At 43.2% G+C, this 144,179-nt stretch overlaps 1 protein-coding gene across 8 annotated transcripts; it reads right to left on the reverse strand.

Moving 5' to 3' along the window:
- Positions 1 to 4,227: 4,227 nt before the first annotated feature.
- INPP4A (inositol polyphosphate-4-phosphatase type I A) lies at positions 4,228 to 79,716 on the reverse strand. Of its 8 annotated transcripts, none has more exons than XM_065402279.1 (24): positions 79,611 to 79,716; positions 78,511 to 78,555; positions 75,650 to 75,768; positions 75,418 to 75,534; positions 71,462 to 71,541; positions 69,240 to 69,351; positions 68,032 to 68,122; positions 67,238 to 67,385; positions 60,165 to 60,295; positions 56,189 to 56,293; positions 55,099 to 55,207; positions 50,913 to 50,927; positions 47,012 to 47,195; positions 44,480 to 44,698; positions 42,865 to 43,003; positions 31,638 to 31,670; positions 25,987 to 26,159; positions 21,402 to 21,525; positions 20,412 to 20,538; positions 18,703 to 18,843; positions 18,017 to 18,114; positions 14,512 to 14,624; positions 13,716 to 13,870; positions 4,228 to 4,360 (listed from the first exon to the last, which is right to left on the reverse strand). In XM_065402279.1, the coding sequence occupies exons 1-24, from the start codon at positions 79,714 to 79,716 to the stop codon at positions 4,228 to 4,230; spliced, it is 2,817 nt and encodes a 938-aa protein (XP_065258351.1). The 8 variants fall into 8 exon arrangements, with proteins under 8 accessions (XP_065258351.1, XP_065258310.1, XP_065258342.1 ...); XM_065402238.1 differs by having other exon boundaries at positions 42,736 to 43,003; XM_065402270.1 differs by having other exon boundaries at positions 50,913 to 50,930.
- Positions 79,717 to 144,179: the final 64,463 nt, after the last annotated feature.

The following is a 144,179-nucleotide window of genomic DNA, read 5'->3' on the forward strand; positions in this document are numbered from 1 at the left end:
ATCAGAGCCCATTTGCCTAAGCACAGCAAGATAAGAAGCTTGGGGTGGAAGTGTGAACTCTGTGGGCTTGTCTTCGCTGCAGAGTTAACTCAAGTGAGCGCAAGGGCACGCTGACTCCACGCTGCGCAAAGTGATTGTGTCAGCAGCCGATGAGTGGTGCTGACTCAGACTGTAGCATGTATCTACTCTCAGGCCAGCCAACTTGAGTTAAAAGCCCCACTGCACTTGAGTTAAGGTTTGTGCGTGTGGCGGGGTCTCAAGTTAGAGGCAACACTCGAGTTATAACTAGAGTTAACTCAGCAGTGATGTCAAGCCCAGGGTATCCTTGTTTCTGTGGGTCCACATCAGATCCAAAATGGTATTTTTATACAGATTCAAAAAATCGTGTTAAAAAGGACACAGATAAATACTATTTTATTGTATCTAGTTAGAAGCCTACTAATGATTTTTTAGCCTTCCACCAATCAGGATTTTTTACATTTGGCAATTATGTTTTCTTTCTCCATTTTGGATGACGCTGAACATTGTTTGGTTGTTTTCTGCTACTGTTGTCCTTCTATTGCGTGTAGAAAAATAATCTTTCCAAAAACAAATACAATTGCGTTTGCCATTCTTCAAACACTCAGAGACAAAGCAAAAAATAATGCAGTGAACATGAAAAGCTTTTGCTTAATTCATGCAGAATTTATTGCAACTGAAACCAAAATGAAGTTCACGCACTCAAAAGGGACCCTGTTCCCCTCAAGATCTAATTCATGTGGATGGTGAGGAAAGGGACTTGCAAGCAGAATGTTTGTACTATGTAGACAATTAATGCCAGTCTATTCAGGGCAGGGAAGTAGCAGAGGAAACAGGGAGGGATCAAATAGGTAAAGTTGTTCCAGAGCCGAGCTGGCTGCAGTGGAAGCAGGAACAAGAAGAGAAGAGATTATATAATAGAAGGGAAGCAGCAAGCAGAGTGAGGATGGATTGGGAAGTTATTAGAGAAACTGTGGAGATTCGGTGGCATAAACCACCTCATTTAGCTTGTTGCTAAATGTCACTGTGGAGTCTACCCAGAATATTGGACCAAATTTGTGTCTGGTTTAACTACACTGACAGCTATTCTTCTATGGTGTACACAGTGTTTTAGCAAGATCTAAAAAATAAATAGCTCCATTTTATTCATATAAATGTGTAAAACATATCCATAAAAGATCCAGTGCCTTCCCCATTAGATAAATGTTATCAGATAGGTCAAGTTTGGAGCCAAAGTCCTTGAAAGTATTGATTTAATTTATCTTAAACTGATGCATTTAAAAACAAGTCACCATCTCAATATTCTTGTCAGTTTTTTATTGTTTTTCATCCTAAAGACGAGCACATTTACAGCATACATGGATTGGATGAACTAGGAATATATAAAACACTAACCATATGTTTATGATATATTAATACTGCCCAAAACCAAATAAATAAAAATATTTCAGTGCACAAAGCCTGGCAAATACAACGGTGTTGGGACAAAACAGTATTGTATTATACAATAACTTTACATATATAAATGAAACGAAAGGCAACTGTGCTGTGGGTGCTTTCACAGAACATACACAGAACATACCTGGCAACATTTTTTTAACCTTAGTATGTTTTATAATTTAAAAAATGTATTCAAAAAGAACATTAGGCAGAACTTCATTTTACAATAATCCTTAATGTCTTTCCTGTGCAACAGAAAAGCTTAAACTCTCATGTGAAGGTTCCTATATGTTTAGTTAAAGTTTGACAGTTTTTCTTTTTAGATGAACTGCTCAAAATCTTACTGTTCAATATGCCCTTTAAGAAAGCCTATTTATGTGCATGTAATAGCAATGTTGTATATATAAAATATTAGCTGAACAATGATGCTTTACATGAAGTATATAGAAATTAGAATATTCTCCACAAAATAATGCAGTACTTAAGTTTGGTGTTCCACTGCTTTAAAAAGGTGAGCAAAAAGCATGCACATAAAGAGTTTAGGAATTCATTTAGATTTGGTGTGTATACAAAATAAATAAAGGTCACTATAATTTAGAGTGAATTTAATTATTAAGGACTCCATAATACTAGTGAACAGCTCTAGTAATTGTAATAACTCTCTTGCATTATTCCTCCTCCAAAATTGAGCACAGAGTTCCTGTGTAACAATGTAAGATTTTATATATATGTTTAACTACATGATTGAAAAATATGTGAAATAAACTGATCAACTAAATGTCACCAGTGAGAAACTCTGAGTTCTACAGAGTACAGATTACATAAAAAGAAATGTGGCATTTAATAATGGAATAGGGATTGCAGGTTTAACAGAATGAATGGAATAATATAAATCCAAAGGACCCTTACTGAAAATTTTTTTTTTTACATGCATTTGTTTTACACATTGTCAAAAAACAAACACAGGTTGTTTCATTTGGGGTGAACAGAGCCAGTGGAGTTCCCAAGGATTGTTTCTGCTATAGTCATAAATTAATTATTCAAAACAGGGGCAGAATTAATACTTTTTACAGACTTCTAGACATATGCATATCTTACACAATATTCACCATTTTGTTATCTTAGTAAGGCTGAAATAATAATAAAAAGCTAGTTCAGCAAAACAGTCTAACTGGCATGTGTGACACACTGTTAAATGTTGAACTGCAAAAAGCAAAATGTGAAAACCACGGTACTTAAAACCCCCAAATGTATATGGGAGCAGAATGAACATGATTGATAGAGCAGCGAGAACACAGACAAACACCAGGAAGACAGAGAAAGAAATAAGGAACTGCCACATACATACCTGGCTGTTGCTATTCTATTCTGAATAAACTGACCGTATTTCCCATTCTAAAGCCTACTTCCTTAGAATCCAAGGGGGAAGGAGGACTTGACTATTGTATATTGGGCTAAATGTGGCTAGGGAAGATTAATCCTGATCAAATCTGGAAATTAATGTTTACATTCATTTTTTAGAATGCATACCCTTTACAGAGACTATTTTCAAGGAGATCTGTTGAACATTTCTTATCGGATGCTTATCTGGTCACCTTAGTCATGAGATGGAATAAGTATGAGATTTTAACACATTAACAGTTACTTTGTATCAAAATAGGACATTGCTAGATTCACCAGAAATATATGTTATGATAATCATAATCCCTGCACATTATTCTGACAGAGCTCAGCTGGGCGAAATGTAATGCTAAACAGAAACAATTGTTTGTTATGGAATGATTGGGCAGTGGTGGGCATTTACAGAGCATTGTTGAGTTAGCAGGTATGGAAAATATCATCCAAAAAATTTCAGATACTAACATGATTGACCTGAAGTGATATAAAAAGCCATGGAAAAATGTGTTACTTAATACACAATACCATGAAATGTACTGACTTGCCTGTTATACTATAAGTTACTATAAGTAATGGGGGGATAAAACTGTATTTGAATTTTACAATATTGTTTGTTAGCACTCACCACTAATCAAATGCAATCACATAAGTGTTCGAAAAATTTAAAAAGTTTCTGAAATCAAATAAGGTGATTATGGGTCCAATCCTGATCCTAGTAAAGTCAATGGGAACTTTGGATTAAGTTGGAGCAGGATAGGACTTCATGTCAGTATCTGGCCTTGTACATTACTAACTCCATGTATGAAAGACAGCATTATATATACACAGTAAAACATTTTAAGCTCCTGACTTTTATTGTGCTGACATTCTTTTTTAAAAATTAAACCGTTGTTGCTTGATTGTAATAATTCATTCTACGCTCATCAGACTGCCCAGGGTCCAATTAATTTACTATTTACAACATTGAGGTTTTATTCTCAGTTTTAAAAAGTATTATGAAAAGCTTAATCTCAAGTCAACTCAGTATAAAAAGATGTTATGTGAAACACCTGCCTAAACGCCATTCATAAAGTCCTTGACCATCCTGGAGGTACCAAGCTATTTCCATTTAGGTAATTATTCAGTTCTCCAGTATTTGTGCATTTTACATACACTGAAGGCTATTTAAATGGGCAGAGAGTCATCAAGCTAATCTCAAACTAAGGTGTCAGAATAATCTTCATAGATTCCAATTCAATAAAGTAACATGCTCAATATAACCTAGTGAAATGTACAAAAATTGGTTATCTGGTCTTGATGACAAATTCATATATTAAACTAGAGTGTATCCCCGTGTTTTAATGGAACAGCTAATTACAGGACACAATATGCTTATGTTTCAACTTTTCCATAAGTTCCTTCTGGAGGCCTGTAATGCTTTGGGAAAGCCTTCAGTTGCAGGGAATTAAATGCATACTTGCGACATCCAACATTCTTCATTGTATTTTCTCTTCGACAACCCTCACTGGGGAAAAAAACAAGCACAAAAAAATGACAGCAGTAAAAAGGAAAATAAATAAATAAAAGACTTAAACTAAGATGAAATGAACTGGTTATTTCATAGCATTAAAAAAAGTTGATTAGTTTCAATGGATGTTTGGATCATTTGCCATTGCAAATATTAAAAATGGTGGATCATTAAACAATGCTATTAAGAAGCACATAGAATGGACACATGCTATGTTTAATTGCTAGTTTTGCATTTCTAAAAAGCAGCAGTGTATCTAATGGAACAAACCTTTTATATTTGAGATGGTTTCATGTATTTCAGGGTACTTTTACTGTGAAGTCTAAATGCCATTTCATTGCACATGGAATAAAAAAAAACTGCTGAAATACAGTTCTGCTAATTTGTTAGTAAATTAAGTTGAAAAAGAAAAACTGCTGATCTCTGAACAGAATTTTTTAAATAATTTTATTGTCCCCTGTATGCCAGTATTATCAAAGCTTACTTAAAGAGTAAATACAAAAATAATGACTTTTCAGATAACTTTGCATGCATAAATTAATTTGAAAATTAACAAACTGTACTAGCAGAATCTAAATCCTGAAACAGCAGCTTTGTATGGGTGCAAAAAAAGATTGGCTCCATGTACTGTCATCACACAAAACTGTTCAGAGTTTAGATTGCAATCCTAATGTTGCTATGCAGTTGCTCCATACCATGAGGAGGCTCTGTGCTATAATGAAAGCTACCCCAGCGATAAGGCTTCTATATAATGGTTCTGAAATCTACTGCAAAGTCCCTTTCATTGTATGTAAAATCCTTGTTTTCCAAAAACAGACTTACAAAGAGGAAGCACTTTTTAAAAAAATGTAGGTTATAAGTTAACTTAGATTCTCATGAGAATGTTTTCTTTTCTCTCTACTACAGAAGGTAAAAATGGATAACGATAATGATTTAATGCTCTAGCTTGATGGCAAAATGTACATACCACCATCTTATGGCTGAAATGCTATATTATTCCTGTTTTAAAGACAGATGAAAAGCAGCATGTAACATACCCCAGATAAACCATAGTGACTTAATTTAAAAGGTTGCTTTGGGTTTTGTTTACCTTTAAAAAGCTTCTTCCAACATTGGCTTATGCTCATTGCTGGGCTTGTTTGATTTTGATTAATTAAATTCGTTGTAATTTTATTATTTCTTGACTATTTTAAATGCATTTAGTATTCTTAAGTTTATCTCCTAAAGCCACTCTATTTAAAGTTTGAGGATTGCCTACTACAAATGTGAAGTAACTATTTTTTATAGTATGGATCCCAATATGTACATTACACCATTACTTTGTGTGTGTACAAAATACAGCAAAAGTTGTTACAGCCAATTAAGTGAGTGAGATATATTGTGAAAATGTCTTGAATATCTTTTCATGTCATGGACTTGAATTGCTTCAAAGGAGCCATTAAAATACACTTCCATAAAGGATTTGCTTTCATTTTCTCTCCTTTTCTTGGACAATTTTTTTTAATTGTAATTAAAACATTAAGTTTAATTGTGCAATGGTCTATATTATTATGTTCACCACTTTTATAAGACTAGGATACATTTTATACAAAGCATGCCTTGTGAAATCAGTTGAAAACTCATACTCTGCTGAACATTATTGTTTGCTGATCATTATTGTCCTGGTAAAATGTGTGTATCAACATTGTATGTGAAGTTATACGACTTGGCTGTATAGCATTGTTATACATGTTCCAAGGTTAAGAAAAGCAGGCCCAAAAAAGTTTTTCAGAGACAGACACACTGACACCCCAGCCAGGTGTTAAAGAGCTATCACCTGCTTAAGCAGCCATTCTTCAGCAATGGGAAGGTGTGAATAAGAAATTTACATTCCATCACAGGGACGAGTCAGATCTCATGTCCACAAGAGACTACCTGTCACCTGCACTCCAGCTGGGGGCAATCCTCAAAGAGGGGAGGGTGGTATAAGAATGAAAGACTGTGGCCTCCCATTTACCTCTCTCCTCCTTACATCAACCACTCTCAAAGAACTGAACTAAGGGGGCAGCGTCTCAGGTTGAAAGGAGACCCAGCCTGTGAAATTTACTGCAGCGTATGGTGAGACAAAACCTTTTGCTTTTAAGTTCACTTAGCTTCTTAAGTTAGGCATTAGCTTGCATTTTACTCTTATTTTATTTTGTAACCAATCCTGACTTTTATGCATCATCACTTGTAATCACTTAAAAACTATCTTTCTGTAGTTAATAAACTTATCTTATTGTTTTATCTTAACCAGTGTGTTTGGATTAGTGTGTGTGCGAAGCTCCATTTGGGATAACAAGGCTGGTACATTATCATTTTCCTTTGATGAAATGAGAGACTTCCTATGAGCTTGTACAGAAGGCTACTGAGCAGTACAAGATGCACATTTCTGGAGGAACAAGGTTGGGACTAAGAATTTGTGGGTGTCGCCCTATATGTAATTCATGAATGACTGGTCAGAGTGCTCATGTAATTTATCTGGGAGTGATTTTGAATACTGAAGGCTGGGTGAGCAGGCCAGGAGTGGATGTTCTGACAGCAAAGAAGGATAAAAGACACCCCAGGCTAGAGAATTAAGCTGTTCAACAGTCCAGATTGTACCCTGGGTAATGTCACAAAGGGACAGTAGCACGGGACACAAACCAGAAAGTTAGGGTATTCAATGGTAAGTTTAGCACTGTTCAGAATTCATCCCATCATGACTAGTTATTGCACGTCTGAAGTGAGTCATAGTGATGGTGCTGCAAGGGCTTTTTTCCCCTCCTGTGAATGTGAAGACAAGATATAATGTGCTATCACATATCTTCTGTGCCAGATTTTTTAGCTGCTATATACCATCAACTTCAATGGAACTATGTCAGTTTATACCAGCTGAGGACGTGGCTTACTGTTTGACTGGAAACAATGGTGACCAGAAATATTAATTCACGAGTCACTTTTTCTTACGTGACCTAATAGTGAACATAAATCCTTATTTCACCACTGAGATTCCTAGACACAACTGAATGAGTTGGTATCAGATACTACACCAACTGGCATCAAGCTTCCTTAATTTTATTAGCTTTAGTCTTACCTTCAATATAATCTTAAATATGATCTAAAATATATTTTGATATGTGACCACAAAGGCATAACAATAATTGTTATTTTTACCTTAAATGTAGGGGTTATGTTTGCCTTAAATTAATTAAAATATATCGCACCTTAACCCTAGTACCTGTCAACATTTAATTAAATGAATGTGAAACCTCCTGCCCAAAGGTAACCAGCTTAATTATAAAGGTACAGTATTGCTCCTTCATGCCAACACCCAAAGTTACTAAAAGGTGTTCTAAAATGCAAAGAATGGAGATCTTGTGCTGCTTAATACATCTCAACTAATGGCACTTATGTTTATTACACTGTCATTGATATGACATAACAGCCATCTCCTCATTAGAGATCCTTCGCAAGGGTTCAGATCGAGCAAGGTGTCAAGTAGTCCTATGAAGTGCTGAGCTTCCTCAACTGAGCATCCGCTGAGTATATTGGGAGTTCAGGAACTTGGCACTGTGCAAGACTGAGACTGTAGTGAAGAACCAGAATCTTAACTTAATTATGTGATAGTTTTTGTGAAGAATTAATTTCTTCTGGTCGAGGCATGTTGGCAGCATGCACTAAGCTTTTCAGCTCTGGAGACCTGAGTTTAAATATAGGCTAGGTCACAAAGGATGAAATCTAGGCCCAAAGAAATGAAATTGAATTAAGTAGGCCTAGGGTTCACCCAAAGTGAGACTAATCAGCTTCTTAAATTAGAGTTCAATCTTGCAAGATGATGAGCATGTTGGTCCCAGTCCAGCAAAGCATTTAAACATGCTTAATTTTAAGCACATGAATATTCCCACTGACTTCTATGGGACTAGTCATGTTCAAAGTTAAGCACATACTTGTTAGATTGGGCTAGTGTGCTTAGCATTTTGCTGGATCAAGGCCTTTGTCCGTACTGGATACTTATTCACATAATAAAAACACAGAATTTGGCACAAAAGGCAGGCTGTTCAGGGGACAAGTAAGGCTGGAATCAGAAGTGTGTGAAGATCAGGACTGAGATGCAGTGGCAGAGTAATTTATACCTGCCACCAATCAGCTTTGTATTTTCCATTGCTGGCATGCCATGGTTTCAATTTCATCAGCAATAAGCTTTCCCAAACTCACTCCATTTTTATTTTTTTTTTTATAAAAATGAAATATAAATTTAAATAGATTCACCTTTTTTTTTTAAAAAAAAGGTAAGAGGGTATCTGGGGTGAGGGAGGGGATGGAAATCAGGAGACATTGTATTGTACAATCTGATTTGGTGAAGACAAAGAAAATATAGCCATGTACTTTCTGATTTATTTATAACAGGAAATTAAACATTTCCCGAATTTAAGAGTCTATTCTAACCTCAAAATTACATAGCTGCTTTTTCATCTTGCATTATTACTGGTCAGAAATGCTTCTAAAAAACATCAAAATGAATATAACAGTTACAGCTATCTAGGCTTTCTGAATGCTGCTATTTGCCTATTTGAGCTAATTATAATAATGATAGAAATTACATATTAACTCACTGTCATCTATTTACCTACCTAGGTCCTTATGTGGCTCCCATAACCATAATATCTGTGCACATAGCAAATATTTAAGAACAGAAATAACAATAATATTTTGTCTATTGTCACTGCACAAAACCCAAATGCTTTGGCTTTGTAGTTCAGTGAAACCATGCTAAGGGAGCTAACTAATATACCTCTTTTCTTGCCTGGTATATTAAATGTCAACATAATTAATTTATAAGTTATTATCCTGATTCAGAATTCTCTTTTTTATAATTTAAAAATGGAGCATCTTTCCCCAAGAAGGAATAAATAGACAATGAATCACTATCAGTCTATTTTTACTACATACTCTCCTTTTCTGAGAGTCATTCACTTAAATAGGCTACAAAAATGTATACCTGTAAACATAATGGAATAATATTGCATGCAGTACACTGCAATTCAAGGGGTTTTTTTTGAGCGGGTACAGTATATGCTATTGAAATAGTTTAAACATGAGAAAGGAACAAGACTATGGGTTCTGCAAACTATTTACTACTGTAATTTAACGATTATGCTTTGAAATGGAAGTAGAAAGTGTCAGATTTGTTTATCTAGTTACATCTGTTATAAACCCCACCTATTTATTTTAAATTTTTCTCTTCATATCTCATAAAAATGAAAGGCAAGGTTAGCATACACTTAAAGATTATACAAAAAGATACAAATTCTTTTCAGACAGAGTTCCTTTCTCTGGAATACATGAAACAAGTAACACAAAACTGTATATATGAGAGAGACTCTTAGATCTGAATGTAAGAGAAATATTTGGTAAGAGAAACTGATCTTCAGGCCAGCTAAAGTAACGAGGTAACAGCCAACTTCAGACTATGTTACAAGCACTGAAAGCATAACAGTGGTTTAAACTTTCAATACAATTCCTCTTGATAAAATAATTTGATGTATATTTACAGTTTAGTACAATATAAACGTAAAATTGTAAGGCATAATAATAATTCTTGGCAGACATTGCTATGACACATTCCTTTGTCCAGCAGGTATCAGGTGGCAATACATATTTAAGCACTTTTATCTATTTTTGTTTTTTTTTTAAGCTTGTCTTCATTTGCAACGTAATCGGGCCACCAGGTATGCTACGCTCAGAAACAGCCACACAATCAGTAAATTGGGGCTCAGAGCTAGTAAAGGAAAAGAGTAGAGGAGGCTGGGGTCTAGCCCGAAATCTCGGATGGGCACCAAGCCACTCAAGTTCTTCTGGGTGACTACCTCCCGTGTTCCAATGCTGTGAAAAGGAAGAAGTTTGGGAGATGGGAAAATAAAACAGAAAGGAAGGCAGACATGCAACAAATGTATCAAAAGAGATGGGAAAACAAGGTGACCAAGTAGTGAAATGAAAAACATGGAAGAAGCCACAACAAAATCAAAACATGGAGTAAAGGAAGAGTGGAGTAATGCCAAAAAAATCACCACAATTACAGATAAAAGGAGAGAGAAAGAGAATAAAAAGAGAAAAATAAATACTGTAGTCTACTGAAAAGAAATACATGTAGGTTGAACAAGAATGGTTTTCCATGTTCATTCTCTCAATTGGCCAAGCAATATTCCATGCTGCCCTGCCATGCTTCCACATGCTGCAAAGAAATGGAGCTTCGAAAAGCAACCTGAACATGAATAACCATTGTAGTATTTGACCCTTTCAAACATGCTTCAATGTGAGTTGCAGTGAACTAATTCAACAGCCTCTGATCTGTCTGTTACAATGCAACAGACCAGATATTGTGCTTCAAAATGAATTCTACTTGTTCTCAAAATGCTTTTCAAAACACACATTTGGGCAGTGTTTGATTTATGCAACTGCGGACATGGGCAGTGGGGGAATCCCCAGATCTCAGAATAATCGTCTCAGAATGGATCCTCACTGCCCAGACTGTTTTTGAGCAAAGAGGGCCAACAGCAGAGAACACCTGTCCAGGTTAGCTGAGGTTTCTCAGCCCAGCTCTTCATTTTGGATCACTATTCTGTTCTTACTACTGTCCTTTTCAATGCGCAAAGCCACAAACACCTGCAATTTTGGAGCCTAATCTTGTGAGTAACAAGTGCCTCTGTGCAAGGTGCTGAGCAACATCAACTCTCTTTGGCAGCTAGAAACTTCCTGGAGGTCCCTCAGGTAAGCAGGAATGAGGTGGACAGAGGAATATCTCTGTCTCCGCCCAACCCTTGGAAAGAGAGCAGGCATAGAAACATGCCCAAAGCAACTTGCCCTGCCTGGCCTGCTGCTGGTGAAGAATGGTGGTGGACTGAGGAGGAGTGTATATGTGAAGTTAGGGTACGAAAAGGTGAACATATTTGGGATAAGTGGGTGGGAATCAATATGTATTGTGGGCAAAATAAATGGAGGGAGAATGCTGGGGAGTGGATGAAGGGAATGTAAATGGATTTGGGTGGGAGTAGGGGAGGCAGTGAACCGAGAGCTAGAACTGAATGGAAAATGTGATCAGTGTTAGAGAGAGAGATTAGACTGAATGGGTTGGGTGAGGGAGAAGGCAAAGCTTTTTGATCTTGGAATGAGAGGAAAAGAAACAGAATATGGGGAAGGAGAGAGAGAGAAAACAACATGAGGGTAAAGAAGAAGGAAGGAGGGAAGAAGAAGCACTGAAAGTGACAGGAAGACGTACATCAAGGTTGAAAACCAGAGAACGGAAAATGAAGAGAAGGATGGGAAAGGGAAAAGAAAAAGAAAGAACGAAAGCACAGGAGATGTAGAGCTTGTCTACACTTGAAATGCTACAGCGGCATGGCTGCACCACTGCAGTTGCGCCACTGTGGCACTTAGCGTAAACGCTACCTACACTGACAGGAGGGGTTCTCCTGTCGGCCTAGGTAATCCACTGCCCCGAGAGGCAGTAGGCTAGGTTGACAGAAAAATTCTTCTATCGATTTAGCGCTGCCTATACTGGGGATTAGGTCAGTTTAACTACACCACTCATGGATGTGGATTTTTCACTTCTCTGAGCAACAAAATTAAGTTGACAATTTTCTAGGGAAGACCAGGCCATAGCAAGTCACCTCTTTATCAACTCATGTAATATAAAACTGAATACCACTGGCATCCAGGTCAGTTAGACTTATCCCAGGCTCATGCAGACACTCCTAAAGAGCAAAAAAATTCTGCATTTGGAACATACTAGATTATGCCTAATAGTATGTGTTTCATTTGACAAAGTGGACTGTTGATAGTGAGAATAACTCTACAAAGGAAAGAGAGAAATGGAGGAGGAAAGTTCTTCACTAATCTGGCACTTGAATGTGACCTAAGACTAACTGCAAAATTTTACTTTAAAAACAGATCCATTTCCCTCCATGTTATCCTTTAATGACGGTTAGTACCACTGAAAAGATCCAATTTAGCTACACTAAAAAGGAATTATACTGCTGACGGAGATTAGATCCAAATACCTTGGATGACAGTCAGACTTCAGATCTGGAGGTGTCTGGCTTTATTGGCCTTTTGTTTGCTATTGTGTACAGAATTTCTGCCATATAGTACTTCGTAACTTTTTTACTACTTAAGGTGCTGTGTCAAGATACCTCAACTTCTAACATCAAGGGATAACTTGTCTCTAAATGCACAGGTTTCATACATAGCATGAATGAGTCCAGTATCACAAAGCAATTAACTAAGTGAGAAAAAGAAAGACTACAGGCAACCAACCAAATCTAGGAGTGAGATCATTTAAAAAACAAAATTTACCAGAGTAAGAGGCTGTAGCTGCTATCATGTAAAGTATTTTCTTGTAGGCAATTGAAGATTAAGAAAGGGTCAAATAGCAAAAACATACAGAAAGGATAAGAGAATTGAACACTTTAGAGAATCTGGTGAGAAGACACACAGTACAGTACGTTCAGTAAGAGTGAATGTCAAAAGCAGGACTCAACAGCATTGTTGAACTACATTAATAGAGACTAAAACTGGATTTCTTATCCTTTCTTTTGGTATGTGAAATACGGAGTTTTCCAGCAGTGCTTGAAACAAGGCATTGAACAACAATAAACAAATATTTTTTTTTTTAGTATTTAACTCGGCAAACATGTCTGCTGCTTCAGAATACAGAACATTGTTAAATTGATATGACAACAGAACACTGACAGGTTTTGATGGGGTTTGGTTGCTGTATCATGAAACACTCATAATGACAATTTGCCTAGTGAGCAAACTGTTTCACTGCTAAGGAGTAAGCATAGCAAACCAGTGCAACCTGCAGATGCGTACCTTTCACATAAGAAAGAACAGAGAGGTCATCTCTGAGAAAACCTCCTGATCAAAAACTAAATTAAAAAGATAGCACCATAATGGGAGCCAAGGGAATGTCACAATCATTGTGACTTTCAAGTGGGCATTAGTCTTCTATGCTCAACTGGTAGCTCAGCACCGACAGTCTGTTTGAAAGGTCTCTCTTATGTGCTTCTCTGAACACTTCCAATACATTGTCGAAAACTAAGGTTACAAATGGTTTCTTGCCCCTTAAAGAGCACCTTGTGCAAATTTGGCAATAATCAATTTTACTTTGCACAGGTCAAGGAATTTAAGATTGAAAGAGAGATGGTCTGACAGCCACCTATAGCCTGTGGGGTTTACTTTACTTTATTTTTTGATGGAACTGATCCTTTCCCAAAAAGAGATAACCACTCATCTGCAGTTTACATGGATCCTGAATTAGGAATAAGTGACTAGTGAGCAGTCCAACTCTTACCTCCTCATGCACTCCAGTGCCTGGGTGAAGACCTGAGGAGCCATTCCATGTTCATGCTGCAGGATCAAACACTGCTCTAGGGTCACAGACATGGCTGTCCTGTCCTTGGCACTTTTACAACTTGTAAATCGAACACCGTTTAGTCTCCGGCATATCTAGAAGTGGGATATACAATTCATCATTTCTTCTTTGTGGGAAACACTCTGGCTAAGAGAACACACTTATTTTCCCTCTCCCCAAGCCCCCTTGTAATACAAATTGCATTTTGCATCAGCTCACACTTTAGATCTTTGATGTCAAAAGTCTTAGTATTAGAGGCAGCGTGATGGAACCACTGTACCTTTAGTTACTGGTGTTGTGCGAAAAAATTATTTTGGAAAGACATTTCACCAAGATGGTAATAAGATTTGTCTTTAATTTTGGACAGAGCTTTTAGATAGTGTTTTACATTTTTAATCTAGTGATTTCTGACATCTGCTTGTCAGACTGGTCTCTATTATTCTATAGGCCAGAGGAGAATGGTGCAAGAGTCCATGTGGAAAGACATCTTCCAACCCTTCCACCAAAACACCCTCTAACATCTGTGTGAAGAATTTATTGGATTTAAAAGTGGATACTTTCCTTTCCGACCTTAGAGACTTGAGGTAGGGGCCACTTAAAAATCTACTTGCAAGACAACTGGGAAATTTGGAAATATAGGTTACAAAAATAAACTTGAAAGCAGAAAGGGGCGTATATACTGTACATGTACAAAAAAAGACGATCAGAGCGTGGCAATAATCAGAATGATAAATACCTCAGCAGCTTGCCAAAGAATATCAACATTCTTATTTTTTCTTGCATGTACGTTCTGTCCCAGAAACCTTAACAGTTCAGGCAGGCACGTCTGACTACGAGATCGAGGTAGGCCTACAAAATAAAAACAACTCCTATTCGTTAGTGGCCATTGGTTACACAACTATAACTTCTCAGGGCCGAGCTGAACTGTTACATGTACCAGCTAGAACCTCAGCCATGTTCTCTTCAACTCATCAGAGCTTTGTAACTCTGAAATACTTAGCACTACTAACAACCCAAATTAAAGCTTCATTTAAAGCTAAACTAAACTGCATATATATATTCACAGAATTTCAGACTCTGGGAAATCAGAATCTGAGTGCAAAGTAATCACACAGGAAAAACAGGATGGGTTTACTATCCTATATGTTGAGTGTCATATTTCCCTCCTCAAGAGGCCATAGCAAGAATTCTGGAAATCTCATTTTACATTCTGCCCTCCCTTCAATGTCCAACATCACAGTATCCACAAACTTTCAGATTCCTGTCAGCCTCACTCAGCTGGTCAGAGAAGCCTTTACTGAGTGAAGCGAGGCATTCTCCCTGCAGGACTCAGCATTCTGTGGATTGTTTATTAGTACTGAACTCAAATTAATTAAGGTCTTTGATTAGACTCCTACTGAAGGAAACAGACAGCCCTTCAAAATGCCATGGAAATTTCAATAGTCACCTCTATTCATAATCCAAGCATTATATATCATTTAGTACATAAGTATCAAGGTCCTGTACAGCAATTATTACATAATTGTACACATTGTACACATCCTAAAGCTGCATCTGGATAAATGAGGTGATATATACTGTTAGAGAATTATTATCTGACAAAATAAACATGCTGTGAACCATGTGATTCAGTTTTTGGATCACGTCTCTTCTCCCAGATGGTACCAAGGCACCAGCAAGCGGTGAGAATAGCTAGTCCTAATGGTCTGCCCTGCTGGCTCCCTAAACAGAGAGGCTGCCTGCTGTGGGGAGGGTGTACAGGCTGCCATTCCAAATGTTTCTCAACAGGCCAAGAGGATAAAATGGAAGAGAAACACACTTCATATCCTCTCTCCAACCAGATTCATGCTTCAGAAATCCTGAGGTGCTTAGATCCTACAAGTCTGGAGGGTCCTGCAGGAAGTTTCTTCTGACAATAGGAGAAAAGCAGAGAAGTTGCTTTTGGGATGCATTTACCCTGCTTGACTCCTCCTGAGTCTCCATTTAAGTGATCTTGTAGCTCCCAGCGCACTCCTTCCCTTGAACAAAGGACCAGCAGTTTCCCCAATAGCCACTCGTCCTTTGCACTTATGTAGTTGCTGATACCAACCATCTTCTTTGCAGCCCCACCCCAGCTGGGGAAATTGTTAGACACTCTCCTTGCTCTGCCTGATCTGGGCATGGGCTCATGGAGAATAGTGCCTGTTTCAGCTTGTAACCCTGCTCAAATACTACCACTATGTGCTTGGAACAGAAGCAGAAAGAGAACTGCCCTCACTTCCTTCCCTCCTGTAAGCATACATCTGGTTTTACCCCAGCTTTTCATAGGATGTCCCAGAAACTTCTTTTGAGGCACCTGAAATTTCCCAATTTTTCACATCACTAATCAGAGTATCTGGTTAATATATAATCACAAAACAGTTGTTCAAGATGTATTGTAATACCAAGCAGATTTTATTCCTGGTAAACACAGAGCAAACAGTCCAGTGGCAGGAAATCCAGTGTGATGAATGGTACTTGGAGTGAAGAGAAAAGCCAAATGGGTATAGACACTATCAAAGCTGTTCTTTTGCTCAGATTGCATATTAGTGACACTTTTTCAATGTTTCAAGATAAACTTACTCAGAACACTAAGTTACTGTAAGAAAGCTTCTAGTGCAGAAAATATGTACATGATGGTATTGAGGTGGAAGCTGGAAGAATGGCACCAGACCCCACTTTTTACAATAAGATGTAATTTTGTCATTTGAATGACTATTTCACCATGCTAAAGACACTATCACAGAGGTGTCCCAGGGTTTTAATTCTGAAAGTATCATACCTCCTTCCAGCCCTACAATGGACACAAACAAGAGAGGTGTGGGAGAGGAGGACACTCTGAAGGTAAGGGGAGGAACAATGAAAAAAAGATGGAGCTGCAGTGAGTGTTAGAAAGAGACTAGGGAAGATCAGAAGAAGATAAAGACTGGTGGACAAGATGACAGGACTTGTTCTGTTCTTTCTAGCTTAGTTGGTCTCTCGCAGGGGGGAGGAAAACAGACTGCAGGATAAGGAATGCTCAGGAAAGAGAGAGTGAGAGCTAGCAAAGCAGGAGACAGAATTAAATGAGCCAAGGGAGAGAAGTGAACAAAACAGAGAGGACAGAATTGGAGAGGGAAGAAAAAATGACTTGAATGACTCCACACAGAGAAGAAAATAAAGAAGAATGAAGAGAGAGAAGAAAAACAGGACATTGAAAGTTAATTATTTTTTATTATTTAACATGTGGCACCAAAATATCGCATTAAAATCAAATGTACTTTTTGTAGGTGAAGTCTTCACAGAATGTGATTACACAGGATTAATGGGAACTTGGAGACTGGGGGCCAGATTCTGTTCTCAGCTGCACCAGGATAAATCCAGTATAACTGAGAATGCAATCTGGCCCAACTGTGATTAAAAAGATGGGCAGTGTCCCATGTTCCTCTGTGCGAGGGAGGAAGGGGATAACATGCCTTAGTTTGGGGAAGGAGGGATCTCCCTAGCGTTGTTACTGGCCTTTCGAATGCTTATGTATTTGTTTTGTGTGTATGTGTCTGATGCAAATCCCATAAATGTGGTTTGGAGCCCAATGGTTTTTGTATATGAGGAAAGGTTGTGATTTCAAAGTTGTGCCAACTGACTTCTATCTTATTTTGTGGTTCCATGCATATATACTTATACTCCTGCCTCCAGATAAAAGAATAAGAAAAAATGTACAAGAAGTTTGCCCTCATACGGGGTGGAATTTTGACTTGCAGCCTCCATACCTGCTCTAGCAACTGGTTCTCCACTCTTTGAAGCAACCTCACTGGCTACAAATGCTATCATTTCACAGGAGCTTAAAAGGAAAGACAGGAGGAATGGTGTGTGTCCAGGGTGTGGTGTCTTGATCTCACAACAGACCACCATGCATGTGGAGAATACTACCATAGTAGCAGGCAGAGTTTCTGCCATGGTACCAGCTGTGAAAATATTCACTTGTCTAATTTTCCCCCAGCAGTCATACATTTTATAAGTAAATATACCACTCATAGAAGGATAAAAGTTCAATCAGAGTGAGCTGCAAATCATTTTATATAATGCTATTTAACTCTGAAATTGCAACACATAGTTTCATCGCTGCTCTGGTGCCATTGATACTGGAGTAGTTTCAACATTTAAACAATTAAATTGATACAAACTAGTCAGCTATTTAAATGAAAAATACTAGATCTATCTGCTATAAGTTACTGAGTACTTACAATCATCAGGCAAAACTTCCTTGAACTGCTCAAAATAGGAATTCAACCGAACTAAACTCTCCATATTAATTATTTCTTGTAACGAGGTGTCTCCAAACCTTTAAAGATGAGAAAAGGGCACAACATTAGCCCAGAGATACCTTTATTCCTTTTTTTTTTTTTCTGACATTTAAGCGTGAGAGGGTGACTTAAAGATTCAACCTGTAAAATTCCTGAAAGTTCAATCCTCTACTCAGATAGTGAGGAGTGCAGCATAAAAAGCTAAAGAGATTTATTCCAGGAATAAAATTATATGTAGGTGCATACACACACACTTAGGCTATAGCAGTTATACTTAAAATCTTGGTTTCTCTATCTTTCAATATTAAAAGCCCATTTATTTGGAAATTTCAAGTTAATTTGGTTTGGGAAAATACCATCTGAAACTTTTGCTGAGAACTTTTGCCCTGTTGTCTTGCCAGAGACAGGTAAAAGGGGTACAAAACAGCAATGAGCAGGACTAAGGAGGAGGCTGTAGTCACTGATCCAAAGATATGTGACTGAGAAACATGCCTTTATTTATCCAGAATTTATTTTCTTTTATGACAATAAAGCAAGGTATTCCATCATCGCAGAAATGTATTTCCAGCAGAGTAAAAGGTTATCTCACATCGTTTAAGCTTGAATTTTTGTGATTGGATATGTACCTCTCTGCTAGGGTTTGCTGCTCATTGATTCCCACGTTGAAAAGAACAGGCTGAACTCTCAGTAGCATGCCGCTCTGAATCTCCCGGGGCAACGAATCAAACAAGGCGCTTGGCAAAGGAATCCTCACATTAAATCCATCACTTCAAACAAACAAACGGAAAATATTACAACTAAGACATTTGCTTACTGATCTGTATTTTTAAAAATGTGACATTTCTTTTTGCAAAGAATAATAGCTGAACATACAGCAAATTATTAATAGGGTATCAAAGACATGCTAGTGCTTTTAAGCTTCGTACTGGTCAGAAAAGAAAGCAATTTAAAAACTGCAGCACTCAGCTTACGTCCTGATGTGTTTACCTTTTGTGTTTTATCTGTTTACCTTGCTGTCAAAAATTAGTTTTCATTTAATTTAGTACTGCAGAGTGCACACAGCTCTGGGAGAACAAGCTGGATTTTAGTGTGCCTCACACATCAACAACGGTCTGGTAACTTTGATTTCAAAATCTTTATTACTGATGATGACAGAAGCAAGAAGAACCCACTTGACTTACAAGCACCAGATTGAATTTGCAGGACTGGCATTTATGGGTTGGAGGGTGGGGTACTTGTAAAATGGGCAATTTGATACAGAGGTCAATGGGAGAACAAATACAGAATTTTTACAGTTATTTTTCTGACCACAATGATACTTTAAAAAGCTTTCAACCACTGTGCTAAGGAGCCTATGAAAATATTATATTAAAAAAGTCAGTCTGTCTTACATTGGATGGAGGGGAAAAGAGTATTGTTTAGGCCAAATTTGCAGGTTTTAGTGGACAGAAGCAGAACACCACAAACAGCAATTTCCCCTCAACATAAAGCTAACACCACAAAAATTACAATTTGGTTTTAGAAATGGTGCTTCATTTTCTGTAGTCTAACTGAAGGTGAAAAGACATGTTCATGTCTACATTTAATGTCCCCAATATCTTGTTTTGCCCTTGTATTGGTTTAAAATCCTGTATTTTTCTTCTCTTATTGGACTAAAAGTACATCAGTTAAAATCTCAACTAAATTGTAAAGAAACTCATTTAGTTCAGCGAGGGTCCTGCTCTTCCCTAGCTAAAGCCCCGATCCCGATCCCAGCTCCCTATGGGCAGATCCCTGCATTCGTGTAGAGTCCTGCTGATTTCAATGGGACTCCGCATGGGTGCAAGGATCTGCTGGTATTGTGCCAGGAGCAGGACTGTGGCCTAACTGACTAGATGGCAGGTTGAAGTGTCCGATTCAATGGGTTGTTCTGGCGGTGTGAAAGCTTTGCTATTCTCACCAGAATAAAGCTGTAACAAATCCTAGTGTATATTGGAAAACAGCCTTTTGTTAATTCAAATAGACTTTTTATTTTTTGATTTTTTTAGGATGAGACTTCAAAAATGCTTGAAACCCTTGTGATTATGAAAAGCCAGGACAACTTAATATTTACACATGATAACAAGTTTGTCATCTTTCTGGCGTCATCTTGTTATGCACTTTTCAGCTTAGCTGTTTGTAAAATAAAAATTAATCAAGATCAGCTTCAAAATCATTCTATTTGAAATGCTGGGATTGTAAAATATATCCAGATATTGGCTGTTTTGCACTTGAGGTTCAAGTATATTTTTATCTTCCCTTCTTCTAGTCCCACTGCCCCCCTTCTCCTCTATTTAGATTTTTTTTTTTTTATTACCGATTTCCTGTAATGACTGGCAGCATGTCAGCAGATGCATTTGATGTGGCCTGAGTTACTTTAAAGGTTACATTTCTCAAATCCATTATTCCCAAATTCATGTCCTCCAGCATTGCCAGCTCTTCACCTAAATCAAGAAGTGGAAAAGTGGATTGAAGTAATTACTTTCCATGAATAATCAATTTTCTCTTATCCGGTCTCAAATACATACTTGATATGATTGGGGTTCACCAGCATTATGAAGGAAGTAGGAGACCCTTATCCTTCAACTGGATCTACATGGGTAGCCCCTTGCCTCCATGCTAAAAACCTTTGACATTAATGAGCCTCCCACAAACACAACGATAAGTAAACGTTGATTTGATTGCAGGACTGGAGTCTTAACTGGCTTTATGAATCTTGGTAAAGATGGAAAACACATCCATGGCTACAACCTTAAAGTATACTTTATGTTCTTTTTCCATTGATAAATAATGTTAGTAAATGCTTCAGAGGCTGATCATATCCATAAGCACGATAGTCTGTCAATTTGTCATCAGCTCAAAAAGCATTAATTCCATACTGCACAGTAGTATGAGTGGATCTGGATTTATTCATAGTGTCATACTCCTAATACCTCTTCAGTCTCTCTTTCTATTATGTATTTAAGGAGGTTCAAGAAAGTGCAAATTGTATTTTTTGCAAGTAGTTCCTCTTAACTTGGTTGGAGTTTAATTCCATTTCTCTTCAGAAAAGAACAAGTATGATCAAGTAACCACAGTCTTATTTTATGAAATAGAAATAATTTAAATGAAAGAAATACAAAAGCTTCTATTTCAGGAGCTGAATACATATTTAAACTATAATTTTGTTTTATGGTTCAGTTCAAAATTCTTTTTTGTTGCTGAACTGCAAATTATTCCAAATCCTGCACTCTCATTTTGCAACTGTGGCCTATATTAAGCTGAACTTGTCAATTCATAAATAATGTCCCATGTAGAGTGACTTTACCATATGTGCTCAAAAGGCTTTCAAACTGCGCCAGCAGACCAATGGTGTAGAGCTGCCTTAGGAATCCATCATCATGCAGGCAGTTCCTCAGCTTGATAATGAAACCACAAATAAGAGCTGTCAGCTACAGAAGAGAAGAAATACAAAAGTAAAATAACTAGAAAACGTGGGTCTCTAATCCAAAATGAAAGCATTGTAGTATCTAAGAGATGCTGTAACAGCTGTCAAACCGATATTCTTTTTCTTTAGAAGTGACACTCCTTCCTCACAGTTAAAGAGAAATATTAATAAAAAATGGGAAATATTTTATTTGATTTACAGGGATTCCTGTTGCCTTCAGGTCTATTAGTTTTGTTCCCATGACCAGTTGTATTACAATCTAAGTTTTATTAATTAATCTCCAAGATTTCCTTGGAAAACAATTTCAATTACAGGTGTAAAAGACACAACTAGTTTTAACTCTGAAACTTAGATTTAATATTAATAACAGAAATTATTCCACTGACATTTTAAAAAAAGTTTAAAGGCTACAATGCCTGTTTTTTTTTATGCAAACATTGCCCTGTAGTGTTGTGAACCACAGAACACCTGCTGACTTCAGTGGAAACAGCTGGTGCTCAGCAGTTCTCAGGATCAGGTCCCAATACTGTGGTGGATCTTAATTCCGTGTTTGTAACAAGACAGTAATTTCCAATGCAACTGACCGATGCCACTAACACAGGATTATGATTTCACTGCAGAATTAAGCCGAAGGAAATACGTTTGATTTATGAGGGGGACATTTTTTGTATTTAAAATGCAGATCTTGTTAAGAGCAGCGAGTGGTTTACAGAAATTGCCCCTATTATTAATGCTTTTTGTATAAAATAGTCTCTGAATTGATCCCCATATGAAAATTCCTTTGGGGATCATTTCACCTGAAAGAAGATGGCTAAGGGCTGTTTGAACTATTTAAACTAGGTAACGGTTACTGTAAAATTAAACTTGATGCTTTGAGGTTCTTAGACAAAGTATTACTAGAGCAAAAAGATTTAAAATCATAAGGAATATCTGTAAGGAGAATTTGAGTATGTTTTGTTCTATGGCGTGTAGTGAGTTAGCAGAATGAACCTCCAATTTAGCTGATATCAAGGAGCACTGATGTGTTTAAGCAAAGACTGTGCGACTATGACAGGGCATAGAATAATCTACTTGCCTACTCACCAATGGCAAGTTGTCAGCTTTCCCTGGTGAATAGGAGGAAAGTAAGTATCAATTACTCAAAATTTAAGCTTTAATTTAAAATATTATGGCACCCAATTGTAGCAAATGCGAACCAATACTCAGACTTCCGAAACTGAACCCTAGAGGAAATATCTACCTGAGTCAGCAGGGAGATTGCTCCAGTACCTGTGCTGCTGCTCCTGCTAAGAGCTATGCCAAGCTGCAGCTGAGTGAAAACTGACTCCCATCAAGTTTTCATTTCTACTATTCAAAACCCCAAGGGCAGTAGTAAAACTAACAATAATCTTGTCGGTTTCATTCTGCTGTTGTTTGGGAAAGCTAGGAGAAACAGCAGAGACGGGCTCTGGAGCTATTCACAGAGGGAGGAGATCCTGGAAAATGGAAGCCTAAGGAGGAGGGCAGAAGGTACCGAGTAGTCAGGAGACTATGGGCAAGTCTACACTACAGTGCTACATTGGCACAGCTGCACTGCTGTACCACATCTGGTGAAGACACACTACGTCAATGGGAGAGCGCTCGCCCATCGGTATAATTACTCCATCTTAGCAAGACGCAGAAGCGAGGTCAGTGGGAAACGCTCTCCTGCCGACATAGCACCGGTGTAGACAGCGTTTAGGTCAATCTAATTTGCGTCGATCGGGGGGTGACTTTTTCACACCCCTGAGTGATACAAGTTAGATCAACTTAAGCAGTAGCGTAGACGGGCTCTCTCAGGCGTGAGAAGAGAGTGCGAAAGCTCCTTCTGTCTTTCAGCAGACAGACATGTGGGAAGCCCTTCAAATTTATCAGACATCTTCTAGTCAGAGGCAGACATGAAAGTCTGAACCCCCAAGCAGGGCCAGCACTTGAATAGAAATCCAAGCACCCTCACCTTTCCAAGCAGCTGGGGTTGGGAGCTGGATGTCTCTCCAGGGAATTACCCTAAAGCCATGTCTACACTGCAGTCAGCGGTGTGACTGCAGCTCAGCTACACATACCCACTCTAGCTTAATCTAGTTATCTCACTAAAAATAGCAGCGAAGATGTGGCAGCACAGGCTGCAGTGCATACAACACGAGTGCATGCCCAGGGGACCCAGAAGGGCTTGTAATAGCCCATGCAGCCATGACGTCACTACTATGTTTAGCTGTGCTAGCTAGGTAGTGCATGTATGCCTACGCAAACTTCAAATTACACCTTCGACTACGGCATAGACATAGCCTTAGACGTTGTTGGTTCCCTCCTCCTCAAATCCTTCCACTGGTATCTGATACATTTTGGAGCCCTGCTTTAAGTAACATATTAAAAATAATATTTGTCAGTTTTGCACTTGATGCAGGCAATAATCTATTGCAGGTCAGGGAGAAATGTTTTGCTGATCATATTTTCTTCTCCCTCCGCCGCTTCTGTTTGTTTGCTTTTTACGCAGCAGTGTTATTGCCTTAATTATAGGGCTGTCAAGCAATTAAAAAAATTAATCGGGATTAATCGCACTGTTAAATAATAATAGAATACCATTTATTTAAATATTTTTGGATGTTTTCTACATTTTCAAATATATTGATTTCAATTACAAAACAGAAGACAAAGTGTACAGTGCTCACTTTATATTTATTTTTTATTAAAAGTATTTGCACTGTAAAGAAACAAAAGAAATAGTATTTTTCAATTCACCTAATACAAGTACTGTAGTGCAATCACTTTATCATTAAAGTTGAACTTACAAATGTAGAATTAAGTACAAAAAATAACTGCATTCAAAAATAAAACAATGTAAAATTTTTAGAGTCTGCAAGTCCACTCAGTCCTACATCTTGTTCAGCCAATTGCTTAGACAAACAAGTTTATTTACATTTGCAGGAGATAATATTGCCCGCTTCTTGTTATAATGTTACCGGAAAGTGAGAACAGGCGTTCTCATGGCACTGTTGTAGCCAGCGTCGCAAGATATTTATGTGCCAGATGCGCTAAAGATTCATATGTCCCTTCATGCTTCAACCACCATTCCAGGGGACATGCGTCCATGCTGATCACGGGTTCTGCTCGATAACCATCCAAAGCAGTGTGGACCGACGCATATTCATTTTCATTATCTGAGTCAGACGCCACCAGCAGAAGGTTGATTTTCTTTTTTGGTGGTTCGGGTTCTGTAGTTTCCACATCGGAGTGTTGCTCTTTTAAGACTTCTGAAAGCATGCTCCATATCTCGTCCCTCTCAGATTTTGCAAGGCACTTCAGAGTCTTAAACCCTGTGTCGAGTGCTGTAGCTATCTTTAGAAATCTCACATTGGTACCTTCTTTGTGTTTTGTCAAATCTGCAGTGAAAGTGTTCTTAAAATGAACAACATGTGCTGGGTCATCATCCGAGACTACTATAACATGAAATATATGGCAGAATGCGGGTAAAACAGAGCAGGGGACATACAATTCTCCCCCCAAGAAGTTCAGTCACAAATTTAATTAACGCATTTTTTTTTTAAATGAGCGTCATCAGCATGGAACATGTCCTCTGGAATGGCGGCCGAAGCATGAAGGGGCATATGAATATTTAGCATATCGGGCATGTGAATACCTTGCAATGCCAGCTACAAAAGTGCCATGCAAATGCCTGTTCTCACTTTCTGGTGACATTGTAAATAAGAAGAGGGCAGCATTATCGCCTTTAAATGTAAACAAACTTGTTTGTCTTAGCAATTGGCTGACCAAGAAGTAGGACTGAGTGGACTTGTAGGCTCTGAAGTTTTACGTTGTTTTGTTTTTGAGTGCAGTTATGTAAGAAAAAAATCTACATTTGTAAATTGCATTTTCACGACAAAGAGATTGCACTACAGTACTTGTATGAGGTGAATTGAAAAATACTATTTCTTTTGTTTATCATTTTACAGTGCAAATATTTGTAATAAAAATAATATACACTTTGATTTCAATGACAATACAGAATACAATATATTTGAAAATGTAGAAAAACATCAAAATATTTAATAAATTTAAATTGGTATTCTATTGTTTAACAGTGCGTTTAAAATTGCAATTAATCGCAATAAATTTTTTTAATCACGATTACTTTTTTTAAATTAACCGCATGAATTAACTGTGGTTAATCGACAACTCTACTAAATTAGCATAATTTTAAAATGAATATACAGGACAGAGATGGCAGACAATTCATTTTATTGGTAGATACCCATATGCAGTACTATTTTTCCTATGGCTATATCCGAACAGCACGGTGCACAAGAGGGGAGGCTGCCTTTGATTTCTACACTGCTGTTAAGACGGTAAGTATAAAAGATTATCAGTTCTAACCACACTAATCTCTCAGACTCTTAAAAAACCCACCACAAGTCTAACTGTAATCATATCAGGCAACTTTCTTGCTTACAGTTTGGCAGAAGACAACATCCCTGCGATATTGAAGGCTCAGGCACAGAGCTATTGTAGGAGCGCTATCTTGCATTAACAAAAAGACCATAGCTTTCTTTGCCTTGTCACTCATCATGGCTACACAGTCCGTGAGCGTTGTCAGTAAGGGGTAAAGAGCCTCACTCCATTCACCTGGTTAAAAAAAATTAAAAAGACATTTTAAATACTTTTATTTTGAAAAAGAAAAATGTGTTAAAGCCATTGTCCTAAGAAACTTTCTGGCTCAATTTAAAGTTGAACACTACTGATAATAGGTATTTAGCATAGTCTAACAGCAGCTTATTTTTCCTGGCTGGCCCATTTATTTCCAGTGCTATTCAGCACCATACTGTAATGTGCTTAAAAGAATTGTTATTACAACAGAACAATAAAGAAGGCTCTCCTGGGTAAGGCTGGGGTGGTGGATATTCTTGAGCATACAATAGCTGCCATATTTGCCTACAGAGAGCAGGCAGCAGACTAACTGATTTATAAAGCACTATTCAAGGGGAGGAAGATAGGAGGAAAGAAAGCCGAATTGTATTCTGTAACAGATACACAGTATAGCTAATTGCTACTAAATTTCTTCTGCCCCTTGGTGTCAAAAAGGCTTCTCCTAAATCTATTTTATCCTTGTGTGGTTCTTACATGGCCCCCAGCACCACAGCATCTGAGCACCTCACAATCGTCAATGTATTTATCCTCATAACACCCCTGTGATGTAGGGAAATCCTATTATCCCCATTTTGCAGCAAGACTAAGTGATTTCCCTAAGGTCACCCATGAAGCCAGTGACAGAGCAGGGAACTGAACCTAAGTTTCCAGATTCCTATGCTAGTACCCTAACCATTGCACCACCCTACCTCTCTAATACTCATGTACCATAAAAAGCTCCAGTAGTTCAGTTTTTCATTATTCTACTTCCTTCCCGCCCCCCCGCCCCCATCTTAATCATCCTCCAGTTTTTTAAGCCCACTTTCATCATTCTGTGAAAAAAGTTAATCAGACACTGTGTCGAAACTTTTTCCATAGTACAAGACAGGGTAGAAAGGTGTTCTGCTTTTGGTCTTTTTTAAAATAGGAATTTAAAAAGGGAAAACTGCTATTTAAATCAGTTTTATTTTCAACATACAGTACAGTCCAAAAATGGAAGTCATACCACCACCAGACTAGCTGGCCACACCATACAAGGTGATGTACAGATCATAATCATGCAAAAACAGGATCACTTCAGGCCTCTGACAGGAAGCTGTTCAGGACTTCAATTGAAGTCTATGGTTAAGAGCCAACAACAATACAATTTTCCTTGATAACCATCCAAAGAGGGAAGTTATGAGAACTTGCTAACAGAAACATCATAAATGACAAGTCCAGCATTACTGTGCTTTTAAAACCTCTGTCCTATGCAGTAGACAGATAGATAATCTAATAAACTAAATTAAGGAAAGTTATTTGTCTCTGTTCCACTGCATATAATTACAGTACCTTACTTTAGTAGCTCAGAAGAGCTCAGAAGAGCTAACTGAAAGAATTACAGCTTGTCTTTTATTCTCTATTATACAGTTTTTGTAAAATAATCAAATGCCCTAATCTGGAACTATGAACCCTCAGAAAGCAAAATACAGATTATTTTAAAGAAATTATTTCTCATTATTTGCTTTAAAGAGCTTTGTATAAAAGGATAAAAAGAATGGAAAATATCTTCTAGAATGTAGCCATTCCAACACATGGCAATATTTAACTTTCTAAATAATCCAGAGGGAGTTAAAATTCAAAATTATTATATGTCTTTGTCAACAAATCCATTAAAAAAAAACATGGATACCCGTTTTAATCAAACTGTAAATCAGTAGCATTATAAAAACAGAATTCAGAAAGATAATGCAATTCTTGGATTATTTTCCAAGGTTCAGCTGTTATGTAACGTAAGCTGTTGTGGCTCTGTGGGACTGCACTAACCTTTCCTCTATTGGTATATTTTATTTATGGTTTGGAACATCAATACTGAAATTCAAATCTCGTCATTTAAAGTGTGACATTGCTTTTCCCTCTAATCTGAGAGGAGAGATGCCACACATGTAAATCAAAGAAATCTGACAGCAGCAGCAGCAACTGACTATAAACAAAGAGGAAAAGAATAGTAACTGACAGATTCACATCAGGATTGGACATCCACTGGCAGTTTTAAAATAAATTGTCTATAGTACTCATATATACACTTTCCTCAATCGGGTTTTTGTTTGTGTTTTCTTTAACAATATTCTTAACAGGATTTTATTGTTGGAACTATATATTCTATAAAACAAATAAAAGATTTTGAAACACTGTCAGGTACTTTAATTCTGTTGTGACAACAAATCCACTTGAGCTCTGCTCTTACATTTTATGAAATCACCAGAACACTTTAATGGCAATACATACTCTATGGGACAATTAACAGGATGGCTTGCCCCTGAAGGGCTGGAGGGTTGGGGCCAACCAATTCTGATTATTAGGGGGCCACACCTGGGTATGGATAAGGTGATTTCCCTAGAAAGAGCAGCAGGAGGCTGCAGTGAAGTGCAGATGCTCAGGGAGATCACAGATGAGGAGGAGTGAGCAGATTCCAGCAGGGACTCCTGGGATGTGAGACTGAGACTACAAGCAGGAGAGGCCTGGGAATGACCTAACAAGAGGGTAACATGGATGGATTTTGTTTTGGGGTTCTGAGTTTTACTTTTTAGTTTATTTTATCTGAATAAACCCAGACCCCAAGAAGGGGTTTGTGAATGGACAAAAAGGATGTGCAGAGTCTAAGAAGGCCCATGAGCATGATCCCAGGCCACAACGAGGCGCTCGGGAGGTGCCCGATCTGGTGACAGGCAAACCCATAGCTAGGGTAAATCATCATAGGTCCACTGAAGTCAATATTACTTTCAAAGTAAATGAAGGTGTGGAGGGAAGTGAGAGGGACAATTACGCTGATTTACAGCAGCTGAAGATCTGGTCAAAAAAGTTCAAAGTTGCCATCTGTTTATTTTGTTTATAAATACCCCCCTTTTATCAAAGTTTCTAATTTTATGTTAAAAAGTTGCTTCAGACTGAAGGCCAAATTGTCCTTACTAAGAGACAGTACCCATGGAAGTCAATGGCAGTCTTGCTTGGTAAAGGATGTCAGGATTTGGCTCCATATGTCTTCTTTATTTTTCTTATTGCTATTAGGAAGCCAGGAGGAAGGCCTGAATGGGAGAGACCTCCAGGGACATTTTGCTTTCCATAGGGAAGAACCTATGGAAATAATGAGATAAAAAGAATGCAGAAAAACACTGCATAAGGGAAGAAGAGAAAGAGCTTCTATAGCTGAGAGGCTGTGATGATGGAAAATGGAGCACAGAAATTAGATACTGAAATGACCTATTAAGACATATAGTAGCTCCTCTCGGGACTACTGCATGCAAGCGCTATTGCTTTTGTCCCTGGAAAGTCTATTTAAGTTAATGTGCACACACAGAGATGTACTGGGGAAAAGTTGTGTGAGTGTGTTTTGTTTTTAAAGTTTATATCTTCCTTTTCCACAGCAGTAAAAAGAATACAGCAATAAAGGGAGGGTCATATATCAAAGTACTGGGCACCTGAAGCTGTAATTTAACTCTGGCGAGAGCTGCAGGTGCTCAGCAGCTCTGAAAACCAGATTATTCATTCAGGTGCTGACCTAAGGGCTGGTCTACACTAAGGCGGGGGGGGGGGGGTCGATGTAAGATACACAACTTCAGCTACAGGAATAGCGTAGCTGAAGTCGACGTATCTTATTTCAACTTACCTCCCGTCCTCACGGTGCAGGATCGACGGCAGCGGCTCCCCCGTCGACTCCGCTACCGCCGCTCGCCCTGGTGGAGTTCCGGAGTCGACGGGAGCGCAGCGATATATCGATCCCCAATAGATCGATCACTACCCACCGATCTGGACGTACCCTAAGTGTTTAGCCCCTGATTCAGCAAAGCAGGGCTCAAGTCCATCCGTATTCAATAATATATTTAAGCATGCCTTCAAGTCCCACTGACTTCAATGAGAGTTAGGTACATGCTTAAGTGCTTTTCTGAATTGGGTATGTCTACACTACAAAATTAACTCGACCTAATTTATGTTGGCATCCAGCCACTGCAATAATTACATCGTTTGTGCACGTCTACACTTTGCTCCTTGTGTTGGCGGTGCGTGTCCTCACCAGGAGCGCGTGCACCAATTGAACTGTTAGTGTGGGACATTGTGGGATGGCTTCTGAAATCCAGCAACATTTGATGTAAGCTGTGCAGTATCTACACTGACACTGTGTCGACCTAACTACATCGATGTTGACTCTATGTCTCTTGTGGAGGTGGAGTTATTAAGTCAGTGCAATGGGCGAGTTACATTAGTTGGAGCGAAATTTTAATGTAGATGCTTGCACAGTTAGGTCGATGTAAGATGCCTTGCATTGACCTAACTCTGTAGTGTAGACAAGGGCTTAGTTACATATGTTTAGGTACCCCGTTTTCAACATGATGGCCCGAACTGATTTGCTTCAATTTATTCCTCTGTAAAAAGTGGATTCTTCTCATCTACCTACCTCACGGGGGTGTTACAAGATAGTAATACTACCACTACTACTACTGTTTGTATTGCACTTTGAAGATTAAAATCACTGTATCTTGACAACAACAAGGAATAAGGATACACATACACACTGTATAACAGAGGAGTATTTTTACATACTCTAGCTATGGTGCAAAGAGATGAAAGTTAGATCAGCTTGGGGGTCAGTTTAAAGGACGTGGTCTTAATTTCTTGAAGATTTCATTTGGCCCAGAGGATGTGACTGCTGTGTCAGTTCAGAAATTAAATCTCTGCCCCACTCTCAAACTGATCTCCAATAGGAGACAGAAATCACAGCAGTTTAATATGAGACAGGGGCCATATTTAAGCAGAATAATTTAGAGACTGTGAATAAACTCTGTGGTATTGTGAGGAGGAGAGGTAGACAACGAAATCAAACTATTTCAAATTTGTGTTCTGAAAGTTAGGTTTCCGATGGCCTACAATGCTGTGGCACACCCACAAAGCAATTACTTACCCTCTATCATCCAATCAGATTACTCCATTTCCTAATGCCCATTCAGAATACTAAAGTTAGCACCCAATAAACGGCATTATCTAAGGTCCATTGAAATCAATAATCAGATTACAATTGATTTCCATGGTCTTTGGAACAGGTCCTACGTTAGCACTTCTCAAATCAATTTACTAGAACTTGTCAACTAGAGAAATTAAAGGTAATGTCACTGAACATTTCTCATCTATCAACGTATAAAGCTACCAGACTCTACAGTGAGCCTGTTCCACTTCTCTTTAGGAAATAATAACCTATCGGATTTCACGGTGAGACAGTATGTGTTTATAGAAGTTAAGCGATACTTGTAGCTATTTCTTCTTCCATGTCTTCCTCCTACCAGGTTTTTATTTGGTAAAAAGGGACTGACTGGGAAAAAATAACATTTTTCCTTGCACATCCTTCCAATGCAGTATTAGATATCACATCAGCAAAACACTTGTTCCACTGTTAAATACAAACAAAAATTGCAATTTGCAGAAGCCATGAATGGAAAACGCACATACCTGGGCTGGACTCTTCAGGAGGGGGGCTGCAATCTGCACAGAAATGGAGGTGCAACATGCATGATTAAGGAGCAGCAACACAGTCTCAACATAAGCAACTCAAATGCTCAATGCAAGGTTCTCAAACATTTTCCACAGAGTGGACCACAACTTAACAGACATATTGTCTCATGGACTACCTCTCCTCCCAATATGATTATGTGGACCACCTCTCCCCCCCTACTCATGATCACATAATAACCATGTGGCAACTACACAAATTGCTTCCCTAATATTATTTTCCCCATCAGCATTTTTAACTGCTTTTTAAATTTGATTTGGCAGTTGAAAAGAGGGTGGAGAAGCCAGTACCATGAGACCAGCTTGCTGTTTGTGGACCATCAGCAAGTGTTCCGTAGACCACCAATCCACGGACCATAGTTTGAGAACCACTTGCTCAGTGCAACTGTAGAATAAGCTTGCAGTAAGGCAGCTAAAACAGAACAGCAAAAGACCAGCAATAAATTTAAAGTACCAGAGCACTTAACAGAAAGTGACATTAATGCACTCAGACTGCAACAGTAATTAGAATCGCTACTCTGCTATTTCATAATATTTAGTTTGTGTTTTGCAATTTATAAATCTGTTCACTCTGACCAGTATTGGGCGTATACCAAAGGCCCAAACATACTCCACTCTGAAGCTTGTGGGAGTTTTGCACTGCCTTCAATGGGAGGATTGAGCCCTCAGAAAGGAATATAGTTAAAGTTTAATAACCCCAGTCACAACGTGTCCTGAAATATTCAATATTAGTTTAGTAGATTAACAAAACTGAAACTTGTGTCATGTTAATATCAGGAACTATTGGTCAAGGAAGCAGATAATAGAGGAGAATACCAAATTCAATAGTAGTCCTGGGGACTACCACCTGAGCTAGAAAAGACTGTTACCTTTTCCGTAACTGGTGTTCTTCGAGAAGTGTTGCTCATGTCTATTCCACAATATGTGTGCATGCTTGCCACATGCACCGGTGCTGGAAGTTTTTCCCCTAGCAGTACCCGTAGGGGAGCACCCCAGCGACCCCTGGAGTGGCACCTCCATGGAGCGGTATAAGGGGTGCTGCACACTCCCCCCACCCTCAGTTCCTTCTTGCCAGACAACTCCGACAGAGGGGAAGGAGGGCGGGATGTGGAATAGACATGAGCAACACATCTCGAAGAACACCAGGTACAGAAAAGGTAACTGTCTTTTCTTCTTCGAGTGATTGCTCATGTATATTCCACAGTAGGTGATTCCAAGCTATATCTGTTGGAGGTGGGTAGAAGTTCACAAATTCTCGGGACGGAGCACAGCTCTGCCGAACCTGGTGTCATCCCTGGTCTAGGAGACAATCGCATAGTGCGAGGTGAACGTGTGAACTGAAGACCACATGGCAGCCCTACAAATGTCCTGAATGGGGACGTGGGCCAAAAAGGCAGCTGACAAGGCCTGCGCCCGAGTCAAGTGTGCCTTCACAATTTATGGCGGAGGGATTCCCTCCAGGTCATAACAGGTATGGATGCACAAGGTGATCCAGGTGGAGAGCTGCTGAGTGGAGATCGGCCGACCTTTCATGTGCTCGGCTGAGGCAACGAAAGAGTTGCAAGGACTTTCTGAATGGCTTAGTCCGCTCCACGTAGAAAGCCAGAGCCTGTCCCACATCCAGCGTGTGGAGGTGGCACTCCCCACTGGACACATGGGACTTGGGGCAGAGGATTGGCAGAAAAATGTCCTGACCCATGTGATAGGCGGAGACCACCTTCGGGAGGAAAGAGGGGTGTGGGTGGAGCTGGACCTTATCCTTATGAAACACTGTGTACGGGGGCTTGGAGGTCATGGCCCTGAGCTCCGAGACCTGCCTAGCCGACGTGATCGCAACCAGGAAGGCCACCTTCCACGAGAGGTGTGACCAGGAGCACGTGGCTAGCGGCTCAAATGGGGGCCCCATGAGACGGGCCAACACCAAGTTTAGGTCCCACTGTGGGACTGGGGGCCTAACATACAGAAGAGGTGATCCAATCCCTTAAGGAATTGGCCAGCCATAGCATGGGAGAATACTGTGTGGTCCTGCACTGGCGGATGGAAGGCCGATATGGCTGCCAGATGCACCTTGACTGACGAGGGTGCCAGGCCCTGGGCTCTAAGGTGAAGGAGATAGTCCAGGATAAGGTGGATCGGGGCAGCCACCGGGGAAACGCACCGCTCATCCGCCCATCTGGAAAACCAAGACCACTTTGCCAAGTAGGCTCGGCGCGTGGAGGGCTGCCTGCTTTCTAGGAGGACGCGCTGAACCCCTTCTGAGCACGTCCTCCCCTCCCTACCTAACCATTGAGCAGCCATGCCGTGAGGTGGAGTGCCGCTAGGTTGGGGTGGAGGAGGTGGCCCTGGTACTGGGAGAGCAGGTCTGGGTGGGACGGCAACGGCCACGGCAGGGCGACCGCCAGGCCCATGAGGGTCCCGTACCAATGCTGTCTGGACCACGCCGGGGCAATCAGAAGGACCCGGGCCCTGTCCGTCTTTATCTTTTCCAGGACCTTGCTGATCAGCAGGAACAAGAGAAACTGGCCTGACCAGGACAGGAGGAAGCCATCGGAGATAGCACCCTGTCCCAGCCTCTCCCCCCCCCCCCCCCCCCGGAGCAAAACTGGGGACAGCGACGGTTCTGCCGAGTCGCGAACAGGTCCACCTAGGGAGTTCCCCACACTTGAAAAAGTCTGTGCACCACCTCTGGGTGGAGAGACCACTCGTGCTGAGAGGAGAAGTCCCTGCTCAAGCGATCCACCAGCGTGTTCCGGGTGCCCGGCAGATGGAAGGCCTGTAGGGAAATGTCGTGGGCTCTACAGAAGTCCCACAGCCTGAGGGCTTCACGGCAGAGGGCAGAGGATCGGGCCCTGCCTTGCCTGTTGATGTAGAACATCGAGGCCGTGTTGTCCGTGAGGACCCTGACCACCCGGCCCTCCAGCTGCGAGCAGAAGGCCATGCACATCAGCCGTACCGCCCTGAGTTCCTTGACGTTTATGTGGAGGGTCAAATCCCGAGCCAACCACAGACCTTGGGTCTGAACGTTCCACACATGGGCCCCCCCATCCCAGGTCTGATGCGTCAGACACCAGCTCCAGCGACGGGGCCTTGCCCCTGAACGGGACCCCTTGGATCATGTTTCCTGAGGAGGACCACCACCGTAGGGAGGTGAGCACTGGTTCGGGTACCGTGAGGAATTTGTCCATCCTGTCCCTGGCCTGGGAGAACTCCAAGGCCAACCAGAGCTGGAGGGGCCTCATCTTGAGTCTGGCGTGACCAACCACATATGTGCACGCCGACATATGACTCAAGAGCTGGAGGCATGCTCTGGCTGTTGTCACCGGAAACCTTGTGACCGTGTTGATGAGTCCCTTCAGGGTCTTGAACCTGTCCGGTTGGAGGGAGGCTCTGGACGACGAGGTGTCCAGGACCGCCCCGATGAACTCTATGCGTTGAACCATGACTAACGTGGACTTGGTATTGTTTACCAACAGGCCCACTTGGACAGAAGGAGCGCCATGTGATCCCACACCTGCGACCAGGAGCTGCCCTTGACCAACCAGTCATCCAGATAGGGGAAGATCTGGACCCCGCCGGTGCCTAAGGTGGACAGGCCAAATGGGAGGACTGTAAATTGGTAGTGTTCCTTCCCCCCAGTGAAACAGAGGAAGCGTCTGTGCCCCTAGAATATATGAATGTGGAAGTACGCGTTCTGCAGATCAAGGGCGGCGTACCAGTCCCCGGGATCCAGGGAGGGAATGATGGAAGCCAAGGAGACCATACAGAATGTGAGCTTCACCATGTACTGGTTTAGGCCTCGCAGGTCCAAGATGGGCCTGAGCCCCCCTTTGGCCTTCAGGATATAGCGGGAGTAGTACCCCTTGCCTTTGAACTCCCTGGGTACTGCTTCCACCGCTCGTAGGCCCAGGAGCCACCCCACCTCCTGCTCGAGCAGGGCCTCGTGCGAGGGGTCCCCCAGGAGGGACGGGGGCGGGCGGTGGTTGGGCAGGGAGGAAGTAAACTGGAGGGTGTAGCCCAGGAGATGGTGTTGAGGACCCATCGGTCCGATGTCAGCCGCAATCACTCCGGGAGGATAGCACACAACCGATTGGAGAAGGGAAGCTTTATTGGGGGTAGATTCCTGATGAGAAATGGCAGGGCACCCCCAGGCATCCCGTCAAAACCGCCTTTTCCCCACCTGCTTGACCTTGGAGGACCCAGGCTGGGGAGCAGGGCGAGACTGCCTCTGTGGGCGCCTCATAGTCCCGCGACTTCTTATAAGCAGTCTCATATTTTGGATGGGTGGCCTGAGCGGAAGTCTGCTGCAGCTTGAATTTAGGTTTAGCCGGAGCTGGAACATAAAGACCCAGAGTCTGGAGAGTCATGTGGGAGTCTTTCAGGCCATGCAGCTTTGTATCCGTTTGTTCCACAAACAGAGCTTTGCCGTCAAACGGGAGGTCCTGCAGGGAGGTCTGTGCCTCGCTGGACGGCCTAGAGAGCAGGAGCCACAACACCCTTCTCATGGACACCGCTGAGGCCATGGACCTTGCGGCCGTGCTTGCTGCATCCGACGCTGCCTGCAGGGTTGCCCTGGCAGCCGCTGTACCCTCCTCCACCAGCACTTTGAACTCCTTCCTGCCGCGCTCCTGGAGGGAGTCCTCGAACTTGGGCAGGGAGCCCCACAGATTGAACTCATATCAGCCCAGGAGAGCCTGGTGGTTCGCCACCCGTAACTGGAAGCTCGAGGACAAATAAATTTTCCTTCCAAAAGAGTCCAGCCTCCACAAATCTTTATTTTTCAGGGTAGGGGCTGGCTGGCCCTGCTGTTCCCTGTGGTTGACCGCCTTGACCACCAGGGAGTTAGGAGCAGGGTGGGTGTATTGGTATTCATGCCCCTTGGTGGGTACAAAATACTTGCATTCCGCACTCTTGGAGATGGGGGCCAATGAGGCCGGTGTTTGCCACAGGGCATTTGAAATTTTTGCCACCCCTTCATGGAGAGGCAAGGCCACCCTGCCCGGTGCCAAGGAGGACAGCACATTAAACAGGGAGTCCGAGGGCAACTCCATCTCCTCTGCTTGGAGATGGAGGTTTGATGCCACCCTTTTTAAGAGTTTTTGGTGGGCCCTGCGGAACAGAGGGAAGCGGGGCCGTAATCGCCTCATCCGGGGAGGGCGAGGAGGCCAGCACGCTACTTTGGGTGTCCACCGGCACCGGAGGGTCTACCACCTGGTCGGTCTCCGGGCACGGTGCCAAGGATGTACGTCCCACCGACTCCTTCCTCTGAGGTCTGGAGACAGAGGACGATGGTCCTTCTGAGGCTCACGGTGACCACTGGTACCATTGGGCTGGCCACGAGGCCGGCTGTTCAGCCTGGCTAGCCTGGCCCATCGATGGACAACTACGAAGGGAGGCCGGGCTGACATACGACCTGCCGCTGTCCCCGGAGCGGGAGGAGCGCGGCGCCGGGAGCAGTGCTGACCACGGGACCGCGATCCTGACGTGGAGGACCGGTACTGTCGGTAACAGCTGCTCCGCGATCGGCTCCCGCGGGCGGACCCGCGACAGTGAGACGACGGCGATCGACACCCGGGACTGCAGCGGCAGTGCCGTGGCGGGGTCCTGGAGCGGGACGCCGAACGGGAATGATGTCGACATCCATGCCGTGACCGGCTACGATAACCCCTCCAAGAAAAGGACCTTTGGCGACGTCTGCCTCGGTCCCATTGGTGTTCGCTCCTCGAGGCGGAGCGGTGCCGAGAGTCTCAGTCAGACGGAACCCAACCAGACAGCCTGGTGGGCGTCAAGGGCGATCCACGTGGACTTTGCCCTGAACGGTTGCTGGGTGGTGAACGGCAGCGGGAACGTTCTCTCGACTGAGACCGGTACCGAGCTGGGGGCGACTGCAAAGATCCCGGCGGCGGCTTGCCTCTGGAGGGCAAGGCCGACATCGGCGGTGCTCCTGGTACCAGCATGGACTTAACATCCCGGGCCGCCTGCAGGGCCTCCAGCGTCGAGGGCATCTGGACATCCGGGGAGGGCTGCTCCGAATGGGCCGGGCTACTCCGTCGACTTGAGTCAGAAGTCTAGTGGCCAGTGGGAATCAAGGACTGCTCGACATGGGTCTAGCTTCTGTCCCGGTTTACTCCGGTGCTGCGGCGAAGAAGGCCTCTTTCTAGCCTTCTTGGCATGCCCCGTGGACGGGGAGCGGTGCCGACTAGTCAAGGAGGCCGAAGGGTTGCCAAACACCAACACCGCAGTGCCCGGTGCCGACTCGGAGCAGCGTGCTGGAGCTGGGGTCAGCGCGGACTCCATCAGAATAGCCAGGAGCCTAATGTCCCTTTCTCTCTTGGTCCGAGGTTTAAACGACTTGCAAATCTTGCAGTGAACGCTGAGATGGGTTTCCCCCAAACAGCGTAGACAGTCCACGTGCGGATCACTTAGTGGCATAGAACGCCTACAAGTGTCGCACGACTTAAAACCCGGAGCACAGGGCATGCCCCAGCCAGGGTGCTCTAGCTAAACTAAACTAACTAAACAATTAACTAATTACAGGTACCATACACTGAACGAACAAGCAGTTTTGGGGACGACCTACAGCAAAGCTAGAGCAGAGCAGTTCCGAAGCACCTTCACTGGCGGCAAGAAGGAACCGAGGGTGGGGGGAGCGCGCAGCTCCCCTTACACCGCACCATGGAGGCGCCACTCCAGGGGTCACTGGGGCGCTCCCCTATGGGTACTGCTAGGGGAAAAACTTCCGGCACTGGTGCACGTGGTGAACACACACATCTATTGTGGAATACGCATGAGCAATCACACGAAGAAGAACTACTTTGGATAAATAAAACCTGCATAACATTCAGTAAAGATTTTAGCATAGCAAAAAAATCAGTTTTTAAAGCGAATATCTGAGTCTATTGCAACATTTTATTTCTAAAATATTTCTTCAGCTTTCTGGATACGTCTCCCCTTTCACGTTTCAGACAATGTTTCCCTTCACAACAATTCACCCTTAGAATAAGCATGGAAAATACTTTCAACAGCGCTTTACTATGCCACTTTCACCAAATTTAGAACTGTTTGGGGGGGGGGGGGTTGGTTTCTTTAATCCCAAATTATTATTAATCTCTAGCCAATGGTCATGGTTACATAAATTAAATGTTTCCCACACAAGTACTTATAGAAAGGAGGGTATGTATTTCTATTCTGATGCATGTCAGTCAAGGAAATGTTATGCTTCTGAGGGCTTGTCTTCACATACAGCACTACTGTAGTTCTGTATGTGAAGAGGCTCCTATGCCAAAGGGAGAGTTTCTCCTGTCAGCGTAGTTAATCCACCTCCCTGAGAGGAGGTATCTATGTCGATGGGCAAAGCCCTCCCATTGACATAGTGTTGTCTACAAAGTGCTGTCAGGCACGTTATTTGCAGTGGCTTCCAATTCATTTCTGGTACAATTCAAGTAGTTGGTTTTGACCTATGGAACAGCTGGGGTCCAGGCTACTTCAGAAACGACTTCTCTCCTCATAATCTTATAGCTGGGATCAACACTCAGATTGACAGATTTGTACAACCGGGAGACAGGGGCAGGGCATTCCTGGCAGAGTGCCCACAACTCTGGAACTTGCTGTACTCCCTCGTCTAACAGCGCCCAAATTCATGCACCTTCAGGGCATATTTACTTCAGCTATTCTTGATGGTGTGGTTTAAGTGAGCAGGTTGTAGGAAGGAGGTTGTTTTGGTTTTGGGGTGAGGATGGGGGTAGAGTTCCAGATGGCTACAGATATTTTCTGCTGCACAAAACAGTAGGTAGGGAGATGCATCTAATATCATTTTCATATTAAATGAATGTTAAGATCCAGAGTAGAAGTGGGTGAAGCAATATTAAAAGCTGTAAGCACAGTTTTAAAGAAAAGGGCTGTTCTAAAACAGTTTTGACATAAATCTGCCTGCATGGCCATGACGTCTGACCACATTCCACCCACAGCTACACCAGCTTCTCCCTAGTTCTTTTAATAAAAAATCCAAAACGTGTTTTGGAAAACTTCAGGTTTCAGTACTCTGAATGTTAACACTGAAGTTGTTCACTATTAACATGAGACACCTAATGAGTTGAGCACAAGTGTGCACATTGAAATTTATTGATTCATCATGTTACTGTTTTCAACCAATAAGTGGCCAGGAAAGGTTCAATGAGTGAACAAACAGAATATATTGCCACACACATTTGTTACCAGATCACTCTAAAACAGAGCAATACATTTTACTAAAATGCTCTCTATTTAACATATATGATCAATAAGTTAAAGGAGTCAACCTTCCAGCTCCTGTGTGCTATAAAGCAATCAGTGTGAGAGGTCTACTAAGTAGTCTTCTCTACTACGTTTATTTTAGTTATATTTACAAATTACATTGGATCCATAGATCTTAATAGCAATACATTCAACATGTTCCCTTCATATATATTATTTAAGCAAATATCAGCTTATGTAATTGTTGTTCTGGTGCTCAAATAATTGAAGCAGAAAGAAAATACTCAAACAATTCTAATATGATAGCTTATTAATATAAAATACCCAGAAATATAGGATATTCTCGGAAAAAAACCCGGCAATTTAGAACATTCAGCAAATCATATGCAACAGACATTCAATTGTATACCATATGCTGTTAAAAAGTTAACTTAAAAACTAAACAACTTTTGTATTAAAAATTAACATCTCTTACTGTGCTAAAATATTAATAGTGGAATGAACATGAAGTCACAGGCATGCAAAAATAGTGGAAGGAAGAGGCATGAAATACCACAGAGTATGAAACATGGAAATGTTCAAAACCCAAATGACCTTTTCTAAGACTAACCACTGCTTGATCTGTTCTATGAAAATGATTATCATGAAAACTTGCAAGGGTAGAAAATTTGTAAACCTAAAATGGAGCTTCAAAGTAGGATTAGTTTAAGAATTTCTCTCACTCACATGCTTAAGGCATTATTTATTTACAATATATTTGGCACCATTTGAACCTATAGTTTTGATAGTGTTATTTAGTTTACAGCTGAACTAGCAGGAGAATAGACTAGAATGATCTTTTCTTTCCTACATTTTATGCTTGTACTATACAATCCGACTGATTGATTATTTTGATACCACATATTACCATAACTTTGCTTAAATGCTTGAGCCAATTTTAAGGCAACCTTTCCATGCAAACCAACAGTAACTTTTAAATAGCTGAATGCATTATTTTCAGTCAGTTTATACATGCTAATATACAGAGAAGTTCACAGTTACACCTTAAGGCTGATTCAACTGCCATTTAACTCACTGAAAAGGCAGTTTGATTGGGCCCTATATTATAACTGCCCCAGACAATCACATTGGTGACGAAGGGGAAAAACTTGCCAGGAGCCCCTCCTTCCCTCATGCTTCCTAACGGGACAAAACCATCAACTGGAGTGCAGCAGGGGTACTACTAGCACTACTGACAGCCCCGACTGGCCAGTAAGTCTGTTGGGGTAGAGGGTGCCTGGAGAATTGCACTAGTGCAGTGTTTCCCAAACTTGGGATGCCGCTTGTGTAAGGAAAGCCCCTGGCAGGCCAGGCCGGTTTGTTTACCTGCCGCGTCCGCAGGTCCAGCCGATCACAGCTCCCACTGGCCGCGGTTCGCCGCTCCAGGCCAATGGGAGCTGCTGGAAGCGGTGGCCAGTACGTCCCTCGGCCCACGCCGCTTTCAGCAGCTCCCATTGGCCTGGATCAGCGAACCACGGCCAGTGGGAACCGCGATCGGCCAAACCTGCGGACGCAGCAGGTGAACAAACCGGCCTGGCCTGCCAGGGGCTTTCCTTACACAAGCGGCGTCCCAAGTTTGGGAAACACTGCACTAGTGGAAAGGTGAGAGGGAGCGCACACTACACATTTTCAAAACGCGTTGCAGAGGCCACTAGTAAGTGTGCTTTGCCCTTCCCCCGCCCCCAGGGCCCTGAAAGCATTTTGCCTATTCTGCCATTTTACAGATGGGTGAACTGACACGACACCTGAAGAGATTACAGCCAAAATGTTCCAACAAAGGTGCCTGTATGTAGGCACCTAAATGCATATTTAGCTATGTAGGTCAAAGTAGCTTGATTTTCAAATTCTCATTGACTTCAATGGGAACTACAATTTTGGCACATCTGAAATTCAGATCACTTTGACTTAGGTACCTAAGTACAGATTTAACTGCCTCACTTTAAGGCACCCAGACTTGAAAAAATAAGCATAGGTGACCTGCCCAAGGCCATACAGCAAATCAGCAGCAGAGCCAGATGTAGAATTCAGGAGTTCCTGGCTCCTAGTCAAGTGCTCAGTCCACTGCACGCTGCTACCCTTCATAAATAAATAGTAGGAACAAGAGCATGTTATCCTCAGTCATCACCAGGTCACCTCATTCACCTGAGAGATACTCATTCACTTGATGAGCAGATCAGTATGAGGATAAATATCATACACATCTTAAAAACCCAATGCACCTGTCTGTTCTTAGCTCACTCTTCTGGAACCTCTCACCCAGCAGTACTTCCCTTCCACCTTTCCTGCACTCTCATTTGGCATCACACTCTGGGAGCTCAGCTCTGTTCATCAGCGTTGTATTAGTGCATGGGCCACTTTCATGTTTTATTTTATCTTTTAAAAGGTATTCTGGAATAGCCCTGAGGCAGCAGACAAGCTGATGCCAAGAGAAAAAATAATGAGATATTGGCGTAACTGTGACGGCCTGACCTATATGCTGAGTATATCATGCTATGATTCTTTCCAGATTCATTCTATTCATCTGAAATCTGGAACCTCAGCTCTCAAAACACCAAGGGTGAAATCCTGATCCCACTGGAGTCAATGGGAGTTTTGCCGTTGATTTCAGTGGGGCCAGAATTTCACTTCAAAGGTTAGCAACTCCAAACTCACCCAGGCCCCTTTGTCTGGTATCTTGTCTATTTAAAAAATGTAGAATTTGACATAAAGATTAATTAAAAGGTTTGAGAAATATGCCAACATACAGCAAAGCAGGGTCTGTCATACGCACTTGTGTTTCTGTAAGAATGGCATGCAGAGGATGATATGGTTGAAGATGGTGGTGAGGATGATGGTGGTGAGGATGAGGTCTCATCTAAGCCTTTTGGATTTATCCAGTAGGCACGAGTATCCCGATTACCTTTCTTACTAGTACAGCTGATGTCACACTGGAAAACATCTTCACAGCTATCACTGTGCAAACGCTCTTTCTGGAGAAGTTTGTCCACTCTCTGAATAATGCACTCCAGACTTTTGTCAACATTCAACCAAACTTTTTCCTTGAAAGAAAAACATCCCCTTTTAAATTATGAAGATCCCAACATTAGATGACAAGTACATTTGCAAAAAAGAGATACTTTGCCCGCTGTGGTTCTAGACACAATTGCTTAGGAAAGTTTGCACTTTGCCATTGCATTTATACATACATACTCCATATGTATCTATATAAGTTAAAGTGACATCCAAATGGTAAGCTGCAGAGCTGTGTGATAAATTTGTCATACAATTCTGACTCTCTTAAGCCATCTGCCCACTAATCCATCTCCCCAGGTATTATTTCAACTTCAAATGCACTTTTTTTTTTAAACCATCAACCTAACAGGGAAAATGTTTCTTCCTCCTTCAGCCAAATGTGGAATTTTCTTCTCAAAAGTTACACCTGCCCGAGGTCCAGAGTGGATAAAGTTTAGTCCTGGGCCAGTGACAGCTTTTCGATCCCTAAAAAATTGTTACTTTAAATTCCAGTGCCTGTGTTCTTGCATAACTAGAAATGGAACTTAGTACCACCGGAAAGGGAAGTCCCCAGCTTACCAATGGGACCCATCACTCACTTCTAGCTTTAAAATGGCTAGAGAGAGCTTAATTTAAAGCCTTGCTATTTTTAGGTACAGAAAGACTATTTTAGTTCATTTTAGAGGGTTTTTGGTGTCTCCCTTAAGTGAAGATGCTCCTACACCGACGGGAGAGAGTTCTCCTGTCGCCGTAGTTAATCCACCTCCCCGAGAGGCAGTAGCTGTGTCGACGGGAGAAGACATTGACATAGCACTGTGTACACGGGGGGGGGGGGAGAGGAGTGTGGGTGTTAGATCGGTATAACTTAGTTGCTCAGGGGTGTTGATATTTCACATCCCTAAGCAACATAGTTAAACCAACATAGATCTGCAGTGTAGACCTGATCTGACTCTGCTATTATGCAAGAGACTCAGACTAATTTTTCAGTGCCTGCTTCTGCTCCTGCTGATCAAAGGGCAGACAGAGAGAGGATGAAAGGAACATTTCAAGATACTTATCAGCGACCCCTTTGGATAACTAAAAACATGTCTACCTATGAGGACTACAGTGGCATTGCTAAGGCACCATACCCCGTAGTGTAGATGCAGTTTATAGTGACGGAAGGAATTATTCCATTGCTGTCAGAACCCCACCTCCCTAAGCTACAGTAACTAGGTCGAGAGAAGCATTCTTTCATCAACCTAATTGCGTCTACACTTAAAATATAGGTTGGCATAGCTATGGCACATGGGATGTGGATTTTTAACACCCCTGAGTGCTATAGCTACGTCAGCCTACATTTTAAGTGTAGACCAGACCTAACACATGCAGTGTTGTGCTCCAAAATAAGACTTGTAGATATCGGTGACCGGTGGCTAGTAGCTACATGCTAAGGGGCATAGGGCTAGGGAATAAAGGGATACTGAAAGGGGAAAAAAGGAGATGACATCAGCAGGCCTCATCCCTCCATTCAGCAAACCTACCCATTCCTCTTCATGCCAATCCACCTGCAGAGAAGATCGGCTATTTCTTCCTGTCCATCTTGCCACAAGAGTGTCTTGATCATTCCTTAGCATCACTTGTTCCCCCTCTCCAGCGGTTGGAGATGCCTTTGAGGCTATATAATCTGGCCTTGCAGCATTTAATCCATGTATTGAATTTGCCAATAACTTGCAATCACAGACAGTGACAAGCTGCCGCGTCTAAAAACGATAGAAAACAGAATTTGAAAGCATTTTCACTTTTAAATCCTTATCTACATTCTTATTTTTTCATTAAAAAAAACACAACCTCATTTTGCAGCAGGGACTTAAAAGGACGTATAGGAAGCAAAAATGTGAAGTGTAATTTTCAAAAATGTGTACTGACATTTTAGGACTACACATGCTGAAAATTTAACAAATATCTACAGTTCCTAGTGCCTCTACCTAGAGCCAGCACTTCATTTTCTGTTAAGTCTTTAAAAAAAAAAAAAAAAAAAACTCAGGCACCTTCATACAGTCCACAGAAATTGGTCTCCTCTGGTATGGCAATGGCAATGTTCCATTTAGTTTAATATCCCGTCTCAGTCGGCGGCTAATGATACATGCTTCAGAAGAAGGCATGAAACATCCACCTCACTGTGCAATACTGTACCCTGGGGGGAATTTCTTCCTTATTCTGGCAAATGATGTACGTAAGCCCTGAAGCATGAGGATTGCTGACCTACCTTTCTCCTAGATAACATAACTTCAGATACTATTCTTATTCACCTATTTTAAAAAAAGCTTACTAAACTATGTGCCTTAACAATATCCAGCAGCAGAGAATCCACAGGTCAGATATACACTATGTACAAGTATTTTCTTCTGTATATTTTTAACTTTAATTTCATCACATACGTTCTTCCATTATGGGAAAGTATACAGGCACCCCAAGTGGGTATACAGTAAACTGACTATCAAATGCATTCTCTGTCATAGGGTACTGCTTATTTATTAGCTATGCTTTCTTAGAACTCAGAATACTACAACAAAAGAATTCTAAAACTGCATTTGTTCTTGTCCTTGTAAATAAGTTTCATTCTGATTACCCGTTCAGTCCGTTTTTATTGAGTGGAGTGTAGCCCAGTGGGCCAGCTTATCTCTATTATAGTCACTGCTTTGCATTATATTCTGCTTTATCATATTCAGCAGTAATGCAAGGAACCTACAGGCTTGTATCCTGTAAGTCATTGGCTTCAGCAGTTAGCATGAGGCTTGAGGCCTATGACCTTTGGCATAGATAAACTTAAGTAACTCATAAGTTTTGGAGAATTGGAAATAGTGTGTGTGTGGGGGTGGGGGGGGGGGGGGGGAATCTTATCCATAATGACATCAGCCAACCATAGAACATGAACTGATACCAGCTTCTGGTCGGAACATCCAACCGCAAGAGTGCCATGACAATGAATTGACGTATATGATAATGGGGTGAAATCATAAATACACTGACCTATAGAAGAAGGACACCTTAACATTGGTAAGGGGAGGAAATACAAATAAGGAAGAGGGGAGAAACCCCTATTGAATATGCATTAGACATGGTAACGTCAGCGTAACATATTATAAAAGTGGCATCCCAGGGCAGTAGGGGTAGAGAGATGTAGCCCTTGGGAGGGGCCAGAATGATGGCCACTGATGAAGATGAGGAAGGTGACGAGGAAGACAATGGCTAACTTTTCAGGCTGTTCTGCAAGGGATGGTGAGAGTATGGATGTTCAGTTGTACTTTCTATATTATCTCTATCTACCTTACTGAGTTAGAGTGTCTTTGACTTTGCTAAATGTATTAATAAATTATTTATTTGTAAATATAAAAGAGCTCCTATAGTGTGAGTGTTGCACCTGTGCACATCGGGGTTCCCAACTATAAAATAATTTAAATAATACCGGGCCTGATCTTGGGACAAGAACTTGTCAACCCTCAAAGTGATAACTGGGGATTTTTATTCATAATCTATAGATCAGGCTACAGGAGTCAAATATTAATTGAACAGCATCACTACAATTTGCCCCAAGTTCATGTCATTATTATACAAATGAAATGATAACGAAGACTCCTTGTGGTGTTCCGGTTTCTTCAAGTTCCTGTTGCATGATAGCTTATTCAGAAATGAGCTCAACAAACCAGTCAGTGGTTATAGAGACAAGCGTATGAAAGTGAATTTAGGATTTTCTTCTCTGGGATGTTGTGACTGGACACGTGGCGGAGGTGATACTTTAAACTTGGGAAAGGAAGCCAATAGGTATCAGTCTTCTTTCTCAGTCCTCACCACTCCATCCATAGGAGGTGGAAGCAAGAGTGAGTGGAAGAGAAGAGAAAACCTGAATAAATGGTGGCAAATTCAAAAATCCCTGGATTTATCTTCCAATTGCGGCTGAGTGGGGCCACAAGAGAGACCATTTTGGGATTTTTCAGGGAGCTCACAAAAAAGGGGTGCTTCAGAATGTGTCTCACTTCACTTTTATCAATGATTTTGTTTTGTTGTTCTCATACCTTATCTGCCAAAATGGCAAGTGATCTTTCAAGGCCATTAGCTGATCTATCCTTGGCAGCTCTTGAGAGCCTTTCAGCATAGTAACTGACTTGAGTTTTCAGGGTGTTGATTTGTGCAATAATCTCCTTTGCTCTAATAATGTCCTGTGGTATGTATATTATAGACTGAGAGCTTGTTGAAGTGCTGAAAAAGAAGAAACAATTTAAAAACAATCTATCAGAAGGTATAAACACTCTAGTCACACTTCTTCATGCCGAAAAAGGAATTGTGGACAACAAAATTTACCTAAGCTAACAATTAACCATGGAAGACCAATGGGCAATTAAACAGCAGGAACACTTATACCTGAGCACCTCTGCATTTAATGAAAACATTCAGATGCTAAATGACTGTGCTCACAGATCACATACAGGAGGGACAATTTTCTGAGGAGAATGTGTATGACAAATTTTGCCAGCAGAGACAAAACCAGTTTCCTTAGGTTGCTTGCTCCACTCTCCCTCTTCCCAAAACACAGACACTTTACACAGTTACATCTGATATCTCCTTGCCAGGTTAGGAATTTTAGCCTTGTCTCCACACAACGATATCACTTTAACTACACCAGCAGAGTTAAAGCTGTACAACCCATTCTACTGTGGACAAAGTTATACTGATATCATAGTACTTACACTAGTATAGCTTATTCCCAGATGAGAAGGAGAATAGACTACACCAGTAAAATGCATCTTTATATCAGTGTAACTGCATCCACAGTAGGGTTGACCCATTATAACTATTTGGGGGTGGGGGGGAAGGCCACACCCTGAACTGAAATAGTTATACCAGTAGAAAGACTCTAATCCTGAAACTCGGGCTGCGGAGCTATACAATTGCAGTGTAGATGTTCAGGCTCAGGCTGGAGCCTGGGGTCTAGGACCTCGTGGGGCTTCAGTCCGAGCCATAGATCTCCACTGCAATTCTATGACCCTGCAGTCGGAGTCAGCTGACATGTACCAGCTGCATGGAACAGCATGCAGATGTTTTATTGTCTTTGTCTCTGCTCAGGGTGTGATAAGCGTCCTTGCCTATTCTGGATGAAGTGTCAAGTCAAAGATGCCTAAACTGGCACACGTTAATTTATTTCTCCTCCTTCTCACTTCTTCCTGTCATTAATTGCTTCATTGTAGCCATTAGACATAAAAGTACCTACTGTTATTGTAAATGCCAGCTGTTTGGTGAACAAAGCCATGCTTAGCATATCAGAGAGCCTAATTTCCCAGGTGCAATTGCTCCAAATCACTATCTCTGAGGAGTCTGAATTCTTTTGCTTTGGGGGAAGGGTGGGGGGGAGTTAAGCCACTGATCGGGAACATATTTTAATTTTTATAAACTTTTTCAAGGAAACTACAGGAATGTGTATTCTACTTCTGGGGGAATTCTGCACCACTGCACGTGTGCATAATTAATGTGCCATACATATTTGTGTGTGTGTGTGTGTGTGTGTGTGTGTGTGTGTGTGTGTGTGTGTGTGTGTGCAGAAAATAGCTTCTGCCAGAAAGTTGCTGCAGTTCCGTGTTTTGCCCACCAGAGGGCGATGTGGTGATAGAACAGAGCAGCCGCTCCCAGCCAGACAGAGAAGAGAAAGAGCCTGCAGTGCCTTCTTCACAGTGCCTGTTGGGCCAGGTCAGGAGACAGAGTATATGGGGAGACAGACAGCCCGGGGCTGCTGGGGAGTCAGACAAGGACTCATAAGGGCTAGTGCGGGAGGATGGATTGGGACAGGAGCTGAATGGGAATGGAGTGCAGGGCCACATGGGGACAGGGCCACATGAGGGAAGGTGGATGGCTGAGTGGGGGCCCAGAGACACATAAGGAGAGAGGGTGCAGGGCCACATGGAGATGGGGGAGTGGGTGTCTGAGTTGGGGTGCAGGGACACATGTGGACAGGAGATGCAGGGACGCATGGGGATAGGGGCAGATGTGCCAGACTGAATGGGAGAGGCTAGGGGTCAGCCAAGGTCTGCATGGAAGAAGTTCCCTAACAATCCCTCCCCGTCCCCTCAAAAAACCTGTTCCATACTTTTCCCACCCATACCCAACAACCCTCCAAGTTCATACCCAAGCTCCTTCCCAGCAATTACTTCCCTCTCCCTTAGCTCCTCCATTAACCCTGACTCCCCCAAGCCTTTGCACTGCTTCTGAGGGGTACGGGAAATACGGTTCTGTATTGTAGTTTAAATTAATTATTACTCAGAGTTCTGTATTAATATGCCTAGTAAGGAATCTATTTGTCAAAAAACATTTCCTGAATCTTTTTTGTTGTCTGTAGACATACTTGCTGACAGGTATTTTGAAGTAAATTAGCAAAATAATTGAAATTGGTGTGATTATATTGTGTTATTTTGACAAATAAAATATGCATAATTTTAAAATATTGTGTGCAGAATTTTTAATTTTTTGGTGCAGAATTCCCCCAAGTGTAATAGTCACTTTTACAGAGTGCTTATGAGATAATGCAGGAGCCTCTCATAGGGCACACTTAAAAAGCAACTGTCCCAGAAATCAATCTGAAGGCATTTTCATAGATAAATAGATTTTAAGGCCAGAATGGACCATTATGATTATCCAGTCTGACCTCCTTTAAAAGGATAAGTACCATGTTTGAAGGATGTAATGCAGACATAACCCCTGAAACAGGCATCATTCTGTGTTCCTCTGGTCACACACCTTTCTACAGAAGGTCATCTGATCCCCTACACTCCTATCCATACATGAAATAGATCTCCTTTTTAAGGACTTTTACTGCATTCTGATTCAGCCTACTCCACGGTGTCCAATGTTACTGTTGACAATTCCTCTGAGCAATTTCTTTCCACTACAGAAGGGTTAACATGCAGAAAGATGATGTATTTGGCAGGAAGGCCATGCAGCATGTTCAGATTATACTCTTATTTAAAAATAAATACATTTCCCTGGGATGATCAGAGGAAAGAAATTATTATGGCATGAAGTTCACACGTATTCATTTTCCAAACTGCAATCACTCTTTCAAATGAACAGCTGTCATTCTGCATAAGTAAGCTATATTATATGCTTAATAGATCCTTATCCTTAACATTTTTTAAAAAAGAACACACAAGCTGCACGTCACTAGATGTGTAAAGTTATAAATAAACTATTTGCATTCTGTGGTGCTTTCAGAAGACATACATGGTCTAATCTGATCAGGGCCTGATCCAAAACCCACCGGAGACAATGAGAGTCTTTCTATTGACTTCAGTGGGCTTCAGATCAGGCCATAAGAAGTACGGTCATAATAATCAGCAAATCAACTCCAAGTACTTTAGCTCAAAGCAGAAGCACTGCTTCACCATCAAACCACTGATTAACCTTTCACTTTTTCTCCTACAGCACTAAACAAAGTAGGAATAAAATTAAGGGGGGAAAACTGCACAAGGGTTAAGAAAAAGTGTTTAAGTGCAGAGATAAATTTCAAAAATATAAACCAGGCCCATTATAACATCATAAAGGCTTAAAGTTATGTGTTATCCAGTAGAAGTGAAAGGTTCAAAAACGGTTTTGTGTAGCTTTCTCTCTGCCTCTCTGTTATCTGTTTTTCTTTGGAAGTAACAGAGGAACAGATGAACACATTGTATTATTCTAATTTGCAAAGTCTCCTGACTTCATAAAAATCAGAGAGGTATGAAGTTAGCTGTTCATTACAAAATAAAAGTTGCAGTTGGAAGGACCAATTCATTCATACATCATGTTCTACTAAGCATTTAAAGCATAATTAATGGTGTTATGATGCACGACATTAAAAAAATCTGCACTCTTTAAAATACACCAATGTTTGCCCCATCCCAAAAGAAAAAAAAAACACCTCTCTCCACAAACTCTCAGAAACAGAAAACTCACCAACATTCCTCATAACTGCTAAAAAAAAAAAAAACCAAAATAAAATTAGCAGATTGTTTGCAAATACTGAAAGCAGAAAACAAAGCAAAGTAAGTTTGGGAAAATATTTTAAATTGCTTAATATTTTCAAAAAGGCATGTGCATATGATTAAACTTGTAAGCAAAATATACATATACTGCAGAATCACAGGCAAATGTGTTTTATTTGCTCTGGGTGCTGTAAGTGTAAAAGGAACACTCTTGCCAAGAAACGGAAAAAATAAAAGTCATTTGTACATAACACTGAAAATGAAAAAGATGGAATTAAATTCTGCTATATTGGTTTGTACAGCAGCAAAGATGACCACACAAAACGGACTTCTGACTACCACTTGTATTTCCTATCTATTAATAGTGGGTTCTATTCTCCCCTTTAGTGCACACTATCCCTACAAATGCTAATGAGAGATGTATGTAAACAAGGAGAGATTAGACTCTGAATACATTTTATTTAGTTACCAAAACATGCTCTACAGATTTTAATATAACATGTGATAAGGCATCCAAATGATGGGCTCTTGCTATTGACACTCTCTTGGTCTAATGACATTCAGAGATTCATACAGGGACCATTATGATTATCTAGCCTTATCTCCTACTTCGGGGTGGGCAAACTTTTTGGCCCGAGGGCCACATCTGGGTGGGGAAATTGCATGCAGGGCCACAAATGTAGGGCTGGGGCAAGGAGATTGGGGTGAGGGAGGGAGTGCGGGGTGTAGGAGGGGGTGCGGTGTGCAGGAAGGGGCTCAGGGCAAGGGGTTGGGCGCAGGAGGGCTGCGGGGTGTACGAGAGGGCTCAGGGCAGGGGTACAGGAGGGGATGCGGAGTGCGGGAAGGGACTCAGGGCAGGGGGTTGGGGTGTAGGAGGGGGTGCGGTCCAGGGCTCAGGGCAGGGGGTTGGGGTGCAGGAGGGGTGCAGCAGGGGGTCAGGGTGTAGGAGGGGCCTCAGGGCAGGTGGTTGGGGTGCAAGAGGGGTGCGGCAGGGGCCTCAGGGCAGGCGGTTAGGGTGCAGGAGGGGTGCGACGGGGGCTCAGGGCTGGGGGTCGGGGTGCAGGAGGGTTTTGGGGTGCAGGTGCCGGCCCGGCACTGCTTACCTTGAGTGGCTTCGGGGTAGCAGCGGCGTGCAGCGGGACTAAGACAGGCTCCCTGCCTGCCCTGCACCACTCCTGGAAGCGGCCGGCACCACATCCCTACGGCCCCTGGAGAAGGGGGTGCAGAGGACTCCACGCACTGCCCTCACCTGCGGGTACCTCCCCTGAAACTCCCATTGGCCGCTGTTTCCCGTTCCCAGCCAATGGGAGCTGCAGGGGGCAGTGCCTGCAGGCAAGGGCAGCACACAGAGCTCTCTGCCCCCCCATCTTCCTCAGGGGCCACAGGGACGTGGTGCCGGCTGCTTCTGGGAGCGGTGCGGGGCCAGGGAGCCTGCCTTAGCCCCACGGCGCCACAGGGGTGGCAATCCTGCGGGCAGGATCCAAAGCCCTGATGTGCCGGATCTGGCCCCTGGGCCATAATTTGCCCACCCTGTCCTATATAACACAGTCCACAGAACTAACATTCGCTACAGAAACTGAGTCTGCCACTGCAGATTGACTAGCCAGTCTTACACCTGAGATACAGTATTTTTTCCATTTACCAAAGTGTTACTGATTTATTTTATTTATCACAATACTTCTGGCTTTTTTCTCCAAAGATTAAACCCTGGTGCTTTTTTTAGGAACTATTTTATGGTTCTAATTTTATACATTAGGTTTATGATGTGATGCCTGAATTACACGTATAGGCCAAGCCCCTTTGAGTCAATGTAATTTGGTTTTCCAAGTTCCAGGACATCTCATTTTTCATTCTGCTTGCAAGGCCCCAAACTATCAGAGTAAGAAATGTTCCAAGACAGTGATGCCTGGTTAAGTGGTGAGGATGAAATGTAATAAGCATACTTGATTTTCTATGCTTCTGATCAAATATATTTTAAGATTATGTTGGTAGGTACAGTGTTTGTCCCTGCTCACTTATGTGATTTGGAGATTGTCTCAAGCCTCATTACAAAAGTACTCTAAATTAATATTGTAATAGGAGATACCCAACAGACTGAATAAGGAAACTTAGGTCCAACAGAGAAAGGGCCTGTAATTTGTGCTACCTTCCAGCAAATGATATTGCCAACAGGAAAGTTACTCTCCAACATAGGATCAGAATACCTGCAACTTTGTGAAGGCCAGAAGAAAAATGCAGGCTGGAAATGGAGGTTTTGAATAGATTTGATGGAAAAAAAGACATCAGTGGTTTAGGTGCTTTGATAAGTCAGTAATGAGGGCCCTATAAGTAACCAAGTAGGCAGATATAGAATGCTTCTGAGTTCTGAAGGGAGATTTTGGTATCAACAACAAAAAGTTCAGCCTAGCCTATTGGATTTATAGTCTTTGCTAATCCCATCCTGGAACATCTTGTATGTCAGATGCAATTATAGGAGGCAGTTGTTAGTACTGGTCTTAATACTTTACCATTACATGTACTAGTCTGACTCTAAGGTTTCAACTGGCACTGCTAGTAGCCCTATCAATTACCAAAATTAGTGCCACTGATGGTACAGTTCAGTAGCCTCCAAAAATACTGAATTGAGGTTGGTGTCCAGATCATCCCCTCTCTCTGTGCCTTCCCACCAGCTCTGACCCCGAGGCAGGCTGCAAAAGTCTCCCCTTAGCTGCAGCTGCTCCTGTAGCCCCCAAAGCGGGGTTCTACAGTAAAGATAATGCAGCCCAGAGTCATATTATCTTGCTCTTGTAAGCTCCTTGGGTATGTCTACATTGCAGCTGAGAGTGTGCCTCCCAGCTTCGGTAGAAAAGACACATGCTAGTTCTACTCAAGGTAGCAGGCTAAAAATAGCAGTGTGGGCACTGGCAATGACATGGTCTAGCTGCCCCACCCCCTAAGTCCTTTTATTCAGGTGGCTAGCCTGTGCCACTGTCTATGCTGCAACATCCACACCTCTATTTCTAAAGTGCTAGCCCAAGCAGAACTGGCACAGGTTTGTCACCTGGCTGCAAGGGCATGCTTCCTGCTGTGGAGCAGAGATACCCCTTGAAGCCTGAAGGGAAACTGTGTGTGCCTTCCCCTTCAGTGCACCTGGCCTTCTCAATTTCTGCCTCAGCCTGCAGTGTGAATGGCTAACCCCCCCCCCCCCCCCCGCCCGAGAAGCCACGGTGTGATCAGGAGCAGGGGGCATAGTACCACAGAGGTGAATTATCCCTCCTGCAGGTTAGAAAGGGGGAGATCAGTGTACAGAGGGTCCTCTCTAGGCATGCATCTAGGGGGCACACTCTGGCCTAGTATTTTTATTTTAATATGGATGGAGAACAATTAGTAACTACACAGCAGCAAAATACCTGGGGCAATATAGAGAAACCTGGAGCAACTGGCCCTATAACTAAATCCAAGTTGTTAATAAGAAACTTGCATTTGAGGAACTGCTGCTGCCTCTTAGGAAGGGTAGATCTGTCTTTGCATAAAGTTCTGAAGCTCTAGGGAAGGACCAGAGGTGGACGACTCCAGCGTAGAATGGGTGTCTAAGCATGTTGTGGTTTTAGGAAATTAGTAAGAGATAGAGTCTAAGAAATTACTTTAGCCAATTTCTATCTGACTTCAGAAGGTAAATTAGAGTAATGCTAATCTCATTTCTTCAGTTAACCACAGTCACAAATAAGGATATAGCCCAAGACAAAATTTACTTTGACTGATCTGGAAAATGCTTCCCAGATGTGCCGAGGAAGCAAGCTAAAGGGAGTGAAAGTATCAAATGTAACATACTTAAAGAGATTCCAATGATATTTTCTACCTCCACAACTAGACAGAACTTAAACTCAATTAAATCCAATTCAACACTTAAGTTGTTCAGTTTAGCTAGTTTAACAACTGTCCTGTAATATTAAATATTCCACAAAAAGTAATTTGAAAAGGAACTATCAGTAAACAAAAAACAATGGAAAAACTGTTTTTTCTCTTCTCCCTCTTTGAAAAAAGCATAGCATAATCTTCATAGTATTTGGCAGAACTTCCAAATGGAGGTGCAACAAAAACATGGAATGTGATGATTTTGCAAAGCCTGGAGATTAAGAAAAGGCAGGTGATAAGTTTATAATAACTCTTCTACTTACTGTTTCTTTGCCTCTTCAAATTTATGCAGCTTTTTCCGTAGACCCCCCGATTTAAAGCCTTGACAGTGAGCTGCTGGTGCTCCTATGGTTACTATGTCATAATTCTGATCTGGATGGACAAAAAGTGCTTACAGATGAAAGTTCACCATCTTTACTTTGGTTGAATCTGTGGAAATTCAAACTACTGAAAGGTAATTTCTCAAATACTCCTGCCAGAGACTGAAGTCTTCAGAACAATGTTGAGTGTTAAAAAGTTTGGAACTGCATTAGTGGTGAGAAGCTGCCAAGTGCTACAAAGTAAAAGACCTCTGTTTGAAACCTGGACCCCTGTTTCTTGTTCTGGAAGACCTACAAAGACAATATTCCCATGTCTGGAGATGAAGGAAGATTAACCTTGATACCTCAGCCTATCATCCCCCCTATCTGAAGGATACACAAGGCAGCTAGGGTCGACAGGTGGATGGGGCTGAACATTAAATGAAAGGAGAAAATTAGGTCTTTTACAAAGAAGCAAGTTCAACCTAAACAAGTTAATGTCTTTTTACACATCTAAAGTGCAGCGCACATGATGGCCCCTCACAATTAAATTAAACTAAAAAAAAAAGCAACAACAGGGAGGGCCTCTGATGTCATGCCAACCAGAAAAGATCCTGGTGGCTCCTAAAACCAAAGGGGATCCAGCAGATTAATCCAGTAGATACAGCACAGGGATGGAAGGTGGGAGACTTGGGTTCTGTTCCCTAGCTCTGATGCTGATATGCTACATGACCTTGGACAAGCTGATCTGCCTTTTGGTTTTGCCATCTATAAAACTGGGGTAATGATACTTACTCTACTTAAAGTGCTTTGAGATATAAGGATGGTAGCTGCAATTAAAATGTTAAATATTATTAGTACTGCACAGAAGCTACACTGGTTTGGGGGAAACTTAGCTCTGGATGGTGGAAACCCAAAAAAGAGAATAATGTGTGTACGTTATATATATATATATATATATATATACACACACACACACATATACATATACATATATACACACACACACACACACACACACACACACACATACATACACATGAGAGAGATGTACCTGATCCTGCATCATCCTGGACTCTCATTCTTTGTATGTGTAAATTTGTGGGCACGAATTCCAATTTTTTATCAGCTTTCAAGCTACTTGCTTTAAACGAAGGGCCTGAGAAATGTAACAGAAAAATATTTATTCTATATCTGCCCTATAAAACCACGACCAACTGCCAGTCTCAAAATACCAACAAATGTGGATTGGGGTTACTTTCAACACTTGTTGCACATTAGGTGGGAAGTAATACTGACAGAAAGTATGACTTACAACTAAAAGTCTGCTAGTCGGCAAGTATACCTGCAAAGCACATGCTGTTAGCAACAAGTGCCAATCACCTGCCTAAACGGCTGTGGGAACTGGATGGTGCCAGCAGCAAAGGGGGCCCGGTGCCAGCAGCGAGGAAGGGAGATACCCACTGAGGGCACCAGGTAGGCTCCTCCCCGCTTGGAGTCTCTGGCACTCATTGGCCAAGTGGGGCCAAACTGTATGATCACAAAATTGAAGGGGCAATATAGGCTTAATTTAAAATCCACTTTCAAAACCCTGTGACCAACCCTCTGGTACGAGAAGAATCCGTAATACTGGGGGAAAATGCCTATTAAAACACAAACCAATGCATAGTCAAATACATTATTTTCATTGTATTTTGATGGCACATGGTCTCTCTGTACACAAGTGCTGGAAGAGCGTACAAGAAAACAGTGCAAGAACCTGGAGAACGTATTCTTTTAAAAGAAATACTAAAAATCTTCTGATTGCAGGGGGTGAAGAAATCAATCCCTACCAGAAGAACATTTATGACAGCACTAAGCAGACAAGCAATTCTTCTAGTGCACTCCATCTCACCAGCCTATGAGAATTCATTTGTTAGGATCCCTATACTCACTTCCACTCCAATTTTGAGTAATTTATACATTGTATAGTATGGGAAAATACAACTAAACTGGAGGATGTTTACAGTTGAGGTATTCCAGGCCCCTATACAATTACTGGATTACTTTATTTATTAGTAATAAATATCATCCCTAGCCACTGGATCTGGTGGAGTCCAAATCTAAGAAGAATGAGCTGGAGTTAGATATGCACTTAGGCCCCAGTTCAGGAAGCTTTAAACACATGCTTAAGTCCCTTGCAGAATTGGTGTCTAAATGACTAGCAAAATAAGTATATATTTTAGTATTATTATTATTTTCTCTTACTGTTGTGGATCCCTGGAATCAATCCAGCAAAGCACCTAAGCACATACTTCACTTTAAGCATGGGAAAAGTCCCACTGACTTCACTAGAACATTTATCATGTGCTTACGTGCTTTGCTGGATCAAGGCCTTAGACAAAAATGGTAAATATGCAACAGTGTCAAAGCTACAGGTGAATTTAATGTCTACCACAGATAATTGCTCTGTGGATCCCAATGATCCATTATGCACAGACCAATACCAGTTCTGTGCTCAATAATTAATATTGTAATATACTGTCACCTACACATGCCTGCCTTTCTAACAATCTGAGGTGGGATGCATGCTGCAACTTTACACATTGTGTACACTGAAACTTTCTGTTCTACTTTCCTGGGATTTGGCTTTATTCTCATTGACTGGTCAGTGTCTTTTGAACTGGCGTATCACATGAAAATCATCCTTCCTCCCGTTGGTCACAGCTGTTCTGTGCTTTCAGGGAGAAATTCTTCCCCTGTGCAGGGAGGCCAGCACAAAGCCTACATACCACTTACAGCAAGTCCCTCTTAACCCATCAAAATAGGACTTATGTGATGCCTAGACCTTTACGCTGGCCCTCTGTACAGAGGGGAATTTCATTATGAGTGAAGACACTGTATGTTAAAACAGCACCCTTGAACTATGAATGAACCCCCAGCCTTCTCCACGGATGTCAACAGGAGTTATGGATGTAGAACAAGGGTATAATATGGCCTGACATGAATACATAATAGTAAGAAAAGTATAAGAGTGAACAAAATACCCCCAATTATTTCCCCCATTCTGAATGAAAAGCTGGACTAATATTAGGGTAAATAAAGCTGCATCATTCCCCCATTTGTGCATAACTCAGTCGGTTATAAACTGCCTTATTTCCCATTTAGTTTTATTAAGATTTTGAAATAATTACACACACAAACAGATACACATTGCTTAAAAATGACAAAACACAGAAATCAAATAATTCCCATAATACTTTAGAGAGAGCTAAGTATAGGAGGAAAAAACACTGAGAAACTATCAAACAAAGATTTGGGGATTCTTGGAATAAAAGCTAAAACCTAGATCATATAATAATATTATATTATATGTATAAGATTATATTAAAAATTCTAAAATTATTATTAATATAAAGAATCAGAATGTATTGGGGATTTCTGAAGACAGTTCTTTACCTACAGAAAGTTAGTTCCTGTTTATTATTATTATTAAGCTGAATCAGCACACCAGACTTTGTATTGTCAGTTTATATATATCTATATATTACTCCTGAGGGAACTCGGGGCCAAAACATTAAAAATTCTGTGCCAAAAAATACAAATTCCACACATAATTCCACATTTTAAAATTTTGCACATTTTATTTATGAACAAATAAATGTACAGGCTCCAGGCCACTGGCTGCACAGAGGTGGGAAATCACCCTGCAGCCGTCCTCTACTGCCCAGGACACAGATTCGGCAGTGAGGCTGCCCCCGACACTGACACAGTGTAAGGGCTGGGCCTGTCCCAGAAATAGCCTGGGGCCCTGCATCTCTGCACCAGGTACATCAGGTGTGGGCAGGCAGGCAGGCTCAGCCTGGCAGAATCCAAGTGTGGAGGGGCTTAGTGTGTGGGGATCCAGGTGTGCATAAGAGGGTTCTGTGTGAGGCAATCTGGGTGTGGGTGGCTCAGTGGCCACTCTGGGTGTGTGTGGGATCTGGATGCACAGGGGCTTGTTGGGGGGGGGGTCTGGGTGCAGGGGCAATGGGACTCTGCAGGGAGTCCAGGTGAAGGTGGTGGGGGTTCAGCAGGGCGGTCTGGGTGCTGGGGCAGTGGGGCGGGGATCTGGGTGCAGCTGGTTGGGGCTCAGTGGAGTGGTGGTCCGGGTGTAGGGGGCTCATCAAGGTGGTTCAGATGCAAACAGGTGGGGCTCCTTGGGGTGGGGGTTCAAGTGCAGGGGGTGAGGTGGGTGGAGCTTCCTGCAGCCGGGAGAGATTTCTGCGGCTGGTTCTGACCTTGCCCCGGCCCTGGCCACTCCCTGCAGGAGAAGAGTAAGTCCCATCCTCCCCTGCCCCCAGTCCAGCTGGCTCTAGCAGCTGTGCCCAGTGCATGGTAGGAGCCACCAGCCAGGGCATTCCTAGGCCTCCCGCCCCCTCGCAGTGATTTACCTCCCCACCAGCTGCTCCGGGAGCCTGAAACAATGTGCCCATACTGCTGGGGAGGGAGGCATGACCACTCTTGCGGCTTCCCTTTGCTTCCCCGTCAGAAGTCATTTTTCTGCAGGGAAGCAAAGAAATCTGTGGGGGACATGATTCTGCGAGCGCATAGAGGCACAGAATTCCCCCAGAAGTAATATATTTTATTACTTATCATTAAACATATATATTACTTATCATTAATTACATGAAATTTAGAGGAAAGTAATGCTAATGGAAACCCACAGAAGAGAATTTATCAGGTGATAAAATTAATAATAAAATAACAACAACAATTTAATTTAATTAATTTTTAAGGAAATTGCAGATTACTTTTTCTTTTCCAGACCTCACTCATTATCCCCTCTTTTGTATGTTAAGTTGCACAATGACTATGATATTTATAAATTAGCTTCTTTGTACAATCACTATAAAACTTTAGAAGAGAGTAAAAATATTTTGTCTGTTGATTTTTCCTACCAAACGAAGACTAAAACCACCTTTTTGGTTCTGAATCTTTATTTTAAAAGGAAAATAAGAAGCATAACTGAAACATATTATCTATTATTACTGAAAATAAATCTTGCTGACCTTTGTATTGATGCAAGTCAGTTAGGTTTTCCTGATAAGTCAGTATAATTGTTTGGTACTGAGTAACTATTTGTCGACGAAGGCTCTCCCAACAGGGAGACAGCTCTCCCAGCTCTTCTAGTTCACAAACCCTACAAGAAGAAAGAAAAATGTTTTCAACTCAGTTGTACACCTGAGCAAGAAGAAAAAATGCAAGTGATGTCACACAACAGACTCCTCAGGCAACGCATTCTGAATTCCGTGAGAAGAGTTCCAGGTACAAGGGAATGTTTCAAAACGTACCTCCCAATACACCAGAATGGGCAAAATTAAGGAGCCTACTTTCTTTCCCTCCATTTATCCAGAGTTTTCAATAAGGGATAGATCCCAAGTGGGTCCCTATGTGGCCACACGGGGGTGAACAAGAATCCTCCCCTCTTCATGTGGCTGCACAGTCTCTGTGCTCTGGGAAGAACGGGAACTGCTTGCTTCTGCTCCCCCTAGGAATAAGGATAAGTGGAGAAGGAGGTGGGACCATGTCTATGCCCTGAATCCACCAGTGCACTGTGATGGGGAGCAGCTCATAGCCTATTAGGCTGCTTCCCTGCCTTCCAAATCCTATATTTTCTCTTCCCTCTCCATACAGAGAAGCAACTGTCTGCAGGGATCACCTCCCCTTTATCTGTATGCGGGGGTTGGAGAGGGAATATAAACTCTTGAAGGTGGGGAAGCAGCCTCATAGGCTATGAGCTGCAGACAGCTGCTTCCCCGCCTTTGAGATCCTATATATATAGTACACACACACACACACTCCTCCTGCAGGTGTGGTGCAGATGCAGATACAGATAAAAGACAGAGTGCACATCAAGGGTTGGATACCAGTTGATTCTTCCAGATGCGGACCGAGATTTTTGTATCTGTGCAGGGCTCTAGTCATCTTAAACACAAATTTGGAATAGTAGGCAAAGGAATCAAATCTAGCAGCTCCTTTTGTTTGCTCTCTCAAGATCCCTGATCCATAATTTTTACCAATTATCTGTGTATAACTTGAGAGTCCATTGTGGAATTGAAAGAATAATTCTCTATTAATTATATAGTATTTTAGCACATTATGAAAATTAAGCAAGTTTGTCCATCCCACAGTAATCCAATGTGTTGACTCCCAACAGGCAACATATACACCTCTACCCCAATATAACGCGACCCGATATAACACAAATTCAGATACAACACGGTAAAGCAGTGCTCTGGGGAGGTGGGGCTGCGCACTCCGGCGGATCAAAGCAAGTTCGATATAACGTGGTTTCACCTATAACGTGGTAAGATTTTTTGGCTCCCGAGGACAGCGTTATATCGGGGTAGAGGTGTAGTATCTACCAATGATTCATAGATTTTGAGGCCAGAAGGAACCGTCATGATCACCTAGTCACATCCTTCTGCATAACAGGCCATATAATTTCATTCACTGATTCCTGCAGCAAGCCCACGGTTTAAAGACTTCAAGTGAGGTGGAATCCATCACATCCTTTAGTTAGATGTACCATGCCGACATGGACATACCATGGAGTGTAGTATAAATGTTAGGTAGACATATCCCCCTGGCTATATGCATCCTGTTACTCTTCACACAGAGCTCTTGTGCAGAAGAACTTTACATGAGTGGCACCATCAGCAGGCAGCTGGCCCTCTGAAGGGGTCTCAGACACACATAGACTTTAAGGACAGAAGGGAACATCATGGTCACCTAATTAAACCTCCTGCACATTGCAGGCCACAGAACCTCACCCACCCAGTACTGCACAGGGCCGGCTCCAGCTTTTTTGCCGCCCCAAGCGGCGGGGGGGAGATAAAGCCGCGATCAGCGGCACTTCGGCGGCAGCTCTACCGTGCCGCTTCATTCTTCGACAGCAATTCGGCAGATGGTCCTTCCCTCCAAGAGAGACTGAGGGACCCACCACCGAAGACCTGGACATGCCGCCCCTTTCCATTGGCCGCCCCAAGCACCTGCTTCCTGCGCTGGTGCCTGGAGCCGGCCCTGGTACTGCAGTAGGCTCATAACCTGTGGATGAGTTAATTAAGTCCTCAAATCCACCATTTACTCTAGATCAAACCCGCAAGTGACCTGTGCCCCACGCTGCAGAGGAAGGCAAAAACAAAAACAAAAAACCCTAGGGTCTCTGCCACTCTGACCTGGTGAACAATTCCTTCCTGACCCCAAATATGGCAATCGGTTAAACCCTGAACATGTGGGTGAGACACCAGCCAGACACCTGGGAAAGGATTCTCTGTGATAACTCAGAGCCCTCCCACTCTTGTGTCCCATCTCCAGCCATTCAAGATATTTGCTAATAGCAGTCATGGATAGGCCATTGCCATTGTAGGCAATCTCATCATACCATCCTCTCCATCAAACTTTTCAAACTCAGTCTTAAAACAAGTTATGTTTTTTACATCATCTACTCCTGTTGGAAAGCTGTTCCAGAACTTCGCTAATCTTCTGGTTAGAAACCATCTAATTTCAAACCTAAACTTATTGCTGGCCAGTTTATATCCATTTGTTCTTGTGCCAACATTAGCCCTTAACTTAAATAATTCCTCTCCCTCCATGATGTTTACGTCTCTGATGTATTTATAGAGAGCAATCATATCTCCCCTCCTCCTTCATTTTGTTAGGCTAAACAAGCCAAGCTCTTTAAGTCTCCTCCCGTAAGGTAGGTTCTTTAGTCCTCTGATCATCCTAGTAGCCCCTCTCTGCACCTGTTCCAGTTTGAATTCATCTTTCTTAAACATGGGAGACCAGATTTGCACACAGTATTCCAGATGAGATCTCACCAATGCCTTGTATAATGGTGATAATATTTCCCCCATCTCTAGTGTAATAATCTAGCTCATGCATCCTAGGATTCCAATAGCCTTTTCCATGACTGCATCACGTTGGCATCTCATAGCCATTCTGTGATCAACCAATACACTCAAGTCTTTCTCCACCTCTGTTGCTTCCAACTGATACAACCCCAATTTATAGCAAAAACTCTTGTTGTTAGTCCCTAAGTGCATGACCTTGCACTTTGCATTATTAAATTTTTCAAGATTGTCCAAATCTTTTTGTATGATATACTGGTCCTCCTCTGTATTGGCAATACCTCCCAACTTTGCATCATCCACAATTTTTGTTACTCCCACTTTTTGTGATAAGGTCATTAATGAAAATATTAAATAAAATTGGCTCCCATGACCAATCCTTGAGATACTCCACTAGTAACCTCCCTCCAGCCTGACAGCTCACCTTTCAGCATGACCCATTGAAGTCTCCCCTTTAACCAGTTCCTTACCCATCTTTCGATTCCTGTATTAATCCCCATCGTCTCCAATTTAACCAACAATTTCTCTTGTGGAACTGTATCAAATACTTTACTGAAATCCAGGTAGATTAAATCTATTGCATTTCCTTTGTCTCATCAGTTATCTTCTCAAAGAAAGAGACCAGGCCTAGCACGATCTACCTTTTATAAAACCATGTTATATTTTATTCCAATTTCTGTTTACCCCTATGTCCTTAGCTACTCTCTCTTTCAAATACTCCCCAAAAAGCCTACAGAAAGTCTGGGTCTATAGCAAGTCAAATTCAGGTGTAAAAACTAAAAATGCCAGCAAAAAAATTATTGCTCAGTATTAATCAAAAGCCTTAAACCTATGCTAGGCCTCACTAGTAACCCACTAAACTCATTTTATATATATATATGCATATATATATATGCATATATATATATATATGCGTGCAGATCTTAATATTAAAGATATATGATACAATTACATACAACTGAGGTCAAACTAACGGGCCTGTAGTTTCCTAGATCACTTTTTTCCTCTTTCTTAAATATAGGTACTATATTTGCAATTCTCCAGTCATAGACTATGACCCCGCAATTTATGGATTCATTGATAGTCTTTGCTCTTGGACTTTCAATTTCACATGCTAGTTCTGTTAACATTATTGGATGGAGATTATCTGGGCCCGTCGATTTGGAACAATTTAGCTGTTTGAGTCTAGGGTCATGGGCTCAGTCCACCTCTGACAGGCTCCATAAGGGAGAATGAGGCCACTCAGGTTCACCTGGAAAGACTTAACTCAGTGAGTAAGTGGGAGGCAGTTAATTATGCAGGGAAACACCCAGGCATGATAAAAGGAAGCTACTCCCAGTGGGAAGGGAGGCTAGAAAACAGGCTCCTGGGGAAAGGAACAGTCCCCAGATTACAGAAAGAGAAGGCTCCCAAGGAAAGGGCTTGTCGGGGGGAAACCTGGTGAGGGCGATCATTAGGAAAAGAAACTAAGGAAGAATGCTCTTAGGTAGGAGAGGCTCTGAAAGGGAGAAGCTACGAATGCAAAGTGTCAGCAGAACCTGGCCCCCATGGAAGGACTTCATCAGCAGAAGCCACAGATCAAAGCAGTGACATGCTGTTCTGAGGAAGATCATGGTTTGACTTCTGTGGGCACTTTAACCCAAGAGGAGAGACCCTTTCCCAGATAATGACAAGAGCCCTGACTCCAGAAGAGGATTCCAGGTCAAGCAGGCCTTCGCTGGTAAGGGGTGTGGACATAAGTGAGGTTGATGGACCAAAGTTAACTCAGCCTTCTCTCCCTCCTGCTAGTGATGCTGGAGTGGAGGCCTATCTGTATAATGTTCTCCTTTGTGTTAAATAAATTAGATCCCCACAGAGGCACTGCTCAACACACATAAGCCTCACTGGACTTATTGAACTCCCACTAGCAGAAACTGAGGCAGAGACATAATGGTAATGTTGCACCAGTCCACCAGGGGGCACTCCAGGGATCAAGGCCCTCTCCCCAAGCAGAAATCAAGATCACCCAAGTGCATTTTAAGCTGTCATCTTAATGGTAGACAGGAGTGATTATACTGGCGTGCCACCTAAAGCTGCATAGTATTTCTCAAGGTTTCAGTACAGAGAGAGTAGAGAGGAATACCTGGGTAGATCTAACATATCCTGGGAGTACATACTATTAAAGTTTTCAACCCAGATTATAATACAGAAAATAAAATATACAATAAAAATATGCATCACTGTAGGTTTTCATTCTGCAAAAAAATTCAGACAAAAATTCATCTTAAAGAGAATTGTTTATTAATTTAACAATATAGAAGATACTGGATGAAAATAAGAAAGAACTTCCATCTGATATTCTGCATACCTTAATGGAGAGTAAAGATATCCCAATGCCTTTCATCTAGGGGCCCATTTTTCTAAATTACAGAAAGTCGTTTTCACCTCTAAGCAATACAGTTCAGTATTTAAAAGCTTGTATTACTGGTATTTGTTATGAAACCAGAATTGGTCAGAACATTCATAGAACTTCATTTACAGAAAGTACCCTTGAGTGGTGAGATTTTCTAGCTAATGCTTGAGTGAATTCCACTGACCAAAGTCTAATATCAAGGAGTAGCTTGTCCTGTTCATTCTAATTCTCTGCTGTTACATTTAGGGTTACCATTTAGGTTCTTTACCATGTCCATCTAAAGGGTCTAAAGCAGGGGTTCTCAACCTTTTTCTTTCTGAGGCCCCACCAACATGCTATAAAAACTCCATGGCCCACCAGTGCCACAAATGGTTTTCTGCATATGAAAGCCAGGGCTGGCATTAGGGGGTAGCAAACAGAGCAATTGCCTGGTGCCCCATGCCACAGGGGCTCCCGCGAAGCTGCATTGCTCAGGCTTTGGCTTCAGCCCTGGGTGGTGGGGCTCAGGGCCCTGGACTTCAGCCTCATGAGGTTGGGCTCTGGCTTTCTGCCCTGGGCCCCAGCAAGTCTAATGCCGGCCCTACCTGGCAGCCCCCCTGATGGGGGCCTTGGACCCCTGGTTAAGAACCACTGATCTAAAGGCCACTGAGCAGAGTCCAAGAGTCTGGGTTCCAGCCTGAGCCTGAACATCTACACTGCAATTAAACAGCCCCTTAGCCCAAAACCCATAAGGCCCGAGTCAGTGAGCACAGGCCAGCTGCAGGTGTCTAACTGCAGTGTAGACATACCCTTAGCCAGCAACATTCTTACTAATGTCATTTAGTCTGTGGCAGACAGAACATCAGCCAGGATAGATGCATCCCTTTACTCTTTTCATACTACTCTGTGAAATTTTAATATCCTCAACCGTCATAAAAAGAGATAGCTATTAACGTCTCCTGTTACAGGGCACAAAGAATGCTAGCTGCCAACAACATAGTAACTACTTACGGGCCCCACCCACACTCCTTGTGCACCTAAAGACTCGTGGCCAGATACCTGGAGGATGCACTATACAGTGCAACAGTTGGGTAGCCTCCACGGGCAGAGGCCTCCTGGGAACCCCCCCGAGTAGGAGATAACAAGCCCTCCCTCTATCTAGGTATTCATATCCCACTCGTCATTGCAGTATCCAAGTGCCTCAGGTACAGCTGTCCTAGCTGGCACGTATGACTTAGGAACACCCACAGACCCATCATATTGTGCAGCCTTTTACCTTTCAATTGGACTAAATAATTCTTGCTGCACCAAAATACTAAAGCTAGTTACGAACACATCATTAAAAATTTACCTCAGTATTTAAAGATGCTTTTTATAGAACTGCACATCATCTGAATAACGCAATCTCCACAATACCACTTCTGTTATCACTTTACATTTATCCTGACCACACTAAGTTATTCTGTGGGCTAGACCTTCCTCTACATAGACACAGGTGTAAATCAAGGGTTTAAGTCAATGAGTCAGCCCCTGACCTGTTGTAAAATGTCACAGCTCCATTTGACTGCCACAGAGCTCTGCTGATTTACACCTGCTGAGAATCTGGCCCAGCCGAGTTAAAGCAGTGTAAGACACTCCAAAGTGAGAGGAGCATCAGGCCTGTGCAAGATACAGTTCATGGCCAATCTAGTGGTGACATGAAGGTATTGACTTTGTTAACAATAAGAGGGCAGCGACCAAGTTGCTGCAGTCACTATTTCTGCTGCAGTCTCTTTGTTGTAACAATTTGTTCTCTGCCAGCTCAGCAAAGGATGCACATCACTGTTGTATTATAAACACATGGAAATTTGTTCACCCTTACCTGGCTGCATCTTCTTCAAGAAGAAGCTTCACAAACTGTCTGGGGATGTGCAGTGACAGTACACTCTCAGCCATCTGCTCCAAGATTCTCAGGTGGTTCCCATCAGTTGTGGGGAAACGATACATCCGACAAATGGCACCACCAAACACTAAAATATTAAAACCACTTTATGTAAATGTGTGGTTTGAGTTCAGCATTTACAAAGTCTCCCCTCACCCATTACATTAAGCTACATTGACTAGATTCAATATTGGCTGCTTGTAAAAATCCAATTTAAGTCATTCACCTATCTAACTTTTCCAAATGCGATTTTTATAGGAGGGAGCTTTCTACTCACTGTCAAAGAAAAACCCCCAAATCCAAAGGTATTCAAAATATTTTAAAGGAAAAAAGGAACAATTCATTTTTTAAAAATTCTTCACATATTGAATTTTTTCTCCTAATACATAAGTCTATAGGAGAAGAAAGGACTGGCCATGGTAGATGAATGTAATGGTAAACAACCTGTAAGATATTTTACTTCATAAAGTATTGTTTGTACTACAAAGTGCTGTAGTGCAGATGGCAAAATAAATTATTCTTATGGGTCTCAATTCAGCAACCAATCCCTATTCAACTTCAAACACATGCTTGAGTGCTTTGCTGAACTGGGGCTATGATGGAGGCAACAAGAGATTAGCTGTCACTGATATTGTAAACATGCTAAGTATAGTAAGAACTGTCAATACACACAGAGCAAAGATATTAATCTGATAGTAGGTGCGCTATCAATATCTGCCCAGTTAGCTGCTTACCGGATTTTAGTAACACATCTTTCCGTAACGAAGCATATTTGGATCTGATCCCTAAAGATTCTGTTAAACTTTCATCAACTGGCAGTACAGTCTAAAAGACACAAATAGTAAAGTCTGTACAATGTAAAACCTCAACACCAAGTCAAGCTAAACTGGTGAGACTCAACATAAAGACATGAAGGTAATATTCAAAACAGGGAATGTTTAAAATACATATTCCAAACATGTTTATCAGGGACAATCACTATCCTGACTGCAAACTGAAATACTAAAAACATCTAATGATCAGATCTTCAGATAAGGGACCTACTTTTTATTTGTACTGCAAAGCACCTAGCACACTTCTGAGTGCTGTAAAAATAATGGGCCAGATCCTCAGCTGCTGTAAATTAGCATAGCTCTATAGTCTACATCAATTTACTGCCCAGTTGAGGACCTGGCCCAATAAATAATGATGATAATCCACATTCTGAACATAATACAGGTATACAGATTATATGACTTCAGATGTATTCACAATACAGAGTCTGCAGCACTAAACTTGTTCTCTAAGCAGGCAGACAACTATAAATATCTGCTCTAGGGAACACTGCTTGTTACTATCAGAAAAGATCCAGATTTCAGATATAGTGCGGTCTGTTCTTTTAAACTATCTGATCGTATTTCTACTTCACAAGCTGTCCTTCTTGAACTTCCATTTTCATGGATAGTTTCTAATAATCCAGTTTAAGCATTTGCTTGGTACTGCCTTCAGATTCACAAATGGACATCAGTGAATTTCTTTTGAAATCAGCTACTTCCCATAGACATGCGTCATGCACAGTAGTAGGTAGTGGTTTTTGTGTTGTTGGTTTTTTTTTTAAGGGCATGCAGCAATACAAGCCAGTGTAATTAAGGGCAGATAGAATAAGAGCCCTGTCTATTACCACAGACAAGTTTCCATCCCACCATCTTCAAGAACTCTCAGCATTACAAAAAACTGTATATCACAGGCTGTGCCCCAAGTATTTCAACACTGAACTGTTTGTTACAGATTAACCAGCTAATATTTGTACAGTACATTGAAAATATAAAGGACTATAAGTGCTAAGTAGAATTAGTAAGTGATTGGGTAGAGGGGGAGGCAATTTGCAGACTATAACATTATCTATAACATTGTCTTCAGTAATCCTGTATCTATCTGAGGCTGATATAATGTTCACACTCACCCTCCCATTAATGGTGTCAGGAGACCTTGTTACAGGAGGCTTTTGGTCCGTTTTTTCTTCCATTTGCCATCCTATAACTGTGATGTTACCTACACGATCACTTTCAGCAGACCTGCAACAAACAAGTTATTTTTTTAGAGAGGGATCTGTTTGTGAATAGGAGACCAATTACTACTACACACAATATACTGATCTGTGAATGTAATGAACATTTAAAATTAGGAAGCTTATAAGATGGAGATACAAGTAAACCGATTTTACATGCCAGATATTAAATGACACCAATAGGAAGACATTCATCTCATTCTGTAAAGATTGGTCTGCTAGTTGTATATGATCTTATATACTGTATCATATGTGGTGCTAAATGGGAGAGAGTTAAGGGGACAGCAGCATCCTTAACAAGGAATAGTCTTCATTTTGTCAGTTTTAGATTCTTAATGATATTTTAAAGTTATTGTTTGTATTTAACAATGTGTAATGGTGATTCAAACAAATAGCTGTTACAAACAGTGCTGGAGAGTAAATGAAAAAAGCACACAAGAGACTGCAAGAACAGATCTAGACACACATACAGCACGGCACGTGTGGAATCAAGTTTTGAAAAGGAAAAGATTGAGCTGATGTTGCTCTGCATTCTAGTTAAATTTTTGAAGAGTAATGTGATAAGGGGAAGAGAGTTTCACACCCACCCACCCTCTCCCAATCAATCATACTGCACTTGATATCAAAAAATATTTTATAATAGTTTCGTTTCCTACTCAATAATGAGAGAAGAACACCTAATCGATTGATTACTCATGATACAGGCCACGTAGAACGCTAGAAAGTCTGCCACCAGCTTCCCCTGCCCCAAACCATCTCTTCTCCATAGCTGTGGATAAATAGCCTATTTTGTTACAGTCTGTCTCTTTTCTGACTCCGCTCATTACTACCCGCCCCAGCACATCCTCTGTTGCCAAATCCAGTCAATTTTTCCTTTATAACATATCGGGGGGGGGCGGGAGGGGGGATCAGTCCTCCCCCTTTTGTCCCTACCATCAAAAGCCTTGTCCATGCCTTGGTCATCTCTTACCTTCACTAATACAACCTCCTCTATGCTTCTCCCACCGATTCCTTCAGGGAATTCAATATGCTGTTGCTGCAATCATCTTCCTCTCCAGTCTCTCTGACCATGCTAATCCCCTACAAAGATCCCTTCACTGATTTCCCTTCACCTTTCACATCACGTTCAAGATTCTCACCAATGCCTCTCTAGCATTGCCACCCACGGTTACACGTTTGAGCTCAGTTCCTCCTAATCTCTTCCTGCTCCCCTCACTCTGCACAAGCTTCCTAACTTCTCCCACACTTGATTTCATACCTCCAAGCTGACCCCTAAGGGTGGGACTGTATCCTTGTTCTTTGGCACCAAGCTACCATCCCCACAAGACACTCTCCTCCCCTGAAGCTTTTCAACATTAATCCACCCAGTAAATTATTTTTTAAATAATATTAAAGATATCTGCTCTGTTTTGAGACTGGTTCTTCCTATAGCTACAGTGTTGTAAAGACAAACACACTAAAGTCTGTGAGATGCTCAGATACTACAGAAATGGAGACCATATAAACACCTTACATAGATAAGTAGAGAGACATGGTGGGTGAGGTAATATCTTTTATTGGACCAATTTCTGTTGGTGAGAAAGACACACTTTCAAGCTTACAGAGAGCTCAGTAGCTAAGATATCCAGTGTAAATAAGAAAAGCTTCTGGTTTTCCAGGGTCTCCTCTGTCTGTTTCACTCACTCTCACACACCTTATATATCAGTATAGTTAAGAGTAGCCAGTTTTGCCAGTGTGTGTGTACTGTGTGCTGTACACACACACCCTTCATGCCAAGGCAATTTGATGAAATACACAAAGAGAAAAGAAATTGTACTTGTGGGTACACTTTCAACTTGCAGAATTAAAGACAACTCCCAACAAACAATTACAGAGTTCTCATTCCTTGTTCCCTGCATGCTTTGCTACCAAAAGTCTATCCCAATATTTGAAAAGGTTCCTATGTCCTACATGTTTTAAACATCACCCAATAACTGGTTTTCATTAGTAGAGCCCTTGAACTTTGAACACTTATTTTAAATTAAAAATCAAAAACAATTTTCACAACATGCTCCCGGCCCTACTAATCACAGTGTTAGGAATGTTAGTTTCTGATGGACTGAAACTGCATTACAAACCTTAGTGTTAAATGCAATCTATGGTTCTTCTCCTGAAGTAATTCCTTTACAGTGAACATTCCAGAACCCAATAAATACATCTGAAAAGAGGAACATTATTAGTGTAGAAATTTCAATTCATAAAGCACCTGTCCATAAGCTCAAGTCGTGTACAATGATTAAACAGTACAATTATAAATAAATATTTAAGAACAAAATACTATTACGAATAACAAATATAAATAAACTACCCAACCAGGCCCAGAAAGCACAAAACAAACAAACAAAAAACCCCACTACCTTGGGGATTTTTCCCTTGAGGAAAATAAGACCTTTGCTTTCGCTGGGCTTGAGGGAAAGGATTCTCCCAACACATACAAGCCAATCCAAAGGGCATGGAAATGGTGCAGTCTTGCATGGAAGAGCAATGGGGGTGACCTTGTGGCCTGGTCTACACTACCCGCCTGAATCGGCGGGTAGAAATCGACCTCTCGGGGATCGATTTATCGCGTCCCGTCAGGACGCGACAATCGATCCCCGAATCGACGCTCTTACTCCACCAGCGAAGGTGGGAGTAAGAGCCGTCGACGGGAAGCCGCGGAGGTCGATTTTGCCGCCATCCTCACAGCGGGGTAAGTCGGCTGCGATACGTCGAATTCAGCTACGCTATTCGCGTAGCTGAATTTGCGTATCTTAAATCGACCCCCCCCTGTAGTGTAGATGTAGCCTCACTCTCTATATTAATGGGTCCGAGAACAAGCTCAGTATTTCCTTCTAGGCAAGAATAATAAAGGTCCTGATTGTGCCCTCCACCCTAAAGGCTTATGGGCAAAAGAGAGGATTGGGTAGGACTCAGAATGACCAGGGAAACGTATCATCCTCCTATTGACTCCCAAAGACTCTACAACCTCAGACTGTGTCATCTATTCTGCACAGCCTCCCCACTGAGATTCTGAGACAGCCACAGATGGGGGGAGTCATGGGAGACCCTGATGGAGCCACAGTGCCAGGGAGTCATGGGAGAACAGGCAATGGGGCCAGAGCCAGTGCAGACAGAGACAGATTAAGATTTAGTGAGGCCCTGGTCACAAAGAACATTTGGGTCCCCTACACCACAGGGACTCGGGGCACCAGAACAGTGAGGACCAGGGGGCCATGCCCCGCCCACTTTTTAACATAGGCATAGTAGCTTCAGGTAGGTGCAGAGCAGCGGCAGCAGGGGCTGCATTTCGCAGCGTGGGAGTTGATCACCTTCCCAGTGGGGGGGTGGGGGGTGGGGGCTCAGATGGGCCTTAATACCCCCTTGCCACGAGGCTAGGGTTGCCAACTTTTTAATCGAGGAAAACCGAACACCCTTGCCCCGCCCCCTGCCCTGCCTCTGCCTTGCCCCTTCTCCGAGCCCCCACCCCCGCTCACTCCACTTCCCCTCCCTCTGTGGCTCGCTTTACCCCACCCTCACTCACTTTCACCGAGCTGGGGGAGGGAACTGGGGTGTGGGAAAGGGTGAGGGCTCTGGGGTGGGGCCAGAATAAGGTGTTTGGGGTGTGGGAGGGGGCTCCAGGCTGGGGCAAGGGGCTGGGGTGCAGGAGGGGGTATGGGCTCTGGCTGGGGGTGCGATCTCTGGGGTGGAGCCAGAAATGAGGGGTTCAGGGTGCAGGAGGGGGCTCTGGGCTGGGGCAGGGTGTTGGAGTGCAGGAAGGGGTGAGGGCTCTGGGGTGGGGCCGGGGATGAGGGGTTTGAGGTGCAGGAAGGGGTTCCGACCCGGGGCAGGGGCCTGGGGTGTGGGAGGGGGTACGGGGTGTGGGCTCTGGGAGGGAGTTAAGATGCAGGAGGAGGTTCCAACCCGGGGCTGGGGGTTGAGGTGCAGAAGAGGGATTGGGGTGCAGACTCTGGGAAGTAGTTTGGGTGCAGGAGGGGGCTCAGGGCTGGGTCAGGGGGTTGGGGTGCGGGCTCCAGCTGGGTGGCGCTGACCTCAGGCAGCTCCCGGAAGCGGCAACATGTCTAGCTCCTAGGTAGAGGGGCCAGGGGCTCTGCACACTGCCCGTGCCTGCAGGTGCCACCCCCGCAGCTCCCTTTGGCCATGGTTCCCGGCCTCCCTGGCCACCGCTGTGCCTAGGAGCTGCAGGGACATGGCGGTCACTTCCAGGAGCCACGCGAGGCAGGGAGCCTGCCATAGCCCCGCTGCACCGCCAACTGGACTTTTAGCGGCCCGGTCAGCACCTGGTCAGCTTCGCAGGGATCCCAGGCTACTGTGGGGAGCCCCAGACCCCCCATCTGCCCCAGGCAGCATGCCCAGGGGTGCGGAGACATGGGCTGGGGGCTGCTCTCGGGCACCCTGGCCCTCCGCCCAGTGCAGTTGAAGGGTCCGGGGCTTCCCACAGCAGCTGAGGTTCCTTGGGCGGCTCTTACCATGACGTGGCTCTGGCTTTTGGCCTACCCAGTGGGCGGGAACTCTGGGGGGAGAAGAAGAGCAGGGGGCGGGCCACAGGTCTGGTGCCAGTGGCCCCCCATTTCTACGGTTTCCAGCGCTCCTGAGGGGGCCCTGAATTGGTCAGGGCCTCTCACTTTGGCCACCTGTAGAGTGAAGGAGACATCTGAATCTATGGGTTTTTCTGTGGGGAAGCAAACCCCACCCTCTCAATGGGGCAACGCCGGGGGTGGGGAGAATTTCAGTGATTCCCTTCTCCAGAACTTTCTCTTGCTCATTTTTCTGCAGAAGAGGATGAGCTTGGTCGAAGTTATTAGTTTTTCTTGGACTTTGGTTTGTTGGTGGGTAATACACATGTCAGAGGGTGAGTATCAATCATAACATTCACTTCAGGCTGTCCTTTACTGAGGTGACGTTAGAACAGAGAATGAGTCTAATGCCTCAGGCATATAAATTCAAGGGCTGATCCAGAGTATCCATATGTCAGAAAGCAGATTGCATGGTTGCTTTCCTGAATGCATCTTCTGGCATTTTTGCTTCAGAAACAACCTTCTATTTTTCAATTCAGGAATTTTTGAAACGCAAGACAGAGGTGTCAGAAGGTTGCAGGAATTTTGATGTGGTGGAAATCCATATGCTGCTAAGCAATGATAAAGTGGCAGTGCTAAGTGTTTTTGAAACAGGGGGTGCACAACATTCATACTGAAATTAAAAACTACTCAAAAATCATGGAGTTCCCCCCTCCCCCGGTTTTCATCAAGAACTTGAAAGTGGGCTCATTTTTGAGAAAAATTTTGCTAAGATAGGGCCCAATTTTTGAGGGAAAATGGCTTTGCATGCAGATTCTTAGGTTTTTCACTTGTTTTCAATGAACAATTGTAAAGAAAAAAATTACTATGAAGCAAAATTTGGGGTTTGTGGAATTACGCACAGCCAAACTGCAAACATTTTCACATAACAGAACAAGGAGCAATGGTCTCAAGTTGCAGTGGGGGAGGTCCAGGTTGGATATTAGGAAACACTATTTCACTAGGAGGGTGGTGAAGCACTGGAATGCGTTACCTAGGGAGGTGGTGGAGTCTCCTTCCTTGGAGGTTTTTAAGGCCCGGCTTGACAAAGCCCTGGCTGGGATGATTTAGTTGGGAATTGGTCCTGCTTTGAGCAGGGGGTTGGACTAGATGACCTCTTGAGGTCCCTTCCAACCCTGATATTCTATGATTCTATGATTCTATGATAAAAACCCTCAAAACACTTTTTTTTTTTTTAATTTCACACAACTCTAATTTGAGGCCAAGAGAGATTTTATCATTCTAATTTAGAACAGAGTACCATAAAGGAATAGAACACAAAGATGGCACCTTTCAATTTAAATGTGTAGGACATATTTTAGCCTTTAAATGTGTAGGACACACCAAATTAAGACCTTTGCAGGGGGTCCTAACGTAAGAACAGGTTTCATCGTACATGAGGTGAAAATCCAGAGCTTTGGTTTAATTTAGAGCAACAGAAATGACAGAAGGATCATGAAGGAATATGCAAGTGAACTTACTGTTCCCTGAGATCTATCTTTGACGTCGTACACAGAAAGTTTGATTTGCGTCATTTGATTGATAAGAGAATCTTGAAAAAAGGCAATACTGCTTAGAAAGATAGGATTATTTGTTCCCTACGATCATAAACAAAAAAGAGATAATATTAATGCAGTGTGATATATGTTGAAAAAAATGTTCCTTATACTAGCTTCAACCTTAAATCAAGAGCAATAATACACCACTACTTACCTCAATAATCTCTGTCTGTGCATGCTTTGTCCAGAATGCCTGAGGAGGTGTAGTGACACTTACTGCGACAAAAGTATTTGGTTTTCGATCTAGCGATGGTGTGAGCAACTCACTGCAAACTTTAGAGGTTTAAGAATATAACTTTTAGAGTCATGGTCTTTCTGACATTGTCCAAAATTCTACAGTTCTCATAAACATGTATAATACAAAGAGTGGGCAAGCGATGAAGGGCCAAATTTTCAGTATGCTTCTATTTTGTGCATAGGTAGAATACTCACGTTTGTGCATGCAAACAACAATTGCACACAGAGATCAGGTAGTCAGATTTGCAATTACCCACTATGCATATGCAAATGTGGGTATTTTTACACACAAAAACGATATAACATGCACAAAACTGGAACATACTGTGGGTCCCAGCTGCAATTTAAAATTACTCTCTCCCAGAAGAACCATTGTGGGAGGTTGGTGCTGCAAACATCACCCTTCCCTGCCCTTCCCCTGAGGGACAACTGTTCATAATAGCGCAAGGGGGTATTTCTCCAGTGGAAAGCTCATGGGCATGGTGTGCATGAAATAAGCCTGCAGTCTGCTGAACTCTTTGCTCAATAGTAGCTTCTCAAGGATATCATTGGGAGTGCATGAATACCAACCACGTGTCTGCATTGTAAACAGAAGTAGATGGTCCATCAAAACAAGAGGGCACTTTATTTCTGCTAAAAAAATTATTGTCCTTTCATTATTTTAACTACTGTAGAGGGGGACATGGAAGAGGAATCTCCTTCCAAAAAAATTGTATGTGATTGCCTTCTATACATAGAGCTAAACAGAACTTTGGTATTACGGCTGAAAATCCATGTTATCTCCAGTTGGAATGCCATCGTTATGCCTAGAGACACAAGGTGATGAGGTAATATATTTTTCTGTACCAACTTCTATTGGTGAGAGAGACAAGCTTTCAAGCTTACACAGTGCTCTTCTTCAGGATCTGTGTGAGCTCAAAAGCTTGTCTCTCTCACCAACAGAAGCTGGTCCACGAAGAGATATTATCTCACTCACCTTGTCTCTCTAATATCTTGGGACCAACACAGCTACAAAAACACTGCATGTATCATTATACCTAGATCTTCCCCCACTATGGTCCAAGTTATGACTGAAGCTTGGTGGACTAGATGTATAGCATTAACTCTAAAATTTGTCTGTGCTAGGCAAACTCTTGATGTAACCTAAATAGTACAGTAACTCCCCACTTAACATCCTCTCGCTTAATGTTGTTTCGATCTTACGTCCCTGCTCAATTACAGATCATGCTCCATTTAAAGTTGTGCAATGTTTCACTATAACATCATTTCGCTGCCTGCTTTATCCACAGCTGGCAGCCCCCTATCAGCTTCCCTATGCACACACACCCCAGCACCTCCTGCCCACCGGCAGACCCCATGGATCAGCGCCTTCCCCCTCCTCCCGCCCGCGGCAATCAGCTGGCTTGCGGTGTTCAGGAGGCAGGGGAGGGAGGAGGAGCCTGCATGCCGTGTCCTCACTCCTCCCCCCTCCCTCCTGAACACCACAAGCCAGGTGATTGCTGTGGGCAGGAGGCAGGGGAAGGAGAGGGGAGGAGCGAGGACCCGGCATGCGGAGTAAAGGGGAAGGCGGGGGGGGGAAGAAGAGGTGGGTTAAGGGTGGAGGCTTGGGGGTAGGGGTGGCGTGGGCGGCCGAGGGTTGAGCCCCCTGCCCCTGCTGCTTGCAGAGTAGGGGAAGCTGCCGCTGCTGCTGCACAACGTGCTTCTCCTAGCCTACAGCACCTTCAGTCTCCTTGCCTGCCTCATTGTCTCCAGTGCCAGTGGGTTGTGCCTGTGGGGGGTAAAGCGGGGGCACCTCCCAACTATAGTACTGTACTGTACTATATGGCCAAAAAAAAAAAAAAATGTCCCTGGAACCTAATCCCCACCCATTTACATTCATTCTTATGGGGAAATTGGATTCGCTTAACATCATTTCACTTAAAGTCGCATTTTTCAGGAACAAAACTACAATGTTAAGTGAGGAGTTACTGTATTGCAGTGCTGAATACTTTTTTATTTTCTTTGCTCATCTGTCAGACAGTGGCTGAAACCATAAAAAAATAAGTAATTCAAATTCTGTTTAATGACAACGCAGGATTCAGATCCAGTATTAAACATACCTATTACTGGTTTCCAATGTTCATTTAAAGACCACTGTCAGATCATAAAGCTTTCAAACTTTTGTAAATTAGTTACTCAGCCAGGAATGTGCTCCACAAATGGAACTTTTGAATTTTCATTGGGAAGCTGCGTTTCTTCTAGTTTCCAGCCAGGTTAACTGATGCACAAAGAGGTCAAAATGACTTGCCTAAAGTCATTCAATCAGCCACATTTTTAACCATGTTAGAAATCAGGACACTTCTGGGACCCATATTAACCAAGTGACTATGGGAAAGGATGTATAATTGGCAGTGGATAACCACTGGAAAACATTCTATCCTAAAATATTCCTCATCCATTTATGCAGGTGTGCAAATTTCTTAAAGATTCATTGTGCAAACAAATTGAGACTGAAGCGACAATCTCAATCTCAAACTCATTAAATCTAAAAGTACAGAAGAAGTTTTAATCTATAGACTTTCAAAAGTATAGCATAGTTGGTTCACTACAGCCTACCATGCTATCTGTCAAGACCCTTTTACAGAAAGCAGGGAAAGCTCCATACAAATGCAAGTGCATATCCCTCTCAACACTTATTTATATGGTAGCCCTTTCCATATCAACAATGGTAAAAAAATATTCAACAGCAAATCCCATGAAAACCAGAAATGGTTTTAAAGAGTCATAAAAACTACTGACCTAAGCTGAACTCTAAAATTGGCTCATCTGGATCCTGGATGTTTCCTGTAGAGCAGAAAAATTAGTAAAAGATTAACTCTCCATTGTTCTCATGCAATTCTTGAATTGAAGTTACAGTTAGAGAGGGGAAACATTTTAGGGAAGAAGTTAAATCTATACAATGTTTTATGTGACTTCTTTTTAATTTAATGAATCTTGAAAAACTATTTAAAAATATTTACATGTTTCATCTTCAAGACCTACAAAGCCATTGGATTAAAAAAATTTAAGGCAATGGTTATGGGATTTTTTAAGTGCCTACGTGACTTAGGAGCCTAAGTCCCATTTTCAAAAGCAACAAATACTTCAATTTCATTGAAGTAAATCTCATTGAAAGGCACCTAAATCAATGCGATTAAGCCTTGTCTATACTAGAAAGTGGAACCATTTTAAAGATACAGACACAGTTAAAATGGTATAACTCCCCTAGGGTGGAAGCAGTTACACAGGTATGAATGTGCTTATACCAGTATAACTATCCCCTTACAGAAACAGGAATCAGCTATACCACTATAAGGCACTTTATAATTGTTAACTGCATCCATACTAGGGTTTGTACCAATATAATCATATCAGTTAAAAAATATTACATCCCTAACCAACATAGTTATAGTGGGATCACATTCAAGTGTCATCCAGGCCTTAAGTCACTTAGATGCTGTTGAGGATTTTACCCAATGCCTAAAGTGGGGGTTACCCAGACAGTTCACACAGACGTATGCACACTTCCTCTCTTCCTCCCATCCTCTCCATCTCTGACCCTTGTTCTAAAGCTTTGTTTTCCTTTGGCTTGTCCAATGATCATGGAAGATCTAACCTAATCTAGCCTTTTCCTCCCCACCACCACTTCAAGTTCCTTGCCTAGAAAATAGGGCAAAATTAGTTTTTAAAAGGTAGCCTATTGGTATTTGAATTTCAGGATAATCCCTCCATCGCATGCACTGAGGATAAACAAGAATGTTTAAAACTTCCAAAAAACAACAAAAATATTTTGAAAAAAATAATAATGTAAGTATGTTTGAAAGGAACAAGTGGGCACCAGGTGATGCAAAAGTGTTTACCTGCCAGAGACAGACCTAGCATGTCAGAGGCAATGTCAATAGTGGAGGCCCGTTGCACAGTGCGGGATTTTGCACCATGGCGGGGGCTGTGTTCTCTTGCTGTCATTTTGTCATGAAGAACACGCCTTTTCTTGCTGCTAGATGTTAGTGATTTGTCTTGCCGAAGTATCAGAGTGCAGCAGATTGTCTCCAGTCGCTACTCCTCCAATATCACCATGCTAAGCATAACTAAAACAAAATTAAAATGACCATTGTCAACTCACGGTAACAGTGGCAAATCTATAGATTTAAAATTACCTTAAGTAAGCTTAGAAAGCTAAATGCTGATAAAATGCAAGATAACAATTCACATGATTCATGCTTCTGTAGGACTTTTAATGAAAACGGTCTAAATACAGTACAACTTGCAAAAAAGGCTTTTCTGTCAGAGATAAGGATTGAGAGATACCTATTAGACAAAGGGAAGAGAGCAGCTGCTGTGTTAAGTGATTACTGTATATCTTTAATGCTGTTTGGTGGTTCTCATAACCCCAGGGTATTGAGAGTAAATTTGTCAGATGGGGCCTCTTTCTGTAGAAATAGGACAATAGATAAGGTCAGAGGGAGAATGGCCCGCAGAATATAAATAGAAGACAAGAAATGCTGTGGTTAGCAGTCAACAAACTCTTCCATATTAGAATCCACCACCACTAAAAAAGGTATAACCTAAAAATATGACAGATCAGGGATATTTTACATTGCAGCATTGTACCCTGTTTGTAAGATTAATTATTAATAAACCTCATTACCATCAGGCAAGTTATTAACAATATTATAATATTATAATTGTTGCTGGCACAGAGGTGCCCGAGGCAAAGCAACAGGGGTTCGTTGCCCGGCGTGCTTCGCGCCAATAAACACACCGGGGTGGAGAAACAATCAAAGGTTTATTTGAGATCTCAAAGTGGTGCAAGGAGACAGGCAAATCTCAAATCGAGCACCCAGAACAAAGCAGCTTCTCTCTTCTTATACTTTACAATCAAGCCCCCCCTTCTCTCCCTCCGCATCACCCCCCCCACACTCCCCCTCCCTTCTCTACCGAAGACATGTTTATACATTTAAGCCGTTAAGTCATTCTAGGGCTACAAATCTAGCTTGTTAGTAACATTCCTCTAAACAATCATTGGGTCTTATTTACTCTAGTTTACTATGTTTGCATGTTTCCTCCAGCTAGAAACATGCAAACCTCATCATTATTGCTTAGGACCTGGTTATAAGCAAGGTCGTAATAGGTAACTGACTATTTACACATTCCAATTCCTGTCCTTGGCTTTTAAGGCCGCTTAGAGCTAAACATGGAAGAACTCTGGTTCATATATAGGCCTAATGACGCCATCATAATCATTATAATCATTACATTTTTATAGCAACTCACATTCCAACTGCAGACAATTTTAAAATGGAAGAGGAAAGATTTTCATGCACAATTAAGCTGTTGAACTCCTTGCAACATGATATAAAATAGTCCAATAATATATAAAAATAATGCCAACATTCACAGTGTACATTAGACAAGATAAATACAAGGGAGCTATGATTTTCTTCCCCAAATGGTGCCAGAAAGAAAGAGATGTGGGCCAGTACAGGAAAGGAGAGAAAAGTATGACTTAAGGCATGCTAAATTTGATTAGGATGATTAATTTGAAGGTTTCCTTCCTCCCTCAGCTACATTAACACTTCAGTTATGAAACTTTTGTATCTATTCATAACGTTGTTGTGGCAACTCTTTCCATCTAAGAAGAACAGGAAGAAAAATACAACAAATGGAAATGTAGTGACTGTGACCACACATGCATCATTCTTGCTTCTAATGCCTCTATAACACTTCACTCTATCATGAAACCTTTCAACCACTCTGAACATCAGAGCAATTTTTTTTCCTTACAGGGTTATGAGACAAATAATAAGGCCAATATTTGTGAGCACAGAAGTAACTAGATTTTAAAACAGGAAACTCACTTTGGGGTGAGTGGAGAGAAGGGATTGTTGACTATCTGCTCCCAAAACCAGCAGATGGGCCACCCTATAATTCAATTCAGAATGAATAGTATTCCTTGCACACAAGAATTTATGCATCAACTGAAAGTGCCTATAAATCAATGGAGTGATGTAAATCAATTCAAAGTGAAAAAAGGAAAACTGATTAAATAGGAAAACCAAAAGATGAGAGACTTGCATACTTCACCCCCAAAAGTGTTAGCATGCATCATAACTAACTATACTCTTAGCATAGCATGTCAGTCAGCAATTGAAGGAGATAGTTTTCCAGTTCTTCTAATTCATATGATGGTTAGTAAAGAGGCAGTCCTCCCAGAAAAGTATTTAATTTCACAAGATTTGCTCAAGTAGGGGATCGGTCATAACTCTCCGGCAGCTTCCAAATCCCCACACTCCCCCTAATTTGTTTTCCTTTGAGTATTAGATTTTAGCTGACTGCTTCTGTATATAAAACGATCTCTTACCGGTGACTAACTCTATTAACTTCAGTGTTCTAATGGAATGTAACATTGTCAGAAGAGATATATGGAGGGATCGGGGCACTGTGCCATAAAAGAACAAATCATACAAATATTATTTATCCACAAAATTAAAGTATGTTCTTATGACAGTAGGTCAAGAAGCAGCTTGGGTAAGTAAGGGAGACTGCCACTTCTCCAGCCAAAATCTCTGCAACTGTTGGTGCCCTTAAAAGGGATCAATAGTCAAAATTGAAAGAAGACAAATTATCTTAGTTTTCAAGCTGAAGAACTCCTATTTAAAATACCAAATATGACCATTTTCAGAAACCTTACAGACCCTTGATTATTCATCTAAGTTACAAATTAAACAATTTTAAATTCCACTTGGTGATACATTTTTATTTCATACTGAGCATACTCACTGAGGGCTATTTTCCTCCTGTGAGACAGTGTGGTTTTGCATTTCTTCAAATCAGAGTTAAGGTCACATCTAAAAATAAACACAGTAGTATTTATAAATGTATGCACTTACAGTTTTATGAAGACGTACACCATTTCAAAGTGGTATTTTATCAAATAATTGCATTTGTACTCCTAATTGTATCCCATTCCCTTATTATTAGAGAGCTGCATCTGTGCTTCCTAGTTGTGACATAGTTTTGCTGTGTGATAAACTTGGCAACAGATTTAGCAAAAGCATGTAAGTTTGACAGACAACTTACTTCCACACAAAATTAGCAAGGGCAACAGCCAATCATAACAGAAACAAAGAGTAACAAACTAACACTAAGGGGGACTGATTTCAAGTCAGCATTTGGTGAGTAGATGAGACAACAGGAAGAAAAATATGCTAAAATGTTTGCACAAAAGACTAGTACTATAAAAAGCTGTAAGTATATAACTGGCAGAATGTAAGTAGTGGGTTTTTATTTTTTTCCTAGTACTCTTGCTTTTCTATAGCTAAGTCTGGAGTCAAACCCACAACTTCTACAATACTTTGTAATGGCTGGCAACAAGCATCGCGAAAAGAAAGAGAAAAGAAGTTATTTATAAATACATTATGGGATAACAGTAGGTTTGTATTTGTTAGTGGTTCAGTTTCTACAAAGTAAATATAAGGCCCTAAAAAGCAGAAGATAGAACTAAATAACTCCAAACTCAAAGGAGTATGAAAATCCCACCATACTTAAACATCTTGCGAAGGGCACACTATGATGAAAGTGGCCTGGGAGAACCTCACTCTCAATTTTTTGCTTTTACTAGCGTCCAAGCAGGCCATGTTTATGCTACAAATTGTGATTGATGCAAACTGTGGTTACGTCAGCATACAGCTGCTGAAGTGTGTATAATTGCTCGGAGGTGTGGATATTTGGATGTGCGCCACAGGTAACCCCAGTGTGCCAAGCGCAGCTGTCTGGCAAAATGCCTTTTGGAAATTTTTGCAATATGGGATACAAATGACTTACCTAAGGACCTCTGGGAACTAGGGGTCAAGTTCCCAGCATGCAATTTTCTCCATCTCATCATCCCATCCATATCCCATAATTTTTGCACCTTTTTAAAAAAAAACCACAAACCCACATGGCACTTTTTGGTCTCTGTCATCTCCGACAGAAGCATAGAGCTTTGCACTATTCTCATGAACATTCAAATACAGGACAAGCGATTCATCTGTATTTACAGACCTGCAGGAAATACCGCAACAACTGGGGACGTGAGGATTTCTTTGAGGACAGATTGCTGAGGAACACAGGAAAAAGCAATTCAAGGTTGTTGGTGGCATTCACGGAGCAGCTGCAGATGGTGGAGCACCACTTCAGGGCCCGAGAAACAAGCACTGAGTGGTGGGATCGCATCATCATGCAGGTTTGGGAAGATGAGCAGTGGCTGCAGAACTTTCAGACGTGAAAGGCCACATTTCTGGATCTGTGTGCCAAGCTTGCCCCAGCCCCTCAGTGCGTGGACACCAGAATGAGAGCTGCACTGACTGTGCAAAAACAAGTGACACTCGCACTGTGGAAGCAATGCCAGATTGCTACACGTCAGTGGGAAATTATTTTGAAACTGGAAAATCCAGTGGGGGCCGCTGCCATACAAGCATGTAGAGCCATTAATGGTCTCCTGCTACGCAGGACTGTGCCTCTTGGCAATGTGTAAGACACAGCAGATAGATTTGCAGCAATAAGGTTTCCAAACTGCGGTGGGGCGACACACAGCACATATATACCTATTTTGGCATCAGCCATCTTGCCACAGGGTGCATCAATAGAAAGGGCTACTTTTCTATGGTTATGCAAGCACTGGTGAATCTCCAGGGATGCATCACCAGTATCAATGTAGGCTGCTCAGGGAAGGTGCATGGATACTTACATGTTTAAGAACACAGGACTGTTCAGAAAGCTGCAAGCGGGAATATTCTTTCCCGACCGACAATATAGAAATGCCAATAGTGATTCTGAGGGACCCAGCCTACCCCTTGTTCCCCTGGCTCATGAAGCCATACATCAGCCACCTCAACAGCACCAAGGAAAGAGTCAACTACCAGCTCAACCGGTGCAGAATGATTGGTGAATGTGCTTTTGGTAGACTGAAGGGACACTATTGGTGCTTACTCACTAGACTGGATCTCAGCAAGAAACATATCCCCATGGTTATAGCTGCTTGTTGTGTCCTGCATAATATCTGTGAGGCAAAAGGGGGAAAAGCTGCTGCCAGGCTGGAGGTGGAGCAGTTGTCTGCTAACTTTCAACAGCCAGACACAAGCGCGATTACAAGAGCCTAACATGGAGCTGCACAGCTGAGGGAGGCTTTGAAGCACTTTAACAGTCAGCCACTGTAGTGTTCTGTGCTGAACTGTTCTCTGGACTTGGAGATTTGGGTGCTGCTGAGAACTGTGTCATGCTTGCTGTACATTTATAAATATGACTGGGTGTTTTCCTGAAGCTATGAATTATATGGTGCTTGGTGTGAACTTGCATGTACTGTGCGCTATTTCTATGCCATTGCACATGCTCAGACCACAGAGCCACATACCAGGATTGGGGGAGGGGCAGTGGCAGTGGAGGAATCTATCACTGACTTACATGTATGAAGAAAACAAAAGAGAATCTCATAATCATTGACAGTCTATCACTGAGGCCTGGATCCTTACAAGTGGGTGCAACAGCTGTGTCCAGCCAAATCAGTGCAGATCACCACATTCCTATCAAAATACTACATTCCAAGTGCATTTGTGGACCAACCAAGAAAGGACAAAATACTTCTGAAAAATGGCCAGGGGTTGTGACCATGTAAGGAATTTATCATCATTTCCATGAAGAAGTTGTGGCTGGTGGAGGTCTTGGTGAAGACTGAACTACCATCGTTTTAATAACTGTCGGGACTTCATAAATGCTTCCATTACCACACTGCCAGATCAGACTAGAGAAGCTGCTACTGTCCAACGTGCTTTGGCGAATCAGAAAAGTAACTCCAGCTAACTGGCTCTCTCAGATCACTTCCTAGGAAGAACACTTCCATGATCAGAGACCATTTCGCTAATTTGCAATGAACCAATGAAAACCAACGTCCAAGAAGCTTGTTAAAGTAAGCATTCAGACCCACACTTTGACTACCTGTGGGGCAGTGGGCACAAGCGCCCGTTCTGTGATTTTAAGCCAACTGAGAGTAACTCTCCACCATGAAAATTCTCACCCACCAATTGTGGCCAGGTTCCAGCCTTTTTGCACAACCTGAGCAGCACACAGAGGCTGTATCCTAACTGAGACATTGGTCCTTTGTCTATTATCAAGGGAACCCCCCATCTACTGTTAATTAGCTCAACGATCCCCTCTTTGAAAAGAGTTTTGATTACCATGAACCAAAAAGGTCATCCCAATAGTGCCCAACCAGGTACCAATCACTCTCACTCTTTAAAACTCACCCAGGGATTATGCTAAAATTGAGTGCCTGCAGGTGGCAAGAAGCCACCAGCTGGAGGGCAGGAAGTGCATTAAAGCAAATGAATACAAATACATTCATGCAGTGTGGAAATCCCCCAATACATCCTTTCACTGACATTTCGACTAAGTGCCGTGTAAACTACAGGAAGTGGGTTTCTTCCTTTTCCCACACCCTTCCCCACCCACTTAGATATGATCTATCATCACACTGTTTTTCTTCTTGATCATCCTGCAAAAGTTATTAGAAGCTTTAAAAAACTCAGTTAATCTAGAAACTAATTTTAACCTCACGGTGATATTTGGGAGCACTTAACTGGAAACTGCAATGTAGGCCATTTAATTAGTCAGCTCCTTGTGTAAATGAAGACAATTTGTATATATTCACAACTAAAAAATAAGCAGCAGACTCACTTTTTTAAATTTAATTTACTCATGATCAAAATATTCCCATTTCTTTAGATCTATCTCCATTAATACAAAATATGTACGCCTACATCTGAAAGCAAGTATTAATTACAGAAATAAATAGCCCGTTAAGCAGAGAGATCTGTATACAATAGCTAGAAAGAACAAAAAGCATGGTTATGTTCTGTTTTGTAGAATTTCTATACAGCTTCATCAACTAGAGGAGAGAACAAAGCCATTGAAACCATAAGCCTTGCTATAATACAGTTTGAAATTCAACAACCAATCGTTTTACCAAAAAAAGAAAACAACAAGTTCGTTTTTCAGCTTACAAATGTATCTATCATTTAAATGAATTTTTACCCTCTTCCCATGAAATATGGAGACTACATTCTGATGCAGTTTCTGGTTCATGGAATGATTTCTCTATGTTTTACAACTCTTGGCTACAGGGCTATATAGGACCTCTTTGGAAATCTACAGTTGTATAGAACTTGAACGTGTATCATGCAAGAAAGAGATGAAAGACGGCCCACTTTCTCCAGGGTGTAGGCTGCTACAAGCACAGCAGGCTATGCTCAAGTCTCTCTACTGGCTCCCAGTCACTTTCAGATGCCAGTCTCAGGCCTTGGTCCCAATCTTCAAAGCAATTCATGGACCAAGACCCAGCTACATTAAAGACCAAATTTTGATCTATGAATTGCAAAGACACTTGCGCTCTTGTGGGCCAAAGCACAGCACATGAAGCCCAGGACAAACGGCACGAGAGCTGGTAACAAAACATTCTCGGTTGAGGGGATCCAGCTTATGAACAAACTTTTAGAGCAGCAGTTCTCAACCCACTGCCTGCGGGACGCATGCGGCCCAATTAGCACACAGCTGTGGCCCACAATGATAAACAGGTTGAGAACCACTGTTTTAGAGTCTGACTGACTTTAGGAAACACTTGAAAATGTTCCTCTTCAAAAAGCCTTTCCGCCAGAGTAAGATTGACATTCAACACTGACATCCCCTGCTACCCAAGCACCCTCACAATAAAAGAGCCTGTAAAACAAACTGACAAACCAATCAACCAAAACAAACCACAAGCAGAGTTATTCCTCCATAAAAGGGAGGCAGGCCATATGATCCATGAAGTCCACTAAGGATTTCATTATTGTTATTGATTTTATGTGGAAGGCACTCAAATTGCCACCCATTTCTGGGCAAACAGATAATGTGAATGAGATGTGGGGAGACAGGAGAAAATGCAGAGAAAAAGCACTGAAATGAATAAAAATACATTTGTAAATCAGAAATTTGACACTCGTTTTGTTGGAATGCAAGTGTGACTTACAGCAAAATCAATACATCTAACCATAAAGATTCCTTTTAACCACCCCATATACTAATGTACTGTATTTATTAAAGCCATTTTATTCTGATCACAAAATAATCCAACAATCACAGAACCAGTTATGTGTTGATACTATTCTCTTAATTTTGCATGTATGTTTAGTGCATTATATCCAGGTTCTGCCTTGTCTTGCTAGCATACAGTAGGCCATGACTCTGCAATGGGACCCTGCACTAGGGATATGAGAAAGTAAACCCCAAGGTTTAGTCTGATATTGAGGTTTCCTGAATCGGGACAGACTGCTGAATCAGGACATAGGTTTGTTGGAATGTCTCACTAATTTTGTCCATTTTACATGGCACTTCTGTGTCTTGCAATGATTCAACATTTATTTTTAAATGTCTAAAAAATGAACACACATAAATATGCCGGAGGACAAGCTTAAAATATGTGATTTCTTTGAGTTTCATCCTACTGTAACTAACTGACCCAGCAAATGAAGCAATTAATTGGTAAAAAATTAATGATAAACAAAGGAGCTATATTCCACAGCTGTTATTATTGGGATTTATGCAGTGCAATTTATGGCACTAATATATAAATGCAATTTTTTCCAACAACTTTCAATTGGTACTTAAGTTTGATCTGTCTTCAATAACCGCCCCCCCTCCCCATATATATATATATATATATACATACACCGCTACCTCAATATAACGCCACCCGATATAACACAAATTTGGATAGAACGCGGTAAAGCAGTGCTCCGGGGGGGCAGGGCTGCGCACTCCGGTGGATCAAAGCAAGTTCAATATAACACGGTTTCACCTATAACGCGGTAAGATTTTTTGGCTCCCAAGGACAGCGTTATATCGAGGCAGAGGTGTATAACATAATGAAATAAATGTTTGTTATACATAGCATAAAATATATGCACTGCTGAAACAATATTCTTAGGTTAACCATTTAAGAACAATTTATAAGTACCAGAATATTAATATCATAGTACTTAGGGTAAGAAAAATATTTTGCTACAAATATTTCATATATGATGCAGGCACTGAGTGCAGTAGTACCTAATATCGTCACTGATCTAGGATTATGTTGATGTCTTTCTAGTGAAATAACTGTTTTGGCTCCAGAGGTCTATTACCCTTTTGTTGCCTTCATTGATAATTTCTGGTACATTAACAGATTGTAATGCGTTGAGATATAAAAGAGCTGGAATTGCAAACTAAGTATTTCATTAATTTCATAGTATATTTGGCTGTAAAAACTGTTCAGGTGGCATTCAAACAGTATGTATGGAGTCCTAATTTGGATGACATTGTTCAAGGTTTGGTAAACTCATACTGGCTATTCACAGTTCTGGCCAGAGTTCAGGGGACTGTGCCAACTGCCACCTGAGGGTTTGTTTGTTTCTTTGCTACAATGCCAGCCTCCCACCACAAGAAGGCACAATGCAGACCAGCTAGGCAAATAGCTGGGGACGTCCACAAAGTTCTGTTGACTCCTCTCCTCTTACGTGCTGCAGGTGGTGTCTGCATGCAGAGAGGCAGGGGGCTCACAGACAGAAAGGAGGGGGACAGAGCATTTACCCTCCACTGAGATTGTGTGACCAGGAAGGGGAAGTACATCCCTCTCACCAGTTTACCCTTCCAGGATCTTGTTGCGGGGCTAGGGGAGAGAGGCCACTGGAGGAAAGAAGAAGGGGACTGACCCCACCCCCCTCCCCGACATAACGTAAGGAGATAATGCCCCATAAAGTTGCAAGTGGGGAATGGGATCAGGCCTGCTTTTCTCCCTGAATACTCTAGAGGGGGCTAGAAAGCCAGTGGGTCTCCAGAGAAGCACCAGGAATTTCTGGCCTATCCAATAAACTAGCCTGGGAAAAATACTCCTGACCAGAGAAGTCTGGGACAAATAGAAGTGCTATCTGGGCAAGTGACAGCACCAGGTTTCCTGACTGCCAGACCAAGACACAAGGGAAGCCGGATGCAAGCTGAATGACCTCAGGCACAGCAGCAAAGGGAAGGTGGGCTGGAAGGGACTGAAGGGGAGTGAAGTGAAGAGAACTGAGTTTTCCCTCAACAAATGTGAGAAGGGACTGAGGCTGCAGAGCTATTGGTCTGAGCTCATTACCTGTAAGCCACAAGTAATGCCTTGGGAGCAGGGCCAGGTATACTGCTGAGCATACCTGAGGCCAAGCTTCAGTTTGTATATATTCAATAGTGTGCTGATCAGAGGTCTATGGGAATGGGAAACATGGAAGAAACTTGGGGTCTGAACTTTTCTGTTATAATCAGGGAGTTCAAAGAGTCCTCTGCCATAAAAGCAAATATTTTCATTTTCTAGCCAAGCCAGTATAGCCACGTAGCAGTTTTCAGAGCACTACAAACCCCCCCACTACAGGTCATCATCAGATATAGAACCCAAGACCTCAAGCACCAAAAATACAGCCCTCAACTATTTGAGCTAAACTAATAACTCCATTAGCAAGCACTAGTCATAGGCTCTTATCCTCTATGACATGTGAACCATCCACTAGAACGGAATATGACACAATTTAGCCAATGTGTTACACAAAATTAGCTGCCCTAGCCACTGCTGCAAGACAAGAATATAATTTGGAGAGAGAAAATAAAAACTAGAGGCCACAGCTAGATAGTTCACAGGCAACTATATTTTTGCCAGAAAGATAAACAGCAATGTAATTTGCAACCCAAGCCAGCATAGGTTTTATTTTGAAATAAACTACAATTTGGTTACGTGCTGCTGCAAAACACAATTTATTTCAGAAGTGAAAAGACTCCTTGCTATAACATCATTACAGCCATTGGCAATTGCAAACTTCTACTGCCACTGCCAGGTAGCCCCAAACTTGTACCGCCGCTTGTGCAGGGAAAGCCCCTGGCAGGCCGGGCCGGTTTGTTTACCTGCCGCGTCTGCAGGTTCGGCCGATCGCAGCTCCCAGTGGCCGCAGTTCGCTGCTCCAGGCCAATGGGAGCTGCCGAATGTGGCGGCTAGCACATCCCTCGGCCCGCGTGGCTTCCAGCAGCTCCCATTGGCCTGAAGCAGCGAACCGCGGCCACTGGGAGCCGCGATCGGCCGAACCTGCAGACACGGCAGGTAAACAAACTGGCCCGGCCTGCCAGGGGCGTTCCCTGCACACGTGGCGGAACAAGTTTGGGAACCACTGTCCTAGATTAATCCTTGCCTTTAAAAACATCTGTAAGAAAAAGGTACATACACACAGACTTGGGTGATTTACAGATATTTTGAAAAAATATCAGACTACCCCAGTTTGGATTTTGGGTTTAGAAAAACCAGTAAAGGTTGAAGCAGCAGAGGGTAATGCCGAAGAAATGGGCTGAGTAAGTGAGAAGTACATGAAACACGAGTATACTAAAGGTATATTAGGCCTGGTCTACACTAGGCGTTTATGTCGAATTTAGCGCCGTTACATCGAATTAACCCTGCACCCGTCCACACCACGAAGCTATTTAGTTCGACATAGAGGTCTCTTAAATTCGACTTCTGTACTCCTCCCCAACGAGGGGAGTAGCGCTAAATTCGACATGGCCATGTCGAATTAGGCTAGGTGTGGATGGAAATCGACGCTAATAGCTCCGGGAGCTATCCCACAGTGCACCACTCTGTTGACGCTCTGGACAGCAGTCCGAGCTCGGATGCTCTGACCAGCCACACAGGAAAAGCCCCGGGAAAATTTGAATTCCTTTTCCTGTCTGGCCAGTTTGAATCTCATTTCCTGTTTGGACATCGTGGCGAGCTCAGCAGCACTGGCAACGATGCAGAGCTCTCCAGCAGAGATGGCCGTGCAATCTCAGAATAGAAAGAGGGCCCCAGCATGGACTGATCGGGAAGTCTTGGATCTCATCACTGTGTGGGGCGATGAGTCCGTGCTTTCCGAGCTGCGCTCCAAAAGACGGAATGCAAAGATCTACGAGAAGATCTCTAAAGCCATGGCAGAGAGAGGATACAGCCGGGATGCAACGCAGTGCCGCGTGAAAATCAAGGAGCTGAGACAAGGCTACCAGAAGACCAAAGTGGCAAATGGACGCTCCGGATCCCAGCCACAGACATCCCGTTTCTACGAGGCACTGCATTCCATCCTAGGTGCGGCCGCCACCACTGACCGTGGACTCTGAGGATGGGATATTGTCAACGGCCGGTTCCTCGGACATGTTAGCGGACGGGGAAGATGAGGAAGGAGATGAGGAGGACGAGGCAGTTGACAGCGCTTACAACGCTGATTTCCCCGACAGCCAGGATCTCTTCATCACCCTTACAGAGATCCCCTACCAACCGTCCCCAGCCGTTAACCCGGACACAGAATCAGGGGAAGGATCATCCAGTAAGTGTTTTAAACATCTAAACATTTATTTTTAACAGAACAGGAATATTAACAATAACAACAATGGGTTTCTCACGATTAGTGTGCCCTAGGCGCTTAACGTTTCAGTCCTGGGCAGTGCAACTATTGAAAAAAAATCTAACAATGTCCGGTTTTGCATGATTGTTCTGCCCAAGCCGCTCTACTGTTTAGTCCCTGCCAGTGCAGCTACAGTAAAATGCGGTCTATATGTCCAGGGATAGAGCTGAAATCCTCAATGGACATCTCCACAAAGCTCTCCTGGAGGTAATTGGAAAGCCTTTGCATCAGGTTCCTGGGGAGAGCGGCCTTATTGGGTCCTCCGTAATAGCAGACATTTCCGCGCCAGGAGACAAGCAAGTACTCCGGGATCATTGCCCTGCAGAGCATGGCGGCATACGGCCCTGGTCTTTGCATGCTTTCCCGAAGCATTCTTTGTTTTTCCGTGTCTGAGATCCTCATCAGGGTGATGTCGCTCATGGTGACCTGCTTTGAATTAGGTAGGGGAATGTTAGTATTGGGACTGCTTGCCCGTTCCTTTACAGAACTGTAACCGGCGGTTTACAGCCACGCGGTGGAGGCGGGAGAGGGGCAGCATACAGGGATTTTTCCCTGGGACAGCCGCGAGGGGGTGGGACAGGGGCAGAGCTCATGCTTGCCGGATTGCTGGCAGCAGGGACTGGCATTGCTTTCAATGTGAAAGGAGGCCAGTGCAACTATTAAAGTTTTAAGCAGCCACAAGTCTACGGCTTACCATGTCGGCCTGCTACACAAATTCCGGTGTCCTGCCCCGCTTCTCTGATCTGCACTGCAAGACCCCAGGCACTGAATGCGAAGGCCGAAAATTCGACCTTGTCCTGAGTGCGCATGTGATAGGTGCTGTGCATGGTCTTCTTTACAGAGAAAGACTATGTTCTTTGTTCACAACTAAATTTATCTTTCTGAGGAATTCACTCCCTTTTTCCCATTCCCACAGCTGCGACTGTCTCCCAACCCAGCCTGGCATCACACTCCCAGAGGCTAGCACAGATTAGGCGTAGGAAGAAGAGGACATGGAAGGACACGTTCTCGGAACTTATGGGCTGCTCCCGAGCCCAGGCAGCACAGCAGACCCAGTGGAGGGAGAACTTGTCCCAAATGCACCGTTCACACATGGAACGGGAGGAGAGGTGGCGGCAGGAAGACCAGCAGGCGACTCAAACGCTGCTTGGACTAATGAGGGAGCAAACGGACACGCTCCGGCGCCTTGTGGATGTTCTGCAGGACCGGAGGCAGGAGGACAGAGCCCCGCTGCAGTGTATCTCTAACCGCCCTCCCCCGCCACCAAGTCCCATACCCCCCTCGCCCAAAGTCCAAAGAAGGACGGGCGGCAGAGTCCGTGAAAACTCTCACTCCACCCCTGCAGACTGCTCTACTACTAGAAGGCTCTCATTCCCCAAAATTTGACAAGTCCTTTCCTTCCCGCCTCACCCAAGCCCCCGTCCCAGTTTCACCCCCCAGTTTCATGTGTAGTTGATAATAAAAAATACGTTTCTGTTAATTACTGTTTCCATCATGTTCTTTAGAGGAGAGTCTGTCTGAAGGGGGGGAAGGGGGTTGGTAATTGGACAGGACAGTCACCTTTAGCAGGGTACAGAGGCGGGGGCAGGTTCAGCAGCAGGGCACACACACATTGCAGTCACTAGTTACCCTGGTCAGTCTGGGAGGTGGTTTTAGTGTTCTGTGGGGGGTGGGGGGTGCTCTGTGACTTTGTGGCGGGGGAGGGCAGTTACAGATCTTATGCGGCGGTCCTTATCCTGGATCACAGAGCCACGCAGCAGGGGATCTGTAACCGTCCTCCCCCTGCCACAAAGTCACATAGCCCCCCCCACACAGAGTCCCGAACAGGAGGGGTGGCAGGCTCCGTTGAAACCACCAGTCCACCACCGCGGAGCCTGTCATTCCTGGAGTTTGGAAGCGTCATTTGCATCACTACACTACACCCGCTCCCCACCACAGTCTGCGTCCCAGGTTCAACACTTTCCCACGAAAACAGTAATAAAGAAAACGGTGTTCATTAACAAAATTCAAGTGATTTTATTTTTAAACGTGTGTTGGAAGGGGGGGAACGGGGTATTTAACTGGAGAGGATACTGAACATTTAGTGGGTAAAGAAACGGGGGCAGGTTCAGCTTCTCTGTACACAAACTGAAAATTCACTGGTGACCCTGCTCAGTCTGGAAACTGTCTTTCAAAGCCTCCCGGATGCACAGTGCGTCCCGCTGGGCTCTTCTAATCTCCCGGCTGTCTGGCTGGGAGTAATCTGCAGCCAGGCGATTTGCCTCAACCTCCCACCCCGCCCTAAAGGTCTCCCCCTTGCTCTCACAGAGATTGTGGAGCACACAGCAAGCTGCAATAACAATGGGGATATTGGTTTCGCTGAGATCACAGCGAGTCAGTAAGCTTCTCCATCTCCCCTTGAGACGGCCAAAAGCACACTCCACCACCATTCTGCACTTGCTCAGCCGGTAGTTGAACAGTTCTTTTTCTGTGTCCAGGGCGCCAGTATAGGGCTTCATGAGCCAGGGCATTAGCGGGTATGCTGGGTCCCCGAGGATCACTGTAGGCATCTCCACATCCCCAAGACTTATTTTGTGGTCCGGGAAGTAAATACCTTCCTGCAGCCGTCTAAACAGACCAGAGTTCCTGAACACGCGAGCGTCATGAACCTTGCCCGGCCATCCAACGTTTATGTTAGTAAAACGTCCCCTATGGTCCACCAGTGCTTGCAGCACCATTGAAAAGTAGCCCTTTCGGTTGATGTACTGGCTGGCCTGGTGGTCCGGTCCCAGGATAGGGATGTGAGTTCCATCTATAGCCCCACCGCAGTTTGGGAATCCCATCGCGGCGAAGCCATCTATGATGGCCTGCGCGTTTCCCAGGGTCACTACCTTTGAGAGCAGTACCTCAACGATTGCGTTGGCCACTTGCATCACAACAACCCCCACGGTAGATTTGCCCACGCCAAAGTGGTTCGCGACTGACCGGTAGCTGTCTGGCATTGCAAGCTTCCAGAGGGCTATGGCCACTCGCTTCTGGACAGTCAGGGCTGCTCGCATCCGGGTGTCATTGCACTTCGGGGCAGGGGACAGCAACTCACAAAGTTCCATGAAAGTCCCCTTCCGCATGCGAAAGTTTCGCAGCCACTGGGATTCATCCCAGACCTGCAGCACTATGCGGTCCCACCAGTCCGTGCTTGTTTCCTGGGCCCAGAATCGCCGTTCCACAACATCCACATGCCCCATTGCCACCGTGATGTCCTCGGCGCTGGGTCCCGTGCTTTCTGACAGGTCTGTGCTACTCTCAGACTTCAGGCCCTCACCGCGGTGCCGTAGCCTCCTCGCCTGATTTATCTGCATCTGCCTCTGGGAAAGGTGGATGATAAGCTGCGAGACGTTGACAACGGCCACAACTGCAGCGATGGTCGCAGCGGGCTCCATGCTCGCAGTGCTGTGGCGTCCACGCTGTCACTGACCAGAAAAGTGCGCGAACTGATTTCCCGCCGGCGCTTTCAGGGAGGGAGGGCGGGAGTGACGGTTGGATGACGAGAGTTACCCAAAACCACCCTCGACACATTTTTTTCCCCCAGAAGGCATTGGGGGCTCGACCCAGAATTCCAATGGGCAGCGGGGACTGCGGGAACTGTGGGATAGCTGCCCACAGTGCACTGCTTCCAATGTCGACGCTTGCCCCGTTAGTGTGGACTCACAAAGTCGAATTACTGTCCTTAGTGTGGACACACACGTTCGACTTTGCAATACCGATTCCACATATTCGATTTAAGTAAAATCGAACTACTCTCGTAGTGTAGACATACCCTGAGGAATTAAAACTGCATATACTTGAAGAAATGGGAGCTCTCAAGATGGAATCAGACCAAACATCAGCAAAACATTTTATATGCTTGGTTTAAATAGTTCTCCAATATAACTGAGTCTGGAATTCACATACTGATATTTCCTGTATGAATATTGTTTTCTCCCCGGTCTTCCCATATGGAATTTTCCCCCCTCCCCACATGGAAGTTCTCAGAATAAATTGTAAGATTTGGATTTGGCCAACATAAAGAACTATAGCTATTTGCTAAGGTGTGATTACACAAGGCATCTATTGTAGAAAATAAATTTATTGTAGCAGGTATTAAGGTGCTTTCCATATAAAATAATGGTGCAAGATTACATTAGATAAGAAAGCTTGCAAGGGATAGCAAGAGTCCTTTGAACTAATACCCAGAGTTTGCTGTGTGAAATCAAAGACATATCTGAAACCTGTGTGGTATTTCTCTATTTAGAAAGTTTATTCCTCCTTATTCTTTGAGATACTGCAGATTAGAGTGGTTTATTCAAGAGGAGGGGAAGTGATTTAGTGCATCTGTGTGGATTATATTATTTGCCTAGAGCAGGGGTGGCCAACCTGAGCCTGAGCAGGAGGCAGAATTTACCAATCTACAGTAATTCCGCACTTAAAGTTGTCCCGGTTAATGTTGTTTCATTGTTATGTTGCTGATCAATTAGAGAACATGCTCGTTTAAAGTTGCGCAATGCTCCCTTATAACATTGTTTGGCAGCCGCCTGCTTTGTCCACTGCTTGCAAAAAGAGCAGCCCATTGGAGCTAGCTGGTGGGGGCTTGGAACCAGTGTGGATCGGCAGCCCCCCTATCAGCCGCCCAGCAGGCTATCAATTGCCTGGCAGTTCAGGTGTCCCTCCCCCACTGCCGTGTGCTGTTCCAGCCCTCTGCCTTGGAGCTGCTCCCAGGAGCCTCCTGCTTGCTGTGCAAGGGGTGGGGGAAGAGGGGTGCTGATGTCATGGTGTCCCCCTTCCCCCGCTCCTTTACCCCATTTCCATAGGGGACGACGACACACGACAGGTCTCAGGACAGAGGGAGCTTGCTGTCTCAACTTGCTGGTCTTCTTAAGAAGGCAATGTACTTAGACTGGGGTCAGCGTATTTAAAGGGGCAATGCACGTTTCTCTCTCACACACATGGTGTGTGTCTCTGTCTCTCTCTGCCATGCTGTCTCCCCTCCCTCCATTTGTGCTGCCTTGTAGAGTGTGAGGCTACATTAACAACAATGCATTAACCCTTGAGGGCTCAGCCGAGTGCTAGTTCATCATTTAGCAGTAAGGCATTCCCTGGGAAATATCCCACCCTCTTCCACCCTCTGATTTCACCACCTCAACCAAGCTTCACAATCATCATTGCTGTGTACAGTATTAAATTGTTTGTTTAAAACTTATACTGTGTATAGGTGTATGTGTATATATAAAAATTAGTCTTTTGTCTGGCGAAAAAATTTCCCTGGAACCTAACCCCCCCCCATTTACATTAATTCTTATGGGGAAACTGGATTCGCTTAACATCGTTTCGCTTAAAGTAGCATTTTTCAGGAACATAACTACAACATTAAGCGAGGAGTTATTGTACATTGCCAAAGAGCCACAATAATACATCAGCAGCCCCCATCAGCTCCCCCCCAGCACCTCATAAAATCATAGAATATCAGGGTTGGAAGGGACCTCAGGAGGTTATCTAGTCCAACCCCTGCTCAAAGCAGGACCAATCCCCAACTAAATCATCCCAGCCAGGGCTTTGTCAAGCCTGACCTTAAAAACCTCTAAGGAAGGAGATTCCACCACCTCCCTAGGTAACCCATTGCAGTGCTTCACCACCCTCCTAGTGAAAAAGTTTTTTCTAATATCCAACCTAAAGCTCCCCCACTGCAACTTGAGACCATTACTCCTTGTTCTGTCATCTGGTACCACTGAGAACAGTCTAGATCCATCCTCTTTGGAACCCCCTTTCAGGTAGTTGAAAGCAGCTATCAAATCCCCCCTCATTCTTCTCTTGTGCAGACTAAATAATCCCAGTTCCCTCAGTCTCTCCTCATAAATCATGTGCTCCAGCCCCCTAATCATTTTTGTTGCCCTCCGCTGGACTCTTTCCAATTTTTCCACATCCTTCTTGTAGTGTGGGGCCCAAAACTGGACACAGTACTCCAGATGAGGCCTCACCAATGCCGAATAGAGGGGAATGATCATGTCCCTTGATCTGCTGGCAATGCTCCTACTAATGCAGCCCAAAATGCCATTAGCCTTCTTGGCAACAAGGGCACACTGTTGACTCATATCCAGCTTCTCATCCACTGTAACCCCTAGGTCCTTTTCTGCAGAACTGCTGCCTAGCCACTCGGTCCCTAGTCTGTAGCAGCTCCTGCCCGCCGGCAGCCCTGCCAATCAGCACCTCCCCCTCCCTCCCTGTGCCTCCTGCCCGCTGCAATCAGCTGTTTCACAGTGTACAGGAGGCTCTGGGATGGAGGGGGGAAGAGCAAGGGTGAAGCAGGGGAGGGGGAAGGAAGGGGCGGGGGCCTTGGGGAAAGGGGTGGAGTGGGGGCAGGGCCTGGGATTGAGCAGTGGAAAGCTGGCACCTGTAGTTCCAGCCCCGGAGTCAGCACCTATGCCAGGAGCCACATATTAACTTCTGAAGAGCCACATGTGGCTCCGGAGCCACAGGTTGGCCACCCCTGGCCGAGAGCACTAATTCGTTTAAGGGCCAGACAGATAAACAGTTCAGTCAAAAGTCCAGAGAGAAAAATTAACAGTCCTATACATAAGGGCTGCAGCTTCCAAACTTCTTGAGTCCAGGACCTCTCTCCCACTGTTTTCCAAAATCCACCCCTCCATACCCACACTCCATCCTAAAAAACGCTAGCCAAGTCGCTGCCAGAGGCGCAATGGCCACACCGCTATATTTAGCATGCTAGTTCGGTCCCCAGTAGCAGTCACTGGGGCTAAGGTAGGCTCCCTGCCTTCCCTGGCTCCACGTGGCTCCTGGAAGTGGCCGCCATGTCTGGTGGAGGGACGATCCCTAGGTGGAGGGACGATCAGGGAGGCTCCGCGCGCTGCTCCCGCACCGAGTGCCAGCTCCGCAGCTCCCATTGGCCATAAACCGTGACCAATGAGATCTGTGGGGGCGTTGCCTGCAGATGTGGATAGCACGCACCATGCAGAGCCACCTGGCCACCCCTGCGCCTAGGAGCTGGACATGGCAACCACTTCTGGGAGCCGCGTGGAGCCAGGGCAGGCAGGGAACCTGCCTTAGCCCCAGTGCACCACTGACTGGGAACCGCCTGAGGTAAGCGCCGCCCTGTTGGAGCCCGAACCACCTCCCACACCCCAACCCCCTACCCCAGCCCTGAGTCCCCTCCTGCACCCAAACTCCCTCCTGGAGCCTGGACCCCACACCCTCTCCCGCACCCCAACCTCTTGCCCCAGCCCAGTGAGGATGGAGGAGAGTGAGCGACAGAGGGAGGGGGAGGGCCTCTGAGAAGAGGGGGCAGGGCAGGGCCTCGACAAAGGTGTGGGGCAAGGGTGTTTGGTTTTGTGAGATTAGAAAGTTGGCAACCCTAACCCCTAAATTAAAGAATGATAGCCACAGACTGCACTTTAAGATCCAGCCTCTGATCATTGTGAGACGTTCTATGCTACTAGCATAATATATTTGCTTACACTAAAACATGAAGTGATCCCCCCCACACACCACCACCACATAACCAAATCACACACACTTTTGGCAAATGAGATGTTATTCCAAATATCGTAAACCCATAACATTTTATTTTATGTTATTTCCTGTTTAAAAGGGATTAAACAACCTTGTGGAGAAGATACATTCTTTAAATGGTTGATTGGTTGGAGTGTTTGATTTTTTTCTAAAAGAAAGACAGACACCCACTTCTATGAAGAGTAATCTATAAAGTGATAGAACTGTCTAGAAACCTGACTAAATTAGCATGATTCAATTCCTATAATAGCAGGTCTTCTTAAATGTTATATGAGTCACATAGCTAGCACTGTAGCTAAGGTTGCAAAATAGTTTCAGTTATAACCTATTTTCATATGAACAACACTTTCCTTCCAAAACATTTACCTTTCACTCTGAAATTTTCCATGTTTGGTATCTATCAAAAGGTGAATTTGTTTTTGGAAAGCATGAGCAAAGTCCCTTCTGGGGATTTTGAGTTTTGTGAGGGAAAGTATGCTTTTTCAACCAAGAAAATTGAAAACAACTGTAATGTGAAACTGGGCAATGTAAATGGTGCTTAATGAAGTTCACGTCTGTGACCAAACATTAAAATAAAGATAGATTTGATAATGGTGATATCAGTGAAAAAAATCATTGCTGAGAACGCTCAGCTGGCATCTGCTAAGATTTTTTTTAAAGCAGAGGCTAATGAAGTCCTCTCCAATCCATGGTATCACAGTACCTCAGTTTTGACACCCACCCACCCATGTTAAAAGGTCATGAACCACACCCCCAAAAATCATGAGTCTGGCTCAAAAATCTTAAATTAAAAAGAACTAATCTTGTTTTTTCATCTGTCTCCTGATCTGAACTTCTTCCATACACTCCCAGTTGTGCGTGTGTGAGAGAGAAAGAGACACAATGAGAGTGCTAACTCTTGCAAATTTATAGTTAATAAGGTGTTGGCACATGCAGCAGGAGCTCTTACCAGAACCCTGTTTTTCCACCTTTTTAGATTCAGGACTCATTTGTAAACCTTGATGGCCTGTTGCAACCCAGAGATCCACCTGGACGTGCCCCCAGACTTGATTCCCCCTCCCCCCGCCCCGCAGAGGTCCATTGAAAGGGAGGGCTCCAAACCAATATTTCACATACCCCTGACAGATGTTTCTTGTAGGGGGGCTTCCCCAGCTGTTAACTGGAGGGAGAGAGGGAGGGGTGAAGAGCCGAGATAATCCCCAAAAACACACAGCCCTCTCCATGGCTCATGGAGGGACAGAGGGCAAGGGATGAGGGGGATTTGGGAGCCTGGGAGTGAATCTGGGGGTGTAGTGAGGAAGGAATTGGGATTCTGGGGGAGATGGGGCAGGAATTCGGGGAAGATATGGGGCAGAGGGTTGGCGAGCCAACAACTCCCCAAAGGAGAGAGAGAGAGAGAGAGAGACACACACACACACACACACACACACACACACAGCCCGTGGGAGGCAGAGGGTAAAGGGGTGGAAGGATTTGAAATCCTGAGGTAAAATGAGGGGACTGGAGGAAGAGCTGGGAGGCAGCAGGGGCCAGGATGGGTGGTTTGACAGAGGGGGAGTCGCCTGGCTGATGGGAAGGGTACATGGGGGGGGTTCAGACTGGGGGTTTGGAAGACTGGGTGTTGTCTGGCTGTGGGGCATGGGGCAGTGCATCGTGTGTGGGGGGGGGAAATACTGGAGAACCTGAAACCAATTGCTCCCTCTCAGCTCCTGTCCCGTGGGGGTGGCTGGGCTCAGCTTCTCGCTCTGGGCATTGCAACCTCTGGGGACAGCCAGACCACATTTGTGAGAAGGGTTTTGAGACCTGGTGCATGGGATTGCAGTGCCATTCGCTCAAATTTGACTTGTCCGGCCTTCCCATAATCATGACAGAAAGGCCAGATCTGAGTGGTGCTGTGATCCCATGCAGTAGGTCACAATACCCAGAGTGGGGAGCTGAGCCCAGCCAGCCCCATGACCCTTTGACGCATTCTAGTGACCCAGTTTTGGGTGGCAACCCATGGGTTGAGAAACTCTGTACTAGAGGACTCAACTGAGCATGGGGCTGCTTTGTGCTAACCATTGTACAAACACATAGTAAGAGACAGTTCTTGCCCCAAAGAGCTTGCAGGCTAGTGCCAAATACAGTAGTGAGTGTGACATGGGAGCTGTTACTGAGATCCATGAAACTTCTCTTATATAGGGGCCATGAAAACATCCATTGGATGGGAACAACTTTTACTCTCTGCTGAGCTGGGCTGGATTCAAGCTGGTTGAAAGAGTTGAAAGGCTCTACAGCTCATCAGTAGGGCCCTACCAAATTCACAGCCATGAAAAACACATCACAGACCGTGAAATCTGGCCTTTCTCCATGAAATCTGATCTTTTGGGTGCTTTTACCCTATACTATACAGATTTAATGGGGAAGACCAGCGTTTCTCAAATTTGGGTCCTGACCCAAAAGGGAGTTGCAGGGCAGATCACAAGGTTATTTTAGGGCAGTCATGGTATTGCCACCCTTCCTTCTGCGCTGCCTTCAGAGCTGGGCAGCCGGAGAGCAGCACCTGTTGGCCGGGCGCCCAGCTCTCAAGGCAGCGCCCTGCCAGCAGCAGTGCAGAAGTAAGGGTGGCAATACCATACCATGCCATCCTTACTTCTGTGCTGCTGCCTTAGAGGTGGGTGGTCAGAGAGTGGCAGCTGCTGATCAACGGCCCAGCTTGGAAGGCAGCAATGCAGAAGTAAGGGTGGCAATACCATAACATGCCATCCTTACTTCTGTGCTGCTGCTGGTGGCGACTCTGCCTTCAGAGCTGGGTGCCTGGCCAGCAGCCGTTGCTCAGCTCTGAAGGCAGCAAACACCACTTCACTCCTAACACAGTCATGTTTAAAAATGTATTATCTGGGAGTGGTCAACTGTAGGGCCTACCTAAACAGCTTTAAAACACACCCTATTTCCCTAGCCTAGCCATGCTAAAATTTCACTCTGTTATAAGTGAGGACAGAGTTTGGCCCATGCTCCTTTGACTAATTTTTCCACATCCCAATCTGGTAGATTATAAACAGAGTACAATGTAGGAGTTAGCATTTTACTGCCTGCTATGTTTTTGTTCTGCACTCCTTCTGGGGCTCAAGCCATATGGGCCTGGCTGCTGGTATTTCTCAGGCACAGGATATTTTTAACTTTCACATTTAATCTTTTCCTTTTGGTTACTTTTAGGGAAAACAAGTTCAGGGACTTTGCTGGGGATTATGTTAGGGACTTTGATTCAAACTCTCCTACTTACTCCCTCTTCCTCATCTAGCCCTTTGACATTTCCAGTCACTATTTCTCTGGTTATGTCTGCACTGCATCTGGGTGTATGCTTTCCAAAGCGGCATACAGACACACGCTAGCTCTGCTTGTGCTAGCGTGCTAAAAGTAGCTGTGTGGCCTCAGCTGGTTGGGCTAGCCACATACCCGGGGGGTCAGGTGGGTTTGTACTCAAGTGGCTAACCCAAGCCACTGGGGCCATACTGCTAGTTTTAGCACACTAGCTTGAGCAGAGCTAGTGGGAGTCTCTCTACCCATTCTGGGAAGCATGCTCCCAGCAGCTGCGTAAATATCCCCATAGAGTTCTTTCTCCTCAGCAGCCCCTTCTGGAACAACATGCATCCTCACCCCATTTACTCTCCATCTGTTTTCAAATAGCTGAAACTATCTTTTTTCTCCCTTTCCCGTATATTTAAAATAAAAATGAAGGGAGGGTGATAGTTTTATTTAACTTTGCAACTATTATTTAATCCCATCAAAGCATCTGGGGATGAAATATATGGAAGGCACTATGCAAAAGAAATCTGAATTGTAATGCTCATGGCTCAGAAATAAACAGCTTTTCTTCATGAATACTGGAAAATTCCAGACTATAATTGTGTGGATTTCACAGTTGATTCACAAAGGAAACCCCAGGATGGAAAAGAAATTGAATAATACTGTGAGCGTGGATGGCAATTCAGAGCTAAAATTTCAACTTTCAAGTTACTACAAAGCATGACAGATACCAGAAACATTTATAAAAGACCAGTGCAACAGCACCTCAGATTTACTTTTCAATTATTATTTACCTGTTTTCGATTTATTGTCTACGATCTCACCCTTGACCTGGCAAACAATTCAACTTGTTGAATGACCTAAAACAGGGGTGGGCAAACTTTTTGGCCTGAGGGACACATAAGGGTTCCAAAAGTGTACGGAGGGCTGGTGTAGTGTATTAAATTGCTCCCTGTAGGAATGTGCTACTTACGATGTACTACTTATGGCTGCCAGTCATGGTGCTCCATAAGTAGGACATTCCTACAGGGAGCAATTTAATACACTACACCCGGCAGCTCTCGTAGCTGCGCTGCCCAGCAGGAGCTTGCAGCCCCACTGCCCAGAGCGCTGGTGAGCTGAGGCTGAGAGGCCAGGGGCTAGCCTCCCCAGCCGGGAGCTTAAGGGCCGGGCAGGACGGTCCCGTGGGCCGGATGTGGGTGGCGGGCCGTAGTTTGCCCACCTCTGACCTAAAAGCATTTTATACTATACTGGTCAATAGATTACAAAATAATTAATTTCTCCATTCATAATCCAGAAATATAAATTAAGATGGGAAGAAAGGAAACAGTAGTTAATTTTTTAATGCTAAAACTACTTCTTGAGTAGGCATTGGGTCATGTGGTGGTAACTGGCTTCCTAAAAATAAACAAACAAAAACAAAATCTCAGCACAAGGTAACTTCTTCATACTATAACAAATTTAAATCAGCCTGAAAAGCCTGTAGCTTAGATGCAAAAACATTCAGGGAAGACTTCCTGGCTTTTCTGTTGTTTTGGGGCTATCCAGCAGAAAACAAAATCACAATAAGAACTCCATCAGAATGGTGTGACCTTCCAAAGGGAGCTGGATTTGAAATGGTTTTCCTATCCTGCAAATATTTTTGAGAGTGAAAAGTTTTTCCTGTCTCGAATAAAAATGCAAAGTTAAAATCTCAAATATTTACAAACCAAAAAACCATTTATTTTCATTTTGGGTCAATCAGAATATTTTCTTTTTGATGGTTTCAAGGTGTTTTGATTTGGAACATTTGAAAATACCTTTTTCTGTCTAATTAGCTCAAATACTGAAAGAAGAAGTCATTTTTAACCCCAAAACAGCATTTTTTTTGTTTAGAAAATGTCCAAACAAATCATTTAGACTATTTCAAAAGGTCTTTTTCTCCATTTTTTTAAAAATGGGATATTTTGCATAGTTTCAACAAATCAGCGTTTTTCATCAAAAACATTAATCATATTTTCCAACCAGTTCTAGTTCCAAGTAAATAAAGATACTTGTATGTCTTTCCAGAGGCAGCAGTATAAACCTGGCCATAGGGAGGCTGGCACTTAACCTTAATTAATATTAATATATGGAGATATACCTATCTCATAGAACTGGAAGGGACCCTGAAAGGTCATCGAGTCCAGCCCCCTGCCTTCATTAGGAGGACCAAGTACTGATTTTGCCCCAGATCCCTAAGTGGCCCCCTCAAGGATTGAACTCACAACCCTGGGTTTAGCAGGCCAATGCTCAAACCGCTGAGCTAAAAAGGTCATACCAATAAGAAGCAACAAGTACTAGCCAATGCTCGAGAACAAGGTGTTAAACCAAATGTTTCTGTGGTCTGACCTGGTAATGTATGTCTTTCCTGTGTTTCTATATACATATCTCTTCCACAATTCAGATTGTAATTTTTGGATTTCATTAGAATAGGAACATCAAACAAAAGCCCACAAGGAGCCTAAAGAATAAAGATGCTGTTTTGAGAGATTACAAATAGTTTATTACTCTGAAGTAAGTAATTTTACATTATTTTTAATGCAGTTTTAGTGCTTCTCTCCTCTTTCACACAATTGTAATTTACTCCTGAAACAAAAGTCTAGTTTCCCTCTCCCACTGTTACTAGCTTGTCAACACCATCAGAATAATAAATACACTTGTAAAGTTACTGCATTATGTTGAGTAACGGCCTACATTCATATATTGAAAGAGTTAGAACAAAAAGAATCCCCAAATCTCTCTACTGACTTAAAGAATAGCAATGCTGAAAAATATTATCAAGTTTGTCTTTTTCCACTACCTAAAACTACTGCTTTAGTCCTCCACTTCTAGAGTGAATATCAAAGTCTTCTCACACTGACTGAAGCACAGTGAATAACGCTGTTTTTTACTGTTCAATCAGCCGCAGGTTTTGTAGAGTCCAGTATGAAGTAAGATTTGTGGAGACCTCTGGAGGACATCTACAGCTGTAAAACACAGCTGAAAGTGTGGTGGAATGGAAGTGTAAGGCACTACTGGATGTTCGAGATGTTGTCAGGAGGATTGTGTCAGATAGGAATGGATTCAACTGAAGTGCTTGCCATTGGAAGGCCATGTCTGAATATGCAAATGTGGTTCAATAACCACGGCTCTGTGCAATCTCATGACATTAAATTAAGAAATGGGCCAATTTAGAACTGAATATCAGGACATCTCTCAAGACATCTAGATAGACTTATGTGTAGTGCTGGGGAGGAGCCGGTGGTCGTGGTACATGTAGGTACCAGTGACATAGGGAAGGATAGGAGAGAGGACCTGGAGGCCAAATTTAGGCTGCTAGGTAAGAGATTGAAGTCCAGGACCTCCATGGTAGCATTCACTGAGATGCTCCCAGTTCCATGCGCAGGGCCAGTTAGACAGGCAGAACTGCAGAGTCTCAATGCGTGGATGAGACAATGGTGTAGGGAGGAGGGTTTTAGATTTATTAGGAACTGGGGAAACTTTTGGGAAAGGTGGAGCCTATACAGGAAGGATGGGCTCCACCTAAACCAAAATGGAACCAGATTGCTGGCACTTAACATTAAAAAGGTTGTAGAGCAGTTTTTAAACTAAGGGCTGGGGGAAAGCCAACAGGTGTGGAAGAGCACATGGTTTGGACATCCCTTAGGGGAGGATCTATTAATAGAGAATTTCTATGTCCTAGTGAGGACGAGAGGATGGAAAATGATAAAATACAGGTAGGGTCTGATCAGAAACAGTCAAATAAAAAAGAGTCCCATTCAATTACATTGTGTAATGGCAGACAGCTAAAAGGAGACAAGTTTTTAAAGTGCCTATATACCAATGCTAGAAGTCTAAATAATAAAATGGGTGAACTAGAGTGCCTCGTATTAAATGAGGATATTGATATAATAAGCATCACAGAAACTCGGTGGAATGAGGATAATCAATGGGATACAGTAATACCAGGGTACAAAATATATCGGAAGGACAGAACAGGTCGTGCTGGGGGGGAGTGGCATTATATGTGAAAGAAAGCGTAGAATCAAATGAAGTAAAAATTGTAAATGAATCAAACTGTACAATAGAATCTCTATGGATAGAAATTCCATGCTCTAATAATAACAATATAGCGGTAGGGATATATTACTGACCACCTGACCAGGATGGTGATAGTGACTGTGAAATGCTCAGGGAGATTAGAGAGGCTATTAAAATAAAAAACTCAATAATAATGGGGGATTTCAATTATCCCCATATTGACTGGGTACGTGTCACCTCAGGACGAGATGCAGAGGTAAAGTTTCTTGACACCTTAATTGACTGCTTATTGGAGCAGCGGGTCCTGGAACCCACCAGAGGAGAAGCAATTCTTGATTTAGTCCTAAGTGGAGCATAGGATCTGGTCCAAGAGGTGAATATAGCTGGACTGCTTGGTAATAGTGACCATAATATAATTAAATTTAATATCCCTGTGGCAGGAAAAACACCACAGCAGCCCAACACTGTAGCATTTAATTTCAGAAAGGGGAACTACACAAAAATGAGGTTAGTTAAACAGAAATTAAAGGGTACAGTGCCAAAAGTGAAATCTCTGCAAGTTGTGTGGAAACTTTTTAAAGACACCATAATAGAGGCTCAACTTAAATGTATTCCCCAAATTAAAAAACATAGTAAGAGAACCAAAAAAGAGCCACTGTGGCTAAAGTAAGAAGCAGTGAGAGGCAAAAATGCTTCCTTTAAAAGGTGGAAGTTAAATCCTAGTGAGGAAAATAGAAAGGAGCATAAACACTGGCAAATGAAGTATAAAAATACAATTAGGGAGGCCAAAAAAGAATTTGAGGAACAGGAGCCAAAGACTCAGAAAGTAATAGCAAAATTTTTTTTTAAGTACATCAGAAGTAGGAAGCCTGCTAAACAACCAGTGGGGCCACTGGACGATCGAAGTGCTAGAGAAGCACTCAAGGAAGATAAGGCCATTGCGGAGAAACTAAATGAATTCTTTGCATCGGTCTTCACGGCTAAGAATGTGAGGGAGATTCCCAAACCTGAGCCATTCATTTTAGGCGACAGATCTGAGGAACTGTCCCAGATTGAGGTATCATTAGAGGAGGTTTTGAAATAAATTGCTAAATTAAACAACAATAAGTCATCAGGACCAGATGGTATTCAACCAAGAGTTCTGAAGGAACTCAAATGTGAAATTGCAGAACTACTAACTGTAGTCTGTAACCTATCATTTAAATCAGCTTCTGTACTAGATGACTGGAGGACAGCTAATGTGACGCCAGTTTTTTAAAAGGGCTCCAGAGGTGATCCCAGCAATTACAGGCCTGTAAACCTGACTTCAGTACCGGGCAAACTGGTTGAAACTATAATAAAGAACAATATTGTCAGACATATAGATGAATGTAATTTGTTGAGGAAGAGTCAACATGGTTTTAGTAAAGGGAAATCATGCCTCACCAATCTACTAGAATTCTTTGAGGGTGTCAACAAGCATGTGCACCAAGGGGATCCAGTGGATATAGTGTACTTAGATTTTCAGAAAGCCTTTGACAAGGTCCCTCACCAAAGGCTCTTACGCAAAGTAAGCTGCCACGGGATAAGAGGGAAGGTGCTCTCATGGATTGATAATCGGTTAAAAGATAGGAAACAAAAGATAGGTTGTTCTCAGTTCTCAGAATGGAGAGAGGTAAATAGTGGTGTCCCCCAGGGGTCTGTACTGGAACCAGTACTGTTCAACATATTTATAAATGATCTGGAAAAGGGGGTAAACCATAAGGTGGCAAAATATGCAGAGGATAAAAAACTACTCAAGATAGTTAACTCCAAAGCAGACTTTTAGCTAGCTAACATTGAGCACAATGGTGCTCCTACACCAGCAGAAAAACTCTTTGTATGGGTGTATGCTGTGTCTACTGGAGGGGACTATGCCAATTCAGGCTCTGTCCTGTAGATATAGCCTTACTCACACATATATTTCCATTGACTTCAACTGGATTATGTGGAGAAGTAAATGTTCTCAGAATTGGATCCCAGGTATGACCCCAATGAAGCAAAGATAAGTCATGTCATTCATTTCAATCAGGGACAGATCAGGCCTTTATTGGAATCATCATATGAGGTGAGAACATAAAACACACGACAAAACTGGGAGGTGGTTTGGATACTGTGTAATTGGAATAAACAAAAAAAAATGCTGACAAATACTAAGTTTGGGTTCTATGCATCACTGTACAGGAAACCAAGTACGCAATGAGGCACAAGGAACCTCTGTCCATTCCATGCCCTGGACACAGACCAAGGTCAACCACAGTCCCTGCTGCTACTATTCCCTTCCTCTCTCCCTGAGGCACCTCTCTCCAAAGGGAAGAATGGACACCTCCATGCCCTTCCACACGAGTCCACAAAGGCACTATTAAGAGCAAAGTGCATCAGCCTAGGAGGATTATGCAATCTATGTAAACCATCCTGCACGCATGGGAAGGGTTGTGCTTTCCTGAGGCAGAGCATCTCCCCCAGTTCCTCTGAGGGAGGCCAGCTCAACACTGCCCCAACACGGGGCTGGGCCTTAAAGGCACAGTGTAACCCTTGTAAAATGCTTTAAGATCCTTGGATGAAAGGAGCTTTAGAAATGCAAGGTATTTTATACTACTACCTTCTGTTGGTAGTCATGTCCAAATTTATTGTACCAACGTTACAGATGTTTTCTCTGCCTCTGCTGTACAGTACATCAATATTTACTCATCCAATGTTATTTTGAAAAGTTAAAAAAAATCTGTGGGTTGGAAGAACAGGAGAAAAAAAACCCCAAGGACTGTAAAGGAACAGCATCAAATTGACAATCATACTTTGAAAAACAAATCTGTTTCCCTTAGTTATGTTACTAATAACTCTTTGGAAACAATAAGAAATCTGCCTTCAACTCAGATCTGTAATTCTCCAGTTTTCCAACTCATATGCTTCCTCCAGCACAGATTATGGGGGTTTGTTTACACGTCCCAGTACTGGCTCCTCTCAGGCATCACACACACAGGACATGATGAAGATCACATGCAGCTCTGAATCTCATGTGCTTCCTCCCCCATTCATAAGGCCATTTCTTTTCTTGTTTTTTATTTTTTTTAATAGATTTTCTGCAGATGTATCAGTGTTTATTTGAAAAATTTAAAAAACAAGTAAAAATTGGTAAAAAATGAAAATGAAGGGCAGACTCCCCACCAGCAGGAAAACGAGATGGGCAGGGAGCCGGGAAGTGCTGAAGGGCCAGGGTCAGGAGGGGGCTCTGTCTGGCATGGGGGACAGTGCTCAGGGTGAAGCCTTCTCCTCCACTCTTGACTCTGGCCCTTCAATGCAGCCCCATCCACTTCCCCTGTGAAAAATTCCTGAAGCCCCAAAAATCCAAAATTTGGATGAAAATTAGTAAAACCCGAATACTGGCTTTGTCGAAACCCAGGAAATCTGAGAAAATCGGTAAATACTGAAAACAAAGGGCCCTACCCATTCACTCTGCAGGAAGGGTATAAGAGAGAGCAACTGCTCCAGGCTGTTAGAAATGTGGCTAAAGGGATGAGGCTGGTTGTCATAAATAGAGAGAGAAGGGTAGCATAAAATGCCTCTTTGGCAGCTACACTGAATTGCCTTATCTGTAATGGGTTAAGTAGTTCAAATAACCTAGTTGGCACCTGACCAGAAGGACCAATGAGGAAAGAAGATACTTTCAAATCTGGGTGGGGGGGGGGGGGAAGGTTTTGTTTGTGCTCTCTCTTTGTTGTTCCCTCTCCAGACAGAGGGAGAAGCCAAGCAGGTACAAGATCTCCTGAAAATATACCTGGAATAATCCATCTAAATTCACAGAAATTGTAAGTAGGGCAAGGAAATGCGTTAGGTTATCTTTTGTTTTAGCTTGTGAATTTTCCTATGCTACACAGGTAGTTTTAGTCCTATTTTTGTAACACTGAAGCTGAGCCCAGTGGGGAATCCTCTGTGTTTTAAATCTTTTTATTACCCTGTAAAGTTACCTTCCATCCTGATTTTGCAGGGGTGATTCTTTAATTTTTTTCTTTCTAAATAAAGTTCTTCTTTTAAGAACCTGATTGATTTCAGTGTCCTGAAGACAGGGCCGGCTCCAGGCACCAGCCAACCAAGCACGTGCTTGGGGCGGCACCTGGTAAGGTGCGGCCAATCTTGGAGTGGCGGGGGGGGGCGCTCAGGGTTGGTTTTTTGGGGGTTCGGTCGGGCCACGCTGGGGGTGGGGTGGGTTGTTTTTGTTTTGGTGGCTGGGCGCGCGGGGGATGCTGGGGGGTGGGATTCAGCAGCGGCGCTCCGCGGGGTGGGGGTGGCGGCGCGGCGGCGCGGCAGGGCGCTCCGTGGGGGGGGAGGTGTTCGGCAGTGCAGCTCGGCGGTGGGGGTGTTTGGCGGCTCGGCGGGAGGTGTGTGGTGGCGGCGAGGGGGTTCGGCAGTGCGGCGCTCCGCGGGGGGGGGGGGGGAGGGTGTTCGGCGGCGCTCGGCGGGGGGGGTTCAGCAGCACGGCGTTCAGCGGCGCTCCGCGGGGGGGGGGGTGTTCGGCGGCGCGGCACTCCGCAGGGGGCTGGGGGGTTCAGTGGGGGGGTTCGGCAGCGCGGTGCTCCGCGGAGGGGGTGTTCGGTGGTGCTCCACGGGGGGCTGGGGGGGTTGACTGCGCTCCGCGGGGGGCTGGGGGTGTTCGGCGGGGGGTTCAGTGTCACGGCGCTGCGCAGGGGGGTGGGGGGTGGCGTCGCGGTGCTGAGGGTGTGTGTTATGGCGGCGCTATGGAGGGCGGCACTCTTTTTTTTTGCTTGGGGCGGCAAAAAAGTTAGAGCCGGCCCTGCCTGAAGACAAAGGGTCTGATCTGTGCTCACATTGCTAAAGCAATTGGTTGGTATATTATTCTCAAGCCTCCCCAGGAAAGGGGGTGAAGGGGCTTGGGAGGATATTTTAGGGGGATAGGGATTCCAAGTGACCCTTCCCTGAATTTGTGTGTAAATCACTTGGTGGTGGCAGCAATACCGTCCAAGGACAAGGAAAGGAATTTGTACCTTGGGGAAGTTTTAACCTAAGCTGGTAGAATATAAGCTTAGGGGGTCTTTCGTGTGGGTCCCCACATCTGTACCCCAGAGTTCAGAGTGGGGGGGGGGACCCTGACACTGGTATTCACCATGCCACTGCTAACTAGTATTGTGAGGGGGTGTCCCACAATAGCTTTGGAGGGAGAGGGAGGCAGGAGGGAAGGTTTGCTGTAGTTTCCTGTTTCTCTCTCCCCACAGTGTGTGGGGGAGGGGGGGGAGGAGGGAAGTGTCTCCCAGTCCAACTACAGTACTCTTCCTCCAGACCTCACAGCAGGTGGTTCCTACATCCTCACTCATCTTCCATGGCTTCCCCTGGAGCTACTCCCCTTGTGTTGCAGGAGAAGCTCTGTAGCTGGCAGCAGCCCAAGCTTGCAGGACAGTGATACTGCACGTGCACACTCTCAGGCTGTTGTTTACACAAGTTTCAGAAATAACAGACTATGTTTACTGGCCAGAAACAAAGAAGTTGGAGCAAAATAAAAAACAAACAATGCAGACAGAAACTGTTCCTGGAACATGGATTCTAAACATACATGATTTACAACTAGTAAGAGTAAGATGACAATATTCCTTTACCAAACAACAAACCTGAAAAATTACACCCACATTTCAGCACACGGCTGCATCATACTCTTTACCATCGTACTTGATTCTCACTCTCAGCACTGTTGTTCTGACAGAACATTTGCCTTCCAAGCTACTGACAATTCAGTCCATAAACAGTGTTTCTCCTTTCCTGTGGCAGTGTTCCACAGACGGACTCTGAGATCATCATGTACTTGTTTTCACAACAGAACAATAACCACTCAGTATATTTATGTAATCATTAATTATCAAGAGAAAAAGAAAAGACATGTCACTCTCTCCAGAGCTTCCTTCCAAGGACTTTACAACCTCAAAGACTTCATGGGCTTGGAAAAGTCACCAATCACTCAGTTTTTTTTTTTAAACTATCTTCTGGCTATCTAATTGCTTGTAGAACATGTTGGGAGAGGTGGGTGGAGAGGGGGAGAGAGAGATTGAGAGGGGAAGGAAAATAAAAAGAAATGAAAGGCGGGAGCATAAGGCAAAATAACCTAGACACTTTGAAAGCTCTCAAAAGACCCCTTATGCAGTCACCTGCAATGTGAGATAACTTAAACTAAGGCCCTTCTTTAAGCCTGCCAGTACAAATCTGTGAGACGCGTCAAGGATGTAAGCTAAATAATCACCCTCTACGTGACATCCTGTACATTAAACTCTGGCCACACAGTGCACTTTCTAAGTAGGATGACATTCATATACTGCTACTTGTATTCATATACACGCTATATAGTAATATCACTCTTTCAATTTCCAAGCAGTTAAACTCTGGTTCAGCCTGAGGTCAAAACAAAGGCTTACCTGTGCCCTACCAACAATAAATAGCTGCCATTTAACAAAATATGACATCTCAAAAAATGTGATAAAAATGTGTCTGACCAACAAGGAATATAGAGCTAATAAATTAATAGGTGCTAGATCTCTTTTTATCTAATCTGATTACAAAAGGGCTATATTAATCCAGTGACTGAAGAGAAGATCTCTTTCCAAGATCCTTGTTCCTACAGTTTAGAGTAATATTGGAATATTTTGCTTTTGGCTTAGATGAAACGATCATATTCCTTTCCCATTCATCCTGCCCCATTGGTAAAGTATATTAAAACATGCATCTATAGCTCATCTATTCAATCAGGCTTTATTTTTATGGGCAACAAACTACAGATGAATTTGTTTTTCAGCTGATGCAATTAAAGTACATCCATCTATCTACCTAAGGCATTTTGTAAAGTGCCAGTCGCCATGACATGTGCACTTTAATCTGTATCACATACCATACAGTGAGACATGATAAGCATCTCTTCTAACAGTGAATTTCTCTCACACTTAAGGAAGCCACAGACAAGCATGCATCAACTCGGATACTAGTTTGCATTTTCTACTATGTAAGAATGTTCTTTGTATGAAGAGACAATTTTTATCCTTTTACCCCTTTTAAACTCCACCGATCCACCTCTACAAAAGGTCTGCAAAAATACTACTAAATACAAATTAAATCTACCCTGAGCCAGCAGTTTTAATGCTTCCAGTATATTTTTAAAGAACTTTAAACAAAATATAAAACAACAAAAAGTCAAAATCTGGGGCCAACCCTGTGATCATATAGGAGCGTTCTACATGGTCATCCAGGACAGCTAGATTTCATGATCAGTCCCGCTCTGATTCCCTTGGCTGCACGGCCGGCTCCAGGCACCAGCCCACCAAGCTTGTGCTTGGGGCGGCACCTGGAGGGGGGCGGCGCGGCGCTCCGGCCGCCGGGGAGAGTGGGGCCACGGCTGGGCTCGCCGCCCTCCCCCCCTGGCGCCCTCCCCCCGGCCACCGGGGGGAGAGCGGAGCCCCGGCCGGGGCTCGCCGCCCTGCCCCCGGCGCTCTGGCCGCCGGGGGGAGAGCGGAGCCCCGGCCGGGGCTCGCTGCCCTCCTCCCAGGGCTCCGGCCGCTCTCCCCCCCGGCGCCCTCCCCCCGGCCGCCGGGGGGGAGAGCGGAGCCCCCGCTGGGGCTCCGGCCGCCCTCCCCCCCCTCCCCCCCCCGCAGGCGGGGGGGGGGGGGGCGGCCGGAGGCTTTTTTGCCTGGGGCAGCAAAAAAGCCAGAGCCAGCCCTGCTTGGCTGGCAGAGGCAAGGAGTGTAGTAGAGGAAGCATTTCCAGCTCCACAAAAAGGGATAGATACAAAGAAAAGGAGCAAAGAAAACAGCGAGTGTCTCATCTTGTTCAGCAGCAATCACTTCAGCTAATCAAGCAACAGCATTGGCAGGTTCTGAAAGGAGTTGTTATGGCAAACAGAATTTTCTTGAACTCAGAAATGGATTAGACTAGAGACGGATTTTTTTCCTTATCTAGAGCTCTGAAGGGGAAAAACTTATTGGAGAAAATGTTTACAATAAGATTAAGTTTATCTTAAAATCATGTCTCACAATAGGTTTATCCTACTAGAGTATGTTTATATTAGATATAGATTGACCCAACAAAAACAATAGAGATTTCCAGAACTTACATAAAAATCATTGTGCTCAATCATATTTTTCAGAAAGTTTGAAATAAAAGTTTTTGACTCAAGATGGCATTTGTGATCCTCCATCTGACAGCAATCATCCTTCTGAAAAGTGATATTTGGGATAGCAATATTTGAGCTCATTGCCTATTTCAAACAATCAGGACTTGATTTTTAAGACATGACCTCCTTTTTGTGCATGCAACATGGCACATGGAAACACTCAGGATATGTCTACACTTACAGTGATGAAGCTGCATCGCTGTAGCGCTTCGTGAAGATACTACTTATGCCAACAGGAGAGCTTCTCCCGTTGGCATAGGTATTCCACCTCTCCAGGAGGCGGTAGCTATGTCTATGAGAGAAGCTCTTCCATCAACACAGCATTGTCTACACTGGGGATTAGGTAAGTTTAACTACATCGCTCAGGAATTTCCACACCACTGAGCAATGTAGTTATACCAACATAAGTTGGTAGCATATAGACCAAGCCTCAGGCACACATTTTTCAAACACTAACTGTGGGTTAGTGGGTGTTAGAGCTTGAAAAGTGCATGTGCAGGTTGGTGCATGTGCAAAGTTAAATATCCACAAAAGGAGGGTGGTGTGAGATCCCTGTTATAAAAAAATCACAGCTAACATTATCAAACTTGGGTGCCTGAAGTTAACCACCTAAATCCATAATACTATGGCGGTACCTCAATAAGCCCCAATTCAGGACAGCGCATAAATATATGCTTAACTTTAAGCACATGCTTAAATCCTATTGAAGTCATTGGGACTTGTTCTTTTCTGATCTGAGATTTTAAAGTGGCCTGAATTTCAGAGACAGTGAACACTGACAACTGCCATGGACGTCACTGTGAGCTGCAGGTGCTCAGCATCTCAGCAAATCAGGTCACTTTTAGGGAGATGCCTAAATACGGATTAGGCACTCCTATCAGAAAAATCTAGTTTCGGGTCTTTAATAGTCAACTGCCAATAAAAGCTACTAGAAGGCATATCCAAAACTCAAAATAAGCAGAAATCGCTTTCTTGCAAGAAAAATACAATCCTAGGTGGGTTCCATTTACAGAGCTTCCAACAGTCAAAGTATTTTGGTAGACAGTTGACTGTGAAGGTGCTCTTTAGGTAGATTTGGATTAAGTATTGAGCATTACAATATGTTGCAATTAAACATTTTGTACTGCAATACTACTAGCGATCCTATTGAAGAATCTATAGATAAAATAGGAGTTTTTAACAGATGGGTTCTGGAAACTTGTAACCCAAATACTGCAGTATTTTTACGATGAAAATGAGTACATGGAAATAAAAACCATGTGATTTTCACTGAAGCAAATTTAAACAAGGACAGAGGGGGAATCCAAACTGTTTTTACTCCTTGATACAAGAGTTGCATTTAATTCCAGGAAATCTCTCATTCACTTTTCACGCTGAACAGAATGCAGAATGTTGCTGAACACACTGCAAGTTAAACGTTTTGTCAAAAGAGACACAGATCAGTGTTGTAAAAGAATATACAAATGATAGTTTCATCCTGACCACACCCTCATATTCAAGGCATTCAAAACTATGATTTTGACCTTTCCTTCCCAATCCTCCCTCTCTTCTTTATGCCCATAACCTCCTTGTCATTAGACTCTTCTCTGCCTGTGATGGGGCTTTCGCTAGCTTTGCGGGTGATGGGGTTAAGTACCCATTAGTTGTGCTCTGCACCGGATAGGTGACTGATTAACTGCCTCCTGCCCAGAGGAAGCGAAGCTAGACTGTATAATGAGCTAAGGGAGCTCAGTTCAGGGGGGCTGTGAGGTGTTAAAAGTTTGGACATATGGCAGTCATTTGTAAGGGAACAATGAGGTGCAGTAAATGTGGAGGAAATTACTTATATGAGAACTGTGTAGAACAAACAGAACTTAAAGGTAGCAAATGTGGGGGGGAAAGCACAGTGCAGCATATAAAGGATGTGCAGTAGCAGAACGAGCTAGAGAAATTTTAAAACATAGTTTTGAATAATTTTATCATATGTGGAGGCTACCAAAAGGTAACCACTGCAGAAAATAGAAAAATAAAAACACACAAATAAGAGAAAAGATGTAGAGGGGCAGCAGAACATATCTCTGGTCAGAGAGGAGAATATAAGAGGAATGGGCGATGATGTATTGCTGGCAGATAAAGAGAAGTTTATAACATTCATTATAGAGGTAATTAACTTTGCCTTGCAGACACAGAAAAAACAGAAAGGATTAAAATCATAGCAAAAGCAGCAGAAAAATATCTAAAGATAGACAACCTTTCTATTAGATTGTATGCACGCAATTTTAAACTAAGGAAATAATACAGCTTAAATAACCTGGTGTTAAAGATCCTAGGCTAAAATGCACATAGTTTAATAATGCATGGACAGGAATTTAAGAAAGCCTTCTTTGAAATGGAAAAAAAGCCTGATGTAATATGTGTGTGCAAGAAACATCACTCATAAGTAAATTTACGTTCAATCTACCACAGTGGTTCTCAAACTTTTGTACTGGTGACCCTTTTCACATAGCAAGCCTCTGAGTGCGACCCCCCCTTGTAAATTAAAAACACTTTTAAATATATTTAACACCATTATAAATGCTGGAGGCAAAGCGGGGTTTAGGGTGGAGTCTGACAGCTCGCAACCCCCCCATGTAATAACCTCGCGACCCCCAGAGGGGTCCCAACCCTCAGTTTAAGAACCCCTGATCTACCAGGGTATGATATACTCTAGAGGGATTAAGGGGCTACAGGGGGGTAGGTGGGTGTCTGTATATTTATAAAGGAGGGACTTAGCTACATTACAACGGATGTGCAGAAACTAATTTCTGAATATAATGCTATTGAGACTCCCATGCAGAACAAAAAACACATATATACATAGTTATAATACATGTAAAATTAGTTATTTTAGAAGTACAAAAATTAGTTGTTAATGTAAAAAACCCATTCATAATTTGTGAAGATTGTAATGGTCATAAGGAGCTGTGGGGAAGTGAGAAAACTGACCTAAATGATAAATGCTTAGAACAATTTATTGATATGCATAACCTGATAATATTGAATATAGTAACACCTAGATTTAATTCAGTGGATGGATCCTTTTCTGTTTTGGATCTGGGAATTGCAACAAATAGATAGTAAATGCACATGGGAATTTCATAAAGATGGACTGGGAAGTGATTACTTCCCTATGCTTATGAGTATCAAGGCCGAGGAAACGTCAAAAACGCAAAAAGAGTTCCTAGCTGGAATTCTTGAAAATCTGAGTGGGGCCTTTTTGAGATTAAATATGATGAATATTTATATAGTAACTGTACAAGTGACAACCTAGGAAATTCTATAACGCAATAAAAGGAATTACAGCAGCAGCTGATCCGGCCATCTACGAAACATCAAATTTCCCCCGGCTTAGAAATCTGTCTTCCCTGCGGGAATGAGGATTGCAAATTAACAATCAAGGAAAGAAATAAGGCATACAAGCACCATTGCAGTACACAGGTTAGCAGCATGCAGGCCTGGGCGGCTTCAGGACACCAGCAACAGCTGTGCTCTCTCTGCCTTTGTTACCCTCAGGAGTAAGATATCAGCTAAAATCACCACCACCTGTGGAAAATGGTGCCTGCACTCAGTGCTATTGCCCTATACTCAGTTTCATGCAACCGAGTAATTCCCTTCCCATTCAACCTCAGCCCTGGAGGGCCACAGACACCATGGCTGGTGCTGAGGGCGGCATTACCAGCACTCTGAAGCAGAAGTGTCACTAAGCATATCTTGTTTAAAACTTTAGGGGAGCTAGAGAAGGGAGTTCTGAATCTCAACTCTCACTTTCCGTTGTGACTATATTGACAATGGTATCTCTGTGTGTTTTAGCTTCAGCTGCTGCCATTGTGGCCTAGAGGGGTTCCCCCTCCACACCTGCAGAATGCCTGAGCCACATACAGAGGAGAAAGAAGAGGACATGAGATGACATATTTAATGAGATCCTGTGAGCCAGTGCTGCATCAAACCATGAGGATCAATGCTGCAGACAGCCTGGAGAAGGGAAGAGCACACAGGAGGAAGGCCCAGTATTCCCAGCAGGAAAAGGAGAGGGAGATGCATGAGGAGACTTCTCAGGCAGCAAACATAGATGCTGCAGGCTCTTGTGGGCCTACAGGTTCAACAGTCACGGGCTCGCCTACCTCTGAAGTCCATGGAGAACTCCATTACAGCACCTCCCTACACCGCCCTCCCCTTCAACATTTCACTTGGCCTCAGGGGCTTGTTCCCTACCCCTATCACACCACCCCAGGGGACATTAAGGACAACCACAGCTTCATATACACTGACCTGTGAAAGCCATGGTTGCTGTATGTGCAGGTAAAATGGACATGAATGTCCTCTCCACTTGTTAAGTTCTGTTCCATTAATTTATTAAGATGTTAATGTATTTGATTTTAAGTTGCACAGACTTTTTCTTGCACGGGTTTTGTTACTGAATAAAATTCTACTATTTGAAAAATAATTAATCTTTTATTAGTTCACAACATATGCTGCAGAGTGCCTAGCAGTTTGGAAAACACCCACTTACTTGTTATGGTACAGTGTGACACAATTCATAGGATCAGTGACAAAAACAGTGTAATAATCAGAAATGTATAGCAAACACTGAAAAATTAATAAGTGCATTAACAGTGTTGTAGTCCTAGACGTGCACCAAGCACCACACCATTCCGAACAGGCCCCAAAACAACAGGGCCAGGTGCATCACAGTACACCATGCATTCCTGTGGCTCACAGTTAAAGTGCTCTTTCAAAGCCTCCTGGAACTGCAGAGCTCCTGTGTCTGGCTGTTCAAACTCAGCAGAGAGCCTTTCCACCTCTATCCTCCACCCTAGCAGCAACTTTTCCCCTTTTGCTTCACAGATATTATGCAGGACACAGCAGGCAGCTATAACTGTTGGGATATTTTTTTCACTGAGATCCAATCTTGTGAGTAAACAATGTCCACGTCCCTTCAATCTACCAAAACTGCATTCAGCTGTCATTCTGCACCGGCTGAGCTGGTAGTAAAAGCTTTCCTTGGTGCTGTCAAGGTGGCTGGTGTACGGTTTCACAAGCCACAGGAGCAAGGGGTAGGCCGGGTCCCCCAGGATCACTAGTGGCTTTTCAACATCATTAGTGGTAATCTGCCAGTCAGGAAAAAGAGTCCCTGCTTGTAACTTTCCTAAAAGTCCTGAGTTCTTAAAGATGCGAACGTCATGCACTTTCCCTGACAAGCCAACACTGATGCCGATGGATCATCAGGGTTTCTTCACCAACACGTGCATAACTGTAGAAAAATAGCCCTTTTTGCTGATGTACTCTATGGTGCCAAAATAGGGATATATATGCTGTCTATTGCCCCACCGCAGTTTGGAAACCCCACTGCTGCAAATCTATCCACTATGTCCTGCATATTGCCGAGAGTCACAGTCCTGCATAGCGGGAGGCAATTAATACCCTGCACACTGGCATGACAATGGCCCCCACAATGGATTTTTCAACTCCAAAATGGTTTGCCACTGACGGGTAGCAATCCAACATTGCAAGTTTCCACAGTACAATCACCACTTGTTTTTCCACTGTCAGTATAGCTGTCATTCTGGTGTCTCTGCACTGGAGACCTGGGGCAAACTCAGCACACATATCCAGGTATATGGCCTTGCAAAAGTTTTGCAGCCACTGCTCGTCAACCCAAGTCTGCACTACAATGTTATCCCACCAGCTTGTACTCGTTTCTCAGGCCCGGAAGCAGCATTCCCCCATATGCGGCTGCTCCATGAATGCCACCAACAACCTTGAATTGATTCTTGCTATGTCCCACAGCAATCTGTCCTCCAAGAAATCATCATGTTCCCCGCTGCTGTGGTTCTTCTTACAGCTAGCTCTGCAAATACCAGGGAATTGTGCGTCTTGTGCTTACAATGCTTATGACAATAGTGCAGAGCTGTGCAGGCTCCATGCTTCCATCGGAGATGGTGGATAGCAAGGAGGACCTTGGTTCATAAGAATTTTTAAAAAGGTGCAAAAATTATGGAATATAGATGACATTCTGTGATAGAGACAGTTGCATCCTTGGACGTTGACCCCTTGCTCCCAGTCACCCCTGCACGACTCATTTCTGCCCAACCATGCATTGCCAAAACTTCCCAAAATACGGTAGGGCTGGACAGTGGCAGGTTACACACTGAGATACCTACCTATGGTGCACCGCACTATGCACTGACACAAGCTCTCCTGGTGAACACATGCAGCGCCGACGCAAGGAGCCAAGTATGCATGTGCATAAGCGATCTATTAACTGCGGCAGCTTTATGCCCACATAACTTGCATTGATCAAAGATTGTAATGTAAACATGGCCTATGTCTACACTTAAAACATTACAGTGGCACAACTGTATCGCTGCAACTACGCCACTGTAGACACTCACTACAGCAAGGGGAGCAGCTCTCCCATTGCTATAGTTAATCCACCTCCCCAAGAGGTAGTAGGTAGGTCGATGGAGGAATTCTTCTGTTGACTTAGCACTGTCTACCGTGGGGGGTAGGTTGGCATAGCTACATCTCCCAGGGGTGTGAAAAATCCACACCCCTGGGAGACATAGCTATGGCAATGTAAGTTTTCAGTGTAGACCATTCCTGAATGAAAAGATATAAATAATTTTAAAAACTTGGCTAAAAACAAATGAAGAAAGTGGTGGACATAGCCTCATGGACAAGGCTGCTGCACCAAAAAACAAACAAAGAAAGCACAGGGCGAGAGACTCAGGAGTGAGGAGGTAGGGAGAGTTCTCTCTCTCTGGGAAGGGGCTGGAGCCCATTAGTTTTGGACTGGCTGTTGCCAGTAAACAGAGTTGCAAGAAGTTTTCCTAATGTCCAACCTAAACCGTCCTTACTGCAATTTAAGCCCATTGCTTCTTGTCCTATCCTCAGAGATTAACGAGAACAATTTTTCTCCCTCCTCCTTGTAACAACCTTTTATGTACACCTCTACCCCGATATAACGCGACCTGATATAACACGAATTCGGATTTAATGCGGTAAGGCAGTGCTCCGGGGAGGCGGGTCTGCGCACTCCGGTGGATCAAAGCAAGTTTGATATAACGCGGTTTCACCTATAACGCGGTAAGATTTTTTTGGCTCCCGAGAACAGTGTTATATCGAGGTAGAGGTGTACTTGAAAACTGGCATCATGTCCCCTCTCAGTCTTCTCTTCTCCATACTAAACAAACCCAATTTTTTCCAACCTTTAATCATTTTTGCTGCTCTTCTCTGGACTTTCTCCAGTTTGTCCACATCTTTCCTGAAATTTGGTGCCCAGAACAATACTCCAGTTGAGGCCTAATCAGTGTGGAGTAGAGAAGAAGAATTACTTCTTGTGTCTTGCTTACAACACTCCTACTAATACCTCCCAGAATGATGTTCACTTTTTTGTTGTTGCAAGTGTTACACTGTTGACTCATATTTAGCTTGTGATCCACTATGACCCCAGATCCCTTTCCGCAGTACTCCTTCCTAGGCAGCCATTTTGTATGTAGGAGTGGGATTAACTTCTGTGGTGGGGCCCTAGAGAGGAGAGGAGCCCTGAGCTAAGGTCTGCCAGGACCAGGGAATGAAGAAGCAGCCCAGGTGGGGCAATGGACTTTTTTTTATTCAGAGTTGAACCCCAGAAGGGGATTGAACTGTTAATGACTTGGCCAGAGGGCCGAGCCATAGAAGACCCAGTAAGGCAGTCTGCAGAAGGGACTAGCTGAAACTGACCATTGCAGCCGAGGTAGTGGCCACCAGAGGGAGTGCAAGAGGCAATGTCCCCTGCAATGCCGTATCCAGGCAGGAGGGGGTGCCCATATCCACATAAGGAAATGCTTTTACACTGCCATTCTCCCTCTGCATTCAGGCTCTCGCTCATCTGATTATTTCGTCCTCTAAGGTATTAACATTCATCCTTTCAGATCTGTTGCTACTGCTAAAATACTGGTTATCTCAGCTTGACTAGCATTGTAAGAGTCAGATGGAAATGACCTGTTGGGTTGTATTATTAAAAAGTCAAGTACCTCAGGCCAGGTACCAGCCACACGTGCATTTACTGCACTTATGCATACAAATCAGATGTTGTGCATGCAAAGTCTTAGAGATAACAAGGGGATGGCCAACATTTTCATATTTGGGTGCCTAAAGCTAGTCATCTAAATCCACATTTAGGCATGTAGATAAAAGTGATCTGTTGTTCAGAAGTGCTGAGCATCTCCAGATTTCACTAAAGTTAATGGGAACTGCAGGTTCTCAGCACCACTGCATATCAGCCCATTTTACCTAAATTTAGATGCTTAGGTGTAGACAAGTTATGGGCAATGAAGTTACATAACATCTCTTTAATAAGGTCTGACACATTTCATGAAATCCTTCCCATCTTTTTTCTAATGCTCTTGCTTTTGGGGGAATATTACTATCTCAATCATTCCATCTCACTAAGTGGCTTCAGGGCAACTAAGCAATTTTGCTTCCTCTCTTTAATTAATGCAACAACTACTTTTTTAGACACTAACATTTTCTAATTTCTGTTGCCTGCTGCACTTTGGATAGCGAACTCCATCACCCATCTGAGACTGAACAATATGTGTATTAGCTAGAGAGTACTGAATATTTTCTTTTTTGTCTGTGATCAGCTGCAACCAACACTTTTTGTGCAGATCTTTTGGTCCAGTTTGTGTTTTGCCAGACTGTTTTTCATCTATGTTCCTTTTCCTTTAAATATTAGTTCGTACTCCTCATACTCTGTTGTGTGTCCTCTTAAGCATGATTACTTCATTCTATAGTAGAGTACTAATGCACCTATGACATTGTCCAACTTCTTTGATTCAGCTGAATTGTTGGCATCAGAAGGTCTCTTTATCCTTCAAAATCCCATCAGAGATGGGGTTATTAAGCTACAATGCATTTTCCATGTGGTACATCTTGTATGCTTCAGAAACAAAGCTGAAAGGTACTAGAATGTTAGGTGCTTGGACCAGACAAGAGTTATACAAAAAAGGGATCACTATACATTCACTATACATTTAACCCTGCAGTAGGCATGTGTATGCTCTCTTCTGTGTTTCAATGTATGTTGCCCTTTGTACTGGCAGAAAAAAAGAGATCGGAGAAACAAGGGAACAGGAGCAAGCTACTAAATATGGTTTGTCAAAAATGTGTAACTTGCAATAACATTCAGCATTATAGGTGCATTATATTTAGAAATCGTCAAGATGTATTGAAATAGTTGAAAAAAAATGTTTTAAAAATACCTGCTGTTCTACTTAAGAAATTTAGGGCAAAATCCTCCCCCACTGGCTTCAAGAGGGCCAGGATTTCACCCTTATTGAATTACTTACTCCCCCACCCTTTCCTTCTATCAGATTGTCCTGGACTCCACTTACTTCAGGATGTGCTTTATGAGGGCAGGTGCTCTACTGAGACATCTCCCAGGTAACTGATTTAGCAACAGGCAGGAACTGCTCCTTAATGAGGACAGTATTGGCATAACTTCTACTTAGCTGGCATGTGTCATGGAGACATTATTGAAAGTGTTAACTGGTGTTAAATGTGTGTAATATTATATCTAATATTAAATCTGAGCTCAGATTTTTTTAATGCAGAAAGCTGCTAAATAAAGATTAAAAGAAAAAGCAAAAACCAAAGTGTCATTGGAGCTCATGCTCTAATACGTCTGTTAGTCTATAAGGTGCCATAGGACTCTTTGCTGCAAAAACCAAAGTGTCATTCTAGTATTGCATTTCAAAACCTTTTCAAACTTATTTTTAAAAGGCGTCTTCTCTTTGGCTCCTGCAATGAACTTCAAATGGGTGTATGGACCTGCCTGTGTGGACCTCATTGCAGGATCAGGGCCTTAGCTGAGAGAGACACTTCATTAGGACAACATGCTCTCCCCACAGAGCTGTCCCAAATGCAATTGACTTTGCTGTTCTACCCCTTTTCTTATAGATGTCTGTGATTGGATATATAGGGGTCCCAAGAGGGCTGTGATGCTCTGTTCTAATTTCATCAGTAAGAAACACTGCTGAACTGGATGGCAGTGCAGGATGGCTCCAGGCAATGCTTTTAATGCAGAGGGTATCATTCAATGATTAGAAGGCAAAGTAAAGATGAAATGCGTCACTTGTTTTATTGCAATTCATTTTAATCCACATACAGCTGTAGTACTAAGCTAAGGGATCTGGCAATGCTTCCTGCTACTGGCAAATACACCACAAAGGCCCCCTTTTAGGACCCGGAAAGACCTTCGTATCCATGCACAATTCCCAGATTATTTTTCGCTGCACTGTTCTGGATATACTATAGGGGGGGGAAATTACATATAAGCCAATGAAGCATCCAATTGTGCATTGTATTTGCATTTAAGTTCCCTGGCTCAAAATATTCCCTAGCAATTTGAATTCCAGATTTATGTATACCAGTGATAGGTCGCCTATCCAGGCTTTCAGATCACTGCCCCAGCAGTCTGTATCAGGACACCTTTCTGATACTGGCAGACCAGTTATAGCATAAGGGAATGGATTCACTGACTGCTGAAAAGGCAGATGGTGCAGTTTGATCTTCTAAATAAGCTTGCTTCCCCACTTACAGAAGAGCCAACACCATCGCACAGCAGAAGTTGGAGAGGGAAACCACAGGGAAGTCATTACTGATCAAAGCTCACTGTAGCACAGCAGTTCTCCAACCTATTCATTCTGTGCAGAACTCTGTAACAGGGTGTTCTGCTGTCCTCTAGTGGATAAAGCACTAGATCAGGAGTCAGGAGACCTGTGTTCTGTTCCCTTCTCTACCACTGGCCTGCTGTGTGATTTACACTGTAAGCTCTGTGGGGCAGGGACTGTCTCATATGGTGTGTTTGTACTGTGCTTAGCACAGTGAAGCCCCTGTCAGGGGGGGGGGAAGGTGTCTCTAGGTGCTACTCTAATAATAATAATGAATCTGCCTTCCCCCCCTCTCTCTCTCATAACTTGCTTGTGAGAATGTTTCATCTTGTAGACAACCTCAAAGAGCTCTGCAAACACACTGGTGGTCCAAGGAACGTACTATGAGCACCCGTGCACTAAAGCTATCCCTGTCCTTACCAGGGTGATCGGGCTGTGGCAGCTTGGGAAGTAGGCAAAGACAGAACAAGCATTGAAGCATAATGTGTCTTACAGGGTGGATGATAGGGGAAGAGAGTGCAAAGAGCAATGAAGGGAAGGAAAGGAGAGAACTTAGCAGACTGGAGGCCCTTTCGAGGGAACTAGATTGCAAAGCTTGGTCTTCCAAAGATGACTTTTTTTTTTTTTAATTTTAACCCCTGCAGATTTTCAAACATAACGAAACCTCTGGTAAAGATAAAGAATTATCCACAGCATTAAAATAGCATAGATGCCCACAGCATGAGAATGCCATTAAAACTGAAATCCAGAATTTGTGGGATGTTGTTAAAACCTCATTGCTTGAGATGTTGAAGTTCCCATATACAATATGTGTAGCTGTTTCCCTTCAATTTACCTTTAAAACTTGCTATTATTCAGCACTCCTAAAGCATCATTTACTATAGTAGTAACCAACCAGTAAAATGATGTTATGTTACCTTACTCCATCTTCAGCTGCTAACATCCAGCACAGGGATCCAGACTCAATTTGTCTTTTTTAAATAAAACCTGAAAGACAATAAGAAAAAGAATCTCTGTGTGGAACCATAATAATAGAATAAGAATATGGAAAATAACTTTGGTATGAAATGAACATATGATCACGTCTACAAAAATATCATTCCATTAAAAAAACACTGAACCAAAGATGACTTTTTTTTTCCCTTTTGTAACCTAACGTCTCAATAGTTGGAGAAGGAATCTAGACTGGGGACCACTTTTGAGAAAAAAAGCATGTTAAAGGTGCAAGAGAAATTTCAGAAGCCATGTATTATTATTGTAAAGTTTTATGCTTAGAGACTGTGATTCATGTCTCCCTGATACTATAAAAATATTAGTGAAAACAGAATACATATCTATACAACTATATTCCAGGAAGGGGGGCAGGGATAGCTCAGTGGTTTGAGCATTGGCCTGCTAAACCCAGGGTTGTGAGTTCAATCCTTGAGGGGGCCACTTAGGGATCTGGGGCAAAATCAGTACTTGGTCCTGCTAGTGAAGGCAGGGGGCTGGACTCGATGACCTTTCAAGGTCCCTTCCAGTTCTCGGAGATGGGATATCTCCATTAATTTAATTTAATTTATAATGTCACTCGGTGTGTCACCCTGGAGCCTATTAGATCTGTAGAGTCTGTGTGAAGTGATGAAAACAGCCACAAGCATGTCTGAGGGCTCTTTTTCATCAGAATATCACCAGGCTGAATCATCAACGGGTTTCACAGTATGTCACCATCCAGTTAAGTTCTCAGCCATTTTGGCTTTACTAATTACACTCATTGTTGTACAGCTACAATAAGGCATGTATCTATGCCATGCCAAGAGTCCTAAACCATTGTGATATCAGAGGTAACTCAACCAATCACCACCGTACTCTACAGTTAATTTGTATGTAACAATTTCACTGGTTGCATAAAGGAGACTGCACAGATGGTGGATTATTTGGCCCAACCACCACATCTGTGTGCCCTACTTCCGCCCGTACAAAAACATCAATATCCCAGCACAATCCCAACTAGACACAAATCAACACAACCACCCACACAACACAACCAGTAACCCCAAACATCACAGATAGTCTGTTGCATCAGTGTGAAGCAATGGAAACAACTGCAAGCATGGTTGAGAGCTCCTTTTGAAGAATATCACCAGGTCCAATCATCACTGGGTTTTGCAATCTGTTACCAACCAATATTTAAGTTCTCAGCCATTTTCAGCTTTTACACACAACTTTATGAATTACACCTGTGCGACAGCCCAGGCTTTCAGTTACTAATATATACTAAAAATGCTCTTTAATCACTATTAAATTCTGCAGGCATACTGAGAGTACATCCACCCCACAAAACCAAACAAATAAAAAGAAACCAAAGCAGCAAGTCTCAGAGCCTGGGTCAACTGACTGGGGCTTATGCTATGGGGCTAAAAATAGCTGTTTAGACAATCCCACTCAGGCTGGAGCCTGGGCTCTGAGACCTTCCACCCACACTGGGATTCAGAACCTGGGCTCCCGCCTGAGCCGGAACATCTACACAGCTATTTTTAGCCTCATAGTGTGAGCCCCGTGAGCCTGAGTCAGGTGACCCACAGTTGCCGCCACAGGATTCCTTGTAGCGTAGACGGACCTTAAATCTCAGGTAAGACGACACTCTTGCATGGATGCACCCGCATCATTCCACTGAGGCTAGGTCTGCACATAAGACCACAGGTGCTTGGTGTAAGGTGGCCAACTTCCTCATTTGTGAAACCCAGACACTGAGCGCTGGAACCTCCCCCGCTCCACCTCTTTCCCTCGAGGCCCCCCCACTCCTCTTTTCTCCCCCCAGCATCACTGGCTGCTCCACCCCGCCCCCCCTGCCAGCTGAGCAGGGCTCTAGGAGTGGAGGGGTGACTGGGGCAGGATGTTGGAGAGAGAGGTGGGCTCTGGGGGTGAGTCACTGGGGCAAGACGAGGGAGGGAGAGCTGGGCTCCGGGGGTGGGGGACGGAGAGCCTCACTCAGGGCAGAACGGGGAACAGCGGGTATCTCTCCCCACTGGAGCTGATCCTGAGTGCTCCACTGCTCCTCCAAGCTGCTGCTCCACACACACACACACACACACACACACACACCGGCAGCAGAGGCCAGTTACTGCAGGTGACCGGACACTGCCAGGTTCCCTTTTCGACCGGACTTTGTGGTTGAAAAGTTGAAAAGGACAGCTGGCAACCCTAGCTTGGCGTCTGCAACAGGCTAGGGCCATCCAGACAATGAGCCAGCCCAGCACCTCTGCTGCAGGTTCGTATCCCCAGATGCCCTGCCTGTTCTCCGTCAGCACAGCTTCCGCAGCTCCAGTGACTTAGCAGGGTCCAAGGTCCCTCCCCAGAAGGGGGCTCCCTAGTAGATAACTAGCAACTGAACTGGGCCCATTCACTCATTTTGCACAGACCACCAAACTGGGGGGGAACTACTTTCACTTATTACAGACTCAGGCTGGATTCAAGCCTGGAGGTAAAAAAGTTCAGTTTCTCACTGCCCATCCCTGGGCCTATTCAGACTCCAAAGGAAGAGCACTTTTAAAAAATATGTTCCTGCGTCTGCTCATACTGAAACTAACTACCACTGAATCACCTAGACTGCAGGAATTTTAAAGCCTAGTCCTTATAAATCAATATTCAAGAAGCATAATCAAGAAATTCTGACAAATCCTTAATGAAATCCCATAATTCAGCTCTCCAGGAAACCCATTTAACTTTAATGCCACACTTTCGTATAGACCTGCAAAGCACATATCAGGAAAGGCAGGCCCTTAACACTAATGCAGCAGAAAAGTTCTCCCCCATGAAGACTCTGCCTCTGGCTCCATCTCCACTGTGAATGCCCAGCATGCACCATACTATGATGCTATAGCAACAAGGGAACTGCCCTGAGCATGCATAGGGTCAGTCAGCTCACCACTGAATAAATATTGTCTGCCTTTCATACACGACATGAGAAACTGTAGAAACTCTGCTCTGTCAGAAAGAAACAGGAATTTACCTGAGCCCATGTGGGCTGGCTGCCTGCATCAGTGTTGATTCCCCAGAAGCAAGGACATCACAGCATAGTGTATGCTGGGACAGCACAGTGGAGCTGGAGCCGGACCCAGTGACAGCAGCTTCAGGGGAACTAACTAGGCTGGTAAGCAGTGCATTCATCACACTTTGCTGAAGTACAGTCACTTCCCTTTAAATGGAGACTATATTCCTAAGTAAGCAATTGTGCAACATAATCCCCTGTTATAAAGTCCCGTTGGAATTAGTGGTGTGTGTGTGTCATACATTGGCAAGGACTGTGCAGAATAAAAACTAAGTAATGCATTACTGCACTAATGCTGCATCATAATGACTGTAGAAACATATGGGGGGGGGGCAAAAAAAGTACCTTTTTTATCACAGTTTGACATCTTTGCCTGCTTCCGCATACCCAGAATAATAAATGCCAAATGTCTTAACTGCCTGTTAAGGAGCCAGAAAATTATTTTATGAATTAAAACATTTTATTTGAAAGTAGAAAAAATACTTCAATTTGACCTATTTTATGCATTTCAGGACAATACCAGGTAAAATATTTCAGCTGAAACATTGGAGCCATATTGCTGCACTGTAAACACATTTTTATACTATGCTGCCTATAATGGTATGAAGGTAACAGGTGCACATACTCAACAGGCATTTCTCAAGCAAGATTCTTAGCCATTTTGGAAAAAAAAAAACATTTTAAACAACTAAAGGCATCAATTAAAAATGAAATGACCAGCAGCCTCTTAAACATCAAGCTCTTAAAACTTGTAAAGTTTGGGGAAGACTCATACATAAAAACAATTATCATCACTGGTTTTACGTGATACTCCAACTAAAAAGTATTAACCACTTTATGTTATTGTTTATAAATACAGTATATTACATAGGTATTTACATTGCAGTCATCATCATGGTATTGGAATGCCTTTTAGAGCAGTGGTTCTCAACCAAGGATACATATACCCCTGGGGGCACTCAGAGGCCTTCCAGGGGATACATCAACTCATCTAGATATTGCCTCGTTTTACAACAGGCTACATAAAAAGCACTAGCAAAGTCAGTACAAACTAAAATTTCATACCATGACTTGTTTATACTGCTCTATATACTATACACTGAAATGTAAGTACAATATTTATATTCCAATTGATTTATTTTATAATTGTATGGTAAAACTGAGACAGTAAGCAATTTTTCAGTAACAGTGTGCTGTGACACTCTTGTATTTTTATGTCTGATTTTGTAAGCAAGTAATTTTTAAGTGAGGTGAAACATGGGGTACGAAAGACAAATTAGACTCCTGAAAGGGGTACAGTAGTCTGGAAAGGTTGAGAGCCACTGTTTTGAGAAGTCTATACAAAGACCTGAGTTTTCTTTCCCTGTTAAAGGGGCAGGTAGGATTGTCTAGACTGAACTTCATTTCTTACTTCTAAGCCTATCTGACCTTCAGGCTGCACTGCAAAAGATTTGTATTTAACTCTAGCTTTTGGAGAGAAAGGGCCTTGATGATGGCAGAGGTTTACACAGAGGTGGGGGGTTTTGTTGGTGGTCAAGTTTGGCCGGTGGGGTGAGCTGTTAGTTTTAATTGATTTTATTTTCGTTAGTAACATCAATCACAGGAGCCTAGAAGGTCAATTAGGTACCTTTTGTATTTTTAAAAATCTAAATAAATAAATACAAATATTCTTATTTTTTCTCTTTTCCCACGGTGAGAACAGGCTGGGTAGGGTGAGGTTTGGTATTTTTCCTATCATGACTGACAGTTCCTATATACTAAAATAGTTATTTCTAAAGAAGAGACTGAAAGTCACAATTAGCTACAGTCACAGTAATAGGTGCTCCTATAATTGAGATACCAAGTTATAACCCTCTAATGGACAGTGCCACAGTTTAGCTGCAGGACATTTTATATGTCGCCAACGTTTAAAATAGACAAGTCACTACTGGGTTCAGTTAGAAACAGGGAGTGAGGGAGATGAAGGAGTGCACTGAATCTAAACATTCAATTAAATTTTTAAATGGCACAAAGTGTGGTATCTAATGCTTATTCTTAGGGCCTACCAAATTCATGGCCATGAAAAATGCATCATGGACAATGAAATCTGGTCTCGTCTCCCCCTCCCCCTGTGAAATCTGGTCTTTTGGGTGCTTTTACCCTATACTATAAAGATTTCATGGGGGGAGACCAGCGTTTCTCAAACTGGGGGTCCTGACCCAAAAGGGAGTTGCAGGGGGGTCACAAGGTTATTTTAGGAGGTCACAGTATTGCCTCCCTTACTTCTGTGCTAACGTCAGAGCTGGGAGGCATACCATACCATGCTACCCTTACTTCTGTGCTGCTGCTGGCAGCGGCTCTGCCTTCAGAGCTGGACTCCCGGCCAGCAGCCACCGCTCTCCAGCTGCAGAACTCTGAAGGCAGCACCGCCGCTAGCAGAAGCACAGAAGTGAGAGCAGTAGTACCGCAACACCCCCTACAACAGGGGTAGGCAAACTTTTTGGCCTGAGGGCCCCACTGGGTTTCGTAAATTGTATGGAGGGCCGGTTAGGGGAGGGGGTCGTAGCCCGGCCCCATCCACACACACCCACTCCCTGTCCCCTGACCGCCCCCGGACCCCCGCCGCCCCATTCAACCCCTCCTCTCATTCCTGACGGCCCCCCCCCGGGCCCCCTGCCCCATCCAACCACCCCTTCTCCCTGTCCCGACTGCCCCCTGCCGCCCCATCCAACCCCCCCCCCCGCCTTCGTGACTGCCCCCCCGGGACCCCTGCCCCCATTCAACCCTCTGTTCCCCCACCCAACCATCCCAACCCCTATCTACACCCCCGAACTCCCCTGCCCTCTATCCAACCCCCCCTCCTCCCTGCCCCCTTACCGTGCTGCCTGGAGCAGCTGTGGCTGGCGGTGCTACAGCCACGCCGCCCAGCTGGAGCGGGGCCACGCTGCCGCCACCACACAGCACAGAGCACTGGGTCAGGCCAGGCTCTGCAGCTGCGCTGCCCCGAAAGCTCGCAGCCCCGCTGCCCAGAGCATTGCGCCGGCGGCGGAGCGAGCAAGCTGAGGCTGTGGGGGAGGGGGGACAGCGGGAGAGGGGCTGGGGACTAGCCTCCCAGGCCAGGAGCTCGGGGGCCAGGCAGGACGGTCCTGCGGGCTGGATGTGGCCCGCGGGCCGTAGTTTGCCCACCTCTGCCCTACAACAACCTTGTGACACCCCCCACACACACACTACTTCTTTTTGGGTCAGGACCCCTACAATTACAACACCATGAAATTTCAGATTTAAATAGCTGAAATCATGACATTTACCATTTTTAAAATCCTCTGACCATGAAATTGACCAAAACGGACCGTGAATTTGGTAGCATCCTACTTATTCTCCAACCAGCCTCTTCCAACAATGAATAGGGTTTTAAATAAAGGAGTATGGTACATTTAACATATAACTCCACCTGCTTTATTGGCAAACAAAGGCAAGTTGAGCCAAATTACATTTGCAGCTAATGCAGACTATTATCCAGCCAGTGACAGTATGGTATTGTAAGACTGGCAGTGAGGTCCAATAGACTGAGCACAAGGCTAGGATCTAGGAACGCCTGAATTTTAACCCCAGCTATGCCAATAGCTACCTCTGTGGCCTTGGTCAATCAATTCATCTCTCTGGCTCAGCTTACCATCAGCAAAATGGGGATAACGCTACTTACCTACCTTAAAAGAGGTTTGTGAGGATGAGTTAATGTTTGTACATTGCTCCAACAAAAGGAGGACACTACGTGAACCTTAAATTTCACTCAGGTTATGTCTAGACTAGAAAAAATGGTCATGTTTAGAAATGTGTTAGCTAACTCTATTTTAAACAGGATTTTTCACTTAGTGTAGAAAGGGCAAGGTATGTTTAAAATGTGGTAGCTAGTTTTAGTTAACCCTAGCATCCCTACTACTTTGAATTGTATTCAAAGGTAAGATTTTATTATTAATTATTATTATTAAAATTGCATTTTCTGAGCACCTGCTTGGGCGTTCCCATCTGTGCTTCACCCTCCCACCTGTGAGTCAGGCAGATGTGACCCATCCTCATTCAGAATTTTGTGTGACACAATTACAACATGGATCCAATTTAAAAAAACAAAATCTAGGTCTATTTCCCCTGGGCTTTAATTCCAGCTATAACTAATTTAGAAGATGACCTTCACTGCTTATTTTTCCATTCATTTGGGTATTTCCAATTATTAAGCCAGGGTAGTCCAATGTCATTTAAAACAGAAAGAAGCAAGTTGGCCATTGAGCCCCTCCCGGTGAAATCTCTCCTGCTCAATCGCCATATTATATTTATAGTTAAATTGCTTTGCAATAGCAATATGACATGGCAGTGTGTGAAAATGCTCTCTCATATTACACCAGACCTAGAACTTTTTTGCAGACATTCTGCCTTTGGCCTTCCACACGAAGAAAAAGATGGTGACACACAAAAGGTTCTTCATGCCCTGATGTGTCTTACTGCTTAAATTAAAAGTTTATGGAAATTGGCTTGCAATCTACTTAAAATACAGTTATAAGTCCAGTGCTTGCTGCCAAATTCTGAAAGCCTTTTAGATCCCTCACTGCAGGAAATGTGATGCAGGTTTCTCAGCTCCCCTGCTGACAGGACTGCAGACTCTCCAAGTCCCTCGCTGCAGGTCTGGGAGAGAAATAAACTTCTCAGCTGTTAACATAAACATTGAGGCTACTGTACAAATGGACAAAAGCACCATTCTGAGCTCCAACTGCCATCAAGTCTTGCTTATGCCATTACCCTTATTGCAGCACATACCGCATGTGACACCACCCACTGCGGCGGAGACTCCAGAAAGACAGGCACAAAGGGGTACATTTACTATTGTGAGAATGAGTGTTTGTACTGAAAATTCCCCACTTCTGCCCCATGGCTGCTCACTCCCTCCATGTCCCACAGACCAGGGACAACAAAAGCCAGTCTCTCCTGGAAGGAGCAGGCAAGTAAGCATTTTCCCTTGTAATGAATTGTGTAAATACCATTGAAGTGTGTCTGAAACAACCCGGGATACTGTGGGTGGTCTTGTTCCCTTACAATGGGCTAGTTTATTCCAGCCCTTAGTGAGCTGGGCAGTAAGATTCCACTTAGTGGCTTGCGCATGTTCATGTTCTTACTCCAGTCATAGGGCGGGAGAACAGGCACTACCCACCTGACATTCCGGCCTGCAAGCAAGGAGGGAATGGAGGGGGAAGAACCCTGGCTCTACCCCATCCTCTTTATCATCAGCCAGAACAGCTGATGTGCTCCATGAAAAGGGGTGAAAGTTGCTCTCTCCTCTCCCCGAGTAATGGGGATGCCAGGGAAGAATTGTGACTGTATGAATCGGTATCATTCCCTGGATGGCTCCTGGGGCAGTGCAGCTACACACTGCCCCTTACTCAAGGCAGATTGTAAAGTTACAATCTAGCTCAAAGGGAGTTTCCTGCTAACACATGTTAAGCACTTGTATTTTCTTTAGTCAGCCTACAAATTTGGACAATGCTTTTCTTTCCTAGGTCAAGCTGAATTAACTCAAGATAGTTAAGTCCAAAGCAGGCTGTGAGGAGTTCCAGATGGATCTCACAAAACGGGGTGACTGGGCAACAAAATGGTAGATGAAATTAAACTCTGATAAATGCAAAGTAATGCACATGGTATTGGTATGGTTGAGATTATTTTTTCCAATTATGAGTTCTAAATGAGCTATTACCGCCCAAGAAAGAGATCTGGAGTCTCCATGGATAGTTCTCTGAAAACACCTACTCACTGCAGAGCAGCAGTGACAGATACAGGTAAAAGACAGACAAGGTAAATGGTGTAAATGTATTAAACAGTAATAGGGTTAAACAAAACATTGGAAAAAACAGGAAAAATAATTCACACCATTTCTCATTTGAGAAAATGGTGCACTATGATAGATATAGGCATGGTACCTCAACTAGAGGCACTATCAGTGCTCACAATACAAATAGGATTTAGCTGGCGCAATACTTGGATGGGAAGACTCCAAGTAAGACCCCTAAGTGCTTCAAGAAATGACGTTGGTGATTTAATAGGTGGCTTACTTCCATCAGAGTCACTACAGTACCCACTGCCCATGGACTCTAATTTTATGCACCCCCTGTTAAAGTTCTCACTTCCCTGAAGCTTCAATTGGGTACAGAATTCTTCACTCAAATTGTAGCATTACATGTGCTTTTAAGCAGCCACTACATTTCACAGTTTCCTTTAGTGTTGGGGAAAGCCATATAGATATATTGTATATAAATAGTTTGCACAATCAATCAAGTCTGTAAAGCACTTTGGGATTCTTTGGGAAAATATGAGCTCTATAAACAGAAGTTATTATAAATCTGTTGATCTCCCACCAAGTTTTTCAAGAATGCTCTACTCACATGAAAAATTTTAAGGCAAATCATTTCTGTATCCTAGTTAGTGCTGAAACATTACTTAATTTATTTCTCCACAATGATACGTCACTCAGGGAAGCAGAGGAAATACCCTTTAGGCAACAGATGTTACTCATGCTTAGGGTGACCAGATGTCCTGTTTTTAAAGGGACAGTCCTGTTTTGGGGGACTTTTTCTTATATAGGCGCCTATTACCCCCACCCCCGTCCCGTTTTTTCACAATTGCTATCTGGTCACCCTACTCATGCTGTATTACAAATTCTAATATTGGCCTATTACCCCCACCCCCGTCCCATTTTTTCACAATTGCTATCTGGTCACCCTACTCATGCTGTATTACAAATTCTAATATTGGCCACTTTCCATACATGCCACTGTCCATTTACTATTTAAACTGAGTCTAGATTACATGTCCCCTTGGCTGCATCTGCACTGGGGAAACAGTAAGCATTTCTCTGTATACATTTTTCTCTGTACAACAACACCACAATAGTAAAAACATCTGCGCCTTCCACAGGACCACTTCCACCAATGGAGCTGCACCAGCACAGGAAAACAACTACAGAAATTTGTAGTGTAGACACCACTATGGGAGCTAAACTCCTATTATGCACATGAATCTCCCATTTATTTGAGTGGGACCTTAAATCACCAACACTCAGGACTGAGCATTTATTGCCTCAACTTTATAAGTTATATACGCAACAGATTCTATAAGATTCACTTTAAAATAGAAAAATCTAATTAATATTAATCGAATAATAGAACACTAATAAAACAGAAATTCCTCATTATCACCACCAATACACACGCACACACACACACACACACACACACGCTCACTTCCAGGCTTTGAATCATTTAAGAAGACTCCTTCTCATTGAACATACACAGCTCAATATAATTCTTCTGACCAAACCTTTAAGAAATAGAAAAATCAGTACAAAACTATCTTGCTATTATTATTCTATGTCTTTTCCAGGGAATAACATTGCTACTAGTGAATAATATGACTTTTGGGATTAAAGTCAGATCCCTAAGAGCCTGAAACATTACAGAAGAAATATTTTGGAGCATGTTATAGTTTAGGAAGCTCAGGATTAAAATACATTTGTCATCTATCACATAGGAATTTATTCTTGTTGCTGACCAGGGGTCGGCAACCTTTCAGAAGTGGTGTGCCGAGTCTTCATTTATTCACTCTGATTTAAGGTTTCGCGTGCCAGTAATACATATTAATGTTTTTAGAAGGTCTCTTTCTATAAGTCTATAATATATAACTAAACTATTGTTGTATGTAAAGTATATTAGGTTTTTAAAATGTTTAAGAAGTTTCATTTAAAATTAAATTAAAATGCAGAGCCCCCCGGACCGGTGTCCAGGACCCGGGCAGTGTGAGTGCCACTGAAAATCAGCTCGTGTTCCGCCTTCGGCACGTGTGCCATAGGTTGACTACGCCTGTTGCAGACTATTTAATGCCACCTAAAAGCCCGGGTGTTGAAAAGTAATTCCTATAGCCAGGGTATTTTATAATCTGAGTCATTTCCCAACTAATTCATGGAAGTTTATATGTTCCTTAGTTCACTTTTACCTGTAACATTTCTACAATCAACCCTGTGGCATTGCTAAATACTACCCAGAAAATAATCTGATTTAAGGATTAAGTGCCATTTTTTTAAAGTACACACACAAGGTCACTCCCCAACCACGTGTGACTTCACTGCCATCCTTTGAAGCCTGAACAGCATATGCAAGAGGTGCTCTGCTGCATTAAAAGATGAAATGCAAAACCAAAATGAAAACTGAACTAATCCCAGACTTCTGCATTCTACTTGACTGTAGGGGGTATTCAGCACAGAAATAGCATGGCATGAACTGAAGCCCCAATCTCATTTAAACAGAGCACACTGAGCCAGATTCATCCCTGTGCTGGCTATGAGGTGGCTATTAAAGGCTAGATCAGCAGCGGCTCAGTCCTTGAGGGTTGACCAAGCTTGTACCCCTGCTCCCACGGCACTGTGGACCTTGTTCAGTCAGGGAATAGGCACAGATTTGCCCTGGCAATGCTTTCTCCCATACTTAGCATGCCCCTGTAACACTTCCTACACAGGGGACTCCTGGAGAGGGAGCACACAGAGGGCAGAACTAGTTCAGTACCTGGCAGAGAGGTCCGCTATGCTGCTAATCTTCACTGGGGGGGTGGGGATGGGGTGTTTACACCTGTTTTATGACCCCTTTCCGCTATGTCAGCACAAAGGAGCCTTAGGGCAGTGATGACTTGGGTCCTTCCCGAATACGCTGGGGAGCAAAGAGAGACCAAGCTTTACTGGCCTTTCCCCCCTTCTTTTAAAGCCCAGGGAACAGTTCTAATCCAAACAGGTGATTTTATCTGGAGACCAGGAAAAACTATAGAAACAAAGCAAATACTTCTGCCTCTCCATGAAATAAGTGACCGTAAAGCAGTTAATTTAGCTTTCTATAGCTTGACACCATGACTAATTAGTCAATTAGAAAGAAAATTAGATTTTTAACAAATGAAATGGTTCAGAATTACAAACACCAGGTTGGGCTGCTCAAGTTCAGGAATTTCATTTCCATGACAAACACCCAATTTCCAGTTGTTTACCTCTAACACACACACACACCAAAAACAACCATGTGTCTAAATCTATTAAACCAATTCTCTCATTTCGTTCCCCACAACAATTTTGAGTTAAAAACAAAAATAGCATGGCTGTTTTGAGCCACAGGACTAGTTAAGACAGATATGATTATTTAGTTTTATTTAGTGGACCGCAGAGACATTCATTTAAAAACGTAAAGTATCACAGAAAATTTGATTCTAAAATAAGTCAATCACTACCCTCCCCCCCATTTTGGAGAAAAAAAAAAAAGATAGTAATTTCATTTCAGTAACAGGACTAATGTTCCTCAAGGGTCTTAACCAATCTCTTTAGAAAGCCTGGGCATACAGGCGTTCCAAAGTACCTTGGGGAGCTAGTGTAGGGGATACACAGCAGGTGCTTCTCACAATGTCAGGTGTCAAAGAATTCAGGAATTTAAGTTTGGTGCAAGATGCTTCTATTTTCTCCTTGCTCCCCTCCTAGTTTTTCAGTTTACTCTCAAGGATATCACCCATGTTTTCTGTGCAAACTATTTCTCACCCCTCCACCGCCCCACGTGGTGGGAGCGAGAATAAGTAATGAGAGAGTCATTGGGAGAGCAAGGGAGCATGAAAATGACCCTGTAGCATGGTGATGAGAACACTCACTAGCCCCCCTGCTCCAATTACTTTTTAAATGACTTATCTATAGTGCAATAGCTTCAACAGGAGATATTGAGGGAGCCCCACCTGAGAATATCCCATAATTTAGTGGTTAAGACACTCACATAAGGGGTGGCAGATTCCTACTCAAATCCTTTCTCCCCTTCAGGCAGAGGGGGGACTTGAAGTGGGGGTCTCCTGACATCCCAGGTAAGTATCCCAACTACTTGGCTAAAAGTTATAAGGGAGGTGGTCCTCCTCCTCCTCTTCCTCTCACACACAAACCCAACCAGTTTGTGTAAGCTCACCCAATGCAGCAGCTGAGTTACCGGATTGGGCCCCACAGGTGAGTTACGAGGTTTGTGAATCGCTCTGGGGCTTAGACATTTGAACCCCTGGTGTGAGGCTTGCAGGGTGCATGCGCAGAGGCAGTAACAGACATCTAGGGAACTTTTACTGCAAAAATGTAGGCACCAAATGAGTTTAGGTGCCTATAGGCTTCAGCGGCAGATGAGCATGGGGGCTGCGAATCCCAGTGGTGTCTGATTCTGGGATTTAGGCACATAAAGTGGCAGTTAAGTGCCTAAATCCTTTTGTGAATCCAGCCCAAATTGCCCAGGTAAACTACAAAGTGGGGGGGATTTTTTTTTTTTTTTTTTTTTTTTTTTTTTTTAAGTTTTGCTCTTTTAAAATTGATGTCCTTTTCCATGTTGGCGTATTAATCCAAACCCTGAGTTGAGAGAGACACAAGATAACCAGCAGCCCTGGAGTTAACATAGCACTCTGTTGCACTGCAGTGGTCACTCTTCTGAGGTCACAGAAAGCAAGAGTGGGTTGTGAACAAAAGCAGAGTGAAGAGAGGCTGCATTCAGGGCAGCTATTGTCATTTTTACTAAATATGTTAATTTAATTTGTTTTGAAAATGTTAACCACTAATAATTTAACTGTCTCTCTCAATTGCAGTATTGCAAAGACTGTACAACTCCCATTGAAGTCCTTAAAAGGATACTATTTTTTTCCCCTCTTACTCAGTTTACAGATTGGTACAAGGCAGAATACACATTCTACATACTCATCATACACACAGTCAAAACTAAGTGCACGTACACACATGCGCGCACACATACACCCTCCAAAAATGCAGAGAGGTTTGAGGAATGTTTTCCTTATTTCAGTCAGTTCAGATACCCTTCCCTTTGTGTAGTAGACACTGTTAAGGTTCCATCACAGGAGAATCTAGGAAGCAACCATAGTTTGCCTCCATAATATTATATATAGAGAGAGATGTAGACATAGGTTTTACATACCTAAACAATGAAATTACTCATTGACTGAAAATCTGCTCTGGGAGAAGGACAGCCAAGAGCTGAACTTTCTAAAGACCATTCTCATGCTACAACTTTTTAACTCCAATGGCACCTGCGGTCTAAGACTACTACAAGCACAATGACTGAAGTAAAGACGTGTTAGGCTCACCTTTCATAAAGCGATAGGAAACAAATTAGAACCTCTCTAATTCACAGCAATGACAGAAAACCATTGTGAATCAGTACATTTTGTAAATTCGCAAGTAATTAATCACTCAGAAAAAAACCCAGGGACAAGGTAGCACAATTCTGAAAATTGTAATTTACATTGGTTTTAATGCTTCATCGTTCACAAGCAAACAAGGCCTGGTATCTTTCGTAAAAAGAAGTGCATCTTAGTGGTGTGAGACCTCATTACAGAACCCTCTCTGCTAGTAAATCTTTGAGAAATGAGGAACATGTGTCCCTCTGGTACAAATTATAAAGTATGGAGATTAATGAAGCTCTCTTGTAGTCAAAAGTGAGTCAGCCAGTGGCCAGCTTTCTAAGCCACCTTCTTTCTGAGATTAACAGTGTAACACAACAGATGACCAGGCTGCAATAGGTTATTAAGAGCAATTACCAACTTAATTGTAAGGTGCAACCTAACAGACAACTGCCTTCTAAATCCAAAATATACAAAGAAATATGCCAAAAGCATAAAACGAAGTTGAACACATGACTGCAGCTGAAAAGGAAAGATTAATAAGAGGACTTGTGAAAGGACGGACACTATTCTAGACCAAAACTGATGAAATACAGCAATCAGTTATGAGGAGTACAGCAAAGACTCAAAACTTAGTAGGATTCCACCTGAGGATTATTAGCAATTTTGGTATGATACAAAAACTGTACTTTTTATAGCGAATGCCAACTTACAAAAACACTACTTTCATCGCTTTTCAAATGTAAACTAAAGAAAGTCAAGCTTCTGACCCTGAGGAATTGACTAGCACATGTACTGTTCTTTGCAAATAACAATTAGAGCAGTATATATTCTAAACGTGTGTTATTTGGGGGCACAACAAAGGGAAAAAAGCAGCAGCGGGAGATACTGTTTTAAGTACTTCAAGCAACGAAGTTAACCTAAGCAACATTTACATTGAGGCAGTAAGGTACAGGTCACACCCAGCATCATACATGCACAACCTTAACATGCAGGGTAAACTAATGATGTGATTTCAAATTTAAATCATTATTACAGTGATCCTGGCAAGGCTGTTTTTGATTCTGGAACTGCAGAAATTCAGAAGTTGGCAAATTTGGTTTTAATGCATGAACTTGAACAGGAGTGCTTTCCAAATAATGAACAGAGTACTGTGTAATAACTCTCATTGCCCTAATACCTAACAGCTCTGCTCCTTTGAAAGAGGTCCTCTATCCTTAACATGGCTGCCATGCATTACATAACATAGGATGCACTAGAGTATATCATTAGTTTGTTTTGTAGCGCATGTACCACCCATTAGCCATATGATTCTCTGTATGACATTTCAAGCAGCAAAGATGATGCTCAGCAATAAGGCGGCTGCAAGGATCAGCATCCTCGGAGGAAAAGCAACGCATAGGAAATTCAACCTTCCCGAGCTATTCATCTCCCTTTTCCCATCTCTCTCCCTCTAATGAACAACAAACATTCTTACCTTTTTTAAAAAAAAAATTACAAACATAAACTGATCTTGCTCAGCAGAGCCTCCCGAGTTTCAGCCATGCCTGCAGAAATATCTTGGCACAATTGTCTCCTGCAGCAGGTAATCAATATCAGTCTGCTTCTTCTGCTGCCAGAGCTGCTCCATCTGAAGTCTAGCTAATGTGAACACTGACAGCGTGAGTCATATCAGCGACTCCTAGCAGATGCAGAGCTGCAGGAGGAGTTTAAGTTTCAGTGTTTCTCACACTATATATATATATATATATATACACACACACACACACACACACACACACACACACACAACAGCCCACCCCAGCTCTATGCTGCTTCTTTCACAAGAGGTGTTAACAGCTTCATTTCCCTCTGCGTACATTTACTATATCAATTCAGCATAGTTCGTTATTAACTGCAAATCCAGGAAGCCACTTGTCTCCTCACCAGAAACATTGTTTTTATTTTAAATGTAAAAGGTTGCTGCAACCTTGCCAAACTGTGCAAGTATCTAATACTACAGCTATTGAATGTATAATCCTGGCAAAAGTCTCAACACAAAACTCTTGAGCTCAGACCAGTAACAAAGATGTAGACTGGGGGGAAATTCAAGCAGCCCACAGGAATTTCCTAAACGCAGAAAATTTAATTGGGGTGAATTTCCTTCCTCTACATAAACCCAATCTGTCATGCTTCTACATGGCAAAGTGCCAAGGGGAAAGTAGATGGGGGGGGGGGTAAAAACCATTTGATTTATCTATATATTTCTATACATTTATCTAGATATTACCAATGCATCAATCACCATAGAATCTATGGGCAAGCCTACCTCCCCAGCCTGGGACCAGGACTTGGGGTTATGGTGCTGCGCCCACAACCCCCTTGTACTCCAGCCACTTTACCTACATGTGTGGGTGTTGGGGTGACACGATCCAAGAACGGACCAATCCCCTGGCCCTTCCTGCAGCTTGCCCCCATCACTGCCCTCCTTGTGGAGCTGGCACAGAAACACTTTCTGCAGCACTCTAGAGGATCAGAGGACCTTGACCTGTGCTCCACCTGTGTAGCCCCACTGCAGGACTTAAGCAGCACAGAGGGCCTTATGCTGGTGAATTTCACCCTGGAAAGAGTACATTTTTTAAAAGGCAACAGTTGCATACACATAATAATGAGGAGGTCCACATTTCCATAAACTTAGTTACCAATTTACTTCTGAATTGGCATACTACACCAGGGCAGTCAGAGTGCTGAAGCTCTCCTCCTTCAAAACACAGTCGGACACATCCTTCTGGGCAGCTTGCACCTCAATAGAACAAAGTACCAAAGAACTATGGGACAACTAGAACAGCGTTATCAAAACCTTTCATATTTGGATTTATCTTTTCTTGGTAGGACGACTATTCTTTACAGCAGAAGCTGCTGGCTAAGATAACGGTGCCATTAAAACTCACAGATCTGTGTATCAGTCCTTTTATATAAACATCCTAGATAGTTTAGAAAAAAGGCATTTGGTTTCT

Source organism: Emys orbicularis, chromosome 1 (genome assembly GCF_028017835.1).
Source record: "Emys orbicularis isolate rEmyOrb1 chromosome 1, rEmyOrb1.hap1, whole genome shotgun sequence".
Lineage (NCBI taxonomy): Eukaryota > Metazoa > Chordata > Testudines > Emydidae > Emys > Emys orbicularis.

What these genes read in the sequence shown, in the direction of transcription:
- INPP4A (XM_065402238.1), bottom strand. Translation starts at nt 79,716, where the DNA reads ATGACAGCAAGAGAACACAGCCCCCGCCATGGTGCAAAATCCCGCACT. An exon ending in AATTTTAGAGTTCAGCTTAG is followed by an intron (nt 75,769 to 78,510) that starts GTCAGTAGTTTT and finishes AAACCTCTAAAG; the next exon opens with TTTGCAGTGAGTTGCTCACA. An exon ending in ATTGGCATGAAGAGGAATGG is followed by an intron (nt 43,004 to 44,479) that starts GTAGGTTTGCTG and finishes TTTTCTTTCAAG; the next exon opens with GAAAAAGTTTGGTTGAATGT.